The 130,693-nt window shown below is 46.3% G+C and overlaps 4 protein-coding genes across 8 annotated transcripts in view; 1 reads left to right on the top strand and 3 right to left on the bottom strand.

The window, feature by feature from the left end:
* Window positions 1-29,256: 29,256 nt before the first annotated feature.
* LOC138803172 (NADH dehydrogenase [ubiquinone] 1 alpha subcomplex subunit 8) lies at window positions 29,257-43,141 on the bottom strand. The gene is made up of 4 exons (XM_069987000.1): window positions 42,979-43,141; window positions 34,528-34,691; window positions 33,736-33,901; window positions 29,257-29,576 (listed from the first exon to the last, which is right to left on the bottom strand). Exons 1-4 carry the CDS (start codon window positions 43,027-43,029, stop codon window positions 29,439-29,441), a joined length of 519 nt encoding a protein of 172 aa, XP_069843101.1. The 5' UTR covers window positions 43,030-43,141; the 3' UTR covers window positions 29,257-29,438.
* Window positions 43,142-43,270: 129 nt separating this feature from the next.
* LOC138803162 (MORN repeat-containing protein 5-like) lies at window positions 43,271-76,586 on the top strand. 3 transcript variants are annotated; one of them, XM_069986982.1, is made up of 5 exons: window positions 43,271-43,383; window positions 48,349-48,496; window positions 51,143-51,254; window positions 53,596-53,727; window positions 76,407-76,586. In XM_069986982.1, exons 1-5 carry the CDS (start codon window positions 43,337-43,339, stop codon window positions 76,484-76,486), a joined length of 519 nt encoding a protein of 172 aa, XP_069843083.1. In that variant the 5' UTR covers window positions 43,271-43,336; the 3' UTR covers window positions 76,487-76,586. The 3 variants fall into 3 exon arrangements, with proteins under 3 accessions (XP_069843083.1, XP_069843084.1, XP_069843085.1); XM_069986983.1 differs by lacking the exon at window positions 76,407-76,586 and adding an exon at window positions 56,443-56,758; XM_069986984.1 differs by lacking the exon at window positions 76,407-76,586 and adding an exon at window positions 54,455-54,486.
* A 3,267-nt stretch (window positions 76,587-79,853) lies between these two features.
* On the bottom strand, window positions 79,854-105,932 carry LOC138803170 (LIM/homeobox protein Lhx6). Of its 3 annotated transcripts, XM_069986997.1 has the most exons (10): window positions 105,789-105,932; window positions 104,389-104,460; window positions 103,767-103,949; window positions 103,287-103,408; window positions 93,467-93,687; window positions 90,634-90,734; window positions 90,298-90,393; window positions 89,887-90,061; window positions 86,270-86,373; window positions 79,854-81,998 (listed from the first exon to the last, which is right to left on the bottom strand). In XM_069986997.1, exons 1-10 carry the CDS (start codon window positions 105,870-105,872, stop codon window positions 81,978-81,980), a joined length of 1,179 nt encoding a protein of 392 aa, XP_069843098.1. In that variant the 5' UTR covers window positions 105,873-105,932; the 3' UTR covers window positions 79,854-81,977. The 3 variants fall into 3 exon arrangements, with proteins under 3 accessions (XP_069843098.1, XP_069843099.1, XP_069843100.1); XM_069986998.1 differs by lacking the exon at window positions 86,270-86,373; XM_069986999.1 differs by lacking the exons at window positions 103,287-103,408; window positions 103,767-103,949; window positions 104,389-104,460.
* An 11,222-nt stretch (window positions 105,933-117,154) lies between these two features.
* The window catches only part of LOC138803169 (probable RNA-binding protein 18), a 19,286-nt gene continuing 5,747 nt past the window's right edge, over window positions 117,155-130,693 (bottom strand). The window contains exons 3-6 of the mRNA XM_069986996.1: window positions 126,962-127,088; window positions 124,619-124,705; window positions 122,816-122,901; window positions 117,155-119,107 (exon numbers count right to left, since the gene is read on the bottom strand). Of these exons, the coding sequence (XP_069843097.1) occupies window positions 118,948-119,107; window positions 122,816-122,901; window positions 124,619-124,705; window positions 126,962-127,088 (460 nt within the window). The 3' untranslated portion in view covers window positions 117,155-118,947. The remainder of the gene's footprint in view (window positions 119,108-122,815; window positions 122,902-124,618; window positions 124,706-126,961; window positions 127,089-130,693) is intronic.

Raw genomic sequence — 130,693 nt, 5'->3', positions numbered from 1 at the left:
TGGTGCAATTGGCCGCCTACAAGAACTGTGTTATGGCTGGAACATCTATATATAGCAGAATGTGAAGAGAGGAGGTGGGGGAGGCGGGCAGGGCCTGGTTATTTAGGGTCTTGCAAACCAGGGGTGGGGGTGGGGAGTATGCATACCATCCTAAGCTCAATGGGGAAACAGAGGGCTCAGCCGGAACTACACTGCAATGATCCTATCCAGCCGGCTACCTGAGCAGAGACTGAATTAGAAGGGCTGAGAGACTGAAGGCAGCCACAGAGGCCTGAACTGTGCATTCACTCATTCATTCATTCATTCCTTCAACACACTTTCACTAGCCACCTAAGTACCGCACCCTGTTCTGTTGGGTACAGTGGCTGACAGTGAGGATGGAAAGGCATGGTCTAGAGAAGTCCTGGGGTGGGGGTGGGGGGAGATCCCCAGCTGTGATCACCCCACTGAGGGCTGGATGGAGGTACCGTTTGTGAACGTGGGACTGAAGGAGACTTGGGTTTGGAGGACAATGCTGAGTTCAGTCATGGACATGTTGAGTCTGAGATGGGTGGGAACCAGCAGGCATTTCCAGCTGTGGTGAGACACTAAGTCTGGAGGTTTGAATCCTTGCTTTCAACTTTTCCTGCTGCAATCTCCTCTCTGCATTGAGTGGTGGGGAGGGGAGGGAGAAGGGGTTGTAAGAAAGAGGGTGTTAGGGGGAATTTGGGGGAGTGCCCTGGTGGGCTGTGACAATTTGCTGTTCAGAGGCAGGCTGGGAAAGGGGATAGTTGGTGTGGTGGGGAATGTGGAGGGAGGTGGAGAGGCTTCGGTGTCTGCACATCTCCCCTGGAGGAAGGGGGTAGATGACTTTCTAGCCCATTTTCTGTGCGTAAAGTGAGATCCGAGAGGAAGTGGAGGTGTGGCTTGGGTAGTAGAGAAAAATCTAAACAAGAGTGCTGGGCTCTGAATTCAAGCTCCAGTACATGCACACATGTGCATGCATATACACACATACACACATACACACAGGAGATCTGTGAAATGATTGAGTATTAAGCCAGACAATCCAGATCAAATTCTTGGCAAGAGGCCAGGCCAATGATTCTACATGATTGATGTATTTGGTTTTATTAGCTTATTAGAGCCAGGAAGCTGACATGGTAGGAGCTGCATTTGAGAAATCTGAGGAGGGGAGATGACCCAGAGGGGTTTGGGGAAAATGCCACCCCCAGGGATAGGCAGTGGTCTCCCTGTGGATCTCTACCAGCTCAGACCCTACCCCAGCCCTGATACCCTATAGTCCAGAACTGCCACTACCAGCACATGACTGGGGCTTGGCTCTCCTTTACAGGGAATCAGCACTTCCAATTGGAGAGCCAAGGGGGCCGCCAGGCACAGAGCACTTGGGCCTCTGTGTGCATCCCATGGAAGCAGGAGGAGGGAGCCAGCATGCGTACTCTGAGAGCAGGAGGATAGCCAGCCCCTCCTGGTCTTGTCCCAGCCTTTCCTTAGGCGGTCTGCTCATCACCAGTGTGGAGTGGGTGAGTCTCCATACACCATCCCCTGAGAGATGCCAAACATCAGAGCAGAAGATCGGCCAGGTCAAGCCAGGTGCCGGTGGCTCACACCTGTAATCCTAGCTACTCAGGAGGCTGAGATCTGAGGATCGAGGTTCAAAGGCAGCCTGGGCATGAAAGTCTGTGAGACTCTTATCTCCAATAAACCACTCAGAAAATTGGAAGTGGCACTATGGCTCAAGTGGTAGAGCGCTAGCATTGAACTGAAGAGCTTAGGGACAGTGCCCAGCCCAGAGTTCAAGCCCCACGACCAGCCACAAAAAGAAAAGATTGGCCAGGTCAGCCATACTCCACTGCCACCACTATCTGGAAACACTGCTGTTCCAAGAACAAAAAGACTATCCCAAATCTAGAGTTCAAGCAGATTCTCCCATTAGTGGGTATGGCATTGGTCATATCCTGGGGAGATGGTACTGCAAGGCTGAGACTTCTTCAATCAGCACCTTTCTGTCAGGGGCCTGGTAGCTCCCAGGGGCAGGGGGAGGAAGTGGGTCAGGGGGAAGGGGTGGGGAGAGGGGGAATGCTTCTGAATAGTATACCTGATCCTGACACTCTCTCTGTTTCTCTCCACCACCTTCCACCAGCTTCCTCCTCCTGGTGTTTCCAGTGCATTGTCTTAGATGCAAAGCAGGTACAGGGATATGCCTCCCCCTGTCCCGCCGCCCCCCGCCCCCAGGAGGGGCAGCTGCAGGACTTGTTGGAGCCATAGCAATAGGTGCCACGTACCTGATGAAAGCCTGAACCTCTTCCTCTAGGCCCTGAGAAAATGAGGAGCAGGCAGGGACTGGCCAATCTGCCCACTCTGCCGCAGCTAGCTCTGCCCCGCCCCCCCAGCAGGGCCCCTGGCCAGCTCCCACTCTCCCCCCACCCCCGACCCCCACTCAGCCCCACCAGGCTAAGCTTCCTTGATGGTACTGGGTCTGGAGTTCTCAGGCCAGGCGGCATTACCCACCCACATCCTGCCCAGCAGATGCCTCCTGCTGTCGGTCTCCAAATGGCTTCTGCTTGAAAGATCCTCCTCCTGCCCCAAGCACCATTAGCCACTTTCCTGAAATATCTTAGAATGGTGGGCGGACTATGGCTGGCCTAGTCTCATCCCTACACCACCCCCAGCCCCTGCCTGCCAGACTCAAGGGCCTCTCCTTCCCGGGCTGGGTTATAATGCCCCCAAGGTCAAAGCACCTGTGGTTTTCTCTTCCAGACCAAACCCACTGACTCCCTGACCCTCTTCCTCCTCAGGACTCTCTGCTCCAAGTCAGCTCCCCCTGAGAAGTGAAGATAAAGACATTCCGTTCCATTTCTTCTTTCATGGCACGTTTCTTGAGCACTTATTGTTTGTTAACCTTCTGGGCCAACATCGGCTCCTAAGACCTTCTCCACAACCAGGAACCTGAGACACTGAGAGGTTTGGCTGCCGGCCAGAGGTCACACCGAAAGCATTCCCCAAATAAAACCCCAACTCAGGTCTGGGTGTGGCCTGCGGTCTCATTCATCCTCTGAGCCCATAGCATCCAAAATGCCTGTCTCCCCACAAGCTTCACTCTGGCTCGTGATTTACAGGTCTTTTTTTTTCCTCCCCCAGTTTTAGCTAGAAAGAGAGAGAGAGAGAGCATGGAGGGGATAGAGGTAAGTATCTGAAGCCACTGGACCTCCTACGGCTCCCCCAGCCTCCTCCCCTCCACCCCCAGATTGAGTCTAGAGCCTTGCATGGATGCCGGGCGAGCTCCCCAGCTCCCCTCCCACCTCCCTGCTACAATCCTCTGGCCTCTCCAGAAACAGGAGGAACAATTGCTAATCAGCTTCCGAGAGAAGCTGGAATGAATGGAAGAGCCAACAACAGGCCTCAATTACTGGCAGCTGGTCCTCTCTCGGTGAGGCAGCCCCAGAGCCCACTCCTGGAGCCCTCTCTCCTTCCCAGTTCTTTCTCCTCCTGCCTATTCCTATATCTCTGGAGCTCTGGGGGTAGACAGCCACCACCCTATGTCCCCCTCCTTTACTGTGCTCCTCTCCGCGTGGCGAAAACCCTTAAATGCTAGGCACATTTTTGTCTTGGAGCTGCAGCACCCTCAAATCCATTTGCATAAACAACCTTTCCCTATTCAGTAAACTCCTACCACCTTCCAAAGCCCCATGTCCTGCGTTTGTCTCCTAGATGAAGCCCTCCAGGCCTTCACTCTTTTTTAAGGCAGACTCACTCCCCTTGGTCTCCCACAACAGTGCTCTTACTGCAACACTCCTGGTACAGTGCACACAGGCCCATCTCTGCAGTGCCCAGACCAGAGCTGTCAGTCTCCATGCGGGATGTGTTGGGAAGAGCACTGGCCACAGCCCAGTGGGATCCAGTCATTTGTCTGATTGGGCCAATTACTTACCTGGGCGAGTTTGCTGTCTGACATGCTTGTTATCTGGCTAGACCCCTCACCATCTCTACTTCAGGAAGATCCCTTTCCAAAGATGCACTCATGTCCCCGGGCCACCACGGTAGCAGCAGTTCTGATGTCATGGTCACCCCTGGGTTCTCAGAAAGGTGGACAAAGAATGAACACGTGAATGAATGGAACGTTGAGTTGAATACTAGTTACAGTTGTAGCTCCCAGGGCAGCTGTAGCTAAAATCTGTGTGTGTGTGTGTGTGTGTGTGTGTGTGTGTGTGTGTGTGTGTGTGTGTGTTTTCAGTGCCCACACACTCCAAATCTAATTGTAAATGTTTATTGACACTGAATTCCCTCAAGGTCGTTCGTTTTAAGATGTTCCTTCCAGATGAACACCTGCAGGGTCCCCCAGAGGAACAGAAGAGCAGTGTGTGTGTGTGGGGTGTGTGTGTGTGTTAGTGGGAGGGGAGGTGCTGAGGGATTTCTAGAGTCAGTTAGGAATCACAGGTCCCAAGAGCCACCTATAGACCAGTAGAACAAGAAACTTAAGTTACAGCTGCTGAAGAAGCAAGATCCAAAGAGAGTGCTAGAAGGAGAGCCTGGCAAGCAGTGCTGCAGACTATACCAGGCTAGGAGAGGGCTGGACTGGGGCCATCTGCGGCCTGTCTGCAAGTATCTTCTATCTCCAGTAGCCTATTAGCTCCAGGACAAAGCCTGGTACTTGGACTGGCCTCACCAAACACCCAGCCTTGGGTGATAAGCAATAGAAGACTGATGGAATGAACTCCTGGAGGAATCGAGAATGGCCTAGTCTCAAATCCTGAGTCATGAGGAAAGCCAGAATGTCTGTTTAAAAAGGTCAGATGCAGGGTGAGGGAAGCGGAGCCCTGTTCCTCTAGGGGTCTTTAGGGGAGCCTAAAGACTCCTGGTCAAGGGCTGCTGCTACCCCAGAGAAGACCCCTGATATGTCCCCAAACAAAAGCATAATACAAAGTGAGAATTGGGAACCAATAGCATTCCTGTCATCATAAGAATATGAATGTGCCAGCAACCTGCACTTGCAGGACACTTGGTGTTTTATTTTGATAGCCTCATTGGATAAGAACAATCCAAGGTTCTCATTTAACAAGGAAGGAGCTGGGGGGAAGGACAGTGGGGGGGGGGCACAAAATACAGAACCCCATGTCCTGTGGTTGGACCATTGCTTCTCTTCTGCTTGTATTCTTGGCTGCTTTTCTGGCAGCTGTGGTCTGGGGTTCAGCCTGTAATACTGGATTTGAGGGGCTGCAGGGGGTGCTGGCTGACTCCAAAGCTCATGCTTCTTCTGTTGAGTCAAATCTGTGGCCTCCAATCAGAGGATAATGAGGATGGCAGGAGGCTGAATTTGAACTCAGGTTCTGCTGCTGAGTGAGCAAGCTGTGCAAATAGCAGAGCCTGGGATCTTTGCCTGTGCACTGAGGACAACTCAGCCTTCCCCCATCTGCCCTGGCCTGGTCCCTCCCCCAGGAGTGCCCTTCCCACCTCGGCCACCTTGATGTGCCACCTTGATGTGGATTCCATGAATCCTTGGCCTTCATTTAAGGATGGCCTCTCCCTTCCTCCATCACTGGCCTCTGGGAAGGCTGCACCTGTGTCCTCAGCTCAGCTGTGTTTCCGGTGAGCCAGGCACTGTGCTGGGCTTAGAGGATGATGCTCTGTTTCCATGGAGCTCACTCTCAGACCAATCTGTGAGGACCACAAGCAAAGCCAGATCTACTGTGTGGAGTCTGGAGCTGGCTGCTCACTCAGGAACAGGAGGGAGTCAGTGGAAGAGTGAGGTGGTGCACAGCTCCTGTCCTGGCTGGCTTGTAAGAGGGGCTGAGACAGAGCCCCACAGGGCCTGGGGCTCTACCAAGGCCACTCCTCTGTGCAGCCCTGAGATAGGGAGCTCAGAGTCTGATGGGGAGGCAGGTGGGCATGGCTGGCATTATGCAGAAGAGGCTAGGATTTGGGGAGGGGGCTTCTGGGCAGACAATGACCTACATTTCCTAAGGTCAGGCTGCCGGAGCTGGGCTTGGAGGGTCAAGAACTAGAAGGAACAGCAAACACAAGGCAAGAGTTGGCAGAGAGCTGAGGGGATTGGAGGCTTGCTGGACATCCAGGAGCCACGCAGAGGGTGGGCAGTGGGAGACAGGCCCTGCAGATGGCCCACAGGTTCCAGGAAGGAGGTGTGGCTGAGTCCAACACAAGCCTGGAGGGGTGAGGGTATGGGGGGCCGGGGAGGGAAAAGAGGGAGAGGTACTAGACATGGGCCTCAAGGCAGAGGGAGGCTAGAAAGGTACAGTAGGCTTAGAGGGGATCCTAGCCAGGAAAAAGCAGGAAGAACCAACTAAGTTCAAGTTCAAAAGACTTCATGGCCCACTGCCATAGCAAGGAAGGGGCGAGCTGGAGACCCCTCTCTATGGGGCACACGGTAGCCATGGTAGGAAGTGGTGGTGTTTGGGAGGGTGTGTCAACAGGCCCCAGCTTTATAGCAGGTGCAAGGGGGCCACCTTCCCCAATCAGGACTCAGTGCGGGGAAAGTCGGAGTTCCCAGTGTTTCCTCTCTGGGAATCTCAGTTGTGCATGGATGAGAAAAAGAATGAGAGACACACCAGAATGAGAGGCAGGAACGCAGACAGACACAGGCTTACAGACACACAGAACAATTTTGGTCTACACCGAGGCAGAAAGCTACACAGAGAGATGCGAGGGAGACGGACAGACAGACAGACAGAGACAGAAATGGAGATGAGGATCAGAATGAAGACACCACAGAGAAGTGTAATGTTTATCTGACCTCTGCTACGGCTGAGATGCTAGCCTCGATTGGAGTGACTCAAACCTGCCAGGGCCTTTGCACCTGAGTGTGTTGGGGTAGCAATGAGGAGGCTTCCCTTTCCCCTCCCCAGCCCTCCCCTCCCTTCTCTTCTCTCCTTGCTGTGTTGTGCTGTGCTGTGCTGAGGAATGATGAGACCTTCTGCACTTGCTCAGCCAGCACACCTGTCGGGCTGGCAGATCCCGGCGCTCCTTCAGATCCACCCATGTACCTTCCCCCAGCCCCCCTCCATGCCAGGTCCCTAGGTAATCAATGAATCTGAAGGGGGAAATGTCACTCTTGTTTGGCAAAACACAAGAATCAGGCTTGGGGTGCCAGGTGCAGGGATAGGATTTTCTGAGAATGTCGTATACCAGGAATCCCATGAGCCTTTGCTCCCTCTGGCGGGAATCTCCACTCGCTGGTGTCCATTGGTCATCACAGAGAGGTAGAGGAACTACGGGGGGAAGGCTGAGGCAGGGAGTCCTGAAGCTGAGGATCTAGCTGTGGCTCTGCTCCTGGCCATTGTATAATCTTCTTTCAGAGATCTGTTTCTCTGCTGTGTGTGAGGAGCTGAGATCTGATGGCCTCCTGGACCCCAGAAGTGCTGACAGCTGATGCCCCCCAAAAGGCATCAACCCTAAGTTAGCCTCACCAGAGCCCATGATGCAAGAGCAAGCAATGCTGGTGTTCCCAGGACGCCCCCTGGAGGAGACCTTGGGGAACTACAACAGCACCTAAGATGCTTTCTACCTTCCCTCTTCAGTCCTATTGTAGAACACAGGTCCCATCATTGCAAGGCCAGGAGGCCCATGGGAGCTGCCCAGCAGAGAGCCTGCACTCCAGGTAAGGCCTGTTCCCGTGTGTTTGTATGTGTAGACATGCAGAAATCAGTCTCCACCTCTGTCTGTGCTCCTGGCTGCGCATGTCCCAGCCTTTACAGACTTACCAGTGCTCACACAGTAGGTCTAAGCACTGAGGATTGGGTGGTGCTGAGGAGGCACCATTGACCAGATGGGCTTCAGGGCCCAGAGAGGTCAGGAACACAGCCGTGTCATGTGATGGCTAGGTGGCAGGCACTCCCCAGCTCTCCCCTTAGGAAGCCATAAGCACCTGTCGTGCAAGTGCTTGCATGAAGCTTGTGGGATTTCCTTGCAGACCTACATGCCCAGCAGGACAGAATTGTGTCACTGATCTTGCTCACTATGCCCTTGACTTTGGGCATCCCACTGGGCTAGGTGGGGTGGGGAATACAAAATAAAGGGAATCCCCCTGGAGGGCCCAAGAGATTGTGGCCAACTGGTCATCTTGTAGGGAAAGAAAATGAGGTCCAGAGAGCCCAAAGGACTCACCAAGGCTCTGACAATACAGTCCTCAGATGCAGAAGCCTGGGCTAGGGCAAGACCTGTTCTTTGGCTGCCCACTTGTGGTCAGAGGAGGAATTGCTACCCAGTGGCCTAACTACTCCACTGGCATGGAGTCCAACCCTGTGAGTGTGTGTGTAAGTCCTGGGACTTGAACTCAGGGCCTCATGTTCTCACTTGGCATTTTTCATTCAGGGATAGGCCCTACCACTTGAGCCACACCTTCATTTCTACCTTTTCCTGGTTAACTGAAGATAAGAGTCTCATGGACTTTTCTGCCCAGGCTGAATTTGAACTATAATCCTCCTATCTCAGCCTTCTGAGCAGCTAGGATTACAAGTGTGAGCCACCAGTGCTTGGAGTGAATTAGTCTTTTTTTTTTACTTCCTAGGGTGGTTGGCTTCCGTGTCCGCCTCTGTGTTTCTCAGTCTGGAGAATCCTCACAGGCAAAGGGCACTCCAGTGTCACCCTGGGCAACAGACCTGGAAGGCACCAGCTTCATGTTGCTGAGTGAGCATCAATCCCAGGACCCCCTGGCAAACCTCCTGCCACAGCTGAGCTCTGTCCTCAGCCCTCTTCTCCTTGCCCTCGATTTCAGCATGGCTGATCACAGCCTCTTGCTTGAAGGCTTTGGCTACAGTGTCCCTTGCTTTTCTTCCTGCCTTCCTGACTGCTCCTTTTCAGACTTTCATGGGATTCTTGCTCCCTCTGTTCCTCCTGTCTGTAACTTCCAAGCCTCAGACCTCCTTGCTCTTGCCTGGACTTGGAGCTGAATCACCAAGCAATCAGGCATCCCAGGGCACCATCAGACCAGGAGCTCCAAAAACATGAAGATGGGGGGAAAATGCTGCTTTCCACAGTTCCATCCATTTGGCAATACTGACACTTTCGTAATGCATGTGTTATGTGTTTCTATATAGTCTCTTCTTGGATACACGGAGGTTGGGTGAGCACACACCCCCTTTCAGGACTTAGGGATTCTCAGGGCCCTGCCTACATGACGTCATCTCCTCCCCACCCCCCTCGCCCATCAACACACACCATTCTCAACCACTTGTCAGTTAGCTTGCACCTCACATAAGGCCATCTCTAGATCTGATTTCACCTGCCTGCCACATGCCACCTGTGTTAGTCGTTTATCATTGTGGCAAAATACTGGATAAAAACAATGCAAGGCAGGGAAGATTTTTTTTTCTTTTGGTTTGTGATTGTGGAGGTTTCAGTCCGTGGTCAGATGACTGCAAAGCGGTGAGTCTGGGGGGAAGCTAAAACATCAGGGTAGAAGGGTGGAGGGGTGGAGGAAAGTGGTTCACCTCATAGAGGCCAGGAAGCAAAGACACAGGAAGGAGCCAAGGACAAGCCATGACCCCCTAGTGGCCTACTTCCTCCATCCAGGCCCCACCTGCTCATAGCCCATTCAGCTATGAACTCATTCATGGATTAATTAATGGATGAAGTGAGTGGTTTCATAACTGTATCACCTCTCAATAGCGCTGCACGGCTAGCCAGACACTGAGACTTCAACACAGGAGCCTTTTGAGGGAAGACACTTGTATTCGACCCCAACACCATCCCCGGGTGTCTCCGGGTTCTCAAGACTCAATGGGGAAAATCAGGCATATCAATGCTGTTACACCATGTTTACCTCCTCTGGGTCCCTAAACCCTTCCCTCCCTCACCCCCAGCCAATTTGTCACCAAAGCTGGGTAAGCTGATCTGTTCAACAGCTCTTGTCATCCACTTCTGCCCTTGCCCTGATCCAAGTCACGGTTGTCCCTCCTAGCAGGCCCTAATGCCTCAGTCTCTTCTCCTTAGCCAGTGTTCACATGTCCATCTAATCTTCCTTATCTGAGCCTATCCCAGATCCCTGTAAAACCCAGGACAGAATCCACGCTCCCTATACTGGCTTTGACACCGCCCCCAAATGTGGTCTTGCTCTGCCCGATCACTCATGGTCTGATCCCATGCTTAGTGCTAAGAAGGCCCAAGACCCCCTTAGCTGATGAACAAGCCAAACGGAAGAGTGGTGGGGCTACGTGATAGGATACCGGTAGCACAGGGCAGGGCGTGGATCCCAGGGCTCTTCAGGCTGGTGGTACCTTCCTAGGTTGTCCACTCTGCCACTGAAGGGCACCAATCTAGATGTGGTTCTAGCCCAGCTTGTATGCTTACTAGGATGAAGAATGCCTTCCCCATCACAGTGCTAGACTGATCCTACTGTGTAACCGAAGAACGCAAGATGGCAGCCGGGGACTGGACTGGGAGACACCCTGACCCTTGGGGACACTTAAACTGCTTTTCCTTCCTGAGATCTCAGGAAATGTGTCTCTGACATAGTTCTCTGGGTCTGGGTACTTTATTGTGACTCAACTGTGGGTCTCCTCTAAGTCAGTTGGGACCTGACCGATTTCTACAACTACCACCAGAGGGCAGTACTGCCACACACACGGCTGCTACCTGCCTTTGTGTCCCAGCTGCTGTGTGGGACTTTTCAAGGAGAATCTGTGTGCAGGAGACTTTGTGTCCCCGGGTGAGGGTGTCCGCTTCAGTTCACATCTATGTCCTTCAAATCCCACCCCAGGAAGGGGTATCCCTGTCACGTTTTTGCAAGAGCCTCCACAGCCATCACCCCCCACCCCCACCCCCCTTGCCACAAACCTCAAAGACCACACCTGGGCCCCAGGCAGCTGTCCGTCAAGGCCAGGTCCTGTGACAAAGTCCAGGCCTCTCCTGGCCTGTGGGGTCTACAGGGACTGGAGGCCCTGGGGTCTTTCTTCCCAGCCTCACATCTGCTGCTACTCCTGAGCCCCAACTCCCCAGGATGGGCTGCACATTTTCCCTATCACCGAGGTGTCTTCGTTCTGACACCAATCCAAGACTCAGCTCACAGGTCTGGCCAGGGAGGAGGGCGTGAAGGCTATTTTGCCAGTTGCTACAATGGGCCTGCGGTGCCCAGGGGAAGAAGCTGCCCTGCTATGCGGGGAGGGGAGGGAGAGAAAGGGTTTCAGGGGATGGGGAGCACCTGGGGGGGGGAGAGGGGCAGGGGTGTGTGAGAGCCTCATACTGATCAGCCAGGGCGCCAGGACCAGGGAGCAATTGGGGTGACAGCATAGGGGGAGGGGGAGAGGCAGCTGAAGGAGCTTTGGTGAGGACTGGCCAATCCAGCTTCCCTCCCCTTCCCCCCTCCCCAAGCCAAGGCAAGGGGCCTGGAGATGCCCGCAAAGCTCTGTGGCTTCCATAAAACAAACATGTCCCCCTTCACCATCATTGCTGTCCTCAAGGGCCTAGGAGCTGGGGGTGGGGGAGGGATTTCTTCAGGGGGAGAGGGAGAGGCACATCTCACTTATGGCTTTATTATTTCGGCGCTGGGGAAAAGGAGCCCAGGACCTGGTGCATTTGAGCTATAGCCTATAGCCTGTAGCTCCGGGTCTTCACATTCTAGACCCGAGACAGGTGCGCGCAAGAGTTCGAGATGGAGAGAGCCAGAGCAGGGGAGAGACACAGGGGGTGCCGGGAGGGGGGAGGCAGGTCTAGATCGTGGGAAGGGGGTGGGGGTGCCCAGAGGTGCACAGGGGGAAGGAAGGGGCAGAGAGAACTTTCTAGGCCTCCCTCCCCTGCGCCCTCCCGGGCAATCAGGCCGGCAGGAGGCAGGTGGTCGGGGCAGACAATGGCGCGCGGAGGAGTGCGGAACCTGGGACTAAATTTGGCGTTGGCTGCGCGGGGCGCGGGGCCGCCCGATCGATCGTGGCGGGGCCGGGGAGAGACGCGATGAATATGCAGCGCGGGCTGTAATTGGGCCGCCGCGGCCGCCACCGCCGCCGCCGCCACCGCCGCCGCCGCCACCGCCGCCGCCGCCCGCCGCCGCACTATAATTTTCCAAACAGGATCTTGCAATCAGGGCCTTATTCATTAGCGCATAAACAATTTTGTTTCTCGGCACTCGAGCCTGTCAATCACGCCGAGAGGGAACATCTTGGCCGGAGGCGCGGGGCCTGCTCCGCGCGTGCGTGCGCGCGTGCACCCCACGCGCGCCTCCTCCTCCTCCGGCGCCGCTGCCCAGCGGCTTTGCGCACACGCGTGCGCGGGCGCTCGGTGGAGGGGCGGGGGGGTGGAGTGGGGGGGTAGAGAGGGGGGAGTGGAGGGCGCGGCCAGCATCTGGGTGGGGAGGGGGTGGCAGGGAAGAGTGCCTACCTGGGTTTGGGGAACCCAAGCGGCTTGGAATCCGGTGGTGCCATCCGAACAGGATTGGCCTTGGGCAGCCCGCCGGATCCTGCTTTCCTCAGCCTCAGTTTACCCTCTCTGCGAGATGGACAGCCAGTGGTCAGCCCCCAGGGCTAGAGGGAGGGGGCGTCTGGTGATTGGCTTGTGGAGGTTGAAGGGTCGTGGGGTGCTGAGGGGGACGGGTGGGGGGTGTACAAGCGCCTGCCTAGGGTGGTTGGTTGCAATGGTCCCCACTCAGGACAGGTTCCTGGATGTGTGTGTGTGGGGGGTAGTGCTGTATGTGTGTGAAAACCCAAAGCAGCTGTAGAAAAGCTGGGCCCAGCCCCGGGCCACCCCAGGAAGGGGCATGCACGCTGGGAGGAGCTCCTAGGCTTGCTGGCAGACCCAGGGCGTCTGCGATTCTCCAAGTCAGTGTGGCACCATCTGAAGGGCACTGGGCCCATGTGTCACACGTGGGTGTGTGCCAGTGCCTGTGGCACGCAGATCCCCTGTGTGGGCGGTGATTGTGAGTGAAGGGGCCTGGCTCCCCTGAGACCCTGGAGCTGAGGCTGCGTTCACAGCTGTGGCTCCGTGTGTGCAGAGCCCTGTGGACTGAGTCAATGAGTTGGGGTGTAGAATCTTTGGGGACCCAGATGACCTGACAGGACCTTGTGTGGAGGAGGCCTAGGCAGTGAGCTACTGCCCCCACCCCAGGACAGTGGACAGCTCTGTCCTCCTACCTTTCCTGGCCACCCAGTTCCCCAGCACAGACAACCATGGTGCCCAGGCTGGGCTGAGGAGAGCCTGGTTTTGTCCCTGCGGCGGGTTCTCCCAGCTCTGACCACCCCAGGGCCCTTAGTGCCTCTCCCAGACAGAGCCCACTCAGCCTCTGTCAGGAAGCCCCAAGGCTTCTGGAATTTCAGGGTCAAAGGTTCACATCAGTTTGGCTTCATGGAGATCCGCAAAACCGCTGCACCAATGGAGACCCAGGGGTGCCAGGCTAGAAACTGGAAAGAAGTTCCCTCCTAGATGGGAGAGAGAAGTCCTGCCTGTCTGGCCTCAAAGTTGGAGATCAGAGCCTGACTCCCCCAGACAGACACACAACAGACACAGACAGAGACAGACAGACACACACACACAGCACCTACAAACCACCACCAGCAGAGGCAGACAGGCCATGAAAGTGTCCCTGACCACACATTCCCCCATCCTCACCTTCCCCCCACTCCCTCCTCTCCTGCTCAGTCCGCACCCCTGCCCCCTACCCAGTCCCCACTTGCACAAAGAATTTGAGGATGTGACAGCAGCCAACTGACAGGCCATCAGTCTCTTCCCAGACACCCTCTTCACAGCTCCAGTCCGGATGCCACCCCACCCCGATGGTCACCCCCAGCACTGAGCCAGGAAGGGAGGTGGCCTGGGGAAGGGGCTGTGGGGGGCGGGGGGAGGCACAAAGTCCGGAAGCCGAGAGGAACAGTCTTCAACCTGCAAATCCGGCCGCGCCTAGCCCATGTCTCTCTGAATGGACGGCTGACCCCAGCCTGTGAGGGAGGGCCAGGCTATCTGAGCGGCAGCATGACCCCTGGGACAGCCCATCATCACCTCCACGTGCTGGGCAGAAGCCAGAGGCAATGGCTATGGACAAGAAAGTCAAGGTTAAAATCCTGCACCCCCACTTCCTGGCTGGGCCACCTCAAGTATGTTACCAAGTTTCTTAGTGCCTAGGTTTCCTTATATGTAAAGAAGAGCTCTTTAACTCGCTTGGCACTAGATACTTGGTTCATGGGAGGATAAAGGAGATGGTAAAGGACCAAATGGAGACTCCACACCCATTAGCCAGAGTTTTCACTCATGAAGAATCCTTGCTAGGAAATAAGAATACAGGTTGACCCATTGTAACAATGAGATGTGCCAGACACTATGTTGAAAAGGAACTTTACAATTTGCGGGGAGTGAGGGTGAGGGGAGGGAGGAGTTGGAGAGGTGGGGAGGGAAGGGATGGTGGGGGGAAAACAAAGGAGGAGGTAACAATGCTCCATAGGAAATGGACTCATTACTTTGCTCATGTAACTGTAACCCCTCTGTACAGTATTTTTACAATAAGAATATACAAAAAATAAAAGAATCCTTGCTAGGCCCCACCTGCTGGAGACAACCAAGTCAGGGTTTCTATACGGCTTATGAGTTTGTCTTTCTTTAAAAAAAAAAAAAAAAAAAAAGTCCCTTGCATTCCTGTACAACTCTTTCTTATGAACCATGTGCCTTTGTGGCCTTCATGTAGCCCCATCCCAGGAGGTCAGCTACCTCTGTCCATTACTGAGAGCCTAAAAGGTCAAAAATGTCTTCCCCAAGGTCATCAACTGGGAAGGGAGAGAGTCAGGATTTGAACCCATGTCTTCAAGCACTGAGAACCTCCTCCCCTAGTTCTTCTGTTACTTTGTTGGGGGATGGGCTCCCAGGATGGGAACAGCAAATTGTTTTCCATCCAGACTGCTGAAGTTGCTGAGCTGGCAGTGGAAAACCACCACTGGAGGCTCTGCAGGGCCACGGGAGTCACTGTAACCCACGACATGGAGGCTTATTTCAGGATTATCAGGAATCATTGGTCCCCAAGTCCTGATCATCAGCTGGGGAGAGGGCCTTGATGGGGAAGGGGTAGAACCTAGCCTCTACATAGGTATAGAGATCTAGAAACACTGGCTTTCTTGGGGGTGAAGTCCCTCTGTAAATCCCACCAGTCCCAACTTCCTCTTTTATTTTTTCTGTCCCTGGGGCTTGAATTCAGGGTCTGGGTTGCTGTCCATGAGCCTTTTTATGCTCAAGGCTAGTTGTTAGCGAAATGAGCTCCCTTCCCATAGCTTAATCCACTCCTTCCCTTCTCCACAGCTTAGCATGCTCCCTTCCTAGGCAACACCAGGCCCATGTAGTAAATAATCAACTTGCAACCCCCTTTACCTTGGGATGGCACTTCTCTGGGGCAGCTAGCACATATAAGGCAGTAAGAGTCCCTTAGAGTGACCTTCAGGTCTAGGCAGTTGCAGGATCCCTTATCTACTATTTGGACAGCAGCCATCAATCCAAGTCCGCCATGATGAAGCCCCTGGCCCACAGATCCACACCGGGGTCTCCACCTCCTAGCACCTTCTAGCCCCTCCCAAACCTCCTAGGTTATATAGGTCACCCTGGACAATAGCCGGGGCTTTCTTCTCACTTCTCCCTTATAAGAAGGAGTCTTGCTGGCCCCAGCAATAAACCTTTCTTTGTTCTCTGTACCTGGATGTCCGTGTGGTTCTCTGGCAAAGTCTAATAATCTTTTATTTAAGCTTACACTAGTGTCTACCACTTGAGCCACAGAGCCACTTCTGGCTTTTTCTGAGGAATTTGTTGGAGATAAGAGTCTCATGGGGACTTTTCTGCTCAGACTGGCTTCAAACTGCAATCCTCAGCCTCCTGAGTAGCTAGGATTATAGGTGTGAGCCACCTGCACCCATCCCAACCTCTTCATTTTTAGAAACTTTACTTTCACCTCTGTTACTCACACACTGGGGAACAGAAGAGAGAGCTCTCCAAACATCAGTTTCCTCATGTATGAGCTAGAAATAGCATCTTAGTGAGAAAAAGAAAAGAAAAGAAAAGAAAAAAGTCTTTTCCATGTCCAGTGTACTGTTCTAGCACAGCGCCTCACACGTACTGTGGAATAAAGGGCAGACAAGTGAGTGAAGGGATGACAGGCAAGGGCTGAATGGAAGCAGACCCATGTAACTGATTGCTCTGCTGGGGCCTCATAGACTCAAAGCCTAGGACTATGCTTTCTGATGAGTTGCTCCTGACCACGGGTAGCTACTGACTGACTGGCATGTGCTAGTCCAAACACATGAGGTGAGTGTAAAATGCAGGTTTTTGAAGAGTTTGTACCCATTAATAGGAAAGTAAAATATGTCTCCTCAATAATTTGATTACTCATATCCTTTCTGAGTTTTGGTGGCTTTGGGGTTTGAATTCAGGGCCTTATACTTGCTACCACTGAACTATGCCCTGTTTTGACTGGTTATTTTTTGAGATAAAGTCTTGCTTCCTGCCCAAGCTTATACCTGGACCAAGAGCCACCTATTTTAGGCTTCTCTTGGCAACTGGGACAACAGGCTCATGCGCCAGTGCCCAGCTATTGGGAGAGAAGGAATCTTGCCTGTATCTCAAGACTGGCCTTCAATCATCATCCTCTCAGTCTTAGTCTCCAAATAGATAGGATTACAGTCATGAGCCAGTGGCATTCAACAATACTTTGTAATACTAATAACCTTTTAAAATGATAATGTTGTAGGATTAGGTAAAAAATATATTAAAGCCAACTTTATGCTGGGCATAAAATCTTAGATACTCAGAAGTCTGAGGTCTGAGGATCGTAATTCAAAGCCAGCTCAGGCAGGAAAGTCTACGAAACACTTATCTCCAGCTAACTACCAAAAAGTCAGAAGTGGAGCTGTGGCTCAAGTAGCATAGTGCCAGCCTTGAACAAGAAAGCTGAGGGACGACACCCAGGAAGGCCCTGAGTATGTCTTTATATTTTCCCAAGACTCTACTAGAAAATGTGAAATGACCTATAGCTTGCATTTGTGGCTTGTATTTGATTTCAATTGGACATCAGATGCTGCAGACTCCAACCCCAGAGGGGTCAGGGTAATCCCTGGACATAGAGTTGAAATGATCCCCAAAACCCACTCGATTCACTCAGGTCCAGTGTCCAGCATGTGGTATCTGTTTTGCTTTCCGCCATCCAGCTCCCCATTTCTCTCTTGGTCCCAACGTCCTGCATCTCACCTGGAATTACATCATGACCTTATTCCTGACTGCCTTGACCTTAACCCAGCCAGTTACTTTACTTTGTATGCTTCTGTGTGTGCTCTGCACATTTCCTCCCTTACTGCCAGGCCTCACTTCTCCTCCAGGCCTCATTCATTTGCTCAGCAAATACCTATCAAGGACCCATAGCCAGGCTTCTTCTTGGGATTTGAAGTCTATCAGTGAAAGAAGCAATCAAGCCCTCTGCTCTTGTGAGCTGATGCCTGCATAGAGAAGCTAGACAAGGAATAAGCATGAAAACAAATAAATGGCCTATGTTACAAGGAGTAAATGCACATGGAAAAACTAGATAGCCAAAGAAAAGACAACAGGAGCAGTGTCCACACTGGTCCCCTGCCTTGTCTCCATGGGCTGTGAAGGGCGGGCTCTCAGGTTTGACCATGCTCCCTCCCCCTTTTGAAAGCTCTCCTATGTCGCTTCCCAGTAACCCCACACACACCACCAGAAGGTCTAAGCATGATCTGACCCTAACACCTTTGTCTCCTGCCCAGCACCTTGCAACCCTTCCAGATGCCTATGTTCCTGGTCTTATTGCCATCCTCACAGGCTCTTCTGCCAATTATCAGGGTTCTGTACCCATCCTGGTGTGGATGTCCACATCCCAGGCCTCTGTGTGTGCCCCAGTGGCATGTCAGATGCTGTCAGAGTTTATTCATGTGTGTGTGTGTGTGTGTGTGTGTATGAATATGCATGTAACATTCCTACATGTCCTACCCCCACCCCCCTTAGAGAGATGTAGCCAGGCACACAGATGCAGAGGCTGCCCAGGTACATCTGACTTCCCAAAGCCACAGCGGGAAGAGGCATTGCGAGTCAGGAAGTTGCCATAGCAACCGTCCAGCCCTCCTGCCATCTCCTGCAATCAGTGCTGGGACCTCGCCACCCGCTGGGCTTCCTGGAGATTCATCCCTATGGTGGGCGGCAGGGCTAAGGGCACGAGGGGGGGGTCTCTTCTCTAATCTTCCTCCTCCTCCTCCTCCCTCCTTTTTGTTTTCTTTCTCTTTACAGCAGGGATGCCAGGCTGGGACAGTGTGGTATTCATGAGAGTGCCCTTGGAGGAAGCAGGGTTCTCCCAGTTTGGTCTGCTGGACAGTTTGGTTCCATATAAGCCATTGATGATGTGACATCTATTAGGTGCTCAACCAACACGCTTATGGAAATGGAGGGTCTAGAATGACCCCTTGTTTGCACAGAATTTCAAGGTTCTTTTCCATCTGCCAGTGTGTGACCAGTGCATGGTTTAGTACAGTTTGACACAGAGAAGCCTAAGTTCAGAGAGGTAGCAAAAAGGATCAAAGTTTCCAGCTCTGACTGATCAGAGGAAGCCAGGGATATGGAGAAGGTCCAGGAGAAAAGGCCCACCCTTCCTCTGCCAGCACGGACAGCTCTCTTGTCATGGGTTGGGACCAGGGAGCAGAGAAAAGATCTCTAGAACCCTAGAAACCTCCTGCCTGGAAAAGCTCCTTACTAGGAGACAGGACTTCGCCTGTCATTTGCCATCACTGGGCCTCCCTCATCTGGTGCTCTAGATCAGATGACTCCAAGGGCGTGGCTTACTTGCATGGCCTGTGGTTCTTAGATCTAGATGGCCTCCCAAGAAATGGTAATCCTAAGCATCAGGGACCTGTGAGTCTGCCATTGCCTGATGTGTCCTGACAGGTTGCACTCCTCACATGCTCCTAGACAGGACTTAGACAGCATCTACTGATTCTTTTGTTTTGTTTTGTTTTTGGTCAGTCATGGGGCTTGAATTCTGGGCCTGGGCACTGTCCCTCAGCTCTTCAGCTCAAGGCTAGTGCTCTACCACTTGAGCCACAGCCACCTGTTTTCTGGTGGTTTATTGGAGATAAGAGTCTCACGATGTTTCCTGCCCGGGCTGGCTTTGATCCATGATCCTCAGATCTCAGCCTCCTGAGTAGCTAGGATTATAGGCGTGAGTCACCGGCACCCGGCTCTACTGATTGTTGCCAGAAAAGTCACCCAAAGGAAAGAACCCTGTGCTTGCCACATGCCTTGTGTTCTTTCAGGTGCTCAACTCCATTTAATCCCCACAACCACTCTGCAAATAGAGGTGACTGCCTGCCACTTCCTAGGTGAGGGGAAACAAAGGCTCAGAGGGGTAGAGTGACCTGCTCAAAGTTACACATAAAGAGGCAGAGCTGGGATTTGAACCGAGGTCTCTCTGATCCTAGAGCCCAGGAGAAAGAACATCTTTGATTTTTACTCTATCTAGTTTTGCCTTGTCTAGACCTCTATGACAGCTCTACTGACTGGCTCTTCCTCCTTTTGGGGGGGCCTTGGGTGCTGCCATTTCTACATGATCTACTCAGGAATAATGGCTAGGCTCAGAGATCTAGAGGTATAGGAGCCCTTCGAGAAAACTATCTTCACTAATTCCACTTCCATAGATGTGGAAACTGAGGCCAGGCTTGGGACCTGGAGTTCAAGGTGCAGAACTCTTCAGCCTTGGGGCATCGTAGAAGGAAAGTTTCCTCTACTAGGACATGGGGCTGCAGGCCGTCAGAAAGGGGTGGGATGCTTCTAGAGAAGGAAAGCCTGCTGGTTAGAGCTAGAAGGGTTTGGAATTGGGCTGCTGGGAGGAAAGAGAGTCAGCAGGCAAGGGTGGGGGCTGGATGGCCTGGCTGAGCAGAGGGTCGGGCAGCCTTGGCCAGACTCCCATCTCCAGCCCCAGGGCCAGCGCGTGAGGTGGAGCTGCTACATCCAGGCAGCTTCCTCTCCTTTGTTGGGAGCGATGTCGCCCATTTCCTGGATGTCCAAGAACCCGCTTCAAACAATAGCACTGTCAGGAAGCCAGGAAGGGGCTGCTGCCCTGTGCTAGGTCCTGCCCCATCCCTCCCCACCTCCTGAGACCTGGCCAGGCTGTCCTTTCTGCTTATCTCTTCAAGTCTGGTGTCTCACTCCGCCACGAGCCAGCTGTGTTTCTGTGGATGGGCCACTTGGCTTATCTGGGTCTCAGAAGACATTTCCTTACCTAGCGGACCAGCGTGTTGATCAGAGGAGATAACGAAGCAGGAATCACGGTAGCATCCGACACACTTCTCACACATAATACATGCGGAAATGCTTAGAGGTTTTTTGCGTTTTTTTTTTTTTTAAGTAGGCATTTGGAAAATCCAAGTTTGCGCTAAATGATGGAAGTTGTCAATTATCTACATGTGGTATTTTAAGACTGGTTAAGTCTTACAGTTGAGGAGTCAAACGAAACTGGATTTAAATCCCAGATCGGGCACTTAAGATAGCCGTATGATTTAGGACAGTGATGTAGCCTTTTTGAGCTTCAGTTTCTCCCGCCTATGCAATGGGAATAAGGATAATACCCTTGCCAGGCATGACTAAGAGAAATAAGTGGTCCAATACATGCAAACCACTAGTCCCAATGCCTGGCAAAGAGTAGGAACCCAGTAAATGTGAGCTATGATGGCTGCTTCCATGGTGGAAGCCCTACCACTTCATTGCCCATATACCTCACTCTGCACAGCTCTAGAATATCCAGTGGTGTCCCCACAGGTGCTCCAAGGTGAGAGAATGAGAATTCTAAGCTCAGTCTGACTTCACTAGCAACTGAGCCTTTTCTATCTGTGAGGCAGTTTTGCTGGTCTGTGAAGGATAATGCAGAATGAATTGGTCTCCAGTGGGAGGGCCTCTTCATTCTGCTGTCCAATGGTCTGATTCCTGCCCAGGGACTTTTTTTGCCAGTAAGCCAGACCCCACACCCTGGGCTAGAGGTGGTCTAGTTCACTGACAGATGGGAATCCTACCCAAAACAGGGAAGCTGAACACGTGGTTCAAGCTGTCCCCAAGCGTCGGAGCTGCTGGGTGTGGGTGCTTTTTGCCAAGAAACATGGCCGCCGCCCTTGGGTGGTCTATGGCTGCAGCTTTGCTCCCCTCCCTGGAAAACTCTCTGCCCCACACAGTTTGTCTCAGGGCCCACTGCTGGTGCACCCGTACACTCAGGGAGTCACGTGTTGCCCATCTCCCTAGCAGCACACAATGTGCCATGGGCTTGTTACTGAATCCATGGAACCACCTTGGAAGAGCATCACTGGTGTTACCCTTGTTTCTCAGAGGAGGAAACAAGGACGCAGTGTGTGTTTCTCAAGCCCCACAAAGGAGACACGGAAGTCACCGCACAGAACCTCTTAGAGCTGAGTAGGCCTTCAGTGAGTCATTTTACCCTTCACTTTCTGTCTCATGCCAGGTGTCTACCAATTTTTCAACAACTCAGAGTGGAGCAATGAGCACAGGTTTGGGACCCAGGCAGGAGTAAGTTTATTATACTTCTGCCAAAAAAAAAAAAAAAGTAAATATCCACAGTCCCCATACTGAGAAGCTCAAGTCAAGAAAGGGAGGAACAGCCTGTAGCCTGTAGCCGGTAGCTCACACCTGTCATCCTAGCTACTCAGGAGGCTGAGATCTGAGGATCTCGGTTCAAAGCCAGCCCAAGCAGGAAAGTTTGTGAGATTCTTATCTCTAATTAACCACTAGAAAACTGGAAGTGGCACTATGGCTCAAGTGGTAGAGCACTCGCTTTGAGCTGAAGAGCTGAGGGACAGTGCCCAGGCCCAGAGTTCAAGCCCCACTACCAACAACAACAACAAAAAGGAAGGAAGGAAGGAAGGAAGGAAGGAGGGAGGGAGGGAGGGAGGGAGGGAAGGAGGGAGGGAGGGAGGGAGGGAAGGAAGGTATAACAGTATGAATAATCACTGTGTCATTGACATACAAGGAAGCCACACTACACAGAAGTCCCCTATCAACATATCCCTTCTGTTCTTTTCATGATTGCACAGGGTTGCATTGCATAGATTGGGTACAACTTGAGCAGCTTCTGCTACTGATGGACCCTGGCAGATTCTCTCTATCTGTTTCTCTCTGTCTCTGTCTGCCCCCCTCCATGCTTCTTCTCTTTGCTTTACTTCTGTCCACCCCCCCCCCCCCCCACGCCAGCTAATTGGAGCTAAGAGTCTCACAGACTTTCCTGAGGGCTGTCCTGAAACCATGATCTTCAGATCTCAGCCTCACCTCCTTTTCAGGAGCTGGAATTACAGACATGAGCCACCAGTGCCCTGCTACTTTTACTATTTTTAAAATAATGTTTCAATGAGACCTTTACAACCCTTTAACAGATCAGAACCAGTACTTCTGCAGTAAAAAAATTAATATGTATGCAATGCTCTACACACTTTATATTTTTATGGATGGAGCAATCTGCCTCCCAAACACCAATATATCCATTTATGAATTCACTATTTGTTTCCCCACACTTGGGTTAATACTTGATATTATAAGTGTTCGCATTCTTGTTGAGTAAAATGGAATTTCATGGTGGTTTTACTTTGCATTGTTTTGATTGCTAGTGAGGGAAAACATCTTTTCACATTGGTCATTCTGATGTTTTCTGCAAGTGGCCTGTTTATAGCCTTTTTCCGTTTCCCTACTAGGGAGTTTATCTCCCAGATTCACTTCTGTCTCAAGCTTTCATTCCACTTCTGCCCTTTCTGCTTCTAATGCTCAGATCTCCTCTAGAATTCCACCTGCTGCCTCTCCCCAGCTCCTATTGGTGAATCTTCCCCGTCCAGCTCCAGGTTTAGCCAGCCTGAATCCAAGAGGGAAAAACGCGGCTCAGTGTGTGTGTGTGTGTGTGTGTGTGTGTGTGTGTGTGTGTGTGTGTGTGTGTGTGTGTGTGTGTGTGTGTGTGTGTGTGTGTGTGTGTGTGTGTGTGTGTGTGTGTAACAAAAATAAAGCCAAATGAAAATATACCGAGGGCTCTCCTTTTTGTCCAATAGTGGTCATCACCGAGGCAGAATCTCCAGTTCAAATAGATGATTTCCAAAAGATTCCTCCATTAATTAAAGCCAAAGACTTCATAATTATCTTCTTAACCAACTCAACCCTAAATAATAATAAAGCTACATGAAATAAAATTCTAATAAGGAAAATGAATGATGAAGTCTTTGACTCTCTTCCATATCTTTCAAATAATATGAATGAACAGAAACAGCAGCCCCCAAATGCCCTCCTCATCCTAATCAAATTTCCAAATGAACCATCTAAATGGTTAGATCTATTTTAAGAAAATGATCAAAATCCTACTAGTATTCCCTCTATAGGTTGGCTAATAGAAAGACCATGTTACATGTAATTCTCAATATAGAAAAGAGCCAAGATGTTATTTCGTTCCGGTCCTTTATTTCACAGCTAAACAAAGTAACTTAGAGCCAAAGGTAGCTTGTGGAGACCACATAACACAGAGATGAAGCAACGTAGCCCTAACTCCTCTTCTTTGCCTAGATGCCCATGGCACTGATATGAGAGATCAGATGCTAAGGGATTTTCTCGAAAGTTCTTACACTTAAGCTCACCCCCTGAGACCTTCAGATCCTTATAAATCACCAGAACCACACAAGGCGCTACTTGTCCAACACACGATTAGATGATAGATAAAAATATATATGATAGATAAGATAGGTGATAGATAAGACTGATGATAGATAAGACAGCTTCAGTGACAAGTAAAAGGATTAATATTATCATTTTCTTTTTTCACATCAACCCTTCTACCAGAGCAGCAGAACTGACTAAAACACGGCTTCCAGAAAGGGCATGCCTGCTTAATTTGCATTCAACTTTCAAATTAAAGAAATACTGGCATGCAATTATATTTATTACCATAGTCTAATTTGACCTTTCATACATCCTCCCTTCATTTCACAGGCAACATTTTTCCTGAGATTGTCACAGGGATTTCTTGGTGTGTGTGTGTGTGTGTGTGTGTGTGTGTGTGTGTGTGTGTGTGTGTGTATGTGTGTGTGTGTGTGTGTGTGTGTGTGTGTGTGTGTGTGTGTGTAACAAAAATAAAGCCAAATGAAAATACACCGAGGGTTCTCCTTTCTGTCCAATAGTGGTCATCACTGAGGCAGAATCTCAAGCTCCCTCCCTTTCATGGAAACAGCACCAGTGTTTATTCTGTGTTCACAACAAACCAGGTTGCAGTTCTTGGATAAATGGTGGTGGTATAGCATTCACTCAATAAATTGAGTTCTCAAACATTAGCTGCATATGAGCTGCTGTGTCTGAAGGAAACAATGGGAAAAAAACAATGGGAAACAAGAGGTGCTGATTATGCAGAAGAAGGACCAGAGGAGTGATGTAAAAGCTGCTCCTGAACAGAAGATGAGGTTTCCCAGAGCAGACATGATTTGAACTGAATCTTGAGCAAAGGGTCACTAAGAAGAGGTTGGGGAAGAATTTGGGGCAGAAGATGCAGCCTGAAACCCTCCTCCATCAGCTCCATTTCAACGATCATTTCTCTGAGAGACTCTGCAAAGCCTGTTTCCTAGACAGAGCTCCATAGTGCCATCACCCAGTAACTCAGTCTCATAGTTCACCTTGTTTAGTTCATTCTCAGAGTTTACCCCACCCCAAATCATCTTGCTTCCATGTGAAACTGTCTGCTGGCTCCACCTCAGGAACAGAGGCTCCTGGAGAAGAGTTTCCCTGTCAGTCTCATTGTATTGTCCATGCCTACATGACAACTAGCACATAGCAGGCTGTAAACTACTGGCTGAATAAATTAGCTAATTACTTAGCTAATTAATTAATGTATTTCTAGCATTTCAGTTATAACTACACCCCCTTTTCTCCCACCGAAGAAAGGATGAATGTAAATAGGCTAGAATGACAATGTTTACTATAAAATATGGATGCCCAAGCCACATGCTAGACCAATTAAAGCAGAATCTCAGGGGGTGAGATCTGGATATGAGTTCTCCAAAATCTCTAGGTGTCTTCTACATGCATCCAAGCTGAGAATCAGATGGCCTTGAGGACAGAAGTGTGGCTATTGGAACCAGAGAATCACCATTCATTTATCCTATGTTCCACCTCCTCTCTGTGAAGCAAAGTTCACAAATTTGCAAATTTCAGTATCTTATTTAAACAAATTACTAGTGGCACACATTATAAATGATCAAGACCCACAAAGACATCACTACATCCAAACTGAGACTTCCTAGGTGGTAGAAGCAACTTCTAAAAAGCCCAACCACATCACCATCTGTATTGGGGCATAGGAATACAATATTATATACAAAGCATTATAGCTTGGGTTCGATCATTCCAAAGATGGCAATTTAGCCACAAAGAGTCATTCCTATTTCTACATAGAAGGAATTCGTTTATTTGTGGTTTTGTAGTTGGGGTAGGGTTGGAAGTGCTCTGGAAAGATAAACATGGGGGACAGACATTTCCTGGATGTCTGTCATGTAGTGGGTATTAGACTATAGAAAAGGAAAATAAAGCCAGGCACTGGTGACTTACACCTGTGGTCTTTGCTACTCAGAAGGCTGAGATTTGAGGATCATGGTTCAAAGCCAGCCCAAGCAGGAAAGTCCATGAGACTCTATCTCCAATTAACCACCAGAAACCCTGAAGTGAACTGTGGCTAAAAGTGGTAGAGCACTAGCCTTGAGCACAACAGCTCAGAGACAGCGCCCAGGCCCTAAGCTCAAGCTTAGGTTGTCAGCGTGACATTTATCAACACTACAGCATGCATTTCCTGTGTATAGGTCATGAAACATTCATGATCCTATCAGAAAGCCAGCACTACAATTTTGTCCCCACCTTTAAAAAATTTTTTAACAGTCAAGGATCATATAAGGTCCAGAAAGACTAAGTAACTAACTGGTCTAGGATCATACACAGCTACTAAATGACAGGCCTGGGTTCAACTCAAGATTAACTACAGAGCTCCTTGCTCAGCCATCAAACTATATTGTCTCATGGGTGCAATGGGGCAGGAAGTCACTTCTGGCCCTAGGAAGTAGAGGCTTCCTGGGGAAGACAGGACTAGTGTTTGCCTTGGAAGATAGGTAGAGGTTCAAGAGACAAGAAATGAAGAAACAATGGTTTCCTGACAATAGATAGCAATAGTATCTTAGAAGTTGGAAAGCAATTTAGTAGTGGCCCTCGGTAGAGTGTAGGGTACATGATAAAAAGTGGGGAAGGAAGATGGGCCAGGCCATGACCAGATTATAGAGTATCAGAATGCCAGTAAAGATGTAAACTTTCTTTAAGATGCATTTGGAAGCCATGGAAGGTTTAACAGCAGAAGCACAGGCAATAAACTGGAAGATAGACCAAATGGGAAGATGGCAAGGGGAGACTGCTTAGGAAGTAGTGTTAATAATCCAGGAAGCATACTGGGATGATGAGATAAAAGGGGGAGTAGAAAGGTGAGAGGTTAAAGAAGAAATTCAACAGGATTCAGTACTGGATTGGAAGTTGGAGAGGAGTGAATGGAAGGAGCCAAAGATGCATTTCATGTTTTGACACTGAGAGGATGGAGACCCCATGGACTCTGATAGGGAAGACAGGAACAGGCGTGGCAGAGGAAAGGGGGTAGATAAATTTCCTTTGGGAATATAAGGAATTAAGTGTCATTATTATCAAGCCAAACCATTAAGAAGATTTTCTTATTTGAAGTCTGCTCAGGGATCCTTCACTGTTTTTGAATTGTTCTGTGACCTTTTACCTACTGACATTGAGACGTGCATTTGTTGTAAGAAATTATCTTTAATTATTTAGCTCCTTCTGTCCTAGAAGTCTATGATGTCGTGTAATTCCATCAAGAGTACAGGAAAGCCAGTTCCTTTGTTCAAGGAATTCAAAGCAAGGTGGAGAGAGAGGAAGACAAGAACTGCTGTCCAAATTGGGGAAAAGTTAAAACATCCTACAATTGAATTTGAAGCCATTAGCAGTTCAGCAATGTGTTGCTCCGATACCAAAGAGGTGAATTAACAGCTGGGTGGTGACAAGTGCTAGACACTGCAGTGGGACAGCTTAGTCAGGCATGGATTCCTGCTCTCAGATCCAAGTATTTTATCCCTTTGTTACCCAATGTGTCGTTAATGGACCAATATACTGACTACACTCGTCACACCAAGACCTGTTCAATTGGAATTTTCACTTTAGTATCTCCAAAGGATTTATATGCATTGGTGCGTATTACATCCTTATTATATTATCTCCTGGTTAATATTATATCTTTAATATTAAGGACATGGGATTTGCCATCCGATTTAATGGGGTAAACCACTTACCACTTAAACCACCAGGTCATATCTCCTGACCTGCTTTCTCATACATAAAACCAGGCCACAGTCTGACTCCTTAGCGGAGTTTGAAAAGAGCCTGGGAGCTTTCAAAAGCCTCATGCCGGGTCACACTACAGAATTAATTAAACTAGACTCACAGCCAGAGGCCAGTGGCTCACACCTGTAATCCTAGCTAGTCAAGAGGCTGAAGACCTGGAGGATCAAAATTCAAAACTAGCCTGGGAAGAGAAGTACAAAAGACTGGTCTCCAATTAGCAAGCAAAATACCAAGCTGGAGACATGGCTCAGGTGGTAGAGCATCTGTTATAAACAAGCAAACCTAAAATAGCATGAGTCCTGAGTTCAAACTCTATTACGGCCAGATATACAATAAATAAGACAATAAAAATAAGGTCAGACCCACCAGGGGTGGGATTGACATCAGTATTTAAAGGTACCCAGGTGATTCAAACGAGCTGCCAAGGCCAAGGGCCACCACTGGTGGTTTTGAAGGACAACATGGCCATTAAGCCGGACAATTCACTATAATCTTCTTTCTACCACTTCTCTCTAGAAGCTGGAGTCCCTTACTCTCTCCCAATGCCTCAGTTCCTTCATCCCTGCAATGGGTTTGACATAAAAGGGTGTAACATTCAAAGGGGTCTGGCATGGAAGGAGTTGACACAAACACTTTGCTCAAGGCAAAGAGGTCAATGAGTGTTGTTTACATAAAACCCAGCTTCCTTCACAGAAAGAACCTGGGAAGTAACAGGTAGGTTGATGGATCCCATACATGCCAATCTATAGCCCTGCTCATACTTTCTTCACCAGAGGAAACTTGATTAAGAACTTGGCTACCCAACAGTTAAAGGGCTGTACTTCAGTTGTTTTTTTTTTTTTTTTAACTGCAATAGCCTAAAAAAGTTGGAGAATTTAAGGCAAAGACATCTGGCAAGAATTTTGGCAGAAAAAGTGGAGTTTCACCCACAATGCTTTCAACTGTGGGGTCGGCAGGAGGTGGGGAAGGGGTACGGCAGATCACACACAGCTTCTCCTTAAACAACTGCCCTCAAATACTTTGTACAATGAACCCTGTACCTCCTCTACCTAATGCTTTCCAGTCTCCCCACCTAGAGAATCTAGGATAGCCATATGAAAGACTTAATCTCCCTTTACTTTTTATAGCCCAGCAAATGAGAAACCAAAACCCAGGGAGTCAAGATGGCTCATGAAGAGCACTGTATGATGCTAAGTTACAACCAGAAGGTGTAGAGCAACCCAGTCAGATGGAGAGGAAATAGCCTATAGTGGAAAGAGAATTGGAGGGGGCTGGAGGCTCAGTGCTTTGAACCAAACAGCTTTATAAACACTTGTGGCTCTAACCTGCGCAGGAGGTAGATAAGCATGTACTCTTTAGTTTGTCCTCAAACGCAACCTCTCACAAGAGGTTAAGGAACACACCCAAGGTTGGAACTGACACTCAGACCTCCCCACTTCCTGCCTTTGGAGCTGGGAGCTCAGCCTCCACCTCCCTTGTCTATCAGGAAAAACATCTGGGTTATAATGCCAGTGGATGGGCTATCAAGGGGAAATGGTGGAAGTTAGGTTCTTTAAGAAACTGAGCAAGACTCCATCAGACCCAGCCAGGAGCCCCTCCCCTGCCCTGGGTCACAAAGCTCACAAGGCTTTTTACATCTATCCTGCATGGTCCCCTGGAATGACCTGTAGGGAAACGATTTGCTTGAAATGTTGAATATGAAGCAAGAGTCTCCAGAATGTATGGACATGGTTGTACCCAGAGGAGTTGCTGGAGGTAACCAGCCATTCCTCTGTGGCTCCCCTGCCACACCAGTGCAAAGCATGAGCAACGGGCAGGACCACAAGAATTGAAAAAGCAAAGGGAAGTCATCTTTAAAGGTCACAAGGTTATATAAAACATAATAAAATACAACTGTTTCCTTTAAAAATTTTAATGGACAGGAAATTGTATAGAATTTCTGCCAAGTCACATAAATTAACTTTTTTGTTAATGTTTGTGATCCAGGAAAGAAGGCGCTATCGGGTGATGCAAGCTCCAGGGGTGTCTCCATCAGCGCTGTCTGGATGCATGACTGAGTATGGGCCCCGGAGGCAGCCTTACAGGCTCCAGAAATAAAGGCGGCTGCCCTGTTTGGCAGGCTTCAGATCCCCTTCTATCTCAGGGTTGGGCTCCGGTCTTGCTCTTGAGTGATAGGGATTCTCCGGTAAAGGTCGATCTGTTTCCACTTTGGTGACCTGGAAAGGGTGAAGAAGGAAGAGGCAAAGTTCAGAGTGAGGCTGGAGCAGTCTGTGACTGTCAGTGAGACCCCTGGTATCTCTGCTCTGACTTCAAAACCCCAACTTACATTTAGACTCAGTTATCCTTAACTGTCCTTGACCTTCCATGTGGTGAAAGGCAAGACTGGGGCACACTGTCCAGTGAGGGAGATTCTTCCCTGACCCAGTACCTAGTGATTATAACTGAGACATAAACTACGTAGGAAAGGAGAGGACTCTGCAGCACACCTCATCCACGCTGGAGGTGGGAGGCCTGGACTATTTTCTAAGAGGTAACACTTGGCTTCAATCTTGAAGGAAGTGCAGGAAGGAGCCAGGAAAATTAGAGAGGAAGACACTGGGAGTGAACAAGGGGTACACAGGATGACAACGACATGTCTCTAACATGGCCAAAGTAAAAGGCTGTGGGAGGAGTGGGGAGGTGCAGCAGTTAACCACGCTCTTAAATTAATGCTGTCCAACGCAGTGTTTCACCCTCCTCACATCTGCAGAGGGTCACCAAGGCTACTTCACTAGTAGCAGAACTATGACACTAAAGCCATGGAAAGCCTGACCCAGTACTGAAGACAAAGGGCAAGAAACAATGGGCAAAAGTACCAGGATGTTAACCAGAGGGTGATACGGACTACCAAGGCAGGAAAGTAACCAATCATACCTGTAGACTGGAAAATGGGAAAATAGACTGTAAAAAGACAAGACCAGAACCAGAAAGCTGAGCCAGCAGACCAAGAGAGATGATGAAATACTGAAACCTCTGATGGCCAAAATCTCAAATTTTTACTTTAAAGGCAAGGAAACAGAACCAGAAAAGAGGGCCCAGTTATCAACCACCTTCTGATTGTTACTTTAGTGGTGTAAACTCTTAAGTCACCTCATATCACCTGACCACAACTTTTGAGATCAAAACTTTCAGGTATTCGACCATAATTACTGTAACTACCATATAACCACCATAAGTGACATTGCAGGTGAGGGGCCAGACAGAAGGATTCATACCTAAGACAAAGATACTCAGTAATAGCAGAATTAGATCTGAATGAAACTAGTATCCAAGTCTAGAGCAGTCTGCTGTTTGTTTGCTTTGTTCCTTCCTGCCTGGAATGCCAAATGCCCCTAGCTGGTATTGGAAACTCTTTTTAGCCACTGAAGAGCTGGGGGATGAGTTGAAATGGTAGAGCACTTACTTAGCATCCATGCCCACATCCTCCACTTACTGATGAAACAGATCAAGGTGCATCACATACATAAATTACTTTGTTAAATGGCAAAAAATTAAATACATCACCTAAAAATTAAGACAGTGAGGGAAGGAGTGGGGTATAGGATGGGTGGTAAGAATGTTAAAGGGGATGATGATGCTCATCAAGAGGCACAGTATTCATAAACTGCTCTGTCGAATGGCAATTCCTTTGTACAACTACATAAAGAAAATAAAAATATATTAATTTTTTTTATAAAATGTAAAATAATCGTTTGCCTCTTGAAAGAAAAAGAATTGATGATATTGCCAGGTACTAGTGGCTTATGCCTCAGATCTCAGCCTCCTGAGAATCGTGGTTCAAAGCCATTCTGGGCAGGAAAGTCTGTGAGACTCTGATCTCCAATAAACTAACCAAAAAGCTGGAAGTGGAATTGTGGCTCAACTGGCAGAATGCTACCTTGGGCAAAAGAGTCAGCACCCAGGCCCTAAGTTCAAGCCCCAGAATCAGCAAAGAAAAAAAAAAAAAAAGAGGAAGAAGATAAAAATGTTTCTCAAACCTGAAATATTTAAGGAGAACAAATTATTAAGAACAATAAACCAACTTCCTCTTCTGCACCACCCCCAAAATGGTAAGAAACATGTGGTCAAACCAACTACTAAACCACCTGGAGCAGTCTGCTTAACATTCAACTCCCTATTTGCAAAAGGGGACTCTGAATAGCTTAAAGAATCAATGGGATGAAGCTGAAAAATACACATAAGATACATCCTTATGTATATTAGGATGGATATTATCTATTCCTTAAGATTTTTTAATAGTATAAAAATGATGGGATTATAGCTGGGCGCTGGTGGCTCATGCCTGTAATCCTAGCTACTCAGGAGGCTGAGATCTGAGGATCAGGGTTCAAAGCCAGCTCGGGCAGGAAACTCCATGAGACTCTTATCTCCAATAAACCACTCAGAAAACCAGAAGTGGCGCTGTGGCTCAAGTAGTAGAGCTCGAGCCTTGAGCTGAAGAGCTGAGGGACAGCGCCCAGGCCCAGAGTTCAAACTCCACAACCTCCCACCCGGGAGGGTCAGAAACTTTAGGGAAAGATGTGACATCGAGCCAACATCAGAAGAGTAAGCATAAGTTCACCAAGGAATGTTGGAGGGAAGGGTAATCTATAGAAATAGAATGCAAAAGTGAATGAAGTAAGGCTCCCCTCAGCTGACTATCTTTCTAGAAGGGGCTTGGATACTAAATTGAAGTAGGGGGCTAAAAACTGAGCAACAGCATGGGGAGGTGAGTTCAAGCCCAATTGCAAGCACCAAAAGGGAGGGGAAGGAAGGAAAGAAGGAAAGAAGGAAGGAAGGAAGGAAGGAAGGAAGGAAGAAAAGATGGAAGGAAGGAAGGGAGGAAGGAGAAATAAATATAATTTTGGAAGTTATAACTATGATAACTTTTTTATTTTTCAGGGTTTAAAAATATCAATACAAAGGCTCAAGAATAACATGTTTTGTCAACTGTATGACTTGTAATTCTCTTGTCATATGGCAGAAATGAGAAAAGCTAATTCCCACTACTTAAAATAAGCTGGTTCAGCATAGCAACAGACATTATCTGAAGTAAAAGTAATTGTCAGATCTAGCAATAAATACATTAATAAATGAAGGCTGAGGTAGTCTGTTACGTAGGACCCTAAGCTTCTGAGCAAACTGTTCGTGGATGCTATATATAAAGAAAAGAGTACTCTAACTAAGGTTTGACTTGTTGCCCTGGTACTATGCAAGGGACATACAAGCTCCCTTAAATAATTCTCAAAGAAAATAAATCTTATACTATTGGCTCAAGATGCCATAGCAATTATGCAGTGGAACTGATTCAAATCTGTGTTCACTCAAACCTTATTTTCAGCCTCCACACCCTGCCACCTGTGCTGTCTCAGGACTGAAGGACACTTGGGATGAAGCAGAGGGGACAGGATGGATCACTAAAGGCCTGAATGCTGTGACACAGCAAGGGCGATTTAGCTTACTGCAATGGGAGTCCTTCCTGGAGTTTTAAAAGGAAAGAGAGAGATGTATGATTTATTTTCCACAGAGATTATCCTATAGTGAATGTCATTTGTGGGTTTTGTTTTTTTTTTAGATAAAAAGAGTAAGTGTATTTGAAGGTGAAAAGACAGCTGTGAAAGAAAGTAGCTAGAGTCTCCGTCTAGAGAGGGATCTAAAGGGAGTCCCAGAGATGTAGTTTTGTCCCTAAATTCTATTTCCAAGAATGAATGGGATGTGTAGGGATCAAATCCACCCACCCTCCACTCCCAGACATGCATGCAGCTGCAGTTAGGGACTCCTTCACAATAAGTAACATCGGTGGAGCCAGTGAGAGAATTAAAAAGCATTCCAGAAAATGCTAACACACTAATGATCAATGTAGTATAAAAAAAAAAAAGAGTAGAGAGAAATAAAGACATCCAGGCTTCTAGTTCTGTTTCAACAGGTGGTGGAGTCAGGACCCATTAAGTAATGTAGGAGAAAGAGGAGAGAAACACTCCTTGTAGCTACCACTGCATCCTTTCTAAATTTTAGATATGCTCCTAAACACCTGGTACAACCATGGTTCGGTTTCCCCAGGGAATCCTACTCAAGGAGGTGACCCAATAGTGCTTCACTAATGTTTTGTTTAACCCCCTCCACTCCTTCTAGATAATTTGAGAATTAACCAAAAACAAATCTGCCCATGCTACGGTGCCTATTTTAAGGAATATTTTCATTAAAAATCCTCCCTCTGCCTTGTGGATAACCACTCAATAATCAATCAGTATTGCAAAGCTGACTTCTCTCATCTTGCCTTTTCTCAGAGACCCCTTCTGCACCTCCAGTCTTTGCCCCTCCCCCTGGGTCAACCAGGCCCCCACAGAAGTCTCTTACCTTGGACAGCTCTCCCAGGTCAGGCCGCACCCAGCCCAGTTTCTCCAGCACACACTCATCAAACTTTGCCTGCTGTTTGCGACAGTAACGAAGTGACTGCAGTCTGGAATAATCGACGCAAGTCCAATATTCTGTAAAAGGCTCCGCACAATGACGCTTTATCTGCCTGGAAAGAAGGGCTAGGGGTTAGGGGCAGCTGGCCTAGATAACCAAATACACAGTCTTGCTTTCTGATAAGTATAGGAGTGATCACCACTACCTCACAAGGCAACTTCAAGACCCTTCAAGTTGCAAACCTACTTTATGCCACAAAGAGACGGGATTGCGCATTTTACTCAAGAGAACTCACCTGGCACCTATTTATTCTTTTCTTCATATCCAACCCTCAAGAGGACCAGCTGAACAAACAAAGAGAAGGAAGCTCAGGCAGAGCTGGTCGTGCTGTGAGGAGCCCCAGGTGTGCTGGTCGCACAATGGCCAAACTAAAGGCCTGCTCAACACTTCTCTCCATTACAAAGAGGTGTTGTAAATCAGTAGCAATCTGAATGAATGGCTGCCAACAGCACTGGGCTAAGATGTTTTTGGTAGCTTTTCAAAAGTTTCACAGTAATGCACTACTGCACGTAAGACGACGTTGCTTTACGGATTAGCAACTGGTCTGACTTCAAAACCTTCCTACTTCCTAATAAAATTACCCCTTCGATTTATTTCAATTAGATGAATGTTCACTTATGCACTTGTGAATACCCCAATCTTTCAACCACACAGGGTTTGATACCAAAAGGTGTTTACCTAAAGAAGTTCAGAGCACATTTGTTGACCAGCTTGCCTTCCTCGAGACACCTCCTAGGATCCTTCTCTTCCCAGCGACAGAGCATGAACTCCTTGTTGGGTTTATCACACTGAGCCCCATAGTGGTGGGCTGCGGCTTTAAGCACACCAGAGCTGAGCTTCACCTGGGAAAGACATGAGAGAAAGACCGCAGACTGAGCCAGAGCACCACTTCCTCAGTGTCACCTTGGGCTGGTCAAAGCACACCACCACAAAGATCGCCTTATTCTGAGTTCACTGAGAAAAGTATATGGGATCACATAATCATTCTTTACAATTGCTTTAGATACAAGCTCTATCACATGTACTGTTCTCTTTACCTTTACAGCAATCTAAGTTGACATAACCATTCTATTTTCAAGATGAAGAGACGGTAGTCCTACTAGAATCTAGCTTACGAGTTTGGAGACTTCTGGGATCCAGGAGGAGGAAACAACTCTGGGGAACTTGGCTAAGCTTACACTTTAGGAATAAAATGAACAGTATAAAGATACAGGAAAGTCCCAGAGGACTAAGAAATTCTGTTCAGTTAGAAAGAGTGTCTTTACCAGGAAATTAATAAAATACTAGAATCTGTACTTTTTTAAAAAGCATAACTCAGAGCAGATGGCAACCATGGCAACCTCCCTCAGTTGTAGTCTAGGACATTTTGTTTCTTTTTTCTTTTTTTCTTTGCCAGTCTTGGGGCTTGAACTTTGGACCTGGGCACTGTCCCTGAGTCTCTTTGTGCTCAAGGCTAGCACTCTACCACTTGAACCACAGCACCACTTCTGGCTTTTTCTGATTAATTTATTGGAAATAAGAGTCTCACAGACTTTCCTGCGCATGCAGGCTTCAAAACCACAAACCTCAGATCTCAGCCTCCTGAGTAGCTAGGATTACAGGTGTGACACACCACTAGTGCCCGGCTAGGACGATTTTTTTTTTTTTCTGGTCAGTCCTGGGGCTTGAACTCTGGGCTTGGGCGCTATCCCTGTGCTCAAGGCGAGCGCTCTACCGCTTGAGCCATGGCGCCATTTCTGGTTTTCTGGTTTATTGGAGATAAGAGTCTCATGGACTTTCCTGCCCTGGCTGGCTTTGAACTGTGATCCTCAGATCTCAGCCTCCTGAATAGCTAAGATTACAGGCGTGAGCCACCACCAGTGCATCTACCCAATAGTTGGGGCAGCTAAGGTCCTACTTGCCTCTTATCTGTACTATCTTTTAGGTCACTGCCACAATGTTCCAGTTAATCACTGTAACCTAACACAGTTTTTTCTCATCTAGAATCTTTTCTCATTCTTCCCTTTCATAATCATCTTGGCTATTCTCTCAGATAAATACCCACGTTTTGGAATCTGTGTTCAAATTTATTATATGGGGGAAGGGTGTGCACTTCCAGAATACAGGTTGAGCATCTGCCCTTGAAATGCTGGGACAAAAGGTATTTTAGTTTTGAAATATTTGCATATACATAATCAGCTATCTTGAGACACAAGTCTAAACACAAAATTTACCTTGCACATAGCCTGAAGATAACTTTATACAGTATTTTTGGCAAGGGCAGGGGGTGTGGAGAGCCAGTCCTAGGACTTGAACTCAGGGCCTGGGCTCTGTCCTTGAGCTTTTTTTTTTTTTTTACCTCAAGGCTGGTGCTCTACCATTTGAATCATAACTTCACTTCAGTTTTTTTGGTAGTTAACTGGAGATAAGAGTCTAAGGAACTTTCCTGCCCAGCTTTGAAAAACCATCCTTAGATCTCAGCCTCCTGAGTAGCTAGGATTATGGGCATGAGCCACTGGTGCCTAGCACATACAGTATCCCCGCCCCCCCCCCCCCCCCCGCCCCCTGGTCCTGGGGCCTGGTCATTGTCCCTGGGCTCCTTTTGGCTCAAGGTTAGCACTCTATCACTTAAGCCACAGCACCACTTCTGGCTTTTTATGTAACTGGAGAAGTCTCATGTACTTTCCTGCCCGGGCTGGCTTCAAACTGCAATCCTCAGATCTCAGTCTCATGAGTAGCTAGGATTTCAGGCATGAGCCCAGCTACATACAATATTTTTAATGCATTGTGTTTTGACTGTAACCTGTCACATAAGGTCAGGTATGAAATTTTCTAATTGTGGAATCATGTTGGCATGCAGAGTTTTGGATTTGTGTCTCTGATTATGTATTGAGAATGCTCAACCATATATATATATATATATATTTTTTTTTTTTTTTAACTGTCAGAGAACATTTTCTTAGTTATCTTAATTAAGCTAGAAGCAGGGGTCACACACTCCCTAGAATGTAACCTTCAAGAGGGCAGGGATTTTCTTTATAATAGAGACTCAACACTGCAAAGGCACCAATTCTCCCTAAATGAAGGCACAATTAAATGTAATGTTTATTGGGGTACATCAAGTACTCAAAATAATGACTAGCACAAGTAGCTGATAAGCACCTTCTCTCTTTGTCAGGCAATGAAGATAGAATTTTTACAAAGACGGTAAGAATATTTGGACTATACCTTTTCATCTAAAAAATAGTATTTCTCTATCAATATTGAAGACATTCTTGCTCCCTAGCTAAAAATAACAGTTTCCTTCATATATAGAGATCTTGTATATTTCTTGTTTATTCCTTAGCACTTTAACATTATTGGTAGTATCTAAAAAGGTTATTTTTTTCTACTGGATTTTGAAACTGTGTATTGTTTGAACACTGTATATTCTCTCTAGCTATCTAACTGAACTCTTACTAATTCTGATATAAAACCAAGGGCATTATCAGATAATAACTACAATTTATAACAACTTGGGTTTTTTAAAAAAATATTATCTCCTTTTTTCCATCTTATTCTCTTTTCCTAACTTATTGCATTGGCTAAACCCTCTGGAACAGTAAAGGTGAATAACAATGAAAGCAGTCAGCTTTTGGTTGGTTTTTGTCTGTTTTCAGTTGTTTTTGGGTGCAAGATCTCACTATGCAGCCCGGGTAGCCTGGAATTCACTATATAGCTAAGATTTATCTCTAACGCAAGACCTTCCTTCCTCAGGTTCCCAAGCAAATAGGCAATTTTTCCCCTGCTTAAACTAAGAAGCAGTTTGGCATGATACTTACTGTTGGTATCTGAGATATAGTTGTTTGGCTATTCTTGTTGAAGGAGTTGATTTCTAATTCTAATTGATTTAGATTTAAAAAGACTAATATTTTTCTGATTATGTTTTTATTAACATATAAAGGTAATGAAGAGCATTAACATATTTTCTAAAACCAGACTCATTCACACTAGAATAAAATCTAGTGTGCCTTAGTATATTATATTTTAATCCACTACTGAGTTTGATTTGCAAAATTAAGAAATTTATTTATTTATTTATTTATTCTTGCCAGTCATGGAGCTTGAACTCAGGGTCTGGGCATTGTCCCTAAGCTTCTTTTGCTCAAGGCTAGCACTTTCCACTTGAGCCACAGAATCACTTCCAGCCTTTTCTGTTTATGTGGTACTAAAGAATAGAACCTGGGGCTTCATGCATGCTATGCAAGCACTCTATCACTGAGCCACATTACTAGCCCAAAATTAAAAATTTTAATGTAAGAAACTTCTATAGTTTTATTTTATTTATTTATTTTTTGGTCCGATCGTGGGGCCTGAACTCTGGGCCTGGGCACTGTCCCTCAGCTCTTCAGCTCAAGGCTAGCACTCTACCACTTGAGCCACAGTGCCACTTCCGGCTTATTTTTTTTTCTGCTTATGTGGTGCTGAGGAATCGAACCCAGGGCCTCATGCATGCAAGGCAAGCACTCTACCACTGAGCCACCTTTCCAGCCCTATAGTTTTATTTTTATGCACTTTATAGTTAGATTAAGTCACTATCAAGGTAAATGCAAGTAGAACATCTACATGCTATAGAAAGAGGAGACAAAAGTTATGGATATGCCTACTAAAATTACATATCCTATCAAAGTGAAACTTGTCATAACAATTTAACAAATTCACACTGAAATCTGTAAACTTTTGTATTAAAGTTTGATAGACATTTTTGCCTATTTTATTACCTATACACAGCTGGGCACATCAAAGCAAATACTCAAAACTTTGTCTTTGGTTTTGTGAGACAGGGTCTTGCCAATGTAGCCTAGGCTGGTCTGGAATTTACAGCTTCCCTAATAATGAGATTGCAGGTATGCACCATACTATGCCTTGCTTCATATTTGTTTTTTTTAAACTATTTTAAAAAATAGGTTAGCTGTTTACTTCATTTCCAAATGCATTAAAATATCCTTCAGTGATTGATTTAATTACTCATTTGCCCATGGCAATCATATTCAAAAAGAAGCCTACAGTATTATTTGCTTTGCTTCCTTACAAACATGGAGGTCCTATCAAAATAAAGGTATAAAATACCTGTGCTGTTAAACAGGCAAAACGCCATCCTTCACAAGGAAATAAAGGACGGATGACAGCCATCCATCAGACCTATTTCCTAAGTGATGAATGAGTGAGATGACAAGCTGATCATCTAGAGACCAGAACCCAGAATCAGTGACCTCCCAGTTCAACCTCTATCCATGACATCAACATTATTGTGATAGCAAAGAACTTGGGATGTCACCATGTCCCATTACCTGCTTCAACAAAACTGATAAGTTCCAAGAGCAATGACATTCTTTCACAGCTGCTAGCCATGAATACTCTCTTGAATTCATCCAGCTCCCTTTGTCTCAAGAACACATAATTTCAATATCCTTCCTCATTTAGACTCACATAGCCACCCTGTGCAGGAGGATTAGAGTCTGCAGGTGTGCAAAGTAAGGCAGAGAAAGTCATTATATACAGTCTTCCAATCTTGTAGTGCTGTTCTTGCTTCCTTAAACCATGTTTGCACCTCTTCTTATAGTACTTATACTATGCATTATGTTTTCTTTAATAGATGTGAAATGGGGCATATCGCTTATTTTATAGAACTGCTATGAGGATCAAATAAATTGCTGCATTAAAAAAAATAAAAACAACAACATGGGGCTGGGAAGGTGGCTCAGTGGTAGAGTGCTTGCCTTGCATGCACAAGGCCCTGGGTTCGATTCCTCAGCAACACATAAGCAGAAAAAAGCCGGAAGTGATGCCGTGGCTCAAGTGGTAGAAGCACTAGCCTTGAGCTGAAGAGCTGAGGGACAGCGCCCAGGCCCAAAGTTCAGGCCCCACGACAGACAGAAAAATAAATTAAAAAAATAAAATTTTCAAAAAAACTCCAAAAAAAATTAAAAATAGGTTGTGCATTGGTGGTTCATGCCTATAATTCTAGCCTCCTGAGTACAGGAGGATGATACCTGAGGATTTTGATTCAAAGCCAGACTGAGCAGGAAAATCCATACAACTCTTAAGCCAGACTGGGCAGAAAGTCCACAAGATTCTTATCTCCAATTAGCTGCCCCCCCCCCAAAAAAAGGCAGAAGTGGAGTTGTGGCTCAAGTGAGAGTGTTAGTCTTAAGCAAAAGAGCTCCAGGACAGCATCCAGGCCCTATGTTCAAGCCCCAGGATACATATACATGCATATATGCATACATGCATACACACACACACACAAATAATGAATAAAAAGGGTATCATCGGCTAGGCGCCGGTGGCTCACGCCTGAAATCTTAGCTACTCAGGAGGCTGAGATCTGAGGATCAGGGTTCAAAGCCAGCCAGGGCAGGAAAGTCAGTGAGATTCTCATCTCCAATAAACCACTAGAAAACCAGAAGTGGCGCTGTGGCTCAAGTGGTAGAGCACTTGCGTTGAGCTGAAGAGCTAAGGGACAGTGCCCAGGCCCAGAGTTCAAGCCCCTCAACTGACCCCTCCCCCCCCCCAAAAGTGTATCATCAAGCCGGGTGCTGGTTGCCCATGCCTCAGAAGGCTGAGCTCTGAGGATCATGCTTCCAAGCCAACCTGTGGAAGAAAGTCTGAAAGATTCTTTATCTCCAATCAACTACAAGCTGGTATGGGAGCTGTGTGGCTCAAGTGGTAGAGGGCTAGCCTTAAGCACAAAGCAGCTCAGGGACAGCACACAGGCACTGAGTTCAAGCCCCAAGACTGGCAAAAAAAAAAGTGCATCAACATTAACTATTTAAAAGTATACTTTCTGGGTGTTGGTGGCTCATACCCTGCTATCTAGCTACTCAGGAGTACGAGATCTGAGGATTGTGGTTCACCTCCAATTAAGCAGGGGGAAAAAAAAAAAGGCCAGAACTGGAGCTGTGCTCAAGTGGTAGAGTGCTAGCCTTGAGCAAAATAAAAGCTCATAGACAGTGTCTAGGCCCAGAGTTCAAGTCCCAGGATCCCAAGACTGGCACCAAAACAATTTTAAAAATTATATATGTAATTATATGTTGCATATAACTATATTGTACATGATTATAATATAATACACACATACATATATAATACATACTATATATAATACATATTTTTTACTCAAAATTGCAAAAATGTCAAAGGAATATTGAGCCCAAAGCATCTGAATATGTTTTCTATGGGAATGTAATGTAATGCCTTGTCAATGAGGTCTATGAGGAGTTTAACCACCTCCTCTTTCTTATGCCGACATCAGTCCAATGTTAGGTTGCAAATCTGACCAGATTCTTCAAGCTTTATTAATCCGTTGCTGAGTCCAATTAATTCCAGACACACATATTTGTTCTTTCCTCTCTGTAAGCACATTAGGATATCTTTCTCAATTTTTTTTTTGTCTTTTCTTGATATTGGGGATCGATCCCCAGGATGCTGCACTTGCTAGGCAAATATTTTGTCACTGAGCTACAATCCAACCCAATTATTTAACAGCCACTGAAACCAGTCTTCATAATTTACACTCCTTGTCCCTCTTCAATCTATGCTTCACTTCCTACATGATTTTTTTTTTTTTTGCTTGAACTCTGGGCCTCGAGCTCTAGCTCAGCTTTTTCACTCACTACTGACTTGAGCCAGGCTTCCACTCCCAGCTTTTTGCTGGCTAAGTAGAGATGAGAGTGGTGTGGGTTTGTCTGCTTGGGCTGGCTTCAGATAACATTTCTCAGACCTCAGTCTCCTGAATAACAAGGATTATAGGTCTAAGCCACTAAAGCTTGGCTCCTAAATGACAATTCTTATTTTACTCTGCTATGAAAACAAATTAATGCTAGGTCACAAGACCTATACACATGAAAGAAGAGAAAAGAAAGAGCTACTGGTTCTATGGCAGCATCTCTCTTGCCATCTTAAGCAAATGTCACATTTCTAAGTTCCTAATACTTTCTTGATCTGAGAAAAATAATAGATGATTGTCTCATAGGCATTTAGGACAAAATAAAGCAAAGCAATGCAAGTAAAACATTCAACATAATGCCTGGTAAAGTATTATTTTTGCCCTCCTACCCACTCCTGCCTCAAGTCTTTCGTTCTAATATCTTCCATTTCTCCCCTACCACCTCACTTACAGGATAAAGTCTAAACTGCTTGGTCTGGTCTTGTGAAAGTTACTTCCAAGTCCTACTTCAGCCCAAAGTATCTCTTCAGGCCTAGTGCCACCACCAACATTAGGGTCACAACAAACAGCATTTGGCTTGTTAAACACACAAGATTCTACCAAATCTCCACCAAGACTTCTTGGCTATTGAGCTTTTGCCTTTATTACAATACTTTAAAAGCAGACAGGGATTCGTGTTCTAACTCTACCATCCATTAAGCTATGTGACCTTGGCAAATCACTTGGACTCTTGGGGCCTGTTTTTGCTCTACAACATGGAAAGATGAACGATATCCTTGCTAGAAGGATTTGATGAATTGATGATGGGCTCCCAATAATGATCAGCATCCTGTCCGGCCCGCTGGTCTGCCTTTAGAAATGGCTCGATCATACTAGCGATATAGTCAATCATCTGTCTTTACTTCGTTTTCCTGAGCACTAACTACACTGTATTTCGGCTACCTGCATCCCCCTATTATATTATAAACTCGATGGAAGCAGGGATTTCGTCTCATTTTCTGCGTATTCAACACAACTATGCAAGTATCTCTTGGGTAAATGAATGCTGTAAACGCATCCAGCTGACAAGCACCCAAGCTGTTTGCAAGTTCTAGACCCATCGCGTTTTCCAGAGGCTCCCTAACTGCTGTCCACCGACAAGACGAGCACCTGGGGCGGGACAATCACCTCACACAGAGGTTTCAGCGACAGAAATTAAACGGTTGATACTTAAAATTAAAAATCATCATCCTCATCGTTATTCGCAGAAGCAGGTGGCTTGGACAGTGGAATTAGGACTGGGGAGATTACCGGCACAGTTTAGGGGACCATCGGGGGTCGACGTGTGAAGGGGAGCGGGAGGGGGACGCAGGCCGGGGGTCCGCAGAACTATGCACGCTGGGCCCAAGCCTAGGAAGCTGCAACCCCGCGTCCCGCTCGCCGGTCCTCCTGACGAACCTCACCTCATCCACTTTCAGCTCATCCAAAGTGGGCAGCTCCACTATTCCCGGCATGACGGCGGTAGCCTCTGCCCTGACCGAGCGCCCACAGCCGCGTCGCCCCCCGCGTCTCCTTGAACTCCCCTTTGCCCCGCCGGGCTGGCCCACACACACACCAACTACGCATGCGCAGCCAGCGGCACGCAGGCGCACAGCTTTTCCCAGCCGCAGTGACGACAGAGCGTGCGCGACACCTGGAAGTTCTGCGTCCCCCCCCCCCGCGGGGGCGTGGCTTCTCATAGGCCCCGCCCAACCCTGCCGGTTGTCATAGTGAGGCGGTATCCACCGATATTGGGGGTCCGAAAGGCTAGAAGCCGGCGCTATGCAGTACACCGGGAGCCAGTATATCGGGGAGTATGTAGACGGGAGGTAAGGGCTTCTTTAGCTCACGGTGTCTGGAATAACTGGGTGCCGTTTTTGCCTCTGTGACTTTATACCCGGTACTTGCACAAAGTGGCACGGGTAACTTGCTCAATTAGAAGCAAAGCTAGATTCATTCATTCCATGTATGGGTGTGTTTGTGTTTGCCATCTGCTAGGTTTTTTATTTTATTATTATTATAAAGGTAATGTACAGAGGGGTACTTTATAAGTGAGGTAAAGAGTACATTTCATTTTGGACAGTGTCACCCCTTTCCTCCTTCTCTCCCAGTTTTTCCCTCCCATCCCCACCACAAGTTCTGTAATTCATTTTCCATAGTGTCTAGTGTGTGCCATTGCTGCATTTGTTCACCCTTTGCCCCTCCATTTCTGTGCCTTTCTTACCCTCCCAAAGACAGATAAATGAACAAGGCAAAAGAAAAAAAACAAACAAACAAACCAAAACCTCTTGGAGCCATCTGCCAGTTTTATGAGCTGAGCCCCAAGACTCAAGCCTGTATTCCTAGCTACTCAGGAGGTCACATTCTGTGGATACTAGTTTATTTTCTGTTGCCTTTTTTTGTTTTTGGTCGGTCGTGGGGCTTGAACTCTGGGCTTGGGCACTGTCCCTCAGCTCTTCAGCTCAAGGCAAGCACTCTACCGCTTGAGCCACAGCGCCACTTCCTGGATACTAGTTTAAAGCCAGCCCGGGGCATGCAAATCCAAGAGACTTATCTCCAATTAATCAGCAAAATGCCAGAAGGGATGGTATGGCTCAAGTGGTAGAGCACTAGCCTTGAGTGAAAAAGCCAAGCAAGAATGTAAGTCCCTGAGTTCAAGCCCCAGTCCCAGCACCAAAAAAATTACTATCAGAAATCTACTGTTATATATATTGTAGTTGAGGTTACATTAACAAACAAATGAGAAGATGCTGTCACATCACTAAAAAGGCTATAACAAATATTCAGATTGAGGAAGAGTGATTGGCAATCTGGGTCCAATATACAGATGTCCCCCAGAATCTACTGAGGACTGGTGCCAGGACCCAGGCAGATTACCTTCCCTGTTGACAATTACACATAGGAAATGGAAAATAGTTGGAGGGAGGAATTGATTCTTTACTTAACATACACAGGTTTCATTTGGTCATTATGCCCCCTAAACAATACAATGTAACAAGTACTTATGTACCATTGACATTCTGTTAGGTTATTATAAATAATCCAGGACCAAGTACATAAGAATGCAAATACTATCATTTTATATCATGGATTTGAGTATGTGCAAATCCCAGAACCAGTCCCTCCAGACTAAGGGAGTCCTGTAGTTTTCAGTCATGATTGGTTGAATCCACAGATACAGACCTTGTGGGCACAGAACTCTAACAAATGTGTGTAGTCTTCTCACAAGAGTTCATAATCTATGGATTATTGCAATTATGCACACAAATCATTCTGATAGACTAATAGTAAAAGCTATTCAACAAATACTGATTGGCCTCCAACTATATCAGACCTTGGACTTGACCCGGGTTATTGTCTCTGCCTCCAAAAAAAACAACCCATTCAAATAAAACGGGGCAAGTGGGCATAACATAGGTAACTGCAATTCATTGTGGTTGGTGCTGTGGAAGAGAGCAGGGGTCAGATGGATATGATGGTACAGCAATTGGGAGGCTAAGGGAGGAGGATCATGAGTTTGAGGTGAGCCTGGCTCCGTAGTTAAACTCTGTCTCAAAAGAAAGACACAGAGACAAAAGAAGAAAAAGATAGATAGATAGACAGAAAGAAACACATAGGTGGCTGTTCTTCTTTAATAACAACACTAAATGAACGAAGTGAAGTCTGTTTTATTGTTGGAGAAGCTAAAGCCGAGTCAGGAGAAGTAGATCATCAAATAAGTACTGGTTGGGAATGTAATGCACGCTCATCTTGGAATCCATGCTCTGTACTCACAGGTTAGTGTAATTCCAAGGTATTTATAGTTCGAATGTAGAAGGTCTGGCCAGTGATAGGGGAAAGATTTGTAGAGAAACTATTAGTATTTATGGAATACAATCGCTAATCCTTAAACAGGCTAATCTTACAAATAAAGGCCTGAAATTAAGCAAAATGACCTGCCCACCATTACTAAACACATAGATAGAAGTAATAGAATCCAAATTTAAATCCAATTCTATATTCAGATTACATTATTTCTCTTCACATTGTCCTACAGATTAAGAATGGTTGAGTTTTGTTAAGAGAGGAGAGCACACAACTGTAAGAATCTAGATTTCAGTAGCCTATGTATGAGAAAGACAGATGAGAGAAATAGAGACAGAGAGAGAAGTCCTCTACACATTTATTTAACTGTTTATTCCTTAATCATTGCCATGGCTTTTGTTCCCAAGAACTTGTTTTTTTGGGGAGTTTTGGTACCATTGTAACTTTAGAAAACATCAGTACCACTATAATTTTTTTCCTTTTAGAAAATGGAGTAGCTTGTCTGTATAGAAGGAAGTTGACATTTAATTAGATTCATCACTGCTGGTAAGAATGTAAAATGATAAAATTGCTTTGGAAAAGTTTAGCAATTTCTTAAAAAGTTAAACAGCCTTTCCACAAATAGATATTAGCCCAATATAAATGAAGGTATATTCATAAAAAGGCATGTATGTGAATGCTCATAGCAACATTCTTTGTATAACTGAGAACTAGAAACAATCCAAACATGTATTAGTAGGTAAATGAATAAACAAATTGTGGTACATCCATTGGCTGGAATCATGCACAACAAGTTTTTTAAGTGAATTATTGGTAAATACAGCAAGAATATAAGTGATTTTTTTCCAGTTCTAGGGCTTGAACTCAGGGTCTGAGGCTCTGTCCCTGAGCTTTTGGGCTCTAGACTCGTACTCTACCATTTTGAGCCACAGCTCCACTTCTGGCTTTTTGGTAGCAATTAAGAATCTCACACACTTTCCTTCCTGGGATGGCTTTGAACTGTGATGCTCAAATCTCAGCCTCCTGAGTAGCTAGAATTACAGATGTGAGCCACCAGTACCCAGCTTATAAGTGAATCTTAAAAGAATAGTGTTGAATGAAAGAAGGCAGACAAGAAGGAGTACATCCTATATGACACAGTTTATACAGTGGTCTAGAAAATTCTAGCTAATCAGTGGTTACCTGGGGTAGGAGGTGGAGTGAAGAAAGACAAGAAGGATTACAGATAGCAGGAAGTAGCAGATATATTTGAGGCAGAAGATATATTAATCATCTCGATGTGATGATGGTTTTCAGGTATATGTTAAAACTTACCCAACATTACATTTTAAATATCTGTATTGTTTGCATGTCAATTATACTTCAATAAAGTTGTTTTTAACTAGACATAATTTTCCTATAACATGAGTAATATAAAAATAATTAAAAGATAATTATAGGAGCTGGGGACTGGTGGCTCAATTTTGTAATCCTTTGTATACAGGAGGAGGCTGAGAACTGAGGATTGCAGTTTGAAGCCAGCCTAGCAGGAAAGTCTATGAGACACTTTTTTTTTTTTGGTCTGAGACCAGGACTCAAACTTGGTATCTGAGGCTTGCTTTCACTCATTGGCTGGCCCTTAGGACTTGAGCTACACCTCCAAATCCTCCCTCCCCCTACACATACACTTATAGCTAATCAATCACCAAAGCTGTAAGTGGAGCTGTGCTCAAATGATAGAACACTAACTTTGAGGGGAAAACAAACGAACAAACAAACTCAGGGACAGTACCCAAGCCCGGAGTTTAAGCCCCAGGTCCTGCACACACAAGTATGAGTTCTTTCTGACCTCAAGGTTATATTTCTCTGGACGAGTTGCACAATTGGGGTCTAGATAATTCTGTTGTGAAGCACAAGGTATCAAAGGAGACCTACAAACACAGCAGATAAAGGGAGACTGATGACCTGTAGGTGGCAGACATTGTGCTCCAGGTGACTTTGCCTGCGTCTTCCCCTCCCTCTAGCAATTCTGTGTGATAGATGGTAGTATCCTGTTTTACCGATGGGAAAGAAAAGTAAGGCTCACAATAATCACATGACCTTCCCAAAGTCTTCTAGCTAACATTTAGCAGAGCAAGGATTAGAATCCAGGCCTGTCTGGCTCTGCTACCCCACCCCAGTATTTCCTTGTATACGGCCCTGCTGCTGGCCTTCTGCAGAGGACAAGCCCAGCTGGCTTCTCCCAGATTTCAGGGAGGAGAGGGTATTTGAAATGTGCCCTGAAAGTTAGATAGGGCATCCGTGGGTGTAAGCAAGCTGAAGAAATGTTTTCGGGCAGAGAGAATAGGAATTGTGGGAAGGAGCAGGATCTTAGCTTTAAGGCTGTATGTGGAGGGGCAATGGGAGGGGGAGGAGATAGATGGACCAGGCCTCAGCAAAGAGATTTCAAAACTGCACAATTCTGGGGAGGGTGGAGAGCCATGGAAAGACTTTTATAGGCCCCAGTATCAGGAAATCTAATCTTTTTCATTTCAGTTTCCCTGCTCATGGCACACGTGTGGGTGTGATACACTGAATTTTGGCTCAACAAATTAATAAGGGAATGAATGATGTTTAAGGTATAATCATCTGGCTGAAAGAATAAGAGAGTAAATGATATTCAAGATCTAGTAATCATGTCCTCATTGTGGAGGGATGTCTTCTGTTCTTTTTGACTTGCTTTGAATCTAGAATGGAGATACTTCATCTTGAATGAATTTTTTAAAAATGCGAGAGGAGGAAGGAAGGAGAGAGGAAGAGGAGAGAGAGGAAAGGAAAAACAAAACCAAACACTGCCTTATGACCCCCTCTTGGACAACATTTTTGAGCTTTTGAGGGAAACAAAACACCAATTTTGTTTTTAGCCAGAACACTTCTGGGACAGAACCATCTGGGGCGATGAGAATGAAGTTTGAGCTTACTACCCTTCCAACTGTCGTTCCTGACTCAGAGCTTTCTCTATGTTGTTGCAGGATGGAGGGCAAAGCTGAATACATTCTCCCTACAGAAACGAGATATGTTGGGGAAATGAAGGATGGCATGTTCCATGGCAAAGGAACCCTGTACTTTCCCAATGGGAGCCGATATGATTCCACCTGGGAAAAAGGATTGTCTTTAAAGGTGATCAGCTGGGGCTACAGAGGGGAGAATCACTGCCCTGGAGCCCTGCATCCCTTCCTTCCACTGGCTCTTGTTACCCATATCTTGATCTCCTAGGATTCTAGGATTAGGAACAGCCCTGGAGATGCCAGGAGTTCAAATCCTGTTATGCAACTTGCTATCTAATCTTGACTCCAGTTCTCCAAGACTCATACTTCTCATCTATAAACTGAAGACAATAGTCGTCTTAGTTACCTATTAAAACCATAAATGTAACTGCTCAGTAACAGTAGCTCACATCTATAATCCTAGCTACTCAGAAGGCTGGGATCTGGGGATCTTGGTTTGAAGCAAGCCTGGACAGACAAATCCAAGACTGTTATCTCCAATAAACCAGCAAATAGCTGGAAAGAACAGATGTTGCTTAAATGGTAGAGAGCCAGCCTGAAGCAAAAGAGCTTAAAGGACAACACCAAGACTGAGTTCAAGCCCCAGTACCAGCACCCTACACACACACACACACACACACACACACACACACACACACACACACACACACACACACACACACACACACACACACACACACACAAATATAGTCAGTCTTAAATCAGCACAAATTTATTATCTTAACAGTACTGGAGGTTGGTCCACAGGTTCTGTTCCTTGTGGAGTCTCCCCAGGAGAATCTGTTTCCTTCACTTTTCCCAGGTGGTAGAAGCTGCCTATGTCCCTTGGCCCATGGCCATGCACCATTCCAATCTCTGCTTCCTGCATCACACCATTTTCCCTCCCTGTTTTCCTCATCATCTTGTCTTCTCTCACACAGAACTTCCAACCTCCCTCTTATAAGGACCTTTGTGATTGCACTGGCTACACCCAGGTAACCTAGGATCTTTAACTTAATTGTACCTGCATAGTCCCTTTTGCCATGCAGGTAATAGATCACAGTTCCAGCCTATGTGGGCAACTTTGGGGTGGGGTATTATTCACACATACCCCCCACCAGCCTGAGTTGGTTTGACCGTAAGTAAGGCATTACACATGAACTCTTGGCCAAGTTCCTGGCACATAGTAGGCATTCAGTAAATGTTACTACCACCATCTCTACTGTTATCATTATAAATCATCTAATCCAAAGGTTCATATCCTAGAATTTCTAGACCATGAATAAAATTCAAGGATCAGTGAGATCTCCTGACTTTACATAAAAAGTCTATGTTATGTGGGATTATGATTTTTCTCTAGGAAAAAGATTATAGCTTTCTTCAATCTCACTAAGAATGTATTGGGCTTGACCCATGACCTAAAAAATAAAGGCTAAGAAGCAGTTCTGGTTTTATGGCTTTGAGACTCTAAGCCCCAGGAAGGGGATGTGACTTGGCCAAGGTCACACAGTGAACTAATAGTATTGTGGGAATTTCCACCCATGTTTCCTGATGCACAAGCCAATGCAGTTCCTACATCCTGAGACTCCCTTTAGCACTAAAGCAGCAAAAGCAGAATGCACGTGTTTGGACAAAAGAGCCATGGTTAATGACTCTGACCTTCCTAGCTCTGATAATAAAAGCGTAAGAATAATGTCAATGGTGTATGTCTGTGTATGCTTGGTCTCCATAGAAACAGAACCAATCAGATATAGGTAGACACATAGAGCTTTATTTAGAAGAATTTGTTTTCTCACAGTAAGTTGTAAGCTGGATGCCCAGATATCGTTCTGGACCAAACATGAAGCCAAGAACTAAGGAAGGCAATAGTATAAGTCCAGGTCAAAGTCCAAAGGTCTAACAAACAGGAACACTGATGGTAAGAGCAGGAGAAAACAGATGCCCCAGGTCAAGCACAGAGCACAGAGTCAGAGTGGTCCTCATTCTGCTTTTGTCCTATCCAGGCCCTAAGGGATTAGATGCTGCCTACCTGCACAGGTAAGGGTTCTTATCTGTACTCGGTCTACTGATTCAAAAGCAATCTCTTCCTGAAATACCTTCACAGAGGCACTTAGAAATACTTTTTATCAGCTATCTGGGTATCCTTTAGCCCAATTAAGTTGCCACATTAAGAAAAAAAAAATTTTTGGTCGGTTGTGGGACTTGAACTCTGGGCTTGGGCATTGTCCCTGCACTCTTCCGCTCAAGGCGAGCACTCTACTGCTTGAGCCACAGCACCACTTCCAGTTTGCTGGTGATTTATTGGAGATAAGAGTCTCACGGCCTTTCCTGCCCCAGCTGGCTTTGAACCCCCAATCCTCAGATCTCAGCCTCCTGAGAAGATAGGATCAGAGGAATGAGCCACCGGCACCTGGCTTATTGCCACATAAAATTCACCATCACAGTATACTAAATGTTTTACATGTACCATCTCATTGAATTCTAGTCATCTGTATTAAAAACACAATACCCTTATCATTACTGCACAAATGAGGAAACAGGACCAAGAGAGTAAGCAGGTTGTCTACCCAAGTTCACATCACAGAGAGTTGGCTTGCTCTGTAGCAGTCTTATTTTTATATCCATTCCCTAGTCATCACAACCATAGCCATTGTGATATGTCCCATAATTGTCCCAACAATAGCAGGTAACAGTGAGAAGCTACCTCTTCTCTTGATGCCAACCTTCTTGACAAAAAGGCTTCAGCTTCTACCAATGTGGTGTGTTCCTTGTCTTCCAGGGAAATTATACTTTTGCTGATGGCCTGAAGTACGACGACAAACACTGGCATTACTGTGACAGTTATGACCGAAGGTTTTACACAGAGATCTGCTATGGCTTGAAGCCTTCAGGTATCCAGGCCTCCCCCTCCCTCACCTTTTATTCATACCTAGACTGAAAGGAAACCAAAGGCAGTTTCAAATCAGTGCCTGGAGCTCACAGAAGGAAGCCAAAGGAGAAGGTGGAAAGGAGCAGATGTAACAGAATACAGAAAAGCCAGTCCCCACATCTTAGATCCATTGTACTAGCCGGGGAACTGTGGACAAGGGAATTTACCTCTGTTTCTCCCCTTCTAAAGGGGGTGAGGAAATGGAGATGTGGTACAAATGATAGAGCACCAGCGCTGAGTAGAAACAACAAGCAAGAACACAAGGCCTGGAGTTCGAGCCCCAGGCACACCCAAAAAATTAACCAGCGGCTCACACCTGTAATCCTAGCTACTCAGGAGGCTGAGATCTAAGGATCACAATTCAAAGCCAGCCAAGGTAGGAAAGGTCTCTAAGACTCTTATTGCCAATTAATCACTGAAAAGCTGAAAGTAGAACTGTGGCTCAAGTAGCAATAGAACTCCAGCCTTGAGCAAAAAAGCTAAAGGACAGTTCCTAGGCCTTGAGTTTAGGCCCCAGTGCCAGCACAAACAAACAAAAACCATCTACTTCTCAATGTCATTATCAGTAAGATAACTTACATCAAGTGCTGGTAGCAGGCACAAAGTATTTGATGGCTGTGCTTGTGTGACTAGAATCCTAAAAATACACAGGCACTTGAGAAAGAGGAGTGGGAAGAAGGAGGGAGAGACAGAGAGAGACAGAGAGAGAGAGAGAGAGAGAGAGAGAGAGAGAGAGAGAGAGAGAGAGTGAGAGAGTGAGAGAGAAACAGAAGCATGGGTGGAACGTGTTAGGTTTTTAAAAAGAGGTAGCCGAGTAAGAACTGCACCATGCACATGGTATTCAGGTAAGGGGTAGGTTTATTCAGTAGACCTGCTGGGACCAGGCAAGGTTGGCACTCCATGTGGCTGGGAAAGAGAGAGAGCTGGGAAATAGAAAAGAGAGAGAAAAGAGCTAGAAAAGAGCAGAGAGAGAGCGTCTGGGCCTGGGCTAGGCCTTATCTAGGGTATGGGTGGAGAAAGGTGTGGCCACATCAAATTCAGATGTGACCTCAGCAGATGCAGATGTGACCTCTTCCAGGTGTCCCAGTTGCCTAGGTAACGCAGGTACTGGGTGGAAACTTTGCTGCGAGGAGGGTGGAGACTCCTAGCCATCCAGGAGCGGACCTTACATAACCTGTGTCTGTCGACCCATGCTTTCACTAAAGCAGAGCCTCTCGAAGGCAGCATGATGGGCTTTCCTGTACAGTCTGGCCTTGCATCTCTGAGAGGAACATTGGCCTGAGGCTTCAGTGAGAGAATGGTTAGAAAGCACTTGGCCTGGAAGAAGTACCTGGTAATCATTAGCCAATATACACCAGGAAAGTTAGGTGTCAGGGTTAGAGAACCCACTGCTCGGGATGCTGAGCAGTGAGCATGGCACCACCTGCTCTATGGAAATCAGTGTTCCAGCTGAAGAACAGGGAATGATCACATCTCTGACTGAAAAGAACTTGAGACGTTGTTTATTCCAGCTTCTCCCTTTACTCAGGGAATGAGCATTCCAAGATACACACATGGGGTACATGACCAAAAAGGTCCACTGATTCATTCCCCTTTCCTAGGAGAAGGAGTCCCAGAGTCCCTGTCTTGGGGCTGAACTCAGACCCTCTCCCCCACTGATGTGGGTACTTAGCACACAGGTCCCAGAGCCTGGTTCCTAGCTGGATAATATGGAACAAGTTATCTGACCGCTCTGAGCAGAGCAACTTGCTATAAAATGGAGCCTCAAGGTTGTTCTAAGGAAGAGCATAATGCCTGGCCCATCATAAACTCGTAATAAATGGCATGCGCTTTGGTCATTTTGGAGAGAATCAAGGGTTCCTCACCACGTCTCTGTCACCCGACCATTTCTTTTTTATGTTCTTCCTTATCTGGGCTCTGCTTCATAGGATTCCTGGGGGAGACAGCAGGGCACACATCTATTAGCCATTGCCATACTTTGGATGATGTCATTGACCTGGACATGTTCCGCAAGTCACCTGGTCAACCTGGACTCACCCTCTGGGTTTCTCTGACCCTAGAACCTATGCCCTTTGTCATGGTGTCCCAAGACATGGGGAAGAAGATAAGGTCTGCAGTGCTCACAGATGCACTTTTAGACAGCTCTTCTATGGATCCTCTCTTTTTTGCTGAGCAGGGAGTGTGTTGTCCATCAGGGAAGCCAGACAGTCACATTAGCAGCCAGCCAAAGGTTGACCTGCCATGAGCACTGAGTCTGGATGTAGCCTTGGAGGTGAACTAATTGTCCATTATGTCCTTTCAAGGTATCTCTCAACTCACCAATATGGACCCACCTAGAAAAATCCCTGACGGCAATTATGATTGTGGAGATGGCTTCTACAACCCCATCACAAGGATTGTCAGGGACTACAGGGGCCGCTTCCTGAGAAATGCAGGTAAGGTCTCACCTCACCTGACCCATGTGAGAAAGACTGTGCATGTGCACATGCTCATGTATGTACCTGCTGAGAAAGAGGCCTGCGCAAGTAAGACACAAGTTGGTTATCTGTGGGTTTCACTATTTAGGCTTCAAGCCTGCCAAAGGCCACAGAGTGAAGTCAAGGACATTCACAATCTCACTGTGATACTCACACTTACTTTTTCATGCATTCTCCCATTAGGATTTAATGGACCCTCTACTGTATTCTAGAGTCTATGCTTGACACTAGGGGTAAAAGAGGAAAGCTAGACACAGCCTCCTACTCCCAGTGCTCACTACCCTAACGTTTCCCTTTCCTGGACTCCCCATCACCCTACTAGGGTACCAATAGCCATGCATCTTCTTCCCAGAAAAATATACATACACAAGTACATGTGTGTCACACACACTTCACTTTGTTTGCACATTGTCTTTTTTTAATTTTAATTTTTTTTATTGTGAAAATACTGTACAGAGGGGTAAGATAGTGAGTACATTTGGTACTCACTTATGGTACTTACATATGGGTAAGATAGTGAGTACATTTCTTATCAAGCATTGTAGCCTCCTCCTGCACATAGTCTTTTTTTTAAATATAATTTTATTGTTATTATTAAGGTGCTGTACAGAGGGGTTACCATGTCATAGGTAATGAGTATGTTTCTCTTTTGGACAATGACATCTCTTCCTTTCCTTTCTTCCAGTTTCCCCCTGCACATAATCTTAAATGATCAATGGAGCCTATAAAGGTTCAGGTCAAGAAACTGCAATCAGAAGGAAACTGCCAAGTAGACTGGGATGGCTGTAGTAGCTGTGGAGAAATATTGTCCCCCTCCAGGGAATTTACTTGGTCCGTCCATGAGAATTAGAAAGCCACCTTTTAGCCCAGCACTTGTGGCTCATCTTTATCATCTTAGCTACTCAGAAGGTTGAGATCTAGGATCATATTTCAAAGCCAACCCTGGGGCAGACAAATCCAAGAGACTTCTCTCCCATTCACAAGCCAAAATCTGGTACTGGAGGTGTGGCTCAAATGGCACAGAGTGCCAGCGTGAGCAAAAATGTTGAGGGAGAGTGTGAAGCCCCGAGTTAAGCCCCAGTACCAACACACACAAAAAGAAAAAGTAAAGCAAAGCAAGTCATCTTGTGGCCTGGCACAAGTGGGAGCTATTATAGGCACATGTAAACACTGGTCCACGTGACTTGGCTCATGTAGAAAGCTGCTCTGCACAACACTCATTCTGCTGGGTGTTCACCAGCTCACTGTAAAGTTTCTTGATCAAACAAGCTAAGGAGACGTCACATCAAATCATGCACAACAGGTCTATTTACCAAAGGGTTTCTAAGGGCAGGGCCCTTACCCTGCTAATATGCTTTGGACATGTCATTTGTGGCTCTTAGTTCCACTGTAGTTAAACACCCATTTCTGTCATTACTTGTTTAATATCTGTCTTTCCCACTAGTCTGTCATGTCCATGTGAGAAGGGACTATATCTTGTCTCCACCTGGGGCTGTCAGAGGCCAGTCGCAGTGAAGACAACAGAAAGAGCTGCCTATGAGCTCGGCTAAATGGGCCTTAGAGAAATGCCACTGCTGAGCAACACTGACGGGAGCCACAAGCTCCCTGGCAGCCATTAACAGGTGCCAGCGGGCGAAGCAGGCATGTGCTCCACTTAGTTCTGATCTCCACACAGCAGGGCATGGCGCAAAGGTTCTGGTGGGGCTGTCCAAGCTTCCACCTGGCCCAGCCCATGCTTCTCATGCTCAGAATGCTTTTCTAAAAGAACATGCCTGCCAAATCCAAGTTGTTGGACCTACATTTTAGAAGATTCCTTGCTAAATGAATGTGAGGGAGAAAAAATTTCCCCACTATGTGAATCAGGCTGGCCTCAAACTCTTGTGCTCAAGCAAGTGTGTGTGTGTGTGTGTGCGTGTGTGTGTGTGTGTGTGCGTGTGTGTGTGTGTGTGTGTGTGTTCTGGTTCTGGGGTTTGAATTCAAGTCCTGGGTGGTGCCCCTAAGCTTTTTTGCTCAAGGCTGGCACTCTACAGCCTCACTTCTGGTATTTGGTGGTTCATTGGAGATAGTCTCATGGACTTTCCTGCTCAAGCTGGTTTTGACCCTTAATTTTCAGATTCCAGCCTTCTGAATAGCCAGGATCACAGGCATGAGTCACTGGTGCCCAGCTGCCTTGCCTTGAATAACTGGGTTACAAGAATGTGCCGATGCACTAGGCTTGCTGTGAGAATTTACGTCCATCCTTCTACTCATTACCAAGGTTTTGAACATTTACACAATGTGCCATGGGACTTGGGCAGACATATTATCTGAGAATGGGTGTCACGCCTTTAGCTAATAGGAATATTTTACATCAGGACCTCATGTACATGTAAGCATATACAGATGTGTATCCATGTACTATGGTATTTCCTATTCTGACCATTGTTTAAGTGCTGGTTGCCACACACTAAGTGGATTTCACAATTTTCATAAGAATCTGGATCAGCCATTGGTAGAATCCTGCATAGATGCAGCCTTCTCTGAGCCACCTCTCACCCTCCACTGCACTAGACTCCCTCCACCAATAGCACTTAGCAGGTGACAGTGGAGGAGCTGCCTGAGAACACGTGACTGTGTCTGACTCCTCACTGCCCTCCCCCCCCACCACCCCCCCCCCCCCGGCATCTCACACAGGTCCACCACGTTGCAGCTGATTATGTTTGTAAAAGAAAAAGTGGGCAGGCAGAGCACCTGCTTGCAAGTTCTCCATCATTTTTACCTGATGGCTCAAACTTCAATACCTGGCACACAATAGACAACTGGGAATGGGCAGACTAATGATGAGAACACCAGGCCAGCCTCAGCTTGACGGTGACATTGGCTCTCACACCCATTCCAGTTTCACTACAAGTCCAGCTATCTTTCCAATCCACCTTACTGCTTCCCATGTTGAAGTCACAAAGACACAATTCCTATGTGTCTCTGATTATATAAAATAATTTTTATCAAAATGAACTCTGAAAAATGGAAACAAGAGATGTTTTTCTCTTTTTTGTTTTCTTTTCTTTTTGTCTTGTCTGTTCATCTGTCTTTAGGAGCATAAGGGGAGGTGCAGAAATGGGCAAAGGGTGAACAAATGAAACAGTGGTACTCACTGGACATTAAGTTGAAAATGACCTATACAACTTGTGGGTGGGGAAGGAAGGGGAAAAGTGGGAGAGCTGACATTGTCCAAAAAGAAAAGTACTCTTTACCTGACCTATATAACTGTAACGCCTCCATACATCACCTTTCTAATAACAGACACAGCTAGTGTATATTCTAAGCAGCACAGCAAACATAAAACAGAGACTGGTTTAGAATCTTCTGCCCCACAGGAGGCTAGAGAAGTAGAAGAGGTTAGAGAGATGGCATGTGGTGATTGAAAACCCAGGGCCTGGAACCCATACCTCTGACTGGCCTCTAATTCTGGATCCACCTCAGACCAGCTGTGTGATTATGGGTAGGTTACATTTCTTCTCAGAGCCTCAGTTTCCTCATCTGTTAAATGAACATTCAAGTAGTTCCTATTTGGAGGATAGGAAAATAAATTAGAAAAAATGAGGTCAGGAATGCATTTAATACATAACCCAGCACCTGGCCCAAACAGGCACTCAGTGACTGATAGTCACTTACTCAAGCTGGAAGAAAGAGCAGGGAGGTGGGCCGCTGACAATTGTGAAACTTTTCTGGGTCCTGGAAAGCAGAGAGGTCTTCAGAAAGATAAATGGGATTGGATGTGCTGGACTTTCTGCTCATCAGGGTTTTGCTTGGTAAATGAAATGCTACAGGGAATGTGGGGGCTGCTGACTCTTGGATGGCATTTGGAGTCCCAGTCTAGCTTTGATGGTCCACTCTCCCTTCTCTTGTCTTGTCTACCTCTTGTTCTAGTCCATCTGGGCTAACTGCCATCTGTTGGTAAACACAGCCAGCACTTTGTACTCTCTAATGTCGCCCCACATGTTTCAAGCACAGACTGACCTTCTTTCCTTTCTCTGCCCATCACAGTATGCCTCATCTCTCAATGCCTCGCACAAAACAGGAGGCCACAAGTCTTTGCCTATAATCACTGAAGTCTGCCATGTGGCTCCACCTGTACACCTACAGCTCAGGGAGACAAGGCTGGGGGAAGAATGCCCACTGGGGAGGAGTCTTAAGAGGTGCCAGCTTATCTCATCTACTCTTTCCAAGTGTGTAATTTGTGTGAGCCACCATTTGCACCATGATAACCTGGTTTCAGAGGGATTACTTGTTTGTAATGAGTGACTAAATTAGATTCCAACTTGAGTATTGCTTCAGTCCATTGTTATGATGTGAATAGGGGTAGCATCCACCTTAGGACCACGTATTAAAGATTTGGTCCCCAGACAGTACTGTTGGGAGTTACTATGGTCCTTGATCAGAAGGTGAGACAAAGGATAGGGTGGAGGGGATGGGAGGTCTTTAGGTCATTGTGAGCATGTGTTCTAAGGGGACTGTAGAACTTTGGTCTCTCTCAGTCTCTTTGCTTGGTTTTCTGGCTATGATGTAACAGTTTTCTCTGTCTTGTGTTCCTACCATGGTGTACAGACCCCACTAGAGGCCCAAAGCCATGAGGCTGTCAGTCCTGCTCTAGAACTTTCAGAACCAGAACTGAATAAGTCTTTCTAGTTTATAAGTTAATTTTCTCAAGTTTTTTGTTACAGTAATTGGAAGCTGACTAATGCAATGCACAGTTCTTTCCATTCTTCTTGTCAGTTTTATATACCAGTTTATCTTGTACTTGTAGCTCTCCTCTCTTAGACTGGGGTGGGCAATCTGATTCATTGTTGTCCCTCTACCAAGCACAGCTCCTGGTACCCAGCAGAAGCTCAGCAAGCTTCCCAAATCAACCAAGGGACTACTTTACAGTATTAAGACAAAAACTCCATAATCCCAGAAATGAGATGCTACCTGCTTTGAAAAGGGGTCCTTTATATACTGCGACCCATATAGAAGCATCTGAAAATATTTGGAATAATTACATTTACTATAATGGGAAATGGGGAAATCCAGCCCTGTGCCCTTCCCCAAGGCATCCCTTTCATTCCTCCCAGGAAAGATAAGCCAGAGCCATGTTGGCAGTTTGTAGATGTATCTCTTTCATGTAGCTGTTGCTCTCCTCAACATTACCAGTAGGAATCATTTGCAAAACAACTGTACCACTAATCCTTCCTCCCTCCCCCCAATTAATGATACCCCATGTGAACGTCTCAGATGAAAGGCGCATTATTAATATTCAAAGAAAAAAACACCCTCGTAACCATTTTAACATGTACAGCTAACAATGAACTAAATTTGCTTTGTGGAAGACAGAGAGTGAGCATCCCAAATTAGTTTATGTAAAAGCTGAAATTCTTCCCCGAAAGGTCTCAGTACCATCCTCAAAGAATATCCTGATCATCAGAAATGCCGTCAAGATTCCCGCCAACATTATCCCCTTTGTTGTCTGAAATGTCGAATCAAGCACATCTGGCAAGCGTCCTCAAGCTCACAAATCTTTCAAACAGCGTCTAATTCCCAATGGTGAGAGAGAGAACGCCACTGCTCTTCAAAATAGCACCAACTTTCCTTCAATCAGAAACAATGGCTCTGGCTTCTTAAAAATATCGCACACCAGTGATTATTTGCAGAGAGGGTCCTTTTGCTGTTTGAACCTGTGGGTTCCTGACAGAATTTAAAAATCAAGACCATATGCCTCATTTGGATACACGCTGGGCTCAGTGGGCAGCGGGACGAGGGGTGTGAATTGGACATCTCAAGAGTGACCTGGCTTCTGTGATTGCAGGACTCTGGGAGGTGTTGGCTGCCTTCCCCAGGGTGAGTGAGGAGGATCAGGAAGATAATGGCAATGAGAGCTGACATTGGCTAAGCAGCTACTGACTGTAAACCAGACAACCCACCAAGGAAGAGGGGAGTCCTTGTGTGGGCTGTGCTTGACAAACGAGGAAAGTGAGGCTCGGGAAGGTCAAGGGAATTCGGCAGGAGGAATGGGATTCATAGCCTTCCAAGGTCTTCCTCTTTCCCTCTGCCCAGCCAGCTCTAAGATCATCTGTCCACAAGGGCATCAGCGGTACCCCCAGGCGCTGGTGTACCTGCTGTGCAGCCACCTTTAGAAAAGGGTGACATTTAAACTGCAGGGTGAACACTGGGGCATGAGCTAAAATTTCTGTAGTCATTGTTTAGACAGTTGAAAACTGGAAACATCCCAAATATCCACCAGGAGAGGACTGGATAGGTAACATACAGTGTGTTCTTATAGTAGAACCCAAGGCAAGCATTAAATATGGTAGCAGAAGGTCTGGAATGTAACTTAATGGAAGAACACTTGCATAGCATGCGCAAGGAGGCCCTGGGTTCAATTCCCAACACTGGGGAAAAAATATATAGCAGTGGATCTATTGATATGCAGACATGTCGATAGTTTACTTCGAGTGAGAAAAAGCAGGATGATGATAATAACCAGCATTTCCTGCATGGTAACTATGTTTCAGGTACTAAGCATGTGCTATTTTGTCTCATCTCATCTAATCCTCACAGTAGCCCCATAAAACAGTCATCTTTATTATTCCCACTTTACAGCTGATGGAACTTGAAGCATGGTGAAATGCCTTGCCCAAACTCAGCAGGTAAAAAGTGGCACCTCTGAAATTTGAACCCAGGCCTGGCTGGCTCCAAAGTGAAAGATGTCACTTGAGCTGGTTCATTTCCTAGGGAAAGAAAAAGGAGATGGGCAGGGGAGGGACTAAAAGTGGGAGAGAGGGAGGGAGGAAGGGAAGGAAGAAGGGAGGGACGGAAGAAGGGAGGAAGGAAGGAAGGAAGGAAGGAAGGAAGGAAGGAAGGAAGGAAGGAAGGAAGGAAGGAAGGAAGGGAGGGAGGGAGGGAGGGAGGGAGGGAGGGATGAAGGAAGGAAGGAAGGAAGGAAGGAAGGAAGGAAGGAAGGAAGGAAGGAAGGAAGGAAGGAAGGAAGGAAGGAAGAAAGGAAACAGCCCAGGGACATAGAGTATTTACCCAGTAAGTTATACTAGTGGTTTCCTTCCCCCAGGATACTTCTCTTTCTGTTTTATTACTCAAAAACTGGGCAATGATCAAGAATTTTTCGATGCCTCTAACACAGCAAGCCTCTGTTAATCTTGAAGCTACTGCTTTCCCTAGACAAGTGAGAAATCTAAGACCAAATCACCTCCCTGACTCCACACAGCCTGTCTGTGGTAGAGCTGAGTCTGGAATCCCAACTTCCCGCTACCAGCTGCAACTCAAAAACCCAGGCTACCTCTTCCCGGTGCCTCTCTTGAGCTCTCTGCAAAATGGCCGAGTGAGTCTTCAGCACAGCCCCCTTCCTGCCATCATCTCTCCAGCGAGACAAAAGGCAATTTACCCAAATGTTATAATCACCTGGAGACTGGCACGCAGGGGCATCCCTGCTTTATCTGTGGTATTGTTCACAGCCGAGTAATGAAGGCTTTGTGGAGGGATAATATCACACTCGTAACTGCCAAATAAAATGCCCGCACAGAGCCCACGTCTCTGCCAGCAGACTTGGGCATCTGATAGAAGCAAAAGGGGTAGGAGGGAAGTGGGGAGAACTGAAGCCGCCTCTAAGTCAGGGACTCACCACATATCCGTCCTTTGAGAAAATTCCTCCTAGCCACTGTGGAACAAAAGAACCAGGATTTGAACCCAGGACTCTCTCAGAGCAGAGGCCATGCTCTGAAATACATCATGGACTTTTCTGAGTCAGGAGCCTCTCTGAGAACTAGGTTAAATTATACAGTCTCTTCAGGAAGAGAGAATTTTGCCTACCACAGGGAGAATCGGCCACCTGGAAGCTATTCATAGACTCCTTGAAGATCTTTGCTCTAGGAATGACCGCCTATTCCCACTGGCCAACCTCCCTGAAATGTAGAACTGTCCAGTGCCCTTCTTTCTCCCCACCCCAACTCCAGAGGCCCTGGAAATTCCCCCTCTAACTTAGGATTAGAATGTCCCTAGGATTCTGGTAACAATGTGTTCCCCACCCCCAGGGTCACCTCCTGGAGGCATCCAGAGGACACAGCTTCCCCTTCCCTGGCCGAGTCAGCTGAGGACTGCCTAGGCAGGGTTTGTTTTGTCTCCTTTAATAGCAGTGGCACAAGGTCAGAACTCACAGGCGGGAGCCTCACCTCTCTTCCTCGGCCCACGCTATGGAAGCCAGGGTAGTTGGCGGAAGCCACTGCCCCACCTCACGTCCCAGAGAGGCAGGCAGGGTTTAAGACAGGATTTAGACTCATTCAGAACTGCAGTCATATATCACTGACTCAACTTCTCTAAGCTTCTGCGTCCTCATCCAAAAAATGGGGGTAGCAAGAGGACCCATCTGATCGGTTTGCGAAGACAGACGATTCAGGGGTTGCTGCTAGGACAGTGGCTATGCCCCTCACTCGTCACCTGGGCCTCTCAGTGATCACAATGATAATTATCCCCCCCCCCCCAGGGTAAAAAGCTGAAAAGCAAGGACCAGCTTAACTCCACATCCCAAAGGAGGAGCCAGTGTCACCCTGGCAAGCTGCCCCCTGGCCTCCACCCACCTACTTTTGATGCTGATTTCAAGACTGAACTGGCAGCCCATGTTTTCCTGATCTCCCTGCCTAGCCCTTGGCATTATCTTCTGATGTGGGCTCTGTCATTCTCATCTTTTCAGGTCCACTTAATGCCATCGGCCTCCACTGAACCCGTGTACACAGGGATCCATCACATAGGGACCAGACTCAGTGCCTGTCCTTCTAAAGCCAGGGCAGGGTGGGAGGAACAGATGCACAGTGACAGTCAGCCTAACTGATGACTACAGAGGCCCTCAGAATATATCTCATGAATTAAAAATAATAATAATAATAATTCACAAGCAGGGAAGAGGTCAATACACTTCTGTTTTCCCCATGATGTCTGTGTTAATGTTTAATTTGACATATCAAGTATGAGATTCTTTCCCCAGTAAAGACCCTGCAATCATTGTGCTGTGGAGGTGTAGAAAAGAGGGTATGTCCCCAGTGTCACTGAATGATATCCCCCGACAGGAAGTGCCAGGCTAGGCCATAAAGGGTGAGGAAAGTAAGAGCATGGGCAAAGGCACAGAAATAATCAGGGGCTCTGTGTACTCAAACAATGTGCCGTACCTAAGATTTGCTTACCATAAGCTAGAGGAGATGGAGACTTCCTTCAGCTAGTGCTGGACAGTGAGACTTGACAGGTATGTAGGAGTAAGTTTGAGTTGTGCATTCAAGGAAGAGAGACCCAGCAAGACATCCTTGAGTGATGTTTGGGGAGTGGAGTTTCCATCCTTCAAAGAGTGATCAGCAAACACAGAAGCTGTAGAAAATTTTCTCAGAGGATGGGTAACATCCAGGAACACACCTTGGAAGACATTCTTGGGCTCTGTGCCCACTCACTAGCCGGGTGAGTTTGAACACATGCCCTCTCCTCTCTGAGAATGCCCATCCCCACTAGGAGACAGAGATGATAGAACTAACATAAAAGATTGCTGTGAGGATTAGAGTGACTTCAGTGTTCCACGAAACTATATTTTCTTTTCTTCTCTTTCTGCTGGTTCTGAGGCCTGAACTCAGGACTTCCTGCCCTTGCTTGTTTGCTCACAGCTGGTGCTCTACCACTTCAGTCATGCCTTCAGTTTGGTACTTTGCCAGTTAATTGGAGATGGGAGTTTTACAGACTTTTGAGCCTATGCTGGCTTGAAATTACAATCTTCCAGGCCTCTACCTCCTGAGTAGCTATGTTGACAGGTGTGAGTCACCAATGCCCAGTTTGTCATGGGCTTTTACCATCTCTCCTGGCTGTCCCCACTACCCCAGCCTAGCTCAGGCCTCAGCATATGTCAAGTGCAAAATGGGCTCTGAACTGCTAAACCCTCTTCAGCCCATTGTCCATATGCATCCAGAGAATAAAGGCTATGAGGTCAGGCCAAGAGAGTGACCTCAGCTATGGCTTGTGGCTTTTCTGAGTGGCTAGGAATCGTGAATGTGGCCGGTGATGGTGAATCCAATTATTAGTGCTCAAAAAATAAAAGTGGGAAGGCAAGAAGAACAGAAAAATAAATGGTGCTGGTAATTTTGCTCCCCCCCTCCATTCAGTACACACTTGCTTTCGAGAGAGTGTGGGGTCCATGTCAGTGGTCCCCATCATGCCTCCTGTACCAGGAGGGCTGTGTTGCACAGATGAAGGTTCTTGTCTTTAAGGATCACTATTGCCTATGAACACAAGACAGTCATTCATCCGGACCATCATAACAGGACTTGTTTTCTGTCCCAACAATGTCACAAAACTGGGTTTGTTGCATGGAATGCGGTGTCCTTCCAGCACAAGGTCTTCCTAAGAGATTTCCGAGCTTCAGTATGACTCTAGTAACATTCTCCCTTCCCCACCAATTAAGATCTCACAGCTCCATCCTGCTGTGCCTTCTGAGGGGTGTTAATGAAGACATAATGAGGTCATCATGCAAGGTACCCATGATATATGCCCACAGAAGAGCTTTCTAACACCAAAAGCTATATTTCCCAAATCATGCCCCACGAGAGCCCTAAATCCTGTCCTAACTCTAGCCTGAGACACACCACCACAATCATTTCACTATTTTGAAACAAAATGTAATCACATTCCCACATTAACTAGATTTTTTTTAGTTAGTGGGGAAAGGTGGCAGATTATAATCATCCACTATTTTGATTCCTTGAATTCAGAGAGTCAGGTCACATAGGAGAGATGATATTCTGATGAGAGAAACACAGGAATGAGTAGCAGGATGACAGAAAAGCATGGAGAAGCAGAAGCAATAGATAAAAGCAGCAATTCCCAGCTTCTTAGGAGTGAGAGGAAGCCAATGATACCATCCCAAGAGAGGTAAACTGTTGGGCAAGACCTGAATGCACTGAGACCTTTATGTGATGTATGTTTGCTGACAGCCTCTCTAAGTGATGACACTCCCACTGACACCACCTCTTCTGCAAAGAATTACTGTAGAGTACCTGTATACAGCAACCCTGGCAAGTAGAGTGCAAGTCCCTCAGTTCTTCCTCAGGGCTCCAGTCTGCTCTCCCCATCCTGGGGTCATCCAGAGGCTTGAGTACTTTCTGCTCTGGGAACCATACAATAAGGGGCATGTGAAACAAGGGAGAACATGCTCATCCTCTGTGAAGTCAACAGAAGATTCCATTGCACATAGAAGGGAATCCTCCATTGTGAAAGCAGCCCAGAAGCTAAATAATAATAATAATAATAATAACAACCATTATGCAAGAGACTCTAGCTTGTTTGCCTTGATCTGAGCCATGCTGGGAATCAGGCCCAATGCCCTGAGCACTGCTGAATGTTTAGCTACTGAGCCATACCCCACAGTTAAGTGATGAGAAATAATACCTTAACAGAGCCCCTACCCTATCCTGCAGGACCACTGAGCCTATTTCAGCCAAAAGACAACAGGTAATTAAAACTTCCAACAAACAGTATGGCCTCTCAATGTAGAAACACAAGTAATATGAGAAAACATGGAAGTAACATATCTCTCCCCAAAGCAAAGCTGATAAAATTTCAAATAACAAACTCAAAACAACAGTGATAAAAATGATCAGGTACAGAGGAGACATCTGCATGAGTTCAAAGAAGATGTAAGTAAACAGCTGAATGAACAGAAATAGAATTCAAATAAACAGCTGAATTAATTAAGGAAGACAATGCAGGATATGAAGAAAAAACTAAAAAAAAAAAAAAAGACAAATTCTAGGGGGAAAAGTAAATCTGAAATCCTGGAAATGCAAAGCTCAATAAACCAAATAAGACTCAACTGAAAGCCTTGCTAATAGGATGGAACAAGTTGAAAACAGAGCATCCATGGTCAAAGATAAATAGAGGAATTAAATCAATCACAGACAAAAAATACAGAGAAAATATGAACAGAACATGAAAGACCTCTGGGACACCGTCAAAAGACCAAACCTATGAATCATGAGTACAGAAAAGGGAGAGAGATACAAAGTATAGGCTAGAAAACATGCTCAAAACATAACAGCAATATTGAGACAGACAGGGTCATCCAATGTCCAACAGGTTTTCAGAACACCAAACAACAGGAAATACTCTTAGATATATTATAGTTAAAAACACTGAATAAATATAACGAAGAATATTGAAAGCTGCAATTGAGAGTCACTAGGATATAAAGGCAAACTCATTGAGTCTTTAACCTCCATTTCCTATATGGAGAGCAGGAAATATTTCTCTCTTCCAATTCCCCTTACTTTAATCATACTATCCTAAAATATTTCCTTGCTAAAACTTAAAAAAGACTTGGAAAAAATTGTATTTAGTGAAGGAAGCCAGACCCAGAGACACACAGGTTGCGTGGTTTCCCTCATTTGTGATTGCTAGAATGTGCCTATAAATCCAAGCGGTTATAAATGAATTAACTGAAGTATAATAGACTCTATAGAGAGCACAAATAGGATAAGTTTTTAGAAAGACTAAGTCAAAGCCCAACAAAATAAGTACCTGGAAATGGGTACTTTCAAGAAGATGGGGTGGGGGTGGGGACCAAAGGGAGAGGGTGAGAATAATGAAGAGGGAAAGGGGATAGAATGGAGGCAAGAATTCATTGTAGTTACCACAGAATTGAGAAATAGAAAGGAAGGGAGGGGTCGAGGGGGGGGTGAAAATGTTGAAGTGATGACACAGATCAAGATGCATTATGTGTGTGTGTGTGTGTATAAATATATATAAACTACTTTGTCAAATGTCAAAATTCAATATATAACCTAAAAATTAAGAAAAGTGAGAGAAGGGAGGGTGGGTTGTGAGGGGTGGGTAAGAATGTTGAAAGGGGTGACATTGATCAAGAGGCACTGTATTCATAAACTGCTTTGTTGAATGGCAACTCCTTTGTATAGGAAAGAGAATTAAAATATACTTTTAAAAAGGAAAACACATCAGAATAACACCAGATTTTTCTCCAAAAATTCTAAAAGCAAGGAAGCCATGGAAAAAAGAACTGTCAACCTAGATTAATGTTTCCAGTGCAGCTTTTCATTAAGGGAGAAATAAAAACCTACCTTTATAAATATGGATTTTTTTTCCTTAAAAGCATCTTTCGAGCTTTTCTTGGCCAACTGGCTACATGTTTTTAATAGTTGGTGATAATTTCCCAAGAGTTGTGTGCATATTAGAGAATTCTGGCAAAAAATGAGAAAAATCAAGCCTGTAAATAGGGCTCAAATGTAATAATATTGTTTTGATTTCTAAATGTAATAATTAATCAAGTCTGAATGCATCAATTATAACATGTATTAATCTCAGTTTTGCAGTTTCTCTTTTTGGTATGTTAGAATCAATCACTTTTTCCAAGTCTATTACATCTGAATAGGCTTTGATGAGCTCATGGGTGCTTCACGCTAGGCCTCTGAATCCCAGTGGGTGAGGTGGGATTGTCCTACTCCACCTCCAAGCTCCAACCCAGCCCAAGAGATGTTGCTGTACAGGGAACGCCAACAGCAGCCCCGAGGCCTCCCACCTGCTCTGTGGCAGGCTCTGCCTGGGCAATGACCTCTCCGTCAATATTGACAATGCTGTGGCCTTGGCCTCTGGCCAACTCTGCCAGAAAACTTCAAAGCCTCTTTGTTGTCAGGAGTTGTGACAGGGGTTCTGGGGTGTGGACACCTCATTTTGGCACTGCCTTAGCTTTTTCTCTACCACCTCACATGTCCCTGAATTTACGGCAGGACTGTGGGGTGGGTACCTGCCTACAAACAAGGATCCTGATTTGCCATGCACCAACATCACATCTTCCAAGGATATTCCTTGTCCATGCCCCCCCCTGAAAAATTGAGCACCCCATGATAGATGGCCCCTGGCCCAGCCTGGCCCAGCCCCTGCATCCACTGCCAGCCCAATTGACTGAACAGGACTTACTCTGCAGGTCAGCAGTATCTCCTCCCTCTGCGTGTGATCACAAGCACACAGACTTCAAGTACTCTCTAGACATAGGTGTAACACAAACCACAAGCATCCTGTGTGTGCAAAACACCCCACATGTAGCCACGTGCATGTTTTCACACAGCTTTACACTTACATATATGTAAGAACTGGATGGAAATAATGCATTTGTGTGTGCACACTTGTAGCATCACTAACTGTGACTAGCACCAGAGCACAGTCAGTCTTCCCTTCTGCCCTGATAAAATGAAAATGGCAAATAATTGCACCCCCTAAGCTTCAGCTCCCTTATCTTAAGTGGGGGTAACACTGTCACAATGAGGAAATACAAATAGAGGCATACACACACACACACACACACACACACACACACACACACACACACACACACACACACACACACACACACACACACACACAGAACTGGACCCTGCTAGATGCTTGGCTGCCAAGGCTAGATACTTTGTTCTTTCTGGAGCTCCTCCCTTTCTCAGGCCTCACCCCAGCCCTCTCACAGGTGGGACCTGTATAGCAGTGGTGGTCACAGGAGTGCCCTGCCCAAAGAAGAAGCAGAACCTGCAAATAGGTGCCCAGTGACCCCGATCTGCTTGTTTGCCTTCCCTGGGTTCTCCTGCTTTGGCTTGTCCTTCTGGTTTTGAATAAAAACGCATGAGTTGAGTATGACTTTTGATCCTTACAATGCTGATCCTATGCACCCCTCTTCTCCATCCTTCCGGGAACGTAGTGACCTCCTTAGGGATACCCTCTTGCAGGCATCAAGTCTGAGAATTAAAAGACTCATCAGAATGATGACTTCAGCTTCCACTTCCTGGATGCCCACCAAGTGCTACTCTTCCTGGCTCACAGATCCGCCTGGCTCACAGACACAGTAGCCTAGTTCAGAGATGAGGAGAGACTTGTTCAGAACAGCCCAGCAAGTTAGTGACCCAGGCCTGTCTGGCTCCAGAAGTCCCACCTTACAAAGAGGACTTCTGGCTTCTCTTTAGGTCTTTCTAGGCACCAGAAACTGTGCTAACCACTCCACAGGACCAATCTGATTTGGCCCTCATGGCAAACCTTTAAGGCAAATGCATTTGCAGCTGAGGAAAGGAGGCCCAGTGAGGTGTGAGGCTTCCTGCCTGAGGTGGCAGCAGAGAGGTCCAAAGTCAGTGCTCTTGCTCTTGCACCATGCCATGCCACCACCTTTCCTCTGATTTCATGGGTAGCTGCTGTTTCCTTGCAACTATCCTAAGCCTTCTAGGATCTCTTCTGCTCCTACTCCAATATCATGTTGACCTGCAGACTGCACCCTCAGGACCTGGGCACAGTTCAGCAGGCCCCGCACAGCTGAGACCTATGCAGAATAGCCCCTCTTCATCTCTGCTGTGTGGTAGGCCCCAGGTCAGGCAGGATTTGAGCTCCTTGCATGTGGTTAATGCTCAAATATGATTCCTGACAACCCAACCTCTTATGAGCAGTGGAGACGCCTGATCTATGGCCTCAACACACAAAATGCAACGGCAGCCTCAGACCTGCACTTGCCAAATGTCTTGCCAAATGTCCCCTCTGGGGAGCTCCATTTGCCTGGGGAGTGGAAGAAAGCCTTTCCTTTTGTCTAAATCCCACGAGGTAAACCTATTACTGTTTTTGTTCTTTTGCCTGTCCTGGAGCTTGAACTCAGGGCCTGGGCATTCTCCCTGAGCCTCCTTTGTGCTCAAGGCTAGTGCTCTACCACTTGAACCACTACACCACTTCCAGCTTTTTTGAGTAGTTTACTGGAGACAAGAGTCTCGCAAGGACTGTTCTGCCTAGACTGGCTTTGAACTGCGATCCTCATATCTCAGCCTCCTGAGGAGCTAGAATGACAGGAGTGAGCCACCAGCGCCTGGCTGAACCTATTACTTTTATGGTCCCAAGTTTACATTATTCATCCATCATGTACTTAACTAAATGATTTTTAAGTGCTGGGCCCTCATAACACGGCTTCCCCAGACTGATGGGGCACTATAACCAATATCATGTCCCTGGCTCCCCTTATCAGGGAAGGTTAATGCTAGGCAGGACCAGTGTAGTGACATGGGAGACAGGCAGGAAGGCAGAGGCCAACGCACACACATTCAGAGTAGCCCTTAAGTCAGGAAGACCACATTCACCAGATGACTTCAAACATACTACCTTTAGTGTTCTGTAAACTTAAAACCTTTTTGAAAAAAAATCCTGGAGTAACACATTCAATATTTGTTTGTGTTAAAATCAGTACTTTTGAGCTGGGCATCAGTAGCTCACACTTCTAATCCTAGCTATTCAGGAGGCTGAAATCAGAGGATCACAGTTCAAAGCCAGTCCAGGAAGAAAAGTCCATGAGACTCTTTATCTCCAATTAACCACCAGAAAACCAGTAGTAGCACTGTAGTTCAAAGTGATAGAGTGCTAGTCTTGAGCATAAAAGCTCAGGGACAGCACCCAGGCCCTGAGTTCAAGCCCACAAGCAACCCCTCCCCCCAAAAGGCAATAATTCCTCAAGTGTAAATGTTTCAAGTATATCTCAATTGGTACCATCTTATTTAGGTTTTTCTTCATTTTTATATATCCTAGAATCCAGAGATAGAAAGTACCCTGGGCTTTTCTGATGTTCTGAGAGACACTGCACCTGAGCTTGGTGCTGGAAGGGAAGGTACCCCCATGCTAGGCAGGGAACATGTACAAAGCTAAAGAGATACTCTCCATGCATATTTGGACAAGTAATGTAGCTAAAGGTAGTTGGATTTTACAGTGTGAGATGAGCTGGGGAGCGGGGAATCTGGAGGGCCCTGAAGTCCAGGCCAAGGGGGCAGACAGTCTTTCTGGAAAGGTTTCTTAACAAGGGAGTCTGGTCAGATTTTGGGGTCTCTCATAGCAAGTTCATTTCCTTATTTATTTATTTATTTATTTATTTATTTATTTTGGTCAACTTTGGGGCTTGAACTCTGGGCCTGGGCGCTGTCCCTCAGCTCTTCAGCTCAAGGCGTGCACTCTACCACTTGAGCCACAGTACCGCTTCCAGCAAGTTCCTCTTCTACTGAGGAAGTTCAGTTCAAATTATTCAAGAGGGGTAAGGCATATGGGTGGCAGCAAAGTCACTTCCAAAGCTTCCTCCCCCCCCCCCCCAGAATAAAGACATCTTTCAGTGCAACAAATGGAGGTAACCCTGAAGAGTGCCCCCAGGGGCTCCTGGCACCAGTCACTGCTGCATCTTACTCCACTCGGTCCCCAGCACTGGGCACAGGATTGAGCTTGTTGATTCATTTCCCCAGTCCACAGGTATTGATGGTGTACCTTCTACATGTTAGACACTTCCCTAAGTCCTATGGACACCACAAGGAACAAGCAGACAAGGTGCCCAGATGCATTGGAGCTTACAGTCTTAGATAGACATAACATGGGCTATGAAGAAAACATGAGGTTACTGGGAAATGGGGCCAGAGGTTGAAAGCTGGATGCCAGGAAGTGGGTGCTCAGGAGATGTTTGTTAATGGCAATTGAGGCAAGCCAGAATAAAAATAATTTATTCAGATTCCCCCATCAAAGCATTTATTGAGCATCTACAGTCCTCTGGGTCCATTGGCCAACAGAACAGATATGATCTCTTCATTGAAAGTTTACAGGGTGTGTGTTTGTGTGTGTGTGTGTGTGTGTGTGTGAGAGAGAGAGAGAGAGAGGGGGGGGGAGGGAGGGAGAGAGTGTGTCTACTGGGGCTTGAACTCAGAGCCTAGGTGATATCTCTTAGCTTCTTCACTCAAGATTGGCATTCTACTACTTGAGCCACAGCTCCACTTCTGTTTTTTTGCTGGTTAGTTGGAAATAAAAGTCTCACAGGATTTTCCTTGGAACCACAATCCTCATACCTCAGCCTCTTGAGTAGCTAAGACTACAGGTATAAGCCACTGGTAACTGGGGAGCATATAAGGTAAGGGGAAACATAAGACATGGAGGCCCAGATTATGAGAGAGGAAAGGGAACGGCTTTACTTTGGATGACTGGCAGTATGAAGGGACTTCCACTTCTCTTGAAGAATATGCTAATTTCTCCTATTACAGGGCACAGTGGATTTTCAGGCATTTTTTAAATAACATTTTTATTTTAGAGCACTTAAAGTTGTATAATTATTGTGAAGACAGACCAGAATTCTTAAAATGCCCTATAGTCCATTAATTGTACCGTTTTTTCATATTCATGAATTAGTATTCACTAACTAATATTAACTAAAGCTCCTAGCTGAAACTCCTCAGTCTATCCTTGCTGTCCATTTTCTTTTCCAGGATTCCATCCAGAACATCACAAGACCTTCATTTGAGTCTCTGGGCTCCTCTTGAATTTTTTTTTTTTTTTTTTTGGTTTTCATGACAATTTTCAATAGTACTAGGCAGGTATTTTATACACTGTCCCTTCACTGGAATTTGTCTGATATTTTTCTCCTAATTACACAGAGTTGTGGGGCTTGGGAAGGAAGATCATGAAAGCAAGTGCCATTTTTCACCCAAAGTTACTAAGGGTACAAACTGCTAATGAGATGCTGATAATGATGTTAACTGTGAACCCCTAGCTGAGGTCAGATTTCTCCAAAGGAAAAATATTGCCCATTTTTTCACCTTCTCTTTCTGTACTGTCCTCTTTGGGAGGAAGATGCTGTATACACCCATGCTTAACATGTGGAGATTTTGGGGCTGGGAAGGTAGCTCAGTGGTAGAGCGCTTGCCTTGCATGCATGAGACCCTGGGTTCGATTCCTCAGCACCACATAAGCAAAAAGAAAAAAGCCAGAAGTTGCACTGTGGCTCAAGTAGTAGAGCCCTAGCCTTGAGCTGAAGAGCTGAGGGACAGTGCCCAGGCCCAGAGTTCAGGCCCCACGACTGGACCAAAAAAAAAAAAAAAAAAAAGGATGTGAGGGCTTTAAGGCAGGTGGCTCACACCTGTAATCCTTGCTAGTCAGGAGTCTGAGATTTGAGGATCACAGTTCAAAGCCAGATTGGGCAAGAAAGTCTGTGAGACTCTTATCTCCAATTTGCTAGCAAAAAAAAAACCCCCAGAAGTGGAGCTGTGGCTCTAGTGGTAGAGCACTAGCCTTGAGCACAAAAGCCCCAGGAACAGACCTCAGGCTGAGTTCAAGCCCTGGGACAAGCCACACAGACATACAACACACACACACACACACACACACACACACACACACACACACATTTCAGGACAGACATCTATATAAATTATTTGCAGGAAATCTGTTTTGTTGTTTATGCATTTTACCAATATGCTTATGCTGGGATTTTTTTTTTTTACTTTTTAAAAGTAAAAGACAAAACTGTTAGTATTTTATTTCAATTAACAAAAACACATTAAATTACCAAGACATTAAATTGAAGGGAAGGAAAATTATTTTAATTTTTTTCTATTGTCAATATGCATTCATGAAAGGAGATTTGGGAAATAGCAAGAACACAGGACCTCTCTAGTTTAAAGCTGGCCACAACTCACATTTCAATTTATTATCTTTCATTTTTCTTTGGTGCCCAATTTTTGCATGGAGTTTACTGTCTATATAGTTTGTTTCTTGTCTCTTCTCATTTTCTGGCTTATTATCGCATAAAAATATTTCCTCTGTGTTGCTATTTAGACTTCATAGCTATTATTTTCAGTAACTGCTAACTATTCCTTCACATGGCTTATTGTGTCTCCATTACCACCACCACCACCACCACCACTACACTCCCCCCCCACACTCACATGCACACACACACACACACACACACACACACACACACATACACACACACACCGCCAAGCCACCAGGTTCCTCGTATTTAATTGGTGTTTTGAAGTTATTTGTTAAGTGACAACAAAGTGATTATTCCCTAGACTCTAAATGTATATCATTTTATATTCCCTTGAGTCTAAACAGTTCTGAGACAGAGATGTTGTTCTTGAGTGGAATTACCAGGCCAACAGAGACCAGAAACTTTTAAATCAATGTACAAAACCAGAAATCTTCTTCCTCTTCCCTCTGCACCACCAGCAATTGTGCCAAGGGTAATAATTTGCGATTGATTAAAGAGTTTGTGGGGTGTTTTTTCCCCATCTTTTTTTTCCTCTCTCTCTCTTCTCCCCCTCCCCTCCTGCCAAAAAGGAGGAAAATTATCTGAGAAGGTGAAGATGTTCTCAGACAATCAGATTAACATATTCCAACAATCGCAATTTGCAAAATAGTAATCACAACTCCCAGGCTCTGGGAGGCATTAATCAAAGCTACAGGTTTAATTCCATCTTAAATATTGATGAAATGTGCTTCTGCAGCCTCACCCTGGCGTGGCAGGGCCAGGGAGCCTCTGAGGCGGCAGGGAGGTGGAGGGAGGGTGGGGGAGCAGCTGCTGGGAGGGGAGGCATCTGTGATTCAAATTGGTGGCTGTACAGCCAGGTAGAGAGTGAAAGGGGTAGTGAAGAGGGCTGTTAAGTCCATTGCTGTCAATTTGTAACGATCAGGGAGGGGCCTGAGGACTGGTTCTGCACAATACACCCAGTTTGTCTGGTTTCAGGGGTTACCACTGAAGAGGCTGCAGCTGCACTGATTCGAATAGCCTGGAGACTTCAGAACTGTAATTATCAACCAGGCAGCTCACAGTGTGGCAAAAGTGGGCTCCACCAGCGCTTAACTCCTTGTGTGCTGACTTATCACTACCACTCTCCCCACCCCTGCACTGCCAGCCTCTGCTAGGATTCTCAGCAGCCCGCCCAAGGCAAACCAAGGCTAACTGGTTCCTTAAGGCCAATCCTCCCAAGGCCAGGGCATTCTAGCCAGCAAGCCTTCCTTGGGTTATCTGCAATGGAATGGGGCTAGGGAGACAGGACTGTGTAGGCAACATGGGCCTTTGCAACTCTGAGTCCCCCCTTGGGTGAGAAGCCAGGCCACTGGGCCTGACGAACCTTGGCTCAAATTTCACCTAGGACAATGTGTGTATCCTCTGTAAAATGGGGTGATCTCTGCCCTGTCGGGCAGCTACAGAAAGATCCAGTGAGACTCAGCGTGTTGGTGAAGATCACCGTGGGCTGGCTGGCTCTGAGCTGCCGGCTTCCTGTCCCTGGCTCAGCCTCCTGCCCTGGGTGGGGTCATCTCATTCTAGGGAGGGTAGGCTTGTGCTGGTCCTGTTGTGTTTCTGCTCTCTGGGAGAGACCACTTGCCACCCAAGGAAGATAAAAAGTCTCATCCTCCTGTTTTTTTTTTTAGGCAGGAGGCAGTGGATTGGGCAGAGGAGACCCTCCCCTACTAAGGGAAGAGAGGTGACAGAGAGGGGGTGTGGGCTCAGCTGGGAGCACGGGTGAGAGAGGGTCTGTTCAGGATCAGTGATCCCTATCCTGGAATTTCCCCCAAGAAATTCTCCCACATCCTTATGCAGGAAGGCTTAGGCCCAGAATGGTGGTCCCAGTGTCGGTCCTGGCATGGGGAAGTTGGAAGCCACCTCCACTTGCCACCACTGGGAGGATGGAGAGAGAGGGGGAGGAGAGCCAACCACGGAGCACAGGACACAGGCTGCAGCCATGAGGCATAGAACTAGAGGTATATATGGCAGCCAGAAGAGATTCTGACCCCGTACTGCTGAATGAAAGAAGTACGACACAAAGAAACTCGCCACACAATGCTGTTTTTTGTAAATTAAAAACACATTCACACACAAAGCAAGAATACGTATTTTATAGTGCTGGGTGCATTTTTAGGGGTATATATCCTCCCACCATTGGAGTAGGTCCCTGTGGTGATGGATGAGGGGGCTGGGTGTGGGATCTGGAGGAGAAAGGGGGAAAATAATAAAGAAAAAGGAAGTAAATCACAGGGGTTCTTCACAGAGAGATGACGATAGAGCGCCAAGGACTGGAGTGGCTGACTCAGTCCTGGATTTGAGGTTTTGAAAAGCAACACAGGCTTTGTCGTTAGAGAACCGTAGGCTCAGTTCCCGGACTGTTCCACATACTAACCCTGGAGCTATGGACAAGGGTCCCATCCTCAAGAGCCTCTGTCTGTTCATCTCTCCAGTGCATCTTGCCATGGTACCTTGCCTGTCACAGAGGCCCTGGAGAGTGAGGGCAAGGAGATGACTGCATTCAAGGCCTCAGGGAATGGCGCTCCCCTCGAAGGCACTTGAGTCAGCAGAGCGTGTTGGCTCCCTGGGAAACCACAGGTTCTTTGAAGGGTCACGAATAAACAGAAACCAATATCTGAGCCTCTGTCTCCTGGCACTACAGGCCTGGCTCTGCTACATGGCAGGGATTATCTGTGATCTACCAGCCCAGGTTGAGCATGAGGGCCTCACTCTCTTACTGTCCCTCGGGATCAGATAAGCTTCAAATGGCCAAGTCACCTCTAGATGCCTCCAACAGCAGCTGCAGCCACAGACTATAAACCCTTCTATGTTCATTCCCCCCCCTTTCCCCACCCCTGGTGCTCTGTGGAGGGATTTGCTTTCAATGAAAGGTCTGTTACTGCCCACCAGAGCTAGATACATAGGCCATGGGCAGGCCAGCACTCCGTTCTCCCACCCGGAGTACTCCCAGGACAGGGGAGGTCTCAGAGAGCATCAAGTGTGACTGGCTCTTCCTCTTTCCCCACAGATGATGATGAGCATGAGTGGATCATCAAGACCTGTCGGAAGGGCTGGGATGAGATTGTTGGTCACAGGCCCAAGCTGTGAACCCTACCAGAAGTTTCCATCTGCCCTGCTGACATTGGGGATAGGATGTAGATCTAGAACTTCAACTTTTGTCTCTGGAATAAAGGCTTCCTGCACTTTGTTATGTAGTGGACCTAACTGTGCTGGCTTAGTAAGTCTGTTTCCCAGAAGGTGTCTTTGTTTTACCTGTGTCAGAATCACCTGGACAAAATTATGAACCATAGTTGTTCCCAGGCCCCAGCCTAGACTTGCTGACCAAAATCTGTGTTCCAAGGTACTGGTATCTCACATCTGGAATCCTAGCTACTCAGGAGGCTGAGATCTGAGGATCTCGGTTTGAAGCCAAACTGGGTAAGAAATTCTGTGGAACTCTTATCTCCATTTGTGGAGCTATGGCTCAAGTAGTAATGTTCCAGCCTTGAGCACAAAAGCTCACGGATAGTGCCCAAGCCCTGAGTTCAAGCCCCAAGTGCTAGCACAAAATAAAACCAACAAACAAAAGAGTTTATGGAAATACAAAACAAACAAAAAAGAATCTCTGAGAATTGCCTTCCCAGGTACTTCTTATGTAGAAAGAAGTTTGAGAACCATTATCTTATAATAGCAGATATATCTAATTAAATAAGCAATGGGTAGGTATAAACAGTGTGTGTGTGTGTGTGTGTGTGTGTGTGTGTGTGTGTGTGTGTGTGTCTGTCTGTCTGTCTGTTGCAGATGGGAAATCTGAGGTTCAAAGTGACTCACTTGGTCTGAGGGCAGTAGGACCTGATCATTGTGCCCAGTTCAAAGCCAGCACCTTTCTAAAGGTACAGCAATGACTTCCTAAGACTGCCTTCACCTCTGTCCAGCTCAGCCACCTGAGACATGTATCATAAGCACTGAGTCAGTGTAGTCCCCGAGAAAGAACATTACCTTGGCATCATCTACACCCAGGTTCAAATCCTAGCTGGAACACAGACATCATATAATCCTGGACATGTCTTTAACCTTTCACTTCCTTCTCTATAAAATGGCTATTGTGGCTTTACCTGGGGTAAGGGGAAGGGAGGTGAGGTGGGGAGAGCCAGGCGAGATGGAACCAAAGTCCTCATGGCCAGATCATCTGGGTTTTGAGGAGCAATTTTCTTTCTTCCCATTGAAGAGGAAAAAGCTTTTTCCACTGGTACATTAAAAACCCTCAACCACAGGGAGAAACCAGTGATTCTGGACAAGTGCCAGCACAACCCAGAATGCTCAGAGAACCAGAACTTTTCAACTACAGAAGCACAGACATTTACTGTTGGCCACTGCCAGAGTTGACTGGGATTCCAAAGCAATATGGGCACAGCAAATAAGAAACAAAGGATTGGGATTATTAAACTCATTAAGCCTGTGATAAGTCCTGTCTTCAAAAAGATGTGTAAGCTGGGCACCGGTGGCTCACACCTGTAATCCTAGCTATTCAGGAGGCTAAGATCTGAGGACTGCGGTCCAAAGCCAGCCTGGGCAGGAAGGTCCATGAGACTCTTGTCTCCAATTAACCACCAGTAAACCAGAAGTAGTGCTGTGGTTTATCTGGTAGAGCACCCGCTTTGAGTTGGAGAGCTCAGGGACAGTGCCCAGGCCCAGAGTTCAAGGACCATGACCAAAAAAAGAAAAAAGAAAAAAAAAGATGTGTAGAGGGTGTGGTGGTGCACACCTGCAATCCCAGCACTCGGAGGCCGAAGGATCACCAATTCAAAGCTAGCCTGGACTATATAGTGAGAATCTGCCTCACAAAAAGGAAAAAGAGGGAACAAAGATCAATTAGTTAACCGTGCATATAATCATGCCTTAAAATACCCAGACAGCACGTTTGTCAGCTATAACTCAAGACATGGCCACATGTTCCAGGTCCACTTATGGCCCCCAAGCATCCCGGCCCTGTGTCTCCTGGGAGGCTGCTCTATCCTGCCGGCCCCTAACTGTGTCCCCTGGCTCACCAGCGCTGCACAGTGGAGGGCAGAAGCATAGGGACTGGGATTGGGAGGACTCTGCTAAGGTCTTCAGAGGGAGGAAATCAGATCTCAAACCAGAGACACAGAGCAGTCATGCAGGGAGAATCAGCAGCCAGAGAGAGGTCTGGTCCTACTCTCAGCTATATCACAGAGGGGACTTGGGGAATCACCTCCCTCCAATTGCCTCAGGAAAACCACAGGGTTGAGATCCACTAGTGGTCCCAAATTATTGTGAAAACAGAAAGTACATTCAGGTAGGAGAAACACACACATGCATATACATACAACTAAATCAGTATGTTTTAGTGATATATCTAAATTAACATTACAAAATGGAAGAGTTAACAAGGAGGGGACAGCTATGAAATCAGAGGTGGATAACAACAACAACAAAAACAAAAACTAATAAAGACAATCGCCCTGCAGTGTCAGTAACCATGTGCATTAGGAATGGCATTTTACAAGCAGCAGTCCAGGGCTACAGGAGGCTTAGGAGCCTCCATACCTGACAGGGTTGCTCTACTCTCCATATCCAGAGGCGTGGCTTGAACAAAGGATTCTGTAGATAAAGATTAGATAACCACTGAAAAGGTACACTTCTAGGGCTGGGAAGTTGGCTCAATGGTAGAGTGCTTGCCTTGCATGCATGAGGCCCTGGGTTCAATTCCTCAGCACCTCATAAGCAGAAAAAAGCCAGAAGTAGCACTGTGGCTTAAGTGGTAGGGCGCTAGCCTTGAGCTGAAATGCTGAGGGACAGCGCCCAGGCCCAGAGTTCAGGCCCCATGACCAGAAAAAAAAAAAAAAAAAGTGCACTTCTTCCATTTTCCAGAGTACGTGATATCCTGGAATCTGGCAAAGACGCTGAGACCCGGTCTGGTGTAGAAACTGATGCCTTATCTCTCATCCCTGGGTGCCTTAACTTCACCTTATTTAATTCTTCCCCATCATCCACACAGGCCTGTTGTCCCTTCCTCTTTGCCCTCGTACCAACACTTTCATCTTTCATCTTTCCTATGTATTCTTAGGGAGACAGGATCTAGCCCAAAAGCCTTCCCTCAGCCCCACAGGTAGCTGGAGAGATCTGTTTACATAGAATTGACCAGACTTCTTTAGGGCAAGGTCAGTCTTGGACCCTTTTCTGAGTCTAGAAAGCCAGCACAGGATCCAATAGAGAGCTGGTAGTGTCAGAGCTGGTGTTCAAGGGGTAGAGTGAAAGACAGTAACCAGCTTGATTGCCTACAAAGACTAAAACGCAAAGGAGAAGCAGTACCTAGAGAAGCATTGTACCTTTACAATGCACATTTAACTAGCTGGGAAACAGTACCAACTTTCCAGAATTTCACTGTCCAGAAATTCTGGAAGCCTGAGAGCCAGAGAGCAGGAAAGAAATGGAATCCCATCATGTTCCTGATTCAAGTGCCAGCACTTCTACTTGCATTAACTTTATTTATTACACAAATAAGACATTTACAAAGCACGACATGAAAGATATGTAACAAAACAGACATTGGTTTTACAAAAAAAAGTGCTTACAATTTTTTTCCGTGTGTATGTGTGTGTATGTGTGTTTCCCTTTTGTATTTAAATAAATAGTCTAGATGGCCTGTACATTCCCAGGCTATCCTTAACAGGGTAGTGGAGACGTCTGAACTGCAACATGCTACGACCGTGTGATCCACGCAAGGAATAAGCCCTGGTGAGAGGCTCAAGGCAGAGTGGGTACTGGATGACCCTGGGCAGGGCTCAGCTGGCCGCTTACTACATAGTTGCAATTGGGGCTTTGATCATTAGGAGCAAACATCTAAGGACAGATTTGAGCTTCCCAAGCTCGGTGATCAGGCCCAGGTTGCTCCAGTTACTGTCAGAGCTCAATACAGGGCACCTGATGCATTCTGAACTGAACTGCACTCACAGCAATCTGGGTGGGGCTTTCTCTTCATCCTCAGTCAGCTGTGACATCTTTGAAAGGGAGAGGATACAGGGTCCCTTCTTGGGCCATACTCATGTTTACCTCTCCTGCAGTCCTAGAGCAAATAGCATAGAGATTCTCATTGAAGGGCCAACTTCCAACAGGTGAGACCTGAAACCTTATCTAGACTCTGTGAGAACGAGTGCTGCAATTGATTAGCAATGTCTGCCATGGGTGAAACCAAGGACTGCAGCTGCATATGTATTATGAACTTGCATCCCCTCTCTTAGAGTCTCCTTCCAAAAACAGGAAGGAGGAATTGGGCTATAACATGTTTATTTGCATCCTGTGGTGGCAAATACATCAATCAGGTCACCACGCAGTTCTAGAACTACAGGATAAGCTTGGGACAAATGGGCATCCCGAAAACATAAATCATGATCTTGTGTAGTCCAAGCCCTTTGTTTGGGGTGGGACAGTTGCAGTAGGCTGGGGTGGATGTGAGCTATGTCTGGCCTCTGTTCTCAGAAGTGGGTGGGGCTGGCTCTGGGAAGAGTTGGTGGGGAAACACAGAGGTGCCAGCTGGATTCCTGGGCTTGGCACACTCACGGGTGACTCCCTCTACTCAGAGATGGGTTAGAATTAATACTCTGGTTGCCATTTCACTCGGCTCACTTCCCTGGCTCTCCAGAAGTGGTCTTCCCCTCTTAACAGCCTTGCAACTCCACCCCCTATCCAGAGGGAACAAGTAACCAGTGAGTTCCCACTCCAATCTTCCCAAACATTCAGCAGTGTCATTGCACAGATTAAATACCATTTCTGCCATGGTTCTTTCAAATACACTAGAAAAATTAAGTGGAAATTAAGCTTTTTCTTTCTTCTCCATGAAACGGAGTCTTCCCAATCTGTCTCCCTTCTCATCTCCAAACCAACAGGGGTCTTTGTCCCCATCCCCGCCTGTCTCTCTGTCTCTTGGTCTGGGCAGGCCTCCATCTCTGCCCTACTGGGCCTCTCAGGGTTGGTCAGTGTCTCTTCTCTCTCTGAATTAACTTGACATAACCAGACAGATGGAAACGATAAAATTAGAACATAGCTTTCCTTTGGGGACATCCCACAAACACTGTAGAGTTTTCCAGACAAAAGCAACAGAGTGGATAGCATTGGGGGTGGTTGGCTATTCATAATTCAGAGATGGTTCCAAGGAAGTAGTAAATAAAGGCCAAGATGGGAGGAGTGGGGAAGAAAACCTGTAAATTAGGAGGCTGTTGGCGTCACACGATTCATTTCGCCCTTTGCTATTGTAATCAGCTGAAGTTGAAGATGACTTCTGTTCAAATTGGGGGTGGGGAGGGAGAATAGGCTGTTGTTTCCACCCTGGTTCCACATTTCAGGGAGCTCTGTCTTCTGAGGGGAGGACTCTGTGGTGCTCCTGGCAGGTTCTGTTTCTCAGCAGGAGAGGGCGAGGCCAGGCCTGGGGAGGGATCCGAGCTGGCCACAGGCAGGCAGGATGGCAGGAAGGGGTGGATGCAGAGGCGATGGATCCCTGGCTGTGGCTTGGACACTGGATCTCAGCGGCTGAGGGGCAGCTGTGGGGTGTCCGTGGACAGATGCGAAAATGCCGGCAGCATTAATACTGAAAAAGGATGACCTGCAAGAGGAGAGTGTGGGATGTGGCTCAGTGGGAGGGGGGCGGTGCCCTCACCCTAACATTACAGGGGAATCTCACAGGTTTGCAGCATGAGGATGGGCACAGCACCTAGATAGGGATTTAAAGCCTAGCTCCTAGCTAACTTGCTGTAGGACCTTGGTAAACTCACTTCTTCTCTCAGAGCCTCTTTCCTCATCAGTAAACATGGATAGCAAAATCTCTCAGAACAAAGTGGACTGAGTCAGATATAATAACAGCAGCAAAAGTCTACTGGGCACTTGGCCCTGCACCATCCATGTGTTAATTCATTGAAGCCACGCCGCAAACTCAGGAGGAAATCCCACTAAGGTTCCTATTCACAATACTGGAGAGAGGACTGGGGCTCAGAGAAGTGGCCATTAGTGAGTCCATGATCACACAGTGAGGAAGAGGTCAGCCAGTCAGGTGTCCATAAACAGTGCTGGATGGGCAGACCCTCTTCTTTCCCTCTCCACCTTCCGCCTAAAGCACCTGACGGACACCTCACTCTTTCCCACACAACCAGTACCTGATGTTCAGCTCAAGCTTCTTGATTGGCTGGCTGGTCACAGTAAAATGTGGATGAGGTTTCAACTGGTCCAAAGATATCTAATGGCCACATGACCAGTACATTGACTGATCAGAAATTTGCTTTGTTTTGTTTTTTAGAGAATCAGATACCATGAGGAGTTGGAGGAGGAAAGTGATGATGACAATTTCCAAAGTAGCTCAATAGCATCCCCATAATCCATGGATTCAGTTGTCTGTGGCCAATTGCAGCCCCCAAATATTCATATTTGTCTTGACTCTCTCAAAAGAGAGACCACATTCACATAACTTACTGTATATTGTGATTATTCTATTTTATTATCATTGTTGGTAATCTCTTACTATGCCTAGTTGATAAATTAACCTTTATCGTAAGTATGGATGTATAAGAAAAAAACTAGTGCATGGTACACACACACACACACACACACACACACACACACACACACACACACACACACGGTTCTGTATTAGCCATGATTTGGAACACATCTCCATGGATAAGGGGAGGACCCCTGTTATGACAACAGTCACCAACATCTACAGAGCCCTGGCTACAGACCCTGCAGCAAGACTTGACACATATCGTTGTATTTAATCTCTGCAGCAACCCTATGTGGTGGGAACTATTATCATCCCCATTTTGCAGATGTAGAAGCTGGAAGCTTGAAGAAACTAATTGTATTCTCAGGAGGAGAAGGTTGGCAGATGTGGGACTCATGGTCTCTTGACTCCAGAGTATACAGTGTATACAGTGCATTCCTCACCCCTACACACCTTGGGTATGGCATATAGGACACTGAGCTTTGTGTTTTTATTAACAGAAGTTCACTTATAAGAATGGACCCTGATCAGATCTTTCCTTTCTGCAGGCCTCAGTCTCTCCATCTGGCCTTGACTTTGAAGAACTTTCCAAGTACTGAAGTTAGGGGATCAGAATACATGGTCAGGAAAAAAAATTGGTTATGGAAACTCATAGGCATGTGTGGCCCAATGATGCTGCTGTGGAGGCAGGAAGTTGTCCCTGAGAATGCTCAGGGCCTTGCTGTCCTAGCCAGGCCAGCTGTTCTAGATGAGTGGATTCAGACAGCAGCCACAGGAGGACACTGAGTCTCCTCCCAGCAGGCTGACTCAGGCCAGAGGGAGTTGGTAGAAAGCCCACAATATATCCTATGCTCAGTCTGCCCAGAACACACTCTGTGACCCACACATTTGACCAGATGTGGAAGGGAAAAGTCTTTGGGAGTGGGAGTGGAAAGGTAGGGCAGATGATGAGAGGGCAGTTGGTCATGAAGGAGGATAACATTGTAATGCAGAGCTTCTGGCTACAAAGCTAGGGACACAAGCCAGGGACCAGAAAGCTAGAGCCAAAGGTACCAGTGCCCAGCCTACCTTATCTTTCAAGCTGATCCAGACATAACCACAAGCACTGATTCTAGCCCCATACCCTTCCTGAAACAATGTTCAAGCTATTCATGTAAAGGGCCAGACTCTTAATTATGTGCCTCTTGCCCTTTCTCATCCTGTCAGCTTCCCTACCTCCCCAGGCCCCAGCCACATTATATATATATCCATCCAACCCAGGCCCCCCTGTGCTTCTGTGCATTTGTACATAGTATTCTCTCCAAGGTCACTCCAGATGCCGCATCACCCTGCAGTGGAACCGCCCAAATCCAGCTCTAAGCCACAAGCTTAAAGATAGGGAACCTCTCCCTCCCAGTCTCAAACCCAGGTCTAATAGCTCTCCCATGGAAAAGGGGCAGTTCCAAGGCAGGCAGTCCCAAATCAAGGTCAACTCTGCTCATGATCAATGTGAGCCTGGACATGCTACTGCACTATCTGAACTGCCTTCTCTATTGGTATGAAATGGAGGTCATCATAATCACACTTTCAGAGAGGTGGTGAAGAATGAGGTCTAGAGCACCCATGAACTGTGCAGATCACACAGTCCAACACATTCTACCACATCTCTGGACAAACTGTATCATTCCTCTGAATCTCAGTTTCCCTGTCTTTGTGATGGGAATAGCAGTAGCCGCACCCAGAGTTAGCTGGGAGGTATCAAGCAGATTATCTGTATAAGGTGATCTGACTTAGAACTGAGAAGCTCAATAAACAGCAGGTCTTACTGGGAATGTGACAGTCTCAGAGGGGTCCTGCCAAAGACCTGCTCATCTGCGCTGGGATTCTCCTGTGTTAAGCTCTACCATTCACATGTAAATGTATCTGTCCAATTAGCCTGTGTCTACCTGGGTACTACAGACATTCCCCCATGGTGCCCATCACAAAGGGGCTCAGCACATATCAGGTGCTTAACTGGGAGGCAGAGGCAGACAAAATATCCCATAAGCCTGTTCCTCACTATCTGAACCATAGGACTGGACATTAACTGTGCAGATTTCTGTACCCCACCTCAAACCTGCCAATCACACCTTCTGCCTTGAGAATCAATACCTCTCCAAGCTGCCTAGTGATACTGAGATATACTGAGCCTGAAATGAGCTGGACTGGAGGTGGGTAAAAGGCTCCTTCCCTCTCTCCTGGACCATCAGGTCCAAGTTCATCCTCCTACCCAGCCTCTCTTTCTCTGAGGACCACCACAGTGGCACTGCCTGCAAATGCTAGCCTACCCGGTCCCCACTGGCCCATGATAAAGTCCAGACCCTTGACCTGTCCCTATTTTTCATCATTTTGCCTGTCAAGCCTGTATATGTCTGCATGCCAGTGACATTTAATGGCTCAGGAGTTCCCTAAAAGTACAATAACTTCTGCCTTGAACCCTGATTGAGTTTTTCAGACCTGGGCCTGCATTACCTTCTTGTGGGAAGCCTTCCCTACATCTCTCCTTCACCCTCACCCTTCCCTTCCCCAGGCATCACCATCACAGTTTGACTATTGGGATCTGCCTCCCTCTCCAGATTCTCACGGACTCCTCTAGAACAGTAGCCAGGCTTTACGTAACTCTCTGCTGCTATCTGGCAAAGTAAGCAAATGAATAAATGTTTGTGTTCTTATCTAGGCTCTGACCTGGAGCATCTTGGAACTACAGCGATGGTTTCCAAGGCTAATAGTAAGATGTCTTTGGAGCTGAGAGGTGAAACTCCAACCCCCTTCAGGTTTCACCCAGAGCAGTGCCATCTACTTTCATCTATGTTCTAGATAAAAATTAAATAACAAGTTCTTAAAATCACAGCTTTCAAGTCATTGGGCTTCGCTATGTCTAAGCACCCCTGTGCCTAGGCATTCAGTAGTACTAAGGCCTGGAACAACCAGAGCTCCAGTTCCACAGGGGAGGTCTACCACTTGACCATGGTCACAGGCTGGTCTGCTCTCCCTTGGCCTCTCCCTTTGGTTATTCAATTCCCCACAGAGAGGAATGAAACCCAGGAAGAGGGGATACCAGTGATATAACACAATACAGGCTGGTGTGAAACAAACACCCTCCCTGGAAATTCAAAGTATGAATAAGTTCATAAATCCAAAAAAAGAGAAGACCAAACTGCAGGGGACCCAGGGAAAGGCTGCAAGGAGGCCTTCAGGGCAATGATACACACAGAATACTGCAGCAGCTGCTTGGGGGACTGGGCCTGAGTGGTCTGCCACAGAGTGCCAGGGTCCTCATCCAACTACAGGGAATGCTTCCAGAAACCCATTCTTGACAGAAAAGCTCAGACCCACACCATACCCAACCAGCCTCCATTTACCTTCTCACCCCGGCTGGAGAGTGGCCCATCCATATCGGCTTTGAGGTGGACAGGGGGTGCGGTGTAAGGCAGCCGGCAGTGCACCTGCCCGCACTGTACCTGACCTGTGGACGAGAGGATGCCTTGGAGCCCATCCCCAGGTTCCATGCAGGATCTCACCTGCCCCATGCTCTGCAGGCTGGGTCCCTGAGACCAGTTCCATCTCTGCCACTTACCACCTGGGGTGACCCTGGGAAAGATTTCAATTGGGTTGGTTGCAAGGCTGTATGTGAAGGGCTTTATAAAGTGTTGTGATTACAGCTGGGCAGTGGTGGCTCAGACCTGTAATCCTAGCTATTCAAGAGGCTGAGATCTGAGGATCCAGGTTTAAAGCCATCCCAGGCAGGAAAGTCTGTGAGATTCTTATCTCCATTTAACCACCAAAAAGCTGAAAGTGGAACTGTGGCTCAGGTAGTAGAGAGTTAGCCTTGAAGAAAAAAAGCAGAAGGACAGCACCCAGGCCCTGAATTCAAGCCCCAGCACTGGCACAAAAATAATTAGTTAATTAAATTGCTAGGTTTAACTGTCCAGCTCACAAATAAGCAATCACTCCTACATGCTTAATTTCTAAACACTTCTTAGAAGAATGGGTGTGCCTCATCTGTTCAAACCCTCACCTTTCCATTCTTAGCCCCAGGGTATCATCAAAGATGGCTTACCAAGGCTTCCTAGAGAACTCTATTCTTGGATGTCACTACCCTATCTATAACTATGATTAATGCCAATAGCAACCTTTCCTGTCCCTGTCCTCCTTTGTAGCTTTCATTTTCTTCCTCAGCCCTAATCATCTGATTAGGACTGTATTTTCTATTGCTTATCTGTTTTGCCATCTAGAATGCAAGCTCTGTGAAGGCAGGAATTTTTGCTTCCTAGATGCCAGATTACTGTGGATTTCTAGTACCTAGAATGAGGTGTGGCATCTAGTGGATATTCTTTAACTATCTATTGAATGAAATTTTACAGCATTCCAGTATCTAAAACTCAAGAAAAGTCAACCTTTGTGTTGGTCCAAATCTCTCATACTTTAGCCGATCTACAACTACAATGATGAAGTCCTTCGTCTCTTCTTTAGACTTCACCCTCTTTAGTCACAGAAAGAACCCCATGTAAAGACTTACAATTGACATGTAACTTGGGACAAGTCATTGTACCTTTCTTAGCCATACTGCTTTCATCTGAAGAATAAGGCAATTATATTCAATCAGGAGTTGTTCTTTTTGTTAATCGTGGGGCTTGAACTCTGGGCCTGGGCACTGTCCCTGAGCTCTTCAGCCCAAGGTGACTGCTCTACCACTTGAGCCACAACACCATTTCTGGTTTTCTGGTGCTTAATTGGAGATATGAGTCTCACAGACTTTCCTGCCTGGGCTGGCTTTGAACTGTGATCCTCAGATCTCAGCCTCCTGAGCAGCTAGACGTGAGCCAATGGTGCCCAGCCAATCAGAAGTTCTTAACTCCCTGAATGATCAGGAAATTCATGAACAGCCTCAGATTACTCAAATAATATGTGTCTGTCCATTATCTGGAGTCAGGTTCCAAGATTTCATCAGATTCTAAGCTCTAAGGCCCTGAGAAACAAGACCATGTGACTTCAGTTAACTGCAAAGCAGAAGTTCTTTCTCCCCACCCCTGCCCCATCGGCTTCTAACACTCTCATCAGCTTCCAGCTCTAATGCTTCAGAAAATGCAAGATGCCAGGCTTTTAGTAGACCAGAAAGCAAACTTCTAGGGTGACCTTCCATCATGCAGCAAGAACCAACAGGTCTAGACACCCACAGCACATTCATCTGGGTTCCATTTCCAGGGAAAGAAAATGATACCCCAGGCCCTTCTTCAGGCATCAAAGACAAATCTAAACTTGATCAATGGAGTGTGTGAAGACTCTTGACCTCATTTCCAAGAAGCATCTAAATCCATTGCTGACTTCACACCAAGTATTAACCTGGCTGCCCAGATCCCTTCAACTTAGACAGACTCAGTGTCCTTGATAACTCTAATAAATATTTAATATGCTCTGTGCATGTTGAACATAAGTAATTGTTTAGAAATGAAAGTGCCCCTTCTGGCCGGCAAATGATTAAAAAATGAACCAATATAGAGATGCAGTTCTACCTAGCAGCCTGGTTAGTAAGCAGACTTCTGTACACCTGGTTCTGTCGACTATTACCATCCCAAGGGCAGTAGCATTTACTTAGCACCTAACTAAATGTAGAGGACCTTAAGTATGTTAGCTGATATGACGTTTACAACACAGCTTTCAGATATGTACTCTTACTATCCTTGTTTTTATACTGAGAGAACTGACATTCAGAGAAGCTAAGAATCTCACCTAACATCATCCAGCTAGTAAATGGTAGAGGTGGGATTTGAAGCCTAGCAGTCTGATACCAAAGTCTACATTCAATTATTAAAGTGTACTAACTTCCACTACTTGAAGGTAGGCTCTTGTCACTATTGTGAGCCCTTGGTTTCCTCATCTGTTCAGTGTAACAGTGATCTGTGATGGTTAGACACACAGTCTGTATAGTGTCAGACACATAACAATTGCTCCATAAGCAGCAGTCTGACTTTCCTTCTTCTTTTACTGTGAGCTAGAGAAGGGTGTGTGTGTGTGTGTGTGTGTGTGTGTGTGTGTGTGTGTGTGTGTGTGTGTGTGTGTGTGTGTGTGTGTGTGTGTGTGTGTGTGTGTGTGTGTGTGTGTGTGTGTGTGTGTGTGTGTGTGTTATTGCTACTACTTCAGCTATTTTGATGCTGCTGGCCTTGAGGAAGAGAGCCTGTGACAAGTGCCTTCTTGGTAACAGATTCACTGATTGTTCATTCCTTAGAAATCCAAGAGACTATTCCTTCAAACTTTCACATCCCTGCTCCCAAATCACATAACCGTGACCTGTGGTCATTCTCTCCATCCACTTGACAGTGCTTCTGAAACGTGAATCTGAGGAGTGTGTTCACTGTTGTATGGCAGTACTAAGTACACAGGAGGCCATAAGAAATACATTTACTGGATGTACATCCCAGCTTACAGATGAGAAAACCGAAGTCTAAGAAGGTTAGGTGATTTGCTCAAGACCTGGCAGCCCTGAATGAGATCTGCTCACCACACTGATCTTGCATGCCTCCAAATGCACACATGCTAAGATGCTCTGTGCCCAGGGCCTGTCCACATTTACTTGGCCTCCTCTTCCTCATCCTCCCAGTCTCCATTTGCTCAGAGGCAGGTCCCCTCAGTCCTAACCAGCACCTTTCCTACAGGAATCATGGCAACGAAAACCACTGGCTCAGGTGTCTTGTTGCTGGTTAGTTCTGCCCTCCAGAACGCAAGCTCCACAAAGCAGGAACTTCACCCTTCCGTCTTCCTTTCTTCCTTAACTCCCTGGGCTTGGGCACCCTAGTGGGTGCTTGAAAAGCATTTTGGGGACTGACACTTGGCTTCGCTCCAACGAGGGCCCCGCCCCCGCGGGGAAATGACACCCCAGAGCCGGGTGACTTCTGGTGCTCACGCCTGCGCCCTCGAGGCTCCGCGAGGCGCCCTCCCACGCCGCGCCCCCCCCCCGGCCCCCGAGGTGGCGGTCACTTACTCTCGATGTAGCCGTGCAGGGTGACCATGCGCGCCCGCTCGGGGCTGCTGAACGGGGAGTAGTGGATGTCGTCTGACAGGGCGGTGGGGAGGCGGGATGGGGGCGCCCCGGAGGGCGGCACCGGATGCTGCGGTGTGTGCTTTTTATGACGCGCCCGGCAGTTTTGAAACCAGACCTGGAACGACAGCCTCAGCAGCGTCAGCCTCCGCGGAGAAGGGTGGCACGCGCCGCCCGGGGTGGGGGGACCTCAGGCCGAACTGCGGCCCCCGGCACCGCCCCCCCCTGGTCCCCACACACACACACACCGCCGCCCGGACCCACAACCCCGCCGCCCGCGTCCGCGCTTTCCCCGGCCCTGCCCACCCCTAGGCCACGCCCACAACCTGAAGGCCACGCCCACCCTGGCCCCACCTGGATGACCCTGCGGCTGAGGCCCGTCATGTCTGCTAGCTTCTGCAGCGTCTGCGCGTCGGGGTTGTTGTCCTGCGCGAACTGCGCCTGCATCACCTGCGGGGCGCCGGAGGCCCATGAGGCACCCGAGGCCCGTGAGGCCCCCGGGCGAGCGGAGGTCGCCGAGACGGGCCTCCAGTCCAATCAGAGGCTCGGGACCCGAGTCCACACCCCCAGCTCCCTCCCCTCCACCAGGCCAAGTAGCGGAGCCACAGGCTACAGTTGGCCACGCCTACTCCTAGGCCACGCCCCCGCCCCCGCCCGCAAGCGCCGCCTGGAGCTTCTTGCCCCGACTACCTGCAGCTGCTCGGCGGTGAAGGACGTCCGCGCGCGCTTGGCTGGCTTGGGTTGACTGTCCTGTTCCGAGGGCACTGCCCCCTCCAACGTGAGGCCATTCCCTGGGGGCGACAGAAGCGGCTGACCACGCGTCCCCATCTCTTCTAATGGCAGCCTGGAAAGGACGGGGGTGGGGGGAGCTTGTCCCTGGAAGGGTCAGGAGCGGAGGTGGCTGGGAATGGGGGTCCCGGGGTCCCAGTTCCCGAGCTCAGTCTTTGAGGAAAGGAGTTCTGTCCCAGAGCCCTGGGATGTGGCAGTGTCCCCATTTCACACAAGAGGAAACTGAGGCACGGGGTGGGGTGGGGAAACAAAACCTCTGCCCCAAACCTTCCCACTGGGTTCTGAAAACTGGCTGACCCTAAACTGACCCAAACTGGGCTCCCTCCCAGCACAACTGGGAAACAAAGGCTGGCAGAGATTGGAGGCAAGCAGGTTTGAGAGCTGCAATCTCGATTTTGTAAAGATGGGATGGAAAGATGTACACCGAGAAATCAACAGTGATGCATCTCCAAGGAGTGTGGTAATGGTGACTCTTTAATTTTATATTTCTATAACTTTGGAGGCCTTTGAAGCAATTATATGTCACCTAACTTCTCCGAGGTCTAATTTTATTAACTGGGCTCGATGTTCAGTATCCTCTTGCAATCTGATTTCAAACTACTGAATCTATTCACATTTTATTTTTATTTTACTTTTGTCGGTCGTGGGGCTTGAACGCCGGATCTGGGTGCTGTCCCTCAACTTTTCAGCTCACGGCTAACGCTCTACCGTGTGAGCCACAGCACCACTTCTGGTTTTCTAGTGGTTTATTTGAGATAAGAATTTCATGGACTTTTCTGCCCTGGCTGGCTATGAACCACAACCCTCAGATCTCAGCCTCCAGAGTAGCTAGGATTACAGGTGTGAGCCACCAGCGGCTGGCTCCCATTTTATTTTTAACACTTCATTTTACTAAATATGTGAATAATACATGGTCCACAAAATTCCAATAGGCACAAAGAAAAGGGGAAAATATCACTACTGTTCAAAATTTAGTGCAACTTTTAATTAGGAGAAAAAAAACTATGCTCAAAGAAAATCATCAAACATTCCAATGTGCATACATAGAAAAATCTGGACATCTAAACAATAAAACATGAAAAGGAAGTGGCATTTGGAATGATCTTTATTTTCTTCTCTTTTTTAACCATCTTTTCTAATTTTTCTATGAAGGACTCTGTGTGTGTGTGTGTGTGTGTGTGTGTGTGTGTGTGTGTGTGTGTGTGTGTGTGTGTGTGAAAAGCAAAACAGTAAACCAACACTGGAGCTATGCAGTAAGGGAGATGAGTCTGCTCACATAGTAAGAGCCAAGGTATTACTGGCAGAGACAAGACTAAGGATAACCCTGGATGGTCCAAGGGTGGAAGAAACCTTTGGTCCTGGTGAACCATGGTATGGAGAAGCTCTGATTCCTGGGTTTCCATCCCAGCTCCACTGAAGACCTGCCTACCACTACCGAGAATTTCACTGCACCCCAGGTTCACTTGCTCCCCACTTAGCCCTGAGCCTGGCAAGAAGGTGTGATGGCCACCAGCAAAAACACTCCAGTGGTTCCTGAATAGTCCTGAAGATGGGCCCTAGAATTGAGATTCACCTAGATGGGGGGAGGAGGGGAGAAGGACCAGGATTGAGGTAGACACTTTGTTATATTAATGCCCCATAGGAAAGCAAGACAAGACTTAGTGTGTCTATTCTATTTGAATGGAAAAATGGAATGCATTGAGGCAGCCATATCGCAGCATCCTCCTGGCCTTATATGGACTTGATGTGGTGCATGGGGATGAAGTTGTATAACACCTCATAATAGACTTTGGAATCAGACACACCTACTAGTATATAATCTTCGGCAAAGTTTCACGCTTCAGCTAACCTCTGCCTCTTTCCTAGTCTGCAAAATGGAGAGTTTCTTTCTAGAGTTATTGTAAAAATGACATGAGATAATTCATGTTACAAAGAAGGAAGCAGCATCTACACACCCTGACCAGAGAAATTGTGGAAACAACTTTCCCTTTCCCTTCACTAGCCTTCTCTGTGACTCAGCTTTCCGTGTGTCTGTGAGACCTGGCCAGCTCCTGTCCCTGGAACTATATATATTGAGAAATCACAGTATCCCAACCAGAGATGGAGGGATCACTGTTGTCCAACACCTATCTTGCATTGATGGAGAGCTGAGGCCCAGAGAGGAAAGGAAGCTTCCTATATGTCAGCACTGTTATGTTCAAGCCGGGTCTCCAAACTCAGAGACCCGTTCCTTAAACCTTGTATTAAAAGACACCCCCCCCCCCCACCCAGCCCAGGATGAGACTCCTATCTGCAAGCCCTGGCTTTGCATTGTCAGGATGGGAACAGGTAGAGTATAGAGCCACCTAGTGTCTTCTAGGACTGACCCCTGAAGCTGGAGGGGAACGAGCCCCACCCAGCCCAAAGAGAGCTTCTATTAGGTGGAGTAGGCTGGAGTGTTGGGGTGGTGTGTGGGATCATTATCCTTTTTTGTTTTTTTTTAACAGATAGAATTTAACACAGCGTTGGGGAAGGGGAAGGGCAGTGAAGACTCCCCCCCCCACACAGAGATGGGGGGCCAAAGCGCATGCTCCGTGCGCAGCTCCACCCTCCCCCCCCCCCCCCGCAGGTGCCTCCAGGTGTTCCTCTGGGGGTGGGGGTGTCCCTGGAGTGTTAGGATGGTGGGGCACAGAGTTGCTGGGCGGGGGGGGGGGGGGGGGGGGGGAGGGGAGCGGAGGGGGGGCGGGATGGATACCGTTCTCAGCGGCCCTCTTGAGGTTCTCGATCATGGTGTCATAGTGGATGCGGCACAGCACCTTCTCCTCAACCAGGCCGAACTCCTCGCCGGTGGACAGCTGGCGCTTGCAGGAGAAACAGGCGAAGCAGGCTAGATGGTAGGCGTTACCGCGGGCGCGCCGCACCCAGTCGCTGGCGTAGATCTGTCTGCCACATCGGGCGCACTTGGTCCCAAATCGGCTGTAGGACGTGGGACAAGGACAAAGATCGCACAACTTTAGACATCTCCCTCCCTCCCTCCACCTCCAGCGCACTGAGCTGGGGATCCGGTCCCCAGGACTTCATTCATACGTTCTTGCTATTGCATTCATACCTAACACTTGGTTTACTTTAATTACCCCTCTACAGCCACATAGAAGATGAGCTGGTGAGCAATTTTTATTTTCTTCCTGGGACTTTTCTAAGTTTCCCACATTGTCTACTATGTTCATGTATTATATTAATTTGTTCATTAAAATGTATCATAGCCAGTAGCTCATGCCAGTAATCCTAGCTCCTCAGGAGGCAGAGATCTGAGGATCAGGGTTCAGAGCCAGCCTGGGAAGGAAAGTCCATGAGACTCTTATCTTCTATAATAACCATCAAAAAGCTGGAAATGGAAGTGTGACTCAAGTGGTAGAGAGCCAGCCTTGAATGGAAAGAGCTAAGGGACAGTACTCAGGCCCTGAGTTCAAGTGACAGTACAGGCACGCGCACACACACACACACACACACACACACACACACACACACACACACACATCATGGGTTCATGGGCATTAGGAAAGTATAGTGGTACTGATAAGCAAGTTTTTGAGCACCATCTGCCTAGAAAGATTTTAAGTATTTTATAGTGCATAATCTTCATCTTGCAGGGAAGAAAGTGAGGATCTTAGATGTTGAGTGAGTTGCACAAGGTCACACAGCTCATGAGGATAGGAAACTTAGCCGGTCTGACTCCAGAGATGAGTAAGCTATAGCCCCAGTGGTGCAGAGGCTCAGTTTCTTGAAAGAGTAGACAGACAATGGCTGACGCTGTGACCCAGAGCAAATAGTTTAACTCCTTCAAATTCTCATTTTCCTTGTCCTGAGCTGTCCTAAGTGACCACAACAATTAATTGTGTAGTGATCTTTAGTCTTCCAAAATCCCAAGTGGTCCCAGGCCCTGCAGCCCATGACAAATGTGTGTGTGTGTGTGTGTGTGTGTGTGTGTGTGTGTGTGTGTGTGTTTAAAGACTAAATTTTTTTTTAATAAAAATAAAAGGCCCAGGTCACCAGGCTGGTGGTTCACACTTATGATCCTAATGACTCAGGAAGCTAAGTTCTAAGCAACAAAGTTCAAAGCCAGCCTGGGCAGTAAAGTCCCTGTGAAACTCTTATCTCCAATTAACAAGCAAAGAACAAGTTGTAGAGGCATGGCTCAAGTTGAAGAACACCAGCCTTAAGGGAAAAAACAAAGGAACAGCCCCTGGGCCCTGAGTTAAAGCCACAGTACTGGTACACACACACACACACACACACACACACACACACACACACACACACACACACACACACACACACACACACACACACACACACACCACAGATTGTTTCCTTGCCTCCTGTACCTTCTGTACTTCCTTACTTCTGCCTCTTCCTCCTCTCCCTAAAGAGCTGTGCTCTTTAGACACAGCTGCCTGATTATCAGACTAGGACCCCCTTTGGGGAAATAGCAGTCTGGTTTATTCTGTACCAGATCAAGCCTTGGGAAGTTTTGTCCTTTAAGTAGCTGCCTCACCTGCCTGCAACTGTCCTCCCATTCAGCCTCAGTGTCCCCTAGTATACACTCCATTCCAGAGAATGCTGCTACCACACATGCAGCCCTCGGGCATGGAAATCTAAATTATACACTCTCCTCTCTTCAAAACCCCACATCCAACCAATCCTCAGGCTCTATGCGTTCTGTGTCCTAAATATCTCTGGAATCCATTTCCTCCTTGCCATCTCCAATACTACCCTCCTATGCCAGGTTCTTAATAGGCATCACTCACCGCCAGTTTCTGCCTAGGCCTCCCACTTTCCAGTCTTGCCCTGCCAATATACCCTCCACAAGGGCTCACAGTGAACTTCCCAGCATGCACATGGAATTCTGACCCTTCCCTGCTTTGGTGGCTCCATTCTGCTCTCAGAATCTGGTCCAAGATGCTTGGGGTTTATAAAACCCAACAGACCACATCCTCATCAGGCCCACCTCCTTTCTAATCTTCTTCACAGTCTCCCACGCCATCCCCCAGTGCCAGCGGTCCACAAAGGAGGGTCACTCCCAGGTCTTCTGGCCCCCTCTGAAGCACTTTCTCACCCCTAGGCCTTTACAGTCCTTCCCTGGCCTTGTCCTTTCCAAGAATCTCACTCTTAACATTAATTACCCTGGTTCCTTGGCTCTCTCCTTCTACCCCAGGCACTATGGAAACTGGGTGGCCATACCAAAGTGATTCATCTTCTCATCCTCATGGGGTTGGCAGCCTTTCGACTGATGAGCATTCCCAAAGTACCTGTGGTGTGGCTGTAGAATATAGCCCACCCAGCAAAAATGCATGGATCCCAGCATATCCTGCTTTAGCAAATTCGAGCAATGAACAACTGATGCAAGTGTTGGGTTGTACTGAGTGTGGGAGTGCTGTAAGTTAGCTCATCTTCAGCTCACACATGCACTCATATTTTCCCCATAAAGGGTACTCCTTATAGGATACAGCCGGGACTCTAGGTATGCTCAGGAGGTACTACATGTTACAGGTTTCATTAATAAGCAGAGACGATTTCCGACAGTCTATTTGGTCTCTATTCCCCCAGTAAAGTGGAGGCGAAACAGCTTTGTCCATCTATTCCAGCCAACTCCTGCCTGAGGTCAAATCCGAGGTCAAATTTGAGGTCAAAACTCCATTTGAAAGCACTTGCTAGGCTCTAAAGGGAGCCCGGCTTTCCATCTTTTGTGCTTTGTTAGGAAGCCAGCCAGCCACATACAGAGCCCATGCTGTGGGTCCGGGGCCAGGAGCCAGAGGCACTGTAGTGTCTTTATTGCACCCCCCTGGTTTTGTGGAAACCCCATGATTTAAAGGCCCTGGAACCCGTTGTTTTCCTTTCTTTTCTTTTTTTTTCACATTTGGAGCTGGAGGTTTAGCGATGGTGAGTGACTTACTGGGAGATGACACTGGGTGTGGGGCTGGAGGAGAGCCCCTGTGAGATGTCAAAACGACCTAGAATCTGTGGATGGTGGGAATGGGGATGGGGACAGAGAGAGAGAGAGAGAGAGAGAGAGAGAGAGAGAGAGAGAGAGAGAGAGAGAGAGAGAGAGAGAGAGAGAGAGAGAGAGAGAGAGAGAGAGAGAGAGAGCGCAAGCAGTGAGCTGGCATCCCAAGAGGATGACCAGGAAACTTGACTGTCTGGGGTTCCTAGTCCTAGCCAGGGGTCCTGGAACAGGCGCAGAACCCGGCACAGCCAGCTCCAGGAGGCAGGAAATATGAGAGCCAGAGCAAGGGAGTTCCCGGCCCGGAGAGGCCGCCTGTGGCTCAGTGCATGTGGGTTCGCTGAGCCAGAACGTGGGGTCCCGACCCTCATGCTTGGCTGAGTGGGATTCCTGGTGACTGAATTCCCCATGAGTGTCCCCGTGCAACCTTGGTCTTCTGCCCTACAAGTCTCCTGAGAGCTGAGCCTGTCGGGTGCCTACAGAGGTAAGTCCCATCGCCCCCTGTCTTTGCTCTGACGTGAGTAACTATCAATTACTTTCTCAACCTCGTCCCCCCAAAAATGCTAGAAGTTGTTCCCCAGCACTCAGATCTACTCCCCGCATTTGCCATGACAAAATCGCCCTCCGTGCGCTGAGATGCTGAACTGAGATGGGTGTCACTCTGTCAGGTTCACGGGCCATTCTTACATCGTGTTCCCGCCCCCAAGACAGAATTCAGAGCGCACAAATGAAGGGCAGGCGCCGGGATCCAGGGATCCAGGGATCCAGGGATCCAGGCTCGAACAAACGGAGTCCTCCCCAGCCTGGCTGCAAGGTTCCCACGGTCGCCAGATTCCGGAAGCAGCGAAATCGGCGTCCGTGGGCAGAGACAACGAAACTTCAAGAAAGGAGTCCTGTTCAGGAGCCGCGAGGGGAAGGCCAAAGGGACTGAGGGGAGTGCGTACATCTACCCCAGCCTTGATGTGAGTCTGGGCCGTGTATGCCTCTCCCTGGGTCCCACGTGCGGCAAAGGAGTAAAGGACGCACTGTGGATGGCTAGTAACTATTGAAAGGAGTAGCCTCGGCATGGAGCACCACCAAGCTGTCTCCCAGATCCGAGTACTTATGGTTATCTAACCTTGGACAGGTCAGGCTGGTTTTCCAGACTTACTATTCCTGAATACCTAATAGATGCTCAGTAATTCTTTGTTGGCTTAACAAACATGGAAGATAAAGCCCACTGGAGTTCCTTTCCTCATTTATTAAGCTGCCTCTTTGTGCATGAGAAGCAGGAGCTCAACCAGGGAGTGTCAATAGTAGTGTCAAAGCCAGTGAGTCAAGGGTTTGAAAGGCAAACGAGTTTAATTTGGATTCAAGAGGCTCACTGGATGGATGGCTTTAGAGAAGTTCCTTGAGGTGAAGTAGAGGAGTTGTAGCATCCTTCCTATACTCTGTGTTCCTTCACTTCTAGACAGGTCCATAGGGGATGAAACCAGGAAGGAAGGAAGGAAGGAAGGAAGGAGAGAGAGAGAGAGAGAGAAAGAGAGAGAGAGAGAGAGAGAGAGAGAGAGAGAGAGAGAGAGAGAGAGAGAGAGAGAGGAGGAAGGGAGGGAGAGAGGGAGGAAGGAAGGAAGGAAACCAGCAATTAAGAGGTTAAAAACACCCGCTTGCACTCCTTGGAGGTCCTGGTCTGAGGCCCCTCCTTTTCCAGCTCCCCTCTTGTTTTTTTTCTTCAACATCTGTCCCCCAACAGCTGGCCACTGCTGGGCCCCTCTGCACTTCAGTGGGGGGCCTGCTTCCAGGCCCCTAGCCTCTCCTGGGACCCTCACTCTGGAGGAGGCTGGAGTCCAGGGACTGAATTTGAGCTCTGTAGGAAAAGGCCAGAAAAGGCTGGGAGCTTGCCTTAAGTGAATGGGAATTTCATCCAGAAGTGGCATTCTAAGAACTCCCACCCTATAAACACCAGTGGGGAGGTAGTTAACTCTTTCTTCCCTACTCCCATTCTCAGAAAAAAAGACAGCAAGAGACCAGGGTGAGCTGGTCTTGGCAAAGTTACTCCAGTCTCAGGCCCCTGAAGAGGTCACTCCGGCCCTACTGCTCTCAGGGCTAGCGCATCTGATGGGCACTGTCTGTGTGCAGCCAGGCAGACTGGGAACCTTACAACCAGCAGGCCCTGCCTTTGCCATTCCATTGGCATATCTTGCCTATAAAAGTCTGTGGTGGGGCTGGGAAGTTGGCTCAGTGGTAGAGCGCTTGCCTTGCATGCCTGAGGCCCTGGGTTCGATTCCTCAGCACCACATAAGCAAAAAGAAAAAAGCCGGAAGTGGCGCTGTGGCTCAAGTGGTAGAGCACTGGCCTTGAGCTGAAGAGCTGAGGGACAGTGCTCAGGCCCAGAGTTCAGGCCCCACAACCGGACCAAAAAAAAAAAAAAAGTCTGTGGTGTTTAGGAGTAAAAATGGTAGGATTCAGTGAGTTTACCTGGGCTTTACCAACTTATTTGTGACCTTACCCCTTGGGCCTGAGTTTCCCCTCTTATAACATGGGAATTGTAAGAGTACCATGTCTACAGAGTGGATTCAAGGATTAACTGAGATGTAAGATACAGCAAGTAGAGGGTTAGCAAAGTTCCTGGGAGTAGAAAATAACTCTGTAGAGTCTGATGATGGTTTGCCTTATCCCTGTTCTCCCCAACACACGCATACACACACACACACACACGCATACACACACACACACACACACACACACACACACACACACACACACACACATCCCTGCTTCCATGCTGTAAACTACTGTGTGACTTGGACACTTTTTACTTTCTCAGGACCGGGAGCTCCCTGATTATTCAATGGACATGATGCTCCAGGAGGCTGAAAGGGCTAGGAGGGCACTGCACTCAGACCATGTCCTATTTGTATGGCAGCAGCTCCTGGTTGTTTGGAGGGTGTGGACTATGGGAAGCTGCCCTGGGTTGTGGCTGGTGGTGGCAATGGAAATGTGAATACTTCAGAAAGGCACATGATTCCCTCCACCCCCAGAATTTTCTTCACTTCTTACAAAGTCTGAAAGGGAAAAGAAAAAAGAAAAAAAGGTCTCAACAAAAGAAAAAAATTTAAAACCCTATCATATTTCCCCTATGGGCCATGTTTTTTTCTCTATCAGGACTCTCCAAGAGTTTGATTCCTACCTCCCAATCAAGTTGAATCCAAAAGAGCCAGTGAGGTTCCTGTTTGGAGAGTGAATTGGAGAAACTGAGGAAGAGAAATCCAGAGTTGTGGCCAAGAATACACAACCAGTGGAAGACCAACACCTCAACAATAGTGAGCCAGGAGCTGTTGAATCTCCCCCAAACTACTCCATGCTCTACAACCTCCCTCCCTAATAAACTTAGAATTCCCTCCTAATCTCTTAACTTCAGAGCTGTTAACACTGGTTCTGCCAATGAAGACTGAAGTTTCTCCCAACTATAACATGGCGTCAAGAAAGGACATAGGACATAGAAAATCTTGTCCCCTCTTTGGGCAGAGCCCTCCAGTCCACATGCTGCCTGACCCTGGATCCAGCTTCAGGAAACAAAGGCTTAGAGCATCTCAGCACAAAATCCCTACCTGAGCCCCAGCTCCTGGGAGAGGAACTCTGTCTCCTACACCTCCTCATTCAGCGTTCTCCAGGAAGAGCTTACTCAGCAGCCTATGCTGCCGCCCAGTGCAGACAATAGTCCTTGCCTGGTGCTCGTCAACCTTTTCTTTTCCTTTTTGTGGTTTTCACTGTTTTGTCACAGGTGAGTCTATCAGAGATGCGTTATGCCTACAGAAAAACCCGGCAGTGGGAGAAATGATCAGAAAAAAAAAAAACCCACAGGTCTACTCCCATCTTGGAGAATATGAACTTTTATTCCCTTCATTTTCTTAACTTGAAAACCGGTTTAATTTTGCTTGGAAGGGGTCTCTTGCAGTGAGAAAGGATTAGTGCTTAGATCCTGCAGCCCAGAAATGGCCCAGGCCCTTCCCTACAGGCAGGCTTTGTCATCACTCAAGCTACCTGGGAAAATGCCATCACAGGCTTGTGTCTGATCTCCAGTGGTAATCGCAGTGGTGGTAATGGAGGCATCTGTAGGCAGCCACAGTCATTTAGGATGCCTTTGCAGAGACTTTCTGCCTTATTGGCCTCCTTTGTCCTCTAAGCGAGACAATTTTGGAAAGAAAGAAGTCAGCACTGAATGATGCAGTGACTTGGCCAAGGTCACTGGCTTGAAAGAACTGTCTCCTGCCTCTGCTCATGGTGGCTGCACATGTGACCCTCTACGTATGATACTCTATTACAGAATGGTGGGATGGGAAATTCGTGCAGGCTGTGAGTGATGGAATCAAGATCTTAGTTTTGACTAGTTTAGTCCTTCAAGGTCTGGTAAAGGGCATTATCCAAGGATGCTCAGTCCAGTGTGAGCATCAGCTGGGGTTAGAGAAGAAGGGAAGATATAAGAGCTAGAGGTAAGTCTGCCAAATCTATTGTTATCAGAAGAGCTGGGGAGGGGTTCTGCCCCCATCTTATTCTACAAGGAAGGTCCTAGATATCACCCATCTGGTGTCATGAAGCTGTTTGGTACTTGACGAATCCAAGGAACTCCCCCCAACAGATAGCTGCCCCCCTCTTCCAACCAGAGTCAGGCCTAAGCAAGGAGGTGGCTATGACAGTGACTGTAAACTTCCATTTCCTCCTGGTGCCAAACCAACAGTCATATGGGACAGTGGGAGGAGACATCACGCTCTGGTTACACACTACATAGTCATAATCTCCTGTCTACACACACACACAGTAGTCTACAACCACAAGTACATATTCACATCACACCCTTTGTCCCTTGGTGCCTGGGTGAAGGGCCATGAGCAGGAATGTTCCTCTCAGAGAAGATGGAGGTGAGGACTAACTGACTTCAGAACTCTTCCACCCTCTCCCACCTCACCCTCTCACCTCCAGATCCAGATATGATCTTTGTACACACCCACAATGACTCAGAGTGTCAACCTTCACATCTAGACTCACACTATCTACACGTGAACCAAAAGACAAATGTTCATCTATAAAGCAACACGGCCCTCTATCCACACACCCATGCCTTTGCCAATTGACTTATTCCCCCAGCACCCCTGAACAGATGCCAGGCAATACAGACAAGCACTTCTTGCATACAAAGTCCAAGGTCAACACCCCACCATCATACACCCCATGTCTAGCACATAAAGAAATAACGCACATCTTCAAGCACGCTTCTCATTTCCTGAGAGGACCCCAGCCACAAATGTGTCCAACTTCTAGCTTCTAGAGGCTCAATTGTGTGTGGAGGGTGGGCAAGGTATGGGGGAGCTTTGCTGTTCACCCCATTCCCTGTCCCTCAGAGGCTCTTTATAGAAGGGAGGAGTTCTCTGAAGACTGAAGCCATGAAGGGAAGGATGTATTTGGGTTGGGGTGGGGGGGAGAGGTTAGATTGAGAGAGTAGCTTTCTCTACTTCCTGAAAAAGTATTGGGGGGGGGGGGACAAACGTCCCTCCCAAGAACCAATTTCAGTCTATTTTCCTCGGACTGCATAGGCCGGGCTCTTACTTCCCGCTGAAATCTGGCAGACGGCCCCTGACACTGCCAAGACCTAGACCCCATGACCAGGTCAGGGCCCCCGCAGCAGGGCTGGAAGCGAGGCGCGTGCTGGGGGGTTGGAGGCGGCGGCCGGAGGCTGCACTCGCCGGATGGAGAGCGACCCGCGCAGGGAAGCGCGTCTGCCCGCCCGGAACTGTCCTCCACGGCGCCCTGCGCTACGGTGCCAAAGCCTAAAACCCCGTAGACAACGAAGCCACGGCGGGACGCGGCGGCGGGAGCAGGGATTGGTAGGATCAAGGCAAGATCCTAGGCTCGAAATGCAGATCAGGGCACGCACAGGCCGAGAGCCGAGGATGGGCTTAAATGCAGGCGCTTGGATTGGGGACTAGGCTATGAGTCTGACGCGGTGTCGGTACGGGAGGCCCCCCATGCGGAGCAGATCTGAACCCACAGAAGAGGCCCGCCCGAGCAGAGCCGCAGCAAGAGTCCGGGGCCCAGATTGGGATCCCTCCGGAGGAACAGGCTTTGGCGAGCCTGGAAGTCCAGGTCGGGTTGGAACCAGGGCCGAGCGCACTTGGAGAGACAGCCAGCTAAAGCTGGTAGCGGGGCTTCCCAACGGGTCGGGCCAGTGCCGGGGACGTCGGAGCTCCACCGCGGCGCCCTTCCGATCCGAAGCTGGAGCCTGAGACTCAGGCCAGACCAGAAGAGACAGAGACAGAAGAAGAGACGCGACCCAAATTCAGCGGACCGGGGCACCCGCGGGCAGATCGCCAGGCGGCGGAGGGAGCCCGCGCAGGTGCCGACATACAGCCTGGGGCCTTGGGGTTGGCGACGCTAAGAACCGGCGACGGCGGGGACGGCGACGGCGGCGGCGGCGGCGGGCTGGGCCGGTGCGCTGGACGTGCGCTCCGAGCCCGGGACCACTCGCACCCACGAGTGGTCTAAGGGATGCGCACGCCGCTTCCCCACCCCCTCCGGGGCCTGGTGGGCCGCAGCCTACCTGAAGTAGTCCATCTTGCAGAAGATTTCCTTGTTCTTGATGTAGCAGCTGTTCTGCTGCCTCAGCGACGTGCGACACACGGAGCACTCGAGGCACCGCACGTGCCAGATGAGGTTGTTGACCTGGGGAGGGGGGCAGAGAGGAGGGGAAGGGGGGGTTCGGCTAAGCCAAGGGGCCTCTTTCAAGCCGGGCCCCAGCCTCCCCGGCCTCATTCGCAGATAGATGCTGAGGGTCTGAAGACGAGTGTAACTCCCCTGTTCTTCCTCTGTAATACTGAGGATCGGGGTGGTGGGGGAACAGACACATCCTTCCCGTTTTCTAGTCGGGACCGGGACCCAGCAAGGCTCTAATACTTGCCCCCAGCCGTGCAGTCGCGGCAGCGGCTTAGCCACCTCACGGATGGACACTGGCACCCCCACCGCGTGCGGACTATAATCCATCCCCACCAACCCACAGGTTAACCCCGAACCCTAAACCCACCTTGAGCAGGTACCGGTCTAGGATCTCGAGGCCGCAGCTGGAGCAGATGTTCTTGCCCGCCGACGGCACGGAGGAGGCGGCCGAGGGCGGCGAGCAGACCGACGGCGTGCTAGGCGTGCACGGGGAGGCCCGCCCTTCGTCCTTGTCCAGGGAGCCGGCCAGGGCCTCGGCGTCTGACTGAGCCTGCAGGAGAGGCGGGGGCGAGAGGAAAAGCAGAGCCCTGAGCCGGGCACCCATCGCGTTGCCTCCTGCCTGGGCTACATACAGATCGGACTCTTCCTGAGCATCCACCCACAACGAAATCTGCCCGGGGCGCCGCACCCCGGGCTGGAGGACAGGAATGGGAGGCTCCAGGGGAGACGCAGGGACGGGCGGCAACTTTTAACAACGCGCTCCTCGGGTGCCGGGAGCGGTCAAAGGCCGTCTCTCCTGGGCCCGAGAAGCGAGGTTCCGAGAGGGGCGGCGCCCACCGGTAATAATCCTTCCCCCCACCCCGCTACTCCACCCCCACCCCCTAAGGCTGGGGGCAGCGGTTGTTTCGTGGCCGGAAAGGCTGGGCCAGGTGCCCAGGGTGGAGCCGCTGGGGCCCGGGAGGGCCGTAGGCAGAGTCGATCGGACTCACCATGGCTGGCGGCGCGGTCCCTTCGAGGCAGCGGGTGGTCGCTTTGCAGCCGGACCCTGGCAGGGCCATCACCTGGGGGAGGGGGTGAGGGAGCGCAGGCGGTGGCGGCTGCCGCACGGGCTCGGCGCTGCCTGAGCCCAGCGCCTCCCCGCGCCTGTTATATAAACCCGGCGCCGAACAATGAGTCCTAACTTTGTAGTGGGCATTTAAAGCCCTTCCCCACAAAAGCGGTGTCTCTCTAATGAAGCAATTTGAATTTGGATTGGATTTTTTCCCCCTCTCCCCTCTCTCTCCCCCTCTCCCTGCACTTAACCCGTGGCTCTTGAAGTAATCGCTTAGTTCCCTTGCAATCCAAGCCTCTGAGGGGGGGAAAAACACGCGCACACACACAAACTACCTGCAATTAGAAATTGTCGTGAATGCCCAAGATAAGAGGTAGCCAGAGTGTCAATTCCAACTGTCAATCAGTGAGATCCATCAGGCCGCCCAAAGAATTGCAAATTTGATTTTTTAATGGTAGTAATTAAAAATCGAATTTTTTCTCTCTCTCCACCCACCCCCCCTCTCCTCCTCCCCTTCTTCCTCGCTCCCTTCTCCTGCTCTCCGCACAAAAATGCAAAAAGGAGAAAAGAGAGAGAGAAAGAAAAGAAAAAGGAGCTGGGGGTGGTGGTGGTGCTGGTGATGATAGTGGTGGTGGAGGAAAATTCAAAAAAAAAAAAAAAACAACAAAACAAAACCCACAACCACCCTGGAGCGCGGGAGCATCGGCCGACGCGCGCTGCGGAATCGAAGCCACGAGATGGACACGGATTTAGGCGCTTTTCGAGGGCCAGTTCTCGGCTAACCCGGAGCCCAAGAGGGCGAGAGCGGGGACGGAAGGGGGGGGGAGAAGGAGGGCGGAGGGAGGGGGAAACGTGGATTCCCTCCCCCCCCCCACCCCAGGAGAAAAGAGAGGCGTCCAAGAGGAGGAAAAGACAGCCCGCAGCCCGTCGGCGCGCCCGGGACCGGCCCCGCGTCGCGATTCTCAGCTTTGCGTCCGTGCAACCCCCGGCGCTACGACGCTATCAGCGCCTATTCAGACGGACAATACCAGCCTCGCCTCCTCTTGATTCGCCTGTGTCTTTGCTAAATCGCTTTTTGAGAAATTCCTCTAACATTTGCATAATGTCTTCCCGCTTTCCGCGACCCCCCCCCGCCCCATTCGCGCTCGTGCGCTCGCTCGCGCGCACACCCGCACACACAACACACCCGCGTCCTCCCTCCTCCCTGCCCGCCCGCCAGCCAGCCAGCCACCGTGGGGGGGGGGGTGGCCCAGGCTCGGCTGGGGTCCCGGGCTCTGCGGGGAGGCCCCTTAGTCCCGGCCCGCTCACCCTCTCCGGCTGGTTGGCTCGCTCGCTCACCTGGTCGGTGGCGGGGCCGCCCTCGGCCGGCAGCCGGCAGCCCTCGGGCAGCGCCGGGGCGGCGTTCTCATGCTTCCAGTACATGGGCCCGGGAGTGGTGGAATCAGGGGGATCGCCTCGCCGAGAGTCGCGCCGAGGGGGCCCCCGGCCTCGGGGCGGGAGTAGGTGGAGGGTGGCGGGCGGGTGGGAAACAGAGGCTGCAGCAAGAACCGGAGGACGAGAACTGAGGCTCCGGCCCTGCGGCCCTGGGCCCGGCCCCAGCCCCGGCCCCCGGCCCGCGCGCAGCTCTGGCCTTGCTGGCTGCTGGCGCCGCTGCCTCGGAAGAAGGTCCCGACAAACTTGGAGGCCCCCGCCGCCTCCTCCTCCTCCCCCTCCTCCTCCTCCCCCTCCTCCTCCCCCTCCTCCTCCTCCTCCTCCCCCTCCTCCTCCTCCCCCTCCTCCTCCCCCTCCTCCTCCTCCTCCTCCTCCCCCTCCTCCTCCTCCCCCTCCTCCTCCCCCTCCTCCTCCTCCTCCTCCTCCTCCTCCTCCCCTCCTCCTTCCCCCTTCCTCCTCCTTCCCCTCCTTCCTCCCCTTCGTCCTCCCCCCTCCCCTTCCTCCCCTTCGTCCTCCCCCCTCCCCTCCAGCTGTGGTGGCGGCCGCCCTGCCGCTGGAGCCCCGCTCGGTTCAAGATGACTCATGCGTGACCAATCCCCTCCCCGCCAAGGAGAGCAGAGCGAGACACACACGAGACAGAGACCCAGAGACATGCATACACGGACACAGAGACACACAGAAACTCGAGTGCTGCGGGTAGGCTCAGAGACATGCCCACATACAAAGCCACTGGCGCGGCTCACAGCCCCACAGCGCTTTCTCCCGGCCGCCCCTCCCTCCACCCTCTCCTCCCCACCCCCTTCCCGCGCCCTCTGGTACAACAGGGACCCCCTGGTCATCCCATCCGCAGAGATGGACTGCATAGAGAGCCCCATACATTGTGCACTACTGCCTGCCGGGCCGGTCCCCGGAACATTCGTCTGATCTACCCAAGCTCACAGCATTTAACCGGGCAGAAGACAGCCACTCTCTCACACACACGCACACGTGCGCTGAGACCTCTACACAACCAGAGTGTACCAGCTCCTGCTGACCAAATGGGATGGGTCCGTAGAATGGGAAGGGAGTCCCTCTGAATTCCCTTGAGAGGGGGAATTCAGGAATTCCCCAGGAGTTACTTAGCCGCAACTCCACCTTCTGTAAGGTTCTACTGATCCTGGGAGAGGGAGAGACAAGCCCAGACACTTACACACAAGAGATACAGCCCAGAACGATATACAGCCAGAAAGCTCCAACCCAAAGACAGCCCTGCACACACTAACACCCCACAGCACACAAAGTGAGCATTTGCAGTCCGTGTTTCCTTCTCCACACACAACTGAGCATAAAGAGACACATACAAAGTGGTATCCTCTTCTGAAAACAAATATGCACGCTCAGACTTCGATCTAGCCCTACAGACAACATGACAGCCCACCCACAACCTAGCACACATACCGCCATCTCCATAATTGCCCTCATTTACAGATGTAAACATCCCTACACAATTGTGCTTACACTTGTACGAATAGCCACATCCAGGAGAGCAGAGCTCCAACAGAGATCCAAAACCTATCTAGCTAGGTGTCCTCTGCTTAGACATCCCAAATGTGCACCCAGTCATTGGTGAAATAACCATGCATTGGCAGAAATGGCATGCAGAAATACCTCTGCAGATACAGGGTTCTTGATCATTACAGTCTCTTGTTGGCATAGAGGCATATCCTAATAGACACGGGTAGACAAGGATGTTTGCACACTGGCACAGCAGTGAAGACTCATTTCTATGTCTCTCAGATACATACCATTTGTTTCTTCACACAGAAGAGCTCCAGCTGATAGAACCTCTTAGCCCCTGTATTGTAGCTAGAAAGAAAGAAATACAGAGAGAAACTATTTTCTCTCTGAACAAGTCTTTTATTCTAAGAGAACAGATTGCAATGTGGAAGTGGGGGGTATGCATTTATACGTATGTGCAAATGCACATACATATATACATACTCATGTATAAGCACATATGAATACACATGTGCACACAGGTGTAAAACATAATACATATATGCACTCCAAATGTGACCACTGATGAACAACCTGTTCCATCTCAAATATCTCTTTTACACCTAATAATTCCAGCTACTCTCAGGTACTTTCATCTGTACCAGACATTAAAATACTAAGTATTTTATAGTTGTGATCTGATTTTTTTCCCATAATAATCCTAGTAGGCAACGTCTATTTTGATGCCCATTTTACTGATAGAGAAACTGAGGTTCGGAGAGATTCATGGGATGTTTAGCAAGGTAGGCATGTGACAAGATTTATTTTATTATTTTTTTTTTTTTACCTAAGCCAAGAACCCAAAGCCAGACTCATCTGATCATCAAAGTTCAGACTCTTGCATTTAAGGCTATGTATAGGACCAAGCCCACTCTCTACACAGAGTGCATGTGTGCACACACACACAGAGGCAGACACACACACACGCACACACTCATACACAGACACACACACCATATTCTGCCAAACACTTGGATTTGACATCTGGCTTATGTGCAAAGTGGGAATAAGCAATAGGACCTCTTTATGATTCTCCCCTTCCCTCTGAGAGCCTAAGGACATCTAGAGGTTAATACACAGTGTGTGCGTGATGCCTCACACAATGAGCACAGAGGTCTCGAGGAAAGTGAAAAGCATGAAGATTGTATTGTCTTTGCAGAACTCCATAGGCAAGAAGGGTGGAGAAGGCTTGGGCATAAACTTCAGGGCAGGTGAAACATGAATGGGTTCAGGGGACACAAGAAAGTATAATAACAATAGTAATAATAAAACCACTGTTATTATTAAGTATTCATGTGCCAAATACTCTTTACAAGCATTATTCTTTTAATCCTCATAGCAACCCTATATGCTGCTTATATTGTCATCTGTATTTTATAATTAGCAAACAACATTATAAAAGCCCCTATTTCCGAATGCTCTGGCACTCAGATTCCACACCCTAACCTTTACCATCTATGCAGTTCTGCTCTTGAATTCATACGTCATAGTCCATGGAAACAAAACTAGAATATGAGGCACTAAACACAGTGGTGAATCACAAAGACTGGGGCTAGACTTCCTGGGTACTAGTCTTGCATTATTACTTGGACAATCCTGGACAATTTCAGTCATTTGCTCAGTTTCAGTTTCTGTATCTGTGAAATGGGAGCGATAACAGAACTCACCTCTTTTGCTATTCCTATCTGTGAAAATTAGGTAAAGAATCCATTTTACAAGAGCTCAGAAGTGCTGGGCATCAGTAGCTCATGCCTGCAATCCCAGCTACTAAGGAAGCTGAGATCTGAGGGTCAAGGCTCATAGCCAACCTGGGCAGGAAAGTTGATCAGATTCTTATTTCCAATTCACTACTAAAAATCCAGAAGCAGAGCTGTGGCTCAAGTGGTTGAGTGACAGCATTAAGTGAAAAAGCTAAGGGACAGCACCCAGGCCTTGAGTTTAAGCCCAGTACAGGCACAAACAACAAAACCAAAAAACACAAACCAAACCAAACATCAGCAATACAAAAACAAGAACTCAGGAGAGTGCCTAATACAGAATATGCAACCAACAAAACTAGCCATCATCATAGCAAATTTTCCAGTTATTATCCTATTGGATACTGTATTCTTTATGAAGTAAAGAAGGACATCAACCAACAGTACAACAACAACAGCAAAAACAACAACAACAAAATTCTTCCATAACTTATCAAAAGAAGCTGCAGACCCATCATTCCAATGCAGAGCTTGATCCTGACTTGAAAAAGAACAAGAAATGTAATCATGTTGAGCGGACATCTCTCTTCCAACAACCTCAAGCTCCAGCAGCATAAATAAAGTTCAGATTGGCAACACTCAAATTAGCACATTTAGTGTGTTCAATCAGGATACTCCATTTCTTCCTCTGGGAGACCATGGGCAGGTTACTTGGATTCTCAGAGCCGCAGTGTCCTTATTTGCAAAATGGGAATAACAATACTTACTCCTCAAAGTTGGAAATGAGTACTTTTTCCAATTGCTGATTCCATTCTCAAATTGGATTTAGGTACCCACATATATAATGTCATCTAGTTCGCACTTCAGTTCTTCCTTTGGCCAGTAACAAGATGTGGTCATCTGGTCCTCTGCGATGATTTTCGCCACCCTCCCCCAACCCGAGTCTCTGTCTAAGGTTTGGGATTGAAAAGAGGATTCATTAGTAACTGGATAATTCTGTGGGAGACCCCCAGCAGCGGTTCCACCCCCGCCGGGGAGTAATTCTAGGAAGGTAATGTGAGCTGGGAGAGACTGGAGACCCACTTCACATTTATTTACTCTGACAGCTAAATTGGTGAGCAAGGGGGAAATCAGATGAAAGCCATTTCAGAATAAATACTAAATACAAAATTTAAACATTCAGATTGTGACAAATGGGGAGGGGGCAAACGGGAAGAGACAGAGGCAGTATGGCCTTCCCATAGCCCTGGACCCTATTCTCACCTTCCTAGACATTTCCTGTTTGAGGAAAGAGGACCGAATGGCATACAAACATCATGACCCAGAGCCAGTAATTTACCTCTCCTGGACACTGTATCCTTGGATCCTCTCAGATCACAGGAGAAGTGTTAGAAAGAGTCTTGCAGTCAAAGAGACCTGAGGTTAAATCCTGGCTCTGCCACTTTCTGGTTGAGTAAGCTTGGAAAAGTCAACTATAGATGCAATATCAACCTCAGAGAAGTACAATGGTCAACATCAAAAGGTTATTTAGCTGGGGGTTGGTGGTGACTCATGTCTGTAATATTAGCTACTTAGGACGCTGAGATCTGAGGACCAAGGTTCAAAGCCTAGGCAAAAAAAAGTCTGTGAGATTCTCATCTCCAATTAACCACAAAAAGCTGGAAATGGAGCTGTGGTTCAAGTGGTAGAGCATTAGCCTAGAGTGAAAAAACTAAGGGGAAAAAACAAAACAACAACAACAACAACAAAACAAACTAAGGGGGCAGTGCTCAGGTCATGAGTTCAAGTCCTAATATCAACACACACACACACACACACACACACACACACACACACACACACACACACACACACACACACACACACACACACACACACAAAATTAACAAAACCAAAAATATCAAAGGGCTTTTTTCCCCCTGGTCAGTTGTAGGGCTTGAACTCAGGGCCTGGACTCTGTCCTGAGTTCTTTTGCTAAAGGCTAGCACTCTATCACTTTGAGCTACAGCGCCACTTCTGCTTTTTAAGGGGTTAATTGGATATGAAAGTCTCACAGGGACTTTTCTGCCAGAGCAAGCTTTGAATCATGATCTTCATATCTCAGCCTCCCACTTCAAAGGGCTTTTTAGATTTGGAAAGTGTCATGCAAATGTGTACAATTATAGTCACTCCAATTCTTCCAGTTTGGACATCTATTTAGTAAATTCAGATCAGTGGGCATTTATGAAGCATGGAACTCCAAAATAAGTCCATAGCATCCACAGAAAACACAGCAGTTGAAGCTATTCTGGTCCCTGCCTATGAGGAGCCCACAGTCTAGAGAGGAAGGAAGAGCCTCTTAACATGGCTCACAGGTAGAAAACCAGGAAAGGCATCCTAGAAAAGGTGAACTTTCAGAGAAGTCCTAGAGGATGAGTCAGCCAAGGAAGGAAGAGTAAGGAGCTGGATCAGGATGAAGAGGAGGTGTTTGCTGAAGCCATGGATGAGGAGGTAGATAAGAGCCAGAAGATGGAGGGCTGAGTGCCAAGGTGAGGAGTTTGAATCTTGAAAACGTGGTGTACAAGCTCGCACCCTGCCTCTGCAGATGAGTGTAACGTGGTGTTGAGGAATCTGGTAGCTTGACTGTTACACACTGGCTGTAGGCTCTATGGTAAGTGACATATTGTGAAGCTTTCATTTTCTTGTCATAAAATTGGCATTGAGAACCCATTTACTACTGTTGGGATGGTTCCAAGAGACCAAGATGCATCTTTAAGTTAAGAACTTGGCACTGGCCCAGTATCCGGTAAGTACTTAGTCACCCAGAGCCATTGTTATCACTAAGAAGAGGATGTAATACACAGGAGGCACTGGTTAAGTGGGGAGTCCCAAGGGCTACATACTCCCTCCCCTGCACATTCTGCACAGGATTCACAATGTACATTTCCCCTGCCAATATTTCCCCTCAAGCAGTGATTAGATAAGACTTAAAATGAGCTAGACTGGACAGCATGCTAAGGAATTTCGGCTTCAAAGTATATATTGTGAAGGGCCATCAAAGGCCCTTAAGCATGACCTTGTCATGGTTACATTGGGCATTTGGAAAGATGACCTAGACAGCTGGCTTGTGGACAGACTTGAAGGGCAGTGAGTTAAGGATTGAGTCCTGCAGGAACTGCAATAATCTAGAGACCAGGTGATGAAGCAGCTACCCGGACAAGGAGGATGAAATGCAGAAATACAATTAAGAGTTAATTATGTATTGCTCCATTTTTATATAGGACTAGGTACTATATATAACCCATATATATTATAAGTATATGACATCATCTCCTAATTGACTATACTTAGTAGAAATATTTACTATGTTACAGTCATATATATTCTATGTATGTTTCATGTTATTTGTATATATTTATGTGATTCTATTGAACAATGTATATTTGTACATTGTATTTTAATGCTATATGATTCTATGAAATCATATAGTACATATTTGTACATATGCATGTATTTTGTGTGTAATTATGCATAATACATAAAATTATATATAATTAATATAATTAATTAATATATATTAATTAATATATTATATAATTATTACATTCTTATTTATTGGCAGTGCTGGGGTTTGAACTCAGGGCTTTGTGCTTGTAGACAAGTGCTGTACCACAGAGTCAACCCTCAGCCTCCTTCTATACTCTTTCCTGAATAGGGTCTCATATTTTCACTTATGACTGGTCTTGGATGACAATCTTCTTACCTATTCTTCTAGCACTGCTGGTATCACAGGCTCATGCCACCGAGTCATCATGTGAAATGAAATTTCACTAAATTTTTGCCCATGTTGGGCTCCAACTTTGATCCTCCTGACCACTGAGTCTCAAGTAGCTGAGATTACAAATGTAAGCCGTTGTACTTTGCTAACCTAACTTTAATATGTAAAGTTGACTATTGAGCAAACTGGATGTGGGAAATGAAGGAATAGAAAATGTCATAGGTACCATGCATATTTCTACATTTAATTTTTCTCCATTTGGTTGTTACCAAAGACATGGAACTAAGCAGTTGGGGAAGGGTAGAGGGGATCAAAAAACTCACTTTGGCTCAATGTACCAGGGGAATACTGAGGAAGAGAAGCCCAGTAGTGAATTGCCACAGAAATCTGTGTCTGTGAAGTAAGGGTGGGGACTGGGAAGAGACTGGTGGGGATGATGGATAGATCCCTGGGAGGTGATGAGATTTCACAGCACTGGGGATTTACTCACCTAAGGAAAGAGAGAACCAATTTGTCTACTATCTGTGAGGTAGCCTGCCCCAAAGTTAATTTTAATTTTCAGTGAGGATCATTTTTTTTAAAGTGATAAAACATGATTTTATCTGTTAAGTACTGAAACAGAAACAGTTTTTTTTCTTTTTGTCAGTCACAAAGCTTGAACTCAGGGCCTGGGCACTGACCTGGTCCTTTCCCTCAAGGCTAGTGCTCTACCACTTTGAGCCATTGTTCCACTTCAGTTTTCTGATGGTTAACTGGATATAAGAGTCTCTTGGATTTTCCTGCTCAGGCTGGCTTTGAACCACAGTCCTCAGATCTCAGCTAGCATTATAGGTATGAACTACCAGCGCTTGGACAGAACTAGGTATTTTAAGAAGTAGAAAAAAAACTGCCCTGGATTAGTCTTTGGGGATGGGTAAGAAGACATTGGTTAGACAAGTGGTAGGGTAGATTTGAGTGAGTAGAAAACACTCTAGTTTTTTTTTTTTTTTTTTTTTTTTTTTTTTTTGCCACTCCTGGAGTTTGAACTCATGGTCTCAGCACTGTCCTTGAACCTCTTTGTGTTCAAGACTAGCACTCTACCACTTGAGCCACAGCACCTGGCATCTGGCTTTTTCTAAGTAGTTTACTGAAGAGTCTCAAGGACTTTTCTGTCCAGGATGGCTTCAAACCTGATCCTCAGATCTCGGCCGCACTCAGCTAGAATCAATCAACCAATCAATCAATCAATCAATCAATCAATCAATCCATCAATCCATCAATCTATCTATCTGACCTTTCTTTCCTTTTTTTCTTTCTTTTTTTTCTTTCTCCTTCCTTCCCTTCCTTCCTTCCTTCCCTTCCTTCCTTCCTTCCTTCCTTCCTTCCTTCCTTCCTTCCTTCCTTCCTTCCTTCCTTCCTTCCTTCCTTTTTCTTTCTTTCATTCCTTTTTTCTTTTTGTTGTTGGTGATGTTTTTTTCTTTGTTTTTTCCTTTTGGAGGAATGGAGGAGTGGAAGAAGGGTGAACAAATGCAATCATGCTATTCAGTAAATACTATGTGAAAAATGACCCATGTAACTTATGGGCAGGTGTGGGGAGACTGGGGGAGACTAAAGGGTAACATTATCAAAAAAAAGTCATCTGATTTCTGAAATGGTAGCCCTTCTGTACAACACCTTAATAACCACAATAAAAATTATTTTTTAAAAGTCTTTCTAGGTAGAAGGAACATCTTTTATTAATACAGGAGGATTTGGAAGATTTTCTTGTGTTCAGGTGAGACATCAGTTTATTTTGGTCAGAGAAATGCACATTGGGCCAGACTGAAGTCCTCCTACACCTGATGTATCCTGTAGGTATACATGTTCACAAGTGTCATAAAGCCGCTTACAACTAAATCTCAGGCTTGTTCACCTCTAGGCTTTATTCATCTTCCAATGCTTTTCTTAACCCATTGGCCCAGCTTATGTTCTAACACCCTTCATAATCCAGCTCAGGTGCAGCTTCCTCTGGAAAATCATTACACCTTCACCTCTGTCCTCAGCTGAATCAGGAGCCTGTCTTCCCTTTATGATGGCATGTGACAGTACCACATGCTACATGAACCATACCCTGTATGCCTGCCATGCTCAGTCTATGTTGTGGGAAGTGTGTTTCCTTCTTATGAGGTCACTCACTAGCAAGTTTCTGAGGGGAAGAAGGCTAAATTTTATTTCTAGCTTAGAAGGCTGCAGGATACACCAATCAATGTATTAATCAATCAAATAAAATACCATGTTGTATACAGTCAGTAATCCCAACCAAGTAAGACTGATTATAAAGGAAAAGATATAGATTGTTGCTCTGGGATAGATTCTTTCAGACCTGTTTTGTGTTGTTGCTGGTGGTGGGGCTTGAACTCTGGGCCTGGGCCCTGTCCCTCAGCTCTTCAGCTCAAGGCTAGCATTCTACCACTTGAGCCACACTGCTACTTCTGGTTTTCTGTGTGGTTTATTGGAGATAAGAGTTTCATGGACTTTTGTGCCCAGGTGGGCTTTGAATTGCGATCCTCAAATCTCAGCCTTGAGTAGCTAGGATTACAGGTGTGAGCCATTGGTGCCCGGCTTTTCAGATGTTTTATTTTAAATCTGGGATTAAGATCTCTCTCCACTGACCACTAAGGAAAGCCTTCGTGAGAATGAAACCAACTCAGGAGGAAATACGATTAGATTAGATTAAGGTATCAGATAGATGGATAGAGAGCTGACAACACCCGGTACGCATCATACCGTCACCTGTTGCTATTAGCTTCGGCAGCAACCCCAGAATTTTGGATATCACAGAGGCTTAGAACGACATTTCCAGCAATGGGATGGCTTGGAGCAGAAGGGGGCTGGCAAGCTTTTCTATAAAGATTGTGTGTATTTTAGGCCTCATGGAGTGTAGTTTTTGTTACTATCGTGTTACAGTGTGAAGCAACCAGAGGCAGTGCGCCTGTGTGTGGACGTGCTCAAACACTTCCTTCTCTATGGACGCTAAAATCTGAAACTGTCATTTTAATGTGTCACAAAAGAGTATTCTTGAAATTTCCCTCAACTACTTGAATTTAACAAGGTCATTTTGAGCTTATGGGCTTTCATACAGAGAGGTAGGTAGCACAGCCAGTTTGCTGAAGCCATGTAACTGTTTGTAGGGTTCTGCCGTTTTCCCACTGTGCTTTGATTGATCCTGTTTCTGCCTCCCAGGGGCTACAGATGTATCACACTACAAATTGCTTGGTAATGGTTTTTAAAAAGAAGTTTAGAAAAATTACTCTGGCTATGGTGTGGCAAACTGGGTCCAGGGAGGCAGTAATGGAGATAAGGAAGGTAATTAATAATATACTGTAACAGTCCAGGCAAGAGATGACAGTGGCTAGAACAAAAGTGGTAAGAAGTAGTTCAAAAGGTATTTTGAAGACATAAATGACAGAAACAGGACAGGAGCAAGAGACAAAGAAAAATCAAAGAATATGCTAGCATAAAGCAGTAATTTAAGAAGCCTAATTATTACACACAAGGAATGATTAACAATTAACTTATAAGGCAAGAATCAATCCTGTTCCTTTACATAGTAGTTTGAAAAAAAAAAAGACATTGTTATATGGATACCACTGATGTATGACATGCTTTGAAAAGTTTCTCATGTGAGATTCTCCAGTATTAAGATGCCAACTACAGAACACTGGTTAGGGTTACACTGTACATTTGATAAAAGAGGATCTGAGATTAAATATTTCTGTCCATTCTTCACTCTTGTATAAACCAAAACTGGAGATGCTTTTAGAAAAACACTTTACCAAAGAATAATTTCACTTGGAGTACAGATAATCGCCCCCAGCCTTTTTATTTTTAGGTCTGGGATAGGAACTTGAATTTGGTACCTGATGCTTTTGCTCATTGGCTCCTGCTCTAAGCTATGTCTCTAACGCCCAGATAACCTCTCAAACAAGTTAACGCTTGTATTGTACAAACCTCTCATTTGATTGCTTTTAGCCTATTTACAACACACACACACACGTTTCTGCAACCTCTACTTTGAGGGGATACTTATGAAAGACTTCTGCTTCCAATTAACCTGTTTTCCAATAGTTACATTTGCAATGACAACAGCTTGTTCTTCCCACCTCTAAAGATAGAGGTAAGCAGCAAAAGGGTGAAGAGAACTGCCTTGGAGTTTGACTTTATCAGGAGCACTTTACAGAGAAGGCACTTAAAATCAGTACCTGGGAACAAGCTTCAAAGTGAGCTGCAGTCTATTACAGTAAATGGACAAGAGAAGGCACAACCACAGAGAAGGTCTTGCATTTATTTACATGGAGGGACAAGAACTGGTACAAATAATAAACATTGTTTTAAATACAAATAAATAGTTCTGGTTTCTAGAGGAAATAACTCTGAGTCCTAACTTAAGTATTTTCTAAGTTCCTATTAAAAATAGAAGGCTACTGGCATTAAGGTTGCTTTACTATAAGCTTTTGAGGACCTAAGGATAAAATGGTGCATTCTATACTTTAAGAAGTCACCAGAAAAAAAAGGGAGACAGCTGCTCCCACCTCCCTGAACTAGCCCCCAAGTGGAAGGAGAGCCATTTGCATCACAGATATGTACAGCTAATAAATGCAGAGTATTTGATATCTAAAGACATCTAAAAAGACTGAACTTGGGGAAAGCACTACCTAGTATGGCTAGTCTTGAACTTGTGACCTTCCTGTCTAAGCCTCTCCAGTACCAAGATTACCCACGTCTAGTATCTTTATACTTTTAGGAAGACTTAAGTATCTACAATGAAAGCTTCTTTTACTAGGAATGAAAGTGGTAAACAGTCTTTGAATTACCACGAATGGCACGTGGAGTATGGAATATAAGTGATTTACTTAGAGAAGCAATGGTGCTACCCAGTTACCCAGTCTGTCAAACCTGGTATCGTATCACCAAACTGAGCTGAAGAAACACATTTGTGAATCTCTCTATATTTTTCTGGCCAGAATTGTTCAAAGAGGCATTTTATTTTTAATCTAGTAAAATGTGTGTTCTACAAATGATTATTTTCAAGTCATGAAGTTTTTTTAGAACTACTTAAAACATGAGGTGGTCACAATGTTGGTTCCAGAGCAGAGTCCGCTCCAGACTTACAGTGCCCATTGCATGTGGCCTGTACAGACCATCCAGCCTCTTCTGCTCAGACCCCACATAATTATTAGGCAGTAATGCTTGTTGGTGACCTATATAGGCTTTCAAAGAACGTTTGCTTTTCTATTTAGATCAGCTATGACACAATTCCAAATGGATTAATCTCATGCTATAAAAACAATCTCATGCAATTACTGCAAATTTTAAAAGTCCTGTTAGTAATATTTGGTATTACAGAAGGTAGGATTATTTAGATTATTAAAAATGATCACTATAGAGTAAAAGCTGGGTTTCTAAATAGAATGTTTGTTGTAGTATAAAATGTTTGTTGACGTAAACAATTTTAAGATATACACACCATGTTTTTCTAATTGAGATTTTGAAACTTACAAGCAGAATCTTTAACAAGATGACTATAAATTGCCAAGAACTCTCTTTTTTCAATCCAGTTGGAAAGACTGTCATTGTAAATTCTCAAGTAGTTCTAGTTATGATTTAAAACCCATAGTTATGATTTAAAATCTGCCTCTTTTTTTTTTTTCCTTTTTATGTTGCAAAGACATGTGCACAAGAAAATGCCCCCCCCCCTTTTTGATGGACTTAATTTTTTTCTCCTGATTTAAGTAGCATTTTATAAGCTTGGCTTTCTTTCTCTCTGGCACCTTATATTTATTTCTGGAGTTAAAAATTCAAGCAAACCCAGCCAACTAGAGCATCTTCAGTGTTCAAATCAGTTTTGCACATCATCCTATTTATTCTGGATGATACTCAATTCCATGTATTGTTTAGGGAAGACACATCAGGAACATCCAAAAACATTGTATTACCAAATTCTAATATGTGTTTGTGCTCTGTTGGACAGTACCGCTTACATCTACAAAGTACAAAGGCAAAGGAGCTTAGGTGTGGAGATCAAGTTGCTTTTTGCTGCTACAATAATTCATAAGCATCATCTTCGAGATTTCCAAGCTGTTCTGGAATAGGGAGTAGTCCTTTTTTTATCTGGTGGCTTAAAGTAGGAATAGACAGGTGCTGCTGGGTACTCCGCATCAGGATTTTCTGCCATCATTTTCAGCTTTGCTTCAATGGCTTTGATCTTTGCAGTGACGCTGGAAAAAGGATAGCAGAGGCTGAGTGGGACTTGGCAGACTTGTATGCTTCATCTTTTTTATGCCTCAGGTATCAATCACATTTAATCCTCTCTCTCACATACATACACACACACACACACACACACACACACATACACGCGCGCGCGCACACGCACACGCGCGCGCAGTATTCAGCATCTTAATGCTGGGCATAAACTAGACAGTTAAAGATAGAATTCAAAACAACATTATCAAGTAGGTTATATTTCTCATTTTGAAGATGAAAGAATTGAGGCACAGGGTTAGTTACTTGCCCAATGTTGAAAAGAATAGCTAAAGTTTGAATACAAATTGGTGCTAAAGTCTATGCTGTAAACCATTATTACAGTGTACTACATTGTGAATCACCAAATAATAATGGAGAGAAAAAAAAAAACAACATTCTGGAAATCCTATAGTGTTATTTACAACAAAACAAGCATAGTAGTCAGCAAGTTACTTGTTTCTAAACCTGGTAATAACCCTAACAAGGCTTACATCTATATTTTATATGTAAAGAAAAAAATGCAGACAGGCAGTAAAACCCCCAAAGTACACACAGCTAATGAACTACAGAGGTAGGATTCATCTCAAAGCCCCTGGTTTTTCCTCTTCATAGAGTGAGAGGTAAACAGCTCTGTAGTGCACAGAGAATGAGGTGAGGAGAGGCTTAGAAGTTGTGAGGAATTTTCTTACTGTGGTCACTACTTTATCTGGAGCAGAATGCAAGGCCAATGGATTCATTTATTTTCAACTCTTGGTGCTATTGATGGTCTACAGCTAGAGACACAAACTTAGAAAGAATGTGTGCATGTGTGTGTGTGTTTATGTCTATATATATGGTTTGCTAGAAATCCTCAAAAGTATACCTACACATTTCATGGACAAGGAACTAAAAACCAAGTCACGATAAAGATTAAGTATTTGAGGAAATGGCTATGTTTACCCTGATTTGACTATTACACAATGTATACATGTATTGAAATATCATATGACATCTCATGAATATGGGTATTCTTTTCTTTTGTGCCTGTCTGGGGCTTGAACTCAGGACCTAGGCACTGTCCCTGAGCTTTTGGGCTCAAAGCTAGTGCTCTACCACTGAGCCACAGATCCATTTGTGGCTTTTTTGGTGGTTAATTGGAGCTAAGAGTCTCACAAACTTTCTTTAAAACCTGGGCTGGCTTTGAACTGTGATCCTTAACATCTCAGCTTTCTGAATAGCCACCAGCACTTGACCAACACGTCAATTAAAAAAGTAAAAAACAAAATTAAAAAAAAAAAAACCAAATCAACAACAAAACAAAACAAAAAAACAAATCCTAAGTTACAATGAAAAGTATACTGAGGCACCTCTTCCATTATTGAGACATCCAGCCTTCATTTTGTATGAGTAACAGGGGAACAATCTCCTTTAATTAGGCATAGATGTAAATAGAACTATATAAAGTGATATTCTCTGGATTAAAAAGTAGATGAAAAAGGGGCTGGGAAGATGGCTCAGTGGTAGAGAGCTTGCCTTGCATGCTCGAGGCCCTGGGTTCGATTCCTCAGCACCACATAAGCAAAAAGAAAAAAGCCGGAAGTGGCGCTGTGGCTCAAGTGGTAGAGCACTAGCCTTGAGCTGAAGAGCTGAGGGACAGCGCCCAGGCCCAGAGTTCAGGCCCCACGACTGAACCCCCCCCTCCCAAAAAAAGATGAAAAACACTAGGCTATCTAGTAAACAAGTGAACTGAGCATAAATTCTATTGTTCCTGTACTTACATTTATGAACCACCCCCCCACCCCCCCAGAAACCAACGTAGAATCAAGGAGGTTCAGATTTGATAGGGAATTAGTATAGTCGGCAGATATAAGCTCTCAATGAATCTATAGAAATCCTAGTTATATTTATTTTCTTTAGTTTACAAGTTCTCAGGATCACAAAACAATAAAGGCAACACAAAATTATGAAATAAGATGACATTACACTTAAATTTTTTTTTTTGGTAGGTCGTGCATCTTTTTTTTTTTTTTTGGGTTTGGTCGTGGGGCCTGAACTCTGGGCCTGGGCGTTGTCCCTCAGCTCTTCAGCTCAAGGCTAATGCTCTAACACTTGAGCCACAGCACCACTTCCAGCTTTTTTCTTTCTTTTTGCTTGTGGTGCTGAGGAATCGAACCCAGGGCCTCAGGCATGCAAGGCAAGCGCTCTACCACTGAGCCACCTTCCCAGCCCCAGGTTCTGTGTCTTTAACTCTGGGCCTGGGCGCTGTCCTTCAGCTCTTTTCTCAAGGCTAGTGCTCTACCACTAGAGCCACAGTGCTACGTCTGGCTTTTTCTGCTTATGTGCTGCTGATGAATTGAACCCAGGACCTCAAGCATAGGAGGCAAGCACTCTACCACTGAGCCACCTTCCCAGCCCCTAAATGATTAATTTTAATGTGTCAATCTATCCCCTCTGGAAATATTTCAGGACCACGTCCCCTTATAGTTTTGTGAGATATTCTTACATCTCTTTTATTTGGCATACAAAAAGACAGATTTCCCTCTGACTTTATAATAAACAGGAATGTCTTTGTAACTGTTAACTGTAATTCTTCTATCAATGCTCTTTCATATATCTTCCTCCCCTTCCCTGGAACAGCTTTAGAACTGTACTCCTACATTTACAAGGTGATTTTGAAGTACTAAATAAGACTGAACTGTGACTCTGAATTGATTCTGCAATTTGCTATGTGCCTGGTTTCAGTTAAAATAGTTCACCTCTCTAAACTTCAGTTTTTCCTATATAGAAAATGATTTTTATGCTAATTAAATGACACACTGCATATGAAGTGTTTAGCACAGTGCTTGCTTACAGTATGCCTGACAAATCCTGGCTATTGTTAGTGTTATTGTTAAAAATTTCTCCCTAGGCTACAACAGAAGAAAAAAAGTCCCCCCAAAACAAAAAACTTGAATTTCTGCTCAACCACCCACTTAACTTCTCCTTTCTCTACCCAACCCTTAGTGCCCCTGTTTTGAATTAACTCCAGAGAAGTAACTGACACTATTACAGTTGCTGCAATGGTACATAAAATTTTGTATAAGGGAACTCATAGCTGGGGAAGAATTAAGTTTATAATGACAAAATGCCAAAGGGACTCAAGGCCTTATTGAAATGCTTGTGTTTAGGGTAAGGACTGGCTCTGATTTATCTTTGTATTCCAAGTGCCAGGCACAAGTCTTGGTGTGTGGTAACTAAACTCACTCTTTCTGAGTGAATGAATTCTACAAATGGAGCTAGGGAAGTACATGATTTTGGGGGATGGAAAGATAGGAAATATATACACACACTTTAGAGGCTAATTGAACATATTTCTTTTTTTTTTTGGGTCCGGTAATAGGCCTGAACTCTGGGCCTGGGCACTGTCCTTCAGCTCTTCAGCTCAAGGCTAGTGCTCTACCACCTGAGCCACAGTGCCACTTCCGGCTTTTTTCTTTTTGCTTATGTAGTGCTGGGGAATCGAACCCAGGGCCTCAAGCATGCAAGGCAAGTGCTCTACCACTGAGCCACCTTCCCAGCCCCTGAACATATTTCTTAACACAGCATGTTAGGAGGTTTTACTGAAAATTGAGAGTGTAAAGACTCACTAGGGTTAATGAAGGCAAGGAATGAAATGGCTCAAGCCCTGAACAACTGTGTCCTATTACAGTGTACTGTCTTACCTTAGGTTAGACTGAGTTGGCTCAGTGCTTGAGGACGGCTCAAGACTGATCGGAAGGATCTTGTCATTCTTGTTGTGATCATATCGCTGAAAGTGAGAAAAAGGGGCAATTAAAAACCTGTTCCACATGATAGTATAAGGATTCAGAAAGTATAATGCTACCCAGTTGATCATCAGCTTATTTCTAGACAATTTTAGAACTGTTTTACATTTAAAGTAAAAGCCACACAGCTTTGGTCTAAAAGCTATAATTTTAGAAAAGGAAACAGAAAAGGAGCTTTTATCCAGGAATTAGTCTTAGTTGGTAAAGAAAAAATTTCATAGCTAAGAATTTCAAGGTTTAAATGCACAAATGTCACAAATATGCAGCAGAGCTACCCTCTTACATCCTTATTTTGTCATATACTGCCACTTAGGGTATTTGTTTTATTCCAAACACTTTAAAATCTTTCCAGACTGTACAAAATATCAATGATAACATTCAACTGTTAACAGATCTGAGTGAAGACTTGCATCAGTTTTCAGTTGCCGATAATACTATATAGTAAAGGAGTTTAAAGCCTGGTAATTGCTAACTTCTTGTAAAAAGCAAATATTAAGGAACATTCTGGAACCTCTTGTTAGAAAAGATTTACACAGAGAACCATGAGGAAGAGATTTTCAAATGAAAGACAGGAACGAAGGATGATTTCTTTTGCGTGCCTTTTCAATGAGATGCAGAATGAGAAAACGACAGCCAGTTTGACAAATGAGACTTGATTTTCTTTTGAGTAAAAAGCATTTTGTAATTCTACTTGTTTCTATTTTTAAGGAAATGTGTCCTAGAAATTGAGAAGATTTGTGATTACCTGAAATGCTCATAAGGACCCAAAGTTTTTGAGCTTTGTTTTTCAGCTTGGATACTGACTGCACTTAAACGGCTGTTCAGTTTCTGTGACTGTACTGGGAAGTGTGTTAAGTAAAGGATAGAGTGTTTCTGATCAAAAACTATTGTCACATAGCTAACTATCATAGCTCTAGCTCTGACTCAAAAATCCTTCTATAAAAAGGTTAATCCAGACTTAATGCATGAGGAGAATCAACTCTTGGGACTGTTCCAGTCCACACATTTCACTTTTCTGTGCCAGCTGGAATAGAATACCAGTCTATTCTTTTTTTTTTTTTTTTTTTTAATGACTATAGCTTTTTCTGGCATACTCTCCCAAGAGACTAACTACAGGATGAACAGGGAAGTTTGTCACTTCTTTGGGCCTGGAGGTAATATAGCCACCAAAAAGTACCACAAAAATGATATTCTAATATTAAACATGATAATCTAATATTAAATTCTCAAGACCTGGAGTAAGAATATATCAGTGTTGTCAGAAGTTTTTACCCCCTCACCCCCACCATGTCTCAAACATTTACAGTAATAAATTCAAACTCTGCACATAGGCAAGAGGCTGGAAAGAGTTTAATAATGCCTAAAGCAACTAATTTTAAAACTAAATGTATATTTTCCCCTAAAGAACCACCTCCTTGAAAAAAATGATAGAGGTCTGAGTATACATATTAGCCACATGGAAAAGTCAATCAAAAACAGGATCTGTGGGTATGTGGAGAGAAAATAACAAGGAACTTAATCTCTCCTGAGATGCTTCTCTTTAAGAAAAATCTGGCAACACAGATGGTAAATACAAGGAGGAGACCAAAGTATTGCTGTTCCAGATGCAGAGCTGGGATGCAAATGGAAAATGAGAAACTATCAGACTCATTCATTGAGGATGAAGTGTGTGGTACTGTCTTTTGGGTTGCTCAGACTTACCTTTACTTGAGCATGTGCCCATCGTACTACCAGCTTCTTAGACAGTGCCAGCTTGCCATTGAGACATTGGATGGCTTGTTCTGCTTCCTGTTCAAGAGAGATTAAAGTTAGTCAAAAATTCAAATGCTACCAGGTGTCAGCTCACACCTGTAATTCTAGTTACACAAGAGGCTCAGCTCTGAGGACTGATGTTTGAAGCCAGTCCAGGCAGGAGAGTCCATGAGACTCTTATCTCCAATTGACCACCAAAAAGACGAAGTGGAGCTGTGGCTCAAGTGGTAGAGCAAAAAAGTTCAGGGACAGCTCCCAGGCTCTGAATTTGAGCCCTAGGACCAACACACACATGCACAAAAAATTCAAATGTTTAACTATTGTGATCTCTTACGACTTCACTAGCCTTGAGGCTGATTTTCTTACCAAATTCCTTTTGATAAAAACTTAGCAAATGCTTTATAATTTAAAAAGCCTTCTAACAAAAGAGGTATAAAAACTCAAATCCTGTCACTTGTTGGCAGGATGATGTTTGACAGACCATTTGAGGTCTCTAGCTTTGTTACTTATAATACATAGGTAATACTGTTGCAGAAGACATATATAATACAAGGCTTATAGTGAGTACTTCATCAATGTTAGCTAACTGTGTTAAATACTACTGCTTTCTGCCCCTCTGTTGAGGAAGCATGTACTCAAGAAACTGTATTCCTTCAGGGACATAGGAGTGAAGGAAACTGGACCAGAAAAAAAGAGTACATTAGAGAGACAGTGAGCAAGGTTATTTGTGTGAGTTAATCTATGCTCCTATTTTTCAGAGCCTAAAATTCCCTAATCCCATCAACATCAGAAAAAGGAGAAACAAGGTTAAAAGGAATTCCTGAAGATAGATAAGTCACTCTAAGTCATTCCCAGGTGACTCCCTGGCTGTACTTTTTCTTGACAAACCAGCCATCTGTGTCCATGAGGTCAAGTATAAACCATATTTAGCAGGGGCCAATGTGAAATAGCCCTTAAGGAACAGAAGAGGAACAGTAATTCTAAAGGGAGGGAGAGCCTATCCCAGACTGAGATGTAAAATAAGCACTCCAGACCAGTTTTCCAATGAGTCTCTTGTTCCTCGGAATTCAGAAGAAGATATCCAACAAGTATTTATTTAGTACCCACTTGTGTCAGGCACTGCATATCACTAGCCATTGTGTTCTACCACACCATACAAAATTAAGGTGCTAAGTATATATGAGTAAACATTACAGATTACTTTTGTGGAATGAGCTCAATGATTTCAATTGTTTGAGTCATCTATATTTCTATAGTAAAGAGAAATATCGGTACATGTTCTTAATAAAATCACAACTAGGCAATATTCCGACATACAACAAAATTACAGTGTACTAAGCAGCATCTCTGTATTTAATAACATTAAAAGTTCATTTCCTTATCAATGCATTTCCATCCTAAGAGCTAAATTTTAATATAAGATATATGCATATTCTATGGATGAAGCTGACCATGCTCTTCTATAAATATTAAAATTTGATTGTATTTGAAATCAGGGCTTTAGTGCTGTTCCTGAGGGTTTTTTTTGCTCAAGGCTAGTGTTCTACCACTTGAGCCATAGCTCCCATTCTGGCTTTTTTTTTTTTTTTTGGGTCTGGTCATGGGGCCTGGGCACTGTACCTTAGCTTTTCAGCTCAAGGCTAGCGCTCTACCACTTGAGCTACAGCGCCACTTCCGGCTTTTTTCTTTTTGCTTATGTGGTACTGAGGAATCGAACCCAGGGCCTCATGCATGCAAGGCAAGCGTTCTACCACTGAGCCACCTTCCCAGCCCAACACTTCTGGCTTTTTGGTAGTTAATTGGAGATAAGAGTTTCAAAGACTTTCCTGCCTAGGCTGGCTTTGAACTGAGATCCTTAAATCTCAGTCTCCTGAGTTGCTAGGATTATAGGTGTGAGCCACAGCGCCCAGGTGAGAGTACCTAAAGAAAGCAAAATAAAGTTGTGTATGGCTCACTACAGACAATGTTTCTGTACTATAGGGCAAAAGTACTGAAGGAAACCTTTGTTGGTCAGCTACTAAAGAAATAAACAAAATGAGATAGGGAAGGGTGGACATTCCAAATCATTTTGGTCATTAAAGTAGGCCAGTTATCTAAGATCTTGAACCTAAGGAGAGGTGACTTCACAAGCTGTTTTCTAAGCATCATTTTTAACATTAGGTGTTAAAAGAGGCAATCATACTGAAGAATTAGATGTGACTCCTACCCACAACGAACTGGGGTAGCAGTAGTCAGGAGATGCAAAATGATTATAACAGAATTTTACCATCAAAGAGAAAGGAGCTCAATTACCTGCTTAGTTTCAAAGTTAACAAAACAGTACCCTCGAGGCTGCCCCTCCAAAGCGCCTGACTTGTGGAAGAGGAAGTCAAACTGTTTCACCTTGCCGAACTTCTGGAGGAGCTTGAGGAGGTGGTATCTGTGGAGAAAGAAGAGCCTAAGAGTTCATTCTAGGAATTCAGTTGACCACTCAGTTTCAAGTGCAAGATGAAAGCAGGAGCCAATTTACTCCAGCTAATTTAACACCCGCCCCTCCATCTTCCTCCAAACTGCTGTTTACTTGGCAAGCAGATTGTTTGCCTCTATTTGGAACGGGAAGTAGAACTGTCATGCCTATATGCCTGTCCAACATAAAAATACCAAACAAACAAACAAAAAACCCACACCTAACAAACAGCTGTCTGGCTCACAAGCATCATTTGTTTTTCTTTGGAAGAAAAGCTCAAAAATAGTGTTGATTTATTTATTTTTAAGTTCTTGGCAATGAAATAGCATTTGTGAATAACTGTAACTCCATCAGCAATACACACCCACATTCCAAAAGTCAAAGCCTACCCCTCTAAAAAGTAAATGAAAGTAACAAAAACACATATATTTTCATACAAATAATGATAAAAATGTCTATAAGACTTTCCTTTGTAGTTCATCATTAGATCCAAAATCAAACTGTAGCTTGTGGCATATCTGCAGAAACTTGAGTTAGGACAATGTGTAACTACAACACAACTGAGGCTGGTCCCACATAAGGCAGGGAAACTTGGACAGTCCTGTGAATCAACCAGCCATGGGTAATCAACCAACTTTATCTGCCCTCACAGTTTATACTCTGGGATACAGTCAAATAAGGAAGCTAGATAGTCAAGGAAAAAACTTCCCAAACAGAAGATTACCCCAAGCTATTTATTGCTTGCTACTTAGCTCCCCATCCTATCCTTGGATTCTTTATTCTAAAATTTATTTGGTTTCTATAGGGCTTCTAAGTTATTCAAACAGATGTGGCCACAACAGGTTGCTGTGGCCAATCTCAATTCCGACTTCCTGTCATCTGATGTAAGAGTGAGACAAACCAACAGTTCTCCCATTTCCTTTTCCTTTGGCCTTCCTCCTGGCATCCTCCGAGCTATTCAAATGGAGTCAAGGCTTTCTCTAAACAATGCTGTTCCAGTGATACTAAAAAGGTATCAGCCCACATGCTAAATCTGTTTTTACTGGGAATTCCACCCCACAGGGAGTCAGTAAAGTTGTCTTTATAGGCACACATATTCATACTGTTTTCTAGAAGAAACTCATCAGGATTTATTATCGAACAAGAATCTCCTTTGGGAGACAGAAGATATGAAATTTACCATAAGTTATACTAAATTTGATACCAATGCACATCAAGCAACCCAATTATTTTTGACATAGAAAGGCAGATATAACACAGGTCTGGAATAGGGAGAAAGGATCCTAAGGCACACTGTGAATTGCAATCTCCTCTTTGGATATGTTTTAAAAATGGGAGGGGAAAAAAAACAAACCATACCCCAACTCCTTACTTTCCTAATTCCCAACAAGAGACTGCAACTGCTTAGTGAGAATATATGAGGTGACTCTTCAGGGAAATTTCTATTTTCCTTGGTTATCTGAATGGGCTTATAGCAAGAGTGAATCTACTAGACATAGATGAGCTACAATAATCTCCTCCAGGGCCTTTAATTCGTAGCTGTATCTTTTACTTACTATACTCATTCAAATATGTGCACCATGCTAGATGCCATGGAATGGTGGGTCAGACACATTAAAAAAAATTAAGGCTGCTGTGGGCTGGCCATCTTTTCATTAGTTCCATTCTGTTTCATAGCAGGAAGGTAACACAACTGGTATTTCCTAGGAAATGAATTATAATTTACTCAGGGAAAAAAAGCCCACCAACAGATTATTCACTGTAAGGCTAACAAACACATTCTGCCTAAGTATGACCTTAAGATTCCAGGAACATCTGCTTAGGTTTGTGTCTTTCAACTTCTCCAGGATTTCTTTTCTTGTTTGATAATTTCTTGAAATTATCAGAACACCGAAACAAAAAGAATGAAATGTTTACTATTTTACTTCCTGGAGATGGGACTGCAAACTCTGATAGTGAAAAAAGCTGCTTTCACATCTGCAAATACTTTTATCTGCTGTGGGCATGGGAGAGCTCACTACTTATCCCAGGCATGCTTTACTTAATGAAACATGTGTCCTGCTGCCTGCAGGAGCAATTCAGTTGGTATACCACATATTCCACAACCTATTCAGTATTTTCTGTGGTAAGTTTTTCAAATAGTCTTCCTGCTACATGACAGAAACAATCTATGCAAATGTTAAAACAGACACCTATGTATGTATCCAGAACTGATTAGGTACCTGGCCTGTGTAGATGAATGAATCTCCCTTGAGGGCCCTTACATTCTGGTCAAAGCTACACATAATTGTGAAACAGTATGATATTTACACACAGAGGTATGTATATGCACACAGTGACAAAGGAACTCAACTGTGAAAGGAAGGCAGTAGCTAAAAAAAGCTTTGAGAGACAGGAGCCAGTGGCTCACACCTGTAATCCTAGCTACTCCGGAGGCTGAGATCTGAGGATCATGGTTCAAAGCCAGCCCAGGCAGGAAAGTCTGTGAGACTCTTATCTCCAATAAACCAATAGAAAATGGGAAATGGCGCTGTGGCTCAAGTGATAGAGCACTCGCCTTGAGCTGAAGAGTGCAGGGACAGCGCCCAGGCCCAGAGTTCAAGCCCCATGACCGACCCAAAAAAAAAAAAAGAGCTTTGTGTAGGTCAGCCAGAGGGAATACCATGTAAAAGAGGTTTGAATCTGATCCACTAAAAGATGGTCAGAACAAGCAATTCTAATGAGAAGCCAATGAAGTGATGTAAGATTAATTTTAATGAATAATTTGTTTTAAAGGAAGTTTTCTTTGTAAATCTATACAAATTACAGAGGGAATCATTATTTTCTGTACTATATATCTTATTAAATGGTTTCATACTTCAGTACCCTGCCCCTTTCCCCCGCCCCTCCTCTCCCCCCCCCCCCCCCCCCCGGCCCTGACAAGGTCTCACAATGTAGCTCAGGCTGGCCTCAAATTTGGTTATGATTAGTTTTTTTTTCCTGCTCTACCACTTGAGCCACAGCGCAACTTCTGGCTTTTTCCGCTTATGTGGTGCTGAGGAATCGAACCCAGGGCCTCATGCATGCAAGGCAAGCACTCTACCACTCAGCCACCTTCCAAGCCCTGGCCTCAAATTCGGAATCCTCTTGCTTCATGCTTCTGAGTGATGGGAAAACAGGTGTGTTCCACCATGAAACCATAGTTTCAGACTTCAGTAAGCAAAGATTAAAGGCTGTCTCACAAAAAGCAAGACCCCAAAAGGAGACAATGAGGGAAACATAAGGAGTCAGCTGAGACAAAGACATTTTTCTCAGGGATACAACATTCGATCACGGTTCATGAATTTATTTTCCTTTGCATTCTGATTTACCTAGATAAACCCTGAGATCAGCATCAGGACACTTTCACTGGACTGGCTCTCCACTGCTTTTAAGCTTTTAATGTATTCCAAGCTAATCACTTACTTGCAACAAATTGAAGACCCTTTTCAGCTACCTCATGCATGATCAGTGGGAACAAGATACATTTACATTCCTCAGACAAGGCTGTTTAGGAACTCAATGCCTTGGGTTCAACCCCAGCACCACAAATCCAAACC

The sequence above is a fragment of the Dipodomys merriami genome, unplaced genomic scaffold, assembly GCF_024711535.1.
Source record: "Dipodomys merriami isolate MVZ:Mamm:240054 unplaced genomic scaffold, mDipMer1.0.p SCAF_336, whole genome shotgun sequence".
NCBI classification, from domain to species: Eukaryota; Metazoa; Chordata; class Mammalia; order Rodentia; family Heteromyidae; genus Dipodomys; species Dipodomys merriami.
This window is presented reverse-complemented; position numbering and strand designations above follow the sequence as displayed.

What these genes read in the sequence shown, in the direction of transcription:
- LOC138803170 (XM_069986997.1), bottom strand. Translation starts at nt 105,872, where the DNA reads ATGTACTGGAAGCATGAGAACGCCGCCCCGGCGCTGCCCGAGGGCTGC. An exon ending in GCGGCCCCGCCACCGACCAG is followed by an intron (nt 104,461 to 105,788) that starts GTGAGCGAGCGA and finishes CCCCTCCCCCAG; the next exon opens with GTGATGGCCCTGCCAGGGTC. An exon ending in TGCAAGATGGACTACTTCAG is followed by an intron (nt 93,688 to 103,286) that starts GTAGGCTGCGGC and finishes CACGTCCTACAG; the next exon opens with CCGATTTGGGACCAAGTGCG.
- LOC138803162 (XM_069986982.1), top strand. Translation starts at nt 43,337, where the DNA reads ATGCAGTACACCGGGAGCCAGTATATCGGGGAGTATGTAGACGGGAG. An exon ending in AAAAAGGATTGTCTTTAAAG is followed by an intron (nt 48,497 to 51,142) that starts GTGATCAGCTGG and finishes CTTGTCTTCCAG; the next exon opens with GGAAATTATACTTTTGCTGA. An exon ending in CCGCTTCCTGAGAAATGCAG is followed by an intron (nt 53,728 to 76,406) that starts GTAAGGTCTCAC and finishes CTTTCCCCACAG; the next exon opens with ATGATGATGAGCATGAGTGG.
- LOC138803172 (XM_069987000.1), bottom strand. Translation starts at nt 43,029, where the DNA reads ATGCCGGGAATAGTGGAGCTGCCCACTTTGGATGAGCTGAAAGTGGAT. An exon ending in ATGAGCTGAAAGTGGATGAG is followed by an intron (nt 34,692 to 42,978) that starts GTGAGGTTCGTC and finishes TGTCTTTCCCAG; the next exon opens with GTGAAGCTCAGCTCTGGTGT. An exon ending in ACCTGGGAGAGCTGTCCAAG is followed by an intron (nt 29,577 to 33,735) that starts GTAAGAGACTTC and finishes CACCCTTTCCAG; the next exon opens with GTCACCAAAGTGGAAACAGA.